Here is a 144,179-nt window from a genome sequence, read left to right on the forward strand (position 1 = left end):
CTCTCACCTGCCCCCTCACACTTACAGAGTCACTATCACCCTGACTCCTTCACTCTCATTGTGCCACTATCTCTCTGACCCCATCACACTGACTACGTCATCATCGCTCTGACCCCCTATGACCCTTACCTTCACCATTACCGTGTCAATATCTCTCTGACACCCTCACACTTAATACGTCAATACTATTCTGACCCCCACACGATTACTATCTCACTATCACCCTGACCCCCTCACACTGACTTCATCACTATCACCCTGACCCCCTCACACGTACTGCTCACTGTCACCCTGACCCCGTCACACTTACTCTGTCATTGTCACCCTGACCCCTCACACTTACTGCATCACTGTTACCCTTCCCCCATCACATTTACTGCGTCACTATCATTTGGACCCCCACACAGTTACTGCGTCACTATCATCCTGACCCCATCACACTTACTGTGTTACTATCACCCTGTCCCCATTCATATTTAATGCGTCACTATCACCCGGTCCCCCCTCACACTGACTGTGTCAATATCACCCCGACAGCTTGCATTGACTGTGTCACTATCACCCTGAGCCCCCTCGCACTTACTGAGTCACTGTCACCCTGACACCTCACCCTTACTGTGTCACTATCACTCTGAGCCCCCTCACACTTACTGCGTGACTATCACGCTGACGCCCTCACACTTATTGCTTCACTGTCACCCTGACCCCCATCATACTTACAGCATCACTGAAACCCTGAACCCCTCACACATACTGCATTACTATCACCCACACCCCTGACACTGCATCACTGTCACCCTGACCCCTCACACTTATTCCTTCACTATCACCCTGACAACTCACACTTACTATGTCATTATCACCCTGACCCCTCACACTTACGGTATCACTGTCACCCTGAGGCCGTCACACTTACTGCGTCAATATCACCCGGACCCCTACACGCTTACGGCGTCACTATCACCCTGAACCCGTCACACTTACTTTGTCACGATCACCCTGACCACCCCTCATACTCACTGCGTCACTATCACCCGGACGCCCACACGCTGACTGCGTCATTCTCACCCTGCCCCCCTCACACTTACTGTGTCACTACCACCCTGACTCCTTCACACTTTTTGCGTCACTATCTCTCTGACCCCATCACACTTACTGCGTCACTATCACTCTGACCCCATCACACTTATTACATCACTATCAAACTGACCCCCTCACACTTACTACATCACTATCACCCTGGCCCCAATACTTACTGCGTCACTATCACCCTGACACCCTCACACTTACTGCTTATCCATCACCCAGACGCACTCATATGTACTGCGTCACTTCCAGCCTCTCTCTCAGACTTACTGTGTCATTATCACCCTGACCCCCTCACTCTTACTGCATCACGACAGACTGACCACTCGCACATACTGCGTTCCTATCACCCTGACCCCCTCACACTACGTCACTATCACCCTTACACCCTCATACTGACTGGATCACTGTCACCCTGACCCCCTCACACTTACTGTGTCACTCTCAGCCTGACCACTTCTCCCTCTCTGCGTCACGGTGACACTGACCCCCTCACACTTACTGTGTCACTAAAACCCTGACCCCCAAACATTTACAGTGTCAGTCTCACACTGACACCTCACACTTACTGCTTAACTATCACCCTGAACCCCTCACAGTCACTGCATCACTATCACCATGATCCCTCACATTTATTGCCTCACTATCGCTCTGACCCCCTCACACTTACTGCGTCACTATCGCCCTGAGCTCCCTCACACTTACTGAGTCACTGTCACCCTGACACCTCACACTTGCTGCGTCACTACTATTCTGACCCCCACACGCTTACTGTCTCACTATCACCCTGACCCCTCACAATCACCATGGCACTATTCTCTGAACCCCTCACACTGAGTGTGTCACTATGACCCTGACCCCCTCACACTGACTGCTTCATTATCACCCTGACCTCCTCAAACGTACTGCTCATTGTCACCCTGACCCCCTCACACTTACTGTGTCACTGACACCCTGACCCCCTCACACTTACTCTGCCATTGTCACCCTGATCCCTCACTTTCTGCATCACTGTTACCCTGACCCCATCACACTTACTGCGTCACTATCACCCTGAGCCCCCTCGCACTTACTGAGTCACTATCACACTGACCCCATCACACTTCCTGTGTTACTATCACCCTGTCCCCCTCATACTTACTGCGTCACTATCATCCTGTCCCCCTCACACTGACTGTGTCACTATCACCCTGAGCCCCCTCGCATGTACCGAGTCACTGTCACCCTGACACATCACCCTTACTGTGTCACTATCGCTCTGACCCCCACACGCTTACAGTCTCACTATCATCCTGAGCGCCCTCACACTTACTGCGTCACTACCACGCTTACCCCCTCATACTTTCTGCTTCACTGTCACCCTAACCCCCATCACACTTACAGCATCACTGAAACCCTGAAACCCACACACATACTGCATTGCTATCACCCTCACCACTCACACTGCATCACTATCACCATGACCCCCTCCCACTTACTGCGACACTATCAACCTGACACCTCACACTTACTGCGACACTATGACCTTAACACCCCCACACTGACTGTGTCACTATCAGCCAGACCACCTCATACGTACTGCATCCTTGTCACCCTGATCCCTCACACTTATTCCTTCACTATCACCCTGACCCCGTCACACTTACTGCGCCACATTACGCTGATCCCCTCTCACTGATTGTGTAACTATCACCCTGAGACCCTCACACTTACTGCGTCACTATCACCCTGACCCCCACGCACTGGCTGCGAAACTATCGCCCTGACACCTCACACTTACTGTGTCACTATCATCCTGACACCTCACACTTACTATGACACTATTTCCCTAAAACCCCCACACTAACTGTGTCACTATCAGCCTGACCCCCTCACACTTACTGCATCACTGCCAGTCCCTCACTCTCACACTTACTGTGTCACCGTCACCTTGACCCCCTCACTCTTACTGCATTACTATAGACTGACCACTCACACTTACTGCGTCACTATCACCCTGACAACTCCGACTTACTGCGTCACTATCACCCTGACCCCCTCACACTTACTATGTCATTATCACCCTGACCCCCTCACACTGACTGCATCACTATCACCCTGACCCCCTCAGACGTACTGCTCACTGTCACCCTGACCCCGTCACACTTACTCTGTCATTGTCACCCTGACACCTCATACTTACTGCATCACTGCTACCCTGACCCCATCACACTTACTGCGTCACTACCTCTCTGACCCCATCACACTTACTGCGTCACTATCACTCTGACCCCATCACACTTATTGCGTCACTACCAACCTGACCCCCTCACACTTACTACGTAACTATCACCCTGCCCCCCACACTTACTGCGTCACTATCACCCTGACACCCTCACACTTACTGCTTATCTATCTCCCAGACCCACTCATATGTACTGCGTCAATTCCAGCCTCTCTCTCAGACTTACTGTGTCATTATCACCCTGACCCCCTCACACTGACTGCATCACTATCACCCTGACCCCCTCAGACGTACTGCTCACTGTCACCCTGACCCCTCACACTTACTCTGTCATTGTCACCCTGACACCTCACACTTACTGCATCACAGTTACCCTGACCCCACACAGTTACTGCGTCACTATCAACCTGACCCCATCACACTTACTGTGTTACTATCACCCTCACCCCTGACACTGCATCACTGTCACCCTGACCCCTCACACTTATTCCTTCGCTATCACCCTCACCCCTTCACACTTACTATGTCATTATCACCCTGACCCCTCACATTTACTGTGTCATGATCACCCTGACCACCCCGCATACTCATTGCGTCACTATCACCCGGAACTCCGCACGCTGACTGCGTCACTTTCACCCTGCCCACCTCACACTTACTGTATCACTATCACCCTGACTCCTTCACAGTTTTTGCGTCACTATCTCTCTGACCCCATCACACTTACTGCGTCACTATCACTCTGTCCCCATCACACTTATTGCGTCACTACCAACCTGACCCCCTCACACTTACTACGTAACTATCACCCTGCCCCCCACACTTACTGCGTCACTACCACCCTGACACCCTCACACTTACTGCTTATCTATCTCCCAGACCCACTCATATGTACTGCGTCAATTCCAGCCTCTCTCTCAGACTTACTGTGTCATTATCACCCTGACCCCCTCACTCTTACTGCCTCACGACAGACTGACCACTCGCACATACTGCGTTCCTATCACCCTGACCCCTCACACTACGTCACTATCACCCTGACACCCTCATACTGACTGCGTCACTGTCACCCTGACCCCCTCACACTTACTGTGTCACTATCAGCCTGACCACCTCTCCCTTTCTGCGTCACTGTGACCCTGACCCCCTCACACGTACTGTGTCACTAACCCCCAAACATTTACAGTGTCACTCTCACACTGACCTCTCACAATTACTGCTTAACTATCACCCTGAACCCCTAAAATTCACTGCATCACTAACACCCTGATCCCTCACACTTATTGCCTCACTATCGCCCTGGCCCCCTCACACTTACTGCATCCTTGTCAACTTGACCCCTCACACTTACTGCATCCTTGTCACCCTGACCCCCTCACACTTACTGGGTCACTATCACCCTGACTCCCTCACACTTGCTGTGACACTATCATACTGTGCCCCCTCACATTTAACTGCATCACTATCACCCTGACACCCTCACAGCTATTGCAACACTGTCATCCTGACACCCTCACATTTACAGTGTCACTATCAGACTGACCCCTCACACTTACTGCATCCTTGTCACCCTGACATCCTCCACACCTACTGCGTCACTATCACCCTGAACACGTCACACTTACTGCATCACCATCACCCTGAACCCTCACACTTGCTTTGACACTATCACCCTGACCCCCTCACACTTACTGTGTCACTATCACCCTGACCCCCTCACACTTACTGCGACACTATTACCTTGACACCTCACACTTATTGTGTCACTATCACCCTGACACCTCACACTTACTGTGACACTATCACCCTAACTCCCCCACACTAACTGTGTCACTATCAGCCTGACCCCCTCACACTTACTGCGTCACTGCAAGTCACTCTCTCACACACTTACATGTCACCGTCGCCCTGAACCCCCTCTCTTACTGCATCCCTATAGACTGAGCACTCACACTTACTGTGTCACTATAAGCCTGACCCCTCACACTTAGTGCGTCACTGCCAGTCCCTCTCTCTCACACTTACTGTGTCACTATCACTCTGACCCCCTCATACTAACTGTGTCAGTATCACCCTGACCCCCTCACACAGACTGCGTCAATATCACCCTGCATCCCCTCACACTGCCTGTGTCACTGTCACCCTGTCAGCTTACACTGACTGTGTCACTATCACCCTGAGCCCCCTCACCTTTACTGAGTCACTGTCACCCTGACACCTCACACTTGCTGTGTCACTACTATTCTGACCCCCACACGCTTACTGTCTCACTATCACCCTGACCCCTCACAATCACCCCGGCACTATTCTCTGATCCCCTCACACTGAGTGTGTCACTATCACCCTGACCCCCTCTAACATACTGCTCACTGTCACCTTGACCCCCTCACACTTACTGTGTCACTGGCACCCTGATCCCCTCACACTTACTCTGTCATTGTCACCCAACCCTTCACACTTACTGCATCATGTTACACTGACCCCATCACACTTACTGCGTCACTATCATCTGGACCCCCATATGCTTACTGCGTCACTATCACCCTGACGCCATCAAACTTACTGTGTTACTATCACCCTCTCCCGCCCTCATACTTGCTGCGTCACTATCACCCGGTCCCCCCTCACACTGACTGTGTCACTATCACCCTGACAGCTTACACTGACTGCGTCACTATCACCCTGAGCCCCCTCGCACTTACTGAGTCACTGTCACCCTGACTCCTCACACTTGCTGTGTCACTATCACCCTGATACCTCACCCTTACTGTGTCACTATCACTCTGATCCCCACACGTTTCTGTGTCACTATCACCCTGAGCCCCCTCAGACTTACTGCGACAATATCACCTTAACACCCCCACACTGTCTGTGTCACTATCAGCCAGACCCCCTCACACGTACTGCATCCTTGTAACCCTGACCCCTCACACTTATTCCTTCACGATAATCCTGAACCCCTGACACTTACTGCGCCACCATCACCCTGATCCCCTCACACTTACTGCGACATTATCACCCTGACCCCCTCACACTGATTGTGTCATTATCACCATGGCCCCTCACACTTACTCTATCACTGTCACCCTGATGCCGTCACACTTACTGCGTCAATATCACCCTGACCCCCATACACTTGCTGCGAAACTATCACACTGACACCTCACACTTACTGTGTCACTATCACGCTGACACCTCACACCTACTGTGACACTATCGCCCTAAAACACCCACACTAACTGTGTCACTGACAGCCTGGCCCCCTCACACTTACTGCGTAACTGCCAATCCCTCACTCTCACACTTACTGTGTCACCGTCACCCTGACCCCCTCACTCTTACTGCATTACTATAGACTGACCACTCACGATTACTGCGTCACTATCACCCTGACAACTCCGACTTAATGCGTCACTATCACCCTGACCCCCTCACACTTACTATGTCATTATCACCCTGACCCCTCACACTTACTGTATCACTGTCACCCTGACGCCATCACACTTACTGCGTCAATATCACCCTGACGCCCACACGCTTACGGTGTCACTATCACCCTGACCACCCCTCATACTTACTGCATCACTATCATCCCGACTGCCGCACATTGCCTGCGTCACTCTCACGCTGCCCCCCCCACACTTACTGTGTCACCATCACCCTGACTCCTTCACACTTCTTGCGTCACTATCTCTGCGACCCCATCACAGTTATTGCGTCACTATCACCCTGACCCCCCACACTTACTGCGTCCCTATCACCCTTACACCCTCACACTTACTGTGTCACTATCATCCTGACCCTCACACACTTACTGTGCCACTATCATCCTGAGTCCTCACACTTACTGCATCACTACTATTCTGACCCCCACATGCTTACTGTCTCACTATCGCCAGGACCTCTCACAATTACCACGTCACTATGTCTCTCACCAGCTCCCACTTACTGCGTCACTATCACCCTGGCCTCCTCACACTTACTGCATCACTACTATTCTGACCCCCACATGCTTACTGTCTCACTATCGCCCGGACCTCTCACAATTACCACGTCACTATGTCTCTCACCAGCTCCAACTTACTGTGTCACTATCACCCTGACCCCCTCACACTTACTATGTCATTATCACCCTGACTCCCTCACACTGTGTCACTGTCATCCTGACCCCGTCACACGTACTGCATCACTATCACCCGGACCCCCACACGCTTACTGCATCACTATCACCCTGAACCCGTCACACTTACTGTGTCACTATCACCCTGCCCCCCTCATTCTTACTGCGTCACTATCACATGGACCCCCACACGCTGACTGCGTCACTCTCACCTGCCACCTCACACTTACTGAGTCACTATCACTATGACTCCTTCACTCTCATGGTGCTACTATCTCTCTGACCCCATCACACTTACGACGTCATTATCACTCTGACCCCCTCACACTTCCTGCGTCACGATCACCCTGACCCCCTCACACTCACTGCGTCACTATCACCCTGACCCCCTCACACATCCTGTGTCACCAACACCCTGACCGCCTCCCACTTACTATTTCACTATCACCGTGCGCCCCTCACACTGACTGTGTCACTATCATCCTGACCCCCACACAGTTGCTGCGACACTATCACCCTGACACCTCACATTTACTGTGTCACTATCACCCTGAGCCCCCTCACACTTACTGTGTCACTGTCACCCTGACACCTCAAACTTACTGCATCACTATCATCCTGAGCCCCCTCACACTTACTGGGTCACTGTCACCTTGACACCTCATACTTGCTGCGTCACTATCACCCTGACTGAAGACCCGTACTGTGTCACTATTACCTTATTACCTCACACTTACTGCATCACTATCACCCTGATCCCCTCACACTTCCTATGTCACTACTATACTGACTCCCACACGCTTACTGTCTCACTATTACCCTTACCTTCACAATTACCGTGTCACTATCTCTCTGACACCCTCACACTTACTGCGTCATTACTGTTCTGACCCCCACACGATTACTGTCTCTCTATCACCCTGACACATCACACTTACTGCATCACTATCACCCTGACCCCCTCAGCTTACTATGTTATTATCAAACTGACCCCCTCACACAGTGTCACTTGCTTCCTGACCCCGTCACACGTACTGCGTCACTATCGCCCAGACCAACACACGCTTACTGCATCACTATCACCCTGAACCCGTCACACTGACTGTGTCACTTATCACCCTGACCCCCACACATTAGCTGCGACACTATCACCCTGACACCTCACACTTACTGTGTCACTATCACCCTGAGCCCCCTTACACTTACTGTGACACTTTCACCCTGACATCTCACACGTACTGTGTCACTATCACCCTGAGCCCCCTTACACTTACTGCGTCACTATCACCCGGACCCCTGCACGCTGAGTGTGTCACTCTCACCCTGCACCCCCTCACATTTACTGTGCCACCATTACCCTGATCCCCACACACTTATTGCATCACTATCACTCTGACCCCCACACAGTTACTGCGACACAATCTCTTTGACACCCTCACACTTACTGCGTCACTATCACCCTGACCCCCACACACTTACTGTGACACTATCACCCTGACACCTCACACTTACCGTGTCATTATCTCCATGACATCTCACACGTACTGCGACACTATCACCCTGACACCTCACACTTACTGTGTCACTGTCAACCTGATACCTCACACTTACTGTGACACTACCATCCTAATACCCTCACACTAACTGTGTCATTATCAGCCTGACCCCCTCACACTTATTGCATCACTATAGACTGACCACTCACACTGCATCACTATCTGCCTGACCCCTCACACTTAATTAGTCGCGATCAGCCTGATCCCTTCTCACTGAATGCATCACTATCACTCTGACCCCCTCACACTTACTGCATCACTCCCAGTCCCTTTTGCTCACACTTACTGTGTCACTGTCGCCCTGACACCCTACACATTTACTACTTCACGATCAACCTTACCCCACACACTTACTGCGTCACTATCACCCTGACCCCCACACACTTGCTGTGTCACTGTCACCCTGACACCTCACATATACTGCATCACAATCACCCTGACCCCCACACACTTACTGCGTCACGACTATTCTGACCCCCACACGCTTACTGTCTGACTCTCACCCTGACCCCTCACAATTACCGCGGGACTATGTCTCTGACGACAGCACACTTGCGTCACTATCGCCCTGACCCCCTCACACTTACTGAGTCACTGTCACCCTGACACTTCACACTTACTGAGTCACTGTCAACCTGATACCTCACACTTACTGAGTCACTATCACCCTGCCCCCCACACACTTGCTGTGTCACTATCACCCTGACAACTCACACATACTGTGTCACTATCAGCCTGAGCCCCCTCACACTTACTATATCACTGTCACCCTGACACCTCACACTTACTGCGTCACTATCACCCTGACCCCCACACTCTTACTGTGTCGCTATCACCCTGACACCTCACACTTACTGCTTCACTACCACCCTGATACCCTCACAATTACTGCGTCACTATTACACGGACACCCACACGCTGACTGCGTCACTCTCACTCTGCCCCCTCACACTTACTGCATCACTATCAACCTGACCCCTTCGCGCTTACTTCATCACCGACATCCTGACCCCCTCACACTTACTGTGTCACTGTCGCCTTGACACCTCACACGCACTGCGTCACTATCATCCTGACCCCCACATACTTACTGTGTTACCGACATCCCGACCCCCTCACATTTACTGCATCACTATCACCCTGATACCCTCATACTTACTGTGTCACTACTATTCTGACCACCACACGCTTACTGTCTCACTATCGCCTTGATTCCTCACAATTACCGCGTCACTATATATCTGACCACCTCACACCTACTGCATCGCTATCACCCTGACCCTCTCACACTTACTGCGTCACTACTATTCTGACACCCACACGCTTACTCTCTCAATATCACCGTGAGAGCTCACACTTACTGCGTCACTATCACCCAGAGCCTTCTCAAACTTACTGTGTCACTGACACCCTGACCCCCTCATAATTACTATGTCATTATCACCCTGACGCATTCACCCTGACCCCCTCACACTTACTGTGTCACTGTCGCCTTGACACCTCACACTCACTGTATCACTATCACCCTGTCCCCGTCACATTTACTGTGTCACTCTCACCCTGACTCCTTCACACTTATAGCGTCACTACATCTCTGACCCCATCACACTTACTGCGTCACTATCTCACTGACCCCATCACACTTACTGGGTCACTATCACCATGAGCCCCCTCACACTTACTGCGTCACTATCACCCTGACCCCCCTCACACTTACTGCGTCACTGTCACCCTGACCCCCACACACTTACTGCGTCACTATCACCCTGACCCCCACACACTAACTGCGTCTCTACTATTCTGACCCTCACACAATTACTGTCTCACTCTCACCCTGACCCCTTACAATTACCGTGGCAATATGTCTCTGACCACAGCACACTTGCTGCGTCACTATCGCCCTGACCCCCTCACACTTACTGCGTCACTATCACACTGTATCACTGTCACCCTGACACCCCTCACACTTACTGAGTCACTTTTACCCTGACACCTCACACTTATTGTGTCACTCTCACCCTGACCTCCACACGCTTACTGTGTCTTTATCACCCTAACAACTCACACGTTCTGCTTCACCAACAGCCTGACACCTCACACTTACTGTGTCACAATCACCCTGACCTCCACACACTTACTGTGTCACTATCACCCTGGTACCCTCACACATTCTGCGTTACTACTGTTCTGACCCCCTCACACTTATTGTCTCACTATCACCCTGACCCCTCACACTTACTGCGTCACTACTATTCTGACCCCCACACGCTTACTGTCTCACTATCACCCTGATCCCTCACAATTACCACATCACTATGTGTCTGACCCCCTCACACTTATTGCGTCACTACTATTCTGACTCCCACACGCTTACTCTCTCACTATCACCCTGACAGCTCACTCTTACTGCGTCACTATCACCCTGAGCCCTCTCAAACTTACTGTGTCACTGACACCCTGACCCCCTCACACTTATTATGTCATTATCACTCTGGCACCCTCACACCCCGTCACTGTCACCGTGACCCTGTCACACCTACTGCATCACTATCACCCGGACCCCCACACGCTTAATGCATCACTATCACCCTGAACCCGTCACACTGTGACACTATCAGCCTGACCCCCTCACACTTACTGCGTCACCGACACCCTGACCCCCTCACTATCACCGTGCGCCCTCCACACTGTGTCACTATCACCCTGAGCCCCCTCACACTTACTGAGTCACTGTCACCCTGACACCTCACACTTACTGCATCACTATCACTCTGACACCCCTCACACTTACTGCGTCGCTACCACCCTGACCCCCTCACACTTACTGCGTCACTGTCACCCTGAACTCCTCATAATTACTGCGCCACTGTCACACTGACTGCGTCACTGTCACCCTGACCCCCTAACACTTACTGTGTCACTATCACCCTGACACCTCACACTGCGTCACTGTCTCCCTGACCCCCTCAGACTTACTGCATCAAAATCATCCCTGACTCCCTCACCCTTACTGCGTCACTATCGCCCTGACGCCCACACAGTTACTGCATCCTTGTCACCCTGACTCCCTCACACCTACTGCGTCACTATCACCCTGAACCTCTCACACTCACTGCGACACTATCACTCTGACCCCCTCACACTGTGTCACAATCATGCTGCGCCCTCACAGTTACTGTGTCACTGACACCCTGACCACTCACAATTACTATGTCATTATCACCCTGACCCTCTCACACTGCATCACTTTCATCCTGACCCCGTCACACTTACTGCGTAACTATCACCCTGCCACCCTCACACTTACTGAGTCACTATCACCGTGCGCCCCCCACACTCACTGTGTCACTATCACCATGACCCCACACACTTACTGAGTCACCAACACCCTGACACCCTCACACTTACTGAGTAACTATCACCGTGCGCCCCCCACACTCATTTTGTCACTATCACCCTGGCCCCCACACGCTGACTGCATCATTGTCACCTTGACCCGCACACACTTACTGTGTCACTATCACGTTGACCCACACACGTTTACTACGTCACTATCACCCTGACACCTCACACTGCGTCACTGTTACCCTGACCCCCTCACAGTTACTGTATCAAAATCATCCCTGACCCCTCACACTTACTGCGTCACTATCGCCCTGATGCCCACATACTTTCTGCATCCTTGTCACCCGGACCCTCTCACAGTTACAGTGTCAACGTCACCCTGACCCCCTCATTCTTACTGCTTCACTATCACCCTGAGTCTCTCACACTGACTGTGTCACTATCACCCTGACCCCCTCACACTTACTGCATCACTATCACCCTGACCCGCACACACTTACTGTGTCATTATCAACCTGACACCCCACACTTACTGTGTCACTATCACCCTGACGCCTCACACTTACTGCGCCACTATTACCCTAACACCCCCATACTTACTGTGTCACTATCAGCCAGACCCCCTCACACTTACTGCGTCACTGCCAGTCCCTCTCTCTCGCACTTACAGTGTCACCATCTCCCTGACCCCCTCACTCTTACTGCATCACTAAAGACTGACCACTCACACTTACGACGTCACTATCAGCCTGACCCCTTCACACTGAATGCATCACTGTCACCCTGACCCCCTCACACTTATTGTGTCACTATCACCCGGATCCACCCACACTTACTGCGCCACTATCACACTGACTGTGTCACTATCACCCTGGCCCCCCTCACACTTACTGAATCACTGTTACCCGTGACACCTCACACTTACTATGTCACTATCACCTGACACCTCACACATACTGTGTGACTATCACCCTGAGTCCCCTCACACTGACTGCATCACAATCGCCCTGAGCTCCCTCACACTTACTGTGTCACTGTCACCCTGACACCTCACACTTACTGCGTCACTATTACACTGACCTCCACATACTTACTGTGTCAACACTATTCTGACCCCCACACGCATACTGTCTCACTATCACAATGAACCCTCACAATTACCACGTCACTACCTGACTGACACCTCACTTACTGCATCACTATCGTCCTGAACCCCTCACACTTACTGCATCACTACTATTCTGACAGCCACACGCTTACTGTCTCACTATCACCCTGACACCTCACACCTACTGCGTTACTATCATCCTCACACATGTATACTGTGTCACTATCACCATGAGACCTCACACTTACTGCTTCAGTACCACCCTGATCCCCTCGCACTTACTGCATCACTACTATAATGATACCCTGTCTCACTATCACCCTGACGCCTCCGAATTGCCGTGTCACTATCTCTCTGACCCCCTCACACTTACTGCGTCACTATCACCCTGAGCCCCATCATACTTACTGCGTCACTATCACCCTGATACCCTCACACTTACTGTGTCAATAGTAATTTTACCCCCACACGCTTACTGTCTCACTATCACCCTGACCCCTCACACTTACCACGTCACTATCTCTCTGACCACCTCACACTTACTGTATTACTATCGCCCTGACCCCTTCACACTTACTGTGTCACAATCACCCTGACTCCATCACACTTCTTGCGTCACTATCACCCTGCCCCCCACACTTATTGTATCACTATCACGCTTCTGACACCCACACGCTTACTATCTTACTATCACCCTGATTCCCCTAACACTGTCACCCTGACCCCCTTACACTTACTATGTCATTATCATCCTGACCCTCTCACACTGCGTCACTGTCACCCTGACCCTGTCACACCTACGGCGTCACTATCACCTGGACACACACACACGCCTACTGCATCACTATTACCCTGAACCCGTCACACTTACTGTGTCACAATCACCCTGACTCCATCACACTTCTTGCGTCACTATCACCCTGCCCCCCACACTTATTGTATCACTATCACGCTGACACCCTCACACTCAATGCTTCACTATCACCCTGTCCCCCTCACACCTACTGCGTCAACGACACCCTCACCCTGTCACACATGCTGCGTCACTATCACTGTGCGCCCCCTACACTGTCTGTGTCACTATCACCCTGACCCCTATACACTTACTGCGTCATTATCACCCTGACGACTCACACTTGACTGTTTCACTATCTCCCTGACACCTCTCACTTACTGCGTTACTATCAGCCTGACACCTCACACTTTCTGCGTCACTAACACCCTGCATCTCCTCACACTTACTGTGTCACTGTCACCCTGACACCTCACGCTTACTGCATCACAATCACGCTGACCCCACACACTCATAGTGACACTATCACCCTGACACCTCACACTTACTGCATCGCTATCACCCTGATCACCACACACTTACTGTGCCACTACTATTCTGACCCCCACACGCTTACTGTCTCACTATCACCCTGACCCCTTACAATTACCGCGTCACTATCTCTCTGAGCACCTCACACCTACTGCATCACAATCGCCCTGACCCCTCACACTTACTGCGTCATTACTATTATGACCCCCACACGCCTACTGTCTCACTATCACCCTGATGCCTCACACTTACCGTGTCACTATATCTCTGACCACCTCACACTTACTGCATCACTATCGCCCTGACCCCCTCACACTTACTGCGTCACTACTATTCTGATACCCACATGCTTACTGTCTTACTATTACCCTGACACCTCACACTTACTACGTCACTATCACCGTGAGCCCGCTAACACTTACTGTGTCACTGTCACCCTGACCCCCTCACACTGCCTCACTGTCACCCTGATCCCATCACAGCTACTGCGCCACTATCAACCGGTCACCCACACGCTTACTGCATCACTATCACCCTGAACCCGTCACACTTACTGTGTCACTATCACCCTGCCCACCTCATACTTACTGCGTCACTAGCACACGGAACCCCACAAGTTGACTGCGTCACTCTCACCCTGCCACCCTCACACTTACTACGTTACTATCACCCTGACTCCATCACACTTACTGCGTCACTATCACCCTGACTCCATCACACTTCTTGCGTCACTATAGCCCTGCCCCTTCACTTATTGTGTCACTACCACGCTGACACCCACACACTCACTGCGTCACTATCACCCTGTCCCCCTCAAACTTACTGCGTCACCGACACCCTGACCCCCTCACACTTGCTGTCTCACTATCACTGAGCGCCCCCTACACTGACTGTGTCACTATCACCCTGACCCCCACACACTTACTGCGACATTATTACCCTGACACCTCACACTTGACTTTGTCACTATCCTCCTGACACCTCACATTTACGGTGTCACTGTCACCCTGACCCCTCACACTTTCTGTGTCACTATCACCCTGAGCCCCCTCACACTTACTGAGTTACTTTCACCCTGACACCTCACACTTACTGCGTCACAATCACGCTGACCCCACACACTTACTGTGTCACTATCACCCTGACACCTTACAATTACCGCTTCACTATCTCTCTGACCACCTCACACTTACTGCGTCACTATCACCCTGACCCCACACGTTTACAGTGTCACTATCACCCTGACACTTCACACTGACTGCATCACTACCACCCTGATCCCCTCACACTTACTGCATCACTATTATTCTGACCCCCTGTCTCACAATCACCCTGACCCCTCACAATTGCCGTTTCACTATCTCTCTGATCCCCTCACACATACTGCGTCACAACTATTCTGTCACCCACATGCTTGCTGTCTCACTATCACCCTGAGCCCCCTCACACTTGCTGTGTCACTGACCCCCTCACACTTACTGCATCACTGTCACCCTGATGCCGTCAGAATTACTGCGTCACTATCACCTGGACCCCCACACGCTTACTGCTTCACTTTCACCCTGAACCCGTCACACTTACTATGCCACTATCACCCTGACCCACCTCATAATAACTGCGTCACTATCACACGGACGCCCCCACACTTACTGCGTCACTCTCACCCTGCCCCCTCGCACTTACTGTGTCACTCTCACCCTGACTCCTTTACACTTATAGTGTCACTATCTCTCTGACCCCATCACACTTACTGCATCACTAACACCCTGACCCCCTCACACTTATGGCATCACTATCACTCTGATCCCCTCACAGTTACCGCATCACTATGTCTCTGACCACCTCACAATTGCTGCGTCACTATCGCCCTGACCCCCTCAACTTATTGCATCACTACTATTCTGACACCCACACGCTTACTGTCTCACTATCACCCTGACACCTCACACTTACTGCGTCATTATCACCCTGACCCACTCACACTGCGTCACTGTCACCCTAACCAATCACACTTACTGCGTCACGATCACTCTGACCCCCTCACACTTACTGCGTCACTACCACCCTGCACACCCCCACACTTACTGCGTCACTATCACCCTGACACCCTCACACTCACTGCGTCACTATCACCCTGACCCCCTCACACTGGCTGTGTCAAATATCACACGGAACCCCACACACTTATTGTGACACTACCAGCCTGACACCTCACACTTCCTGTGTCACAATCACCCTGAGCCCCCTCACACTTACTGAGTTACTGTCACCCTGACACCTCACACTTACTGCGTCACAATCACGTTGACCCCACACGCTTACTGTCTCACTATCACCCTGACACCTTACAATTACCGCTTCACTATCTCTCTGACCACCTCACACCTCCTGCATCACTATCACCCTGACCTCTCAATCTTACTGCATCATTACTATTCTAACCCCCACACGCTTAATGTCTCACTATCACCTGACAACGCACACTTACTGTGTCACTATCACCCTGACACCTCACACTTACTGATTCATTACTATTCTGACCCCCACATGCTTACTGTCTCACTATCACCTGACAACGCACACTTTCTGTGTCGATGTCACCCTGACACCTCACACTTAATGCGTCACTATCACCCTGATCCCCACACGATTACTGTGTCGCTATCACCCTGACACTTCACACTTACTGCTTCACTACCACCCTGATCCCCTCATACTTACTGCATCACTGTCACCCTGACGCCGTAAGAATTACTGCGTCACTATCACCTGGATCCCCACACGCTTACTGCTTCACTTTCACCCTGGCTCCTTCACACTTCTTGCATCACTATCTCTCTGACCCCATCACACTTACTGCATCACCTTCACCCTGACCCCTTCACACTTACTGCGTCACAATCACCCTGCCCCCCACACTTATTGCATCACCGACACTCTGACATGCTCACACTCACTGGGTCACTATGACCCTTTTCCCCTCACACTTACTGCGTCAGCGACACCCTGACCCCCTCACACGTACTGTGTCACTATCACCCTGACCCTCCACACACTTACTGCTACATTATCACCCTGACACCTCACACTTACTGTGTCACTATCACCCTGACCCACCTCATAATAACTGTGTCACTATCACACGGACACCCCCACACTTACTGCGTCACTATCACCCTGACCCCCACACGTTTACTGCGTCACTATCACTCTGACACCTCACACTGCGTCGCTGTCAGCCTGACCTCCTCACAGTTACTGCATCAAAATCACCCCTGACACCTCACACTTACTGCATCACTATCGTCCTGACCCCGTCACACTTACTGCATCCTTTTCACCCTGACCCCTCACACGTACTGCTTCACTATCACCCTGACTTCCTCACACTTACTGCGTCACTATCACCCTGACCCTCACACACTTACTGAGTCACTATCACCCTGACACCTCACCCTTACTGCATCACTATCACCCTGACTCCTTCACACTTACTGCATCACTATCACTCTGACCCCCACACGCTTACTGTCTCACTATCACCCTGACCCCCTCACACTTATTGCATCTCTATCTCTCTGACAACCTCACACTTGCTGCGTCACTATCATCCTGAGCCCCCTCACACTCACTGTGTCACTGTCACCCTGACCCCCTCACACTTACTAAGTCATTATCACTTTGACCCCTCACACTGCGTCACTATCACACTGCCCCCCTCATACTTACTGCGTCACTATCACACGGACCCCCACAAGCTGACTGCGTCACTCTCATCCTGCCACCCTCACACTTACTGCTTCACTATCACCCTGACTCCTTCACACCTCTTGCATCACTATCTCTCTGACCCCATCACACTTACTGCATCACTATCACCCTGACCCCTTCACACTTACTGCGTCACAATCACCCTGCCCCCCACACTTATTGCATCACCGACACTCACTGGGTCACTATGACCCTTTTCCCCTCACACTTACTGCGTCAGCGACACCCTGACCCCCTCACACGTACTGTGTCACTATCACCCTGACCCCCACACACTTACTGCGACATTATCACCCTGACACCTCACACTTACTGTGTCACTATCTCCCTGACACCTCACACTTACTGTGTCACTGTCACCCTGACCCCCACACACTTACTCCATCACTATCAGCCTGACACCTCACACTTACTGCGTCACTATCACCCTGAGCCCCCTCACACTTACTGTGTCACTATCACCCTGACAGCTCACACTTACACCATCACTACCTCCCTGATCCCCTCACACTTACTGCGTCACTACTATTTTGACGCCCACACGCTTACTGTGACACTATCACACTGACCACTCACAACTACCGCGTCACTATCTCTCTGACCACCTCACACTTACTGTGTCACTATCACCCTGACACCGCACACTTACTGCGTCACTAACTACCTGAGCCCCCTCACACTTACTGTGTCACTATCACCCTGAGACCTCAGACTTACTGCTTCACTACCACCCTGATCCCCTCACACTTACTGCATCACTACTATTCTGACCCCCTTTCTAACTATCACCCTGATCCCTCACAATTGCCATGTCACTATCTCTCTGACCACCTCACACTTACTGCGTCACTATCATCCTGAGCTCAATCACACTTACTGTGTCACTGTCACCCTGACACCTCACACTTACTGTGTCACTATCACCTTGACCCCCACATGCTTACTGTCTCACTATCACCCTGACTCCTCACAATTACTGCATCACTCTGTCTCTGACCACCTCACACTTGCTGCGTCACTATCGCCCTGACCCCCTCACACTTACTGCGTCACTACTATTCTGACACCCACATGCTTACTGTCTCACTCTCACCCTGACAACTCACACTTACTGCGTCACTATAACCATGAGCCCACTCACACTTACTGTGTCATGATCACCCTGAGCCCCTCACACTGACTCACTGTTACACTGACACCCTCACACTTACTGCGTCACTATTCACCCGGACTCCCACACACTTAGTGCATCACTATCACCTTGAACCCGTCACACTTACTGTGTCACTATCTTCCTGCCCCCCTCATACTTACTGTGTCACTATCACATGGACCCCCGAACGCTGACTGCGTCGCTATCACCCAGTTTCCGTCACACTTATTGCATCACTATCAGCCTGATACCTCCCAATTATTTCGACATTATCAGCCTGACACCTCACACTTACTTCGTCACTGTCACCCTGAACCACCTCACACTTACTGTGTCACTATCAACTTGATTCCCCTCACACTTCCTGTGTCACTATCACCCTGATACCTCACACTTATTGCATCACTATCACCCTGAGCCTCCTCACTCTTACTGTGTCACTGACACCCTGACCCTCCTCACACTGCGTCGCTATCACCCGGACCCCCACACGCTTACTGCGTCACAATCACCTTGAACCCGTCACACCGACAATGTTACGATCACCCTGATCCCCTTATGCTTACTGCGTCACTATCACACGGACCCCCGCACATTGACTGCGTCACTCTCACTCTGCTCCCTCAAACTTACTGCGTCAATACCACCCTGACTCCTTCACACTTACTGCATCACTATCTCTCTGACCCCGTCACATTTACTTCGTCACTATCACTCTGACCCCCTCACACTTACTCCGTCACTATCACCCGGACCCCCTCACACTTACTGCGTCACCGACACCCTGCCCCCCTCACACTTACTATCACCGTACGCCCCCCCGACACTGACTTTGTCACTATCATCCAGAACCCAACAAACTTACTGCGACACTATCGCCCTGACACCTCACACTTACTGTGTCACTATCTCCCTGACACCTCACTCTTACTGCGACACTATCAGCCTGCCACCTCACTCTTACTGTGTCACTATCACCCTGAGCCCCCTCACACTTGCTGTGTCACTGTCAGCCTGACACCTCACACTTACGGCGTCACTATCACCCTGATAGCCTCACATGTACTGCGTCACTACTATTCTGAACCCCACACGCTTACCGTCTCACTATCACCCTGACCCCTTACAATTACTGCGTCGCTATGTCTCTGACCACCTCACACTTACTGCATCACTATCACCCTGACCCCCTCACACTTACTGTGTCATTACTATTCTGACACCAACACACTTACTGTCTCACTATCACCCTGACACCTCACACTTATTGCGTCACTATCACCCAGAGATCCCTCACACTTTTGTGTCACTGACACCCTAACCCCCTCACACTTACTATGTCATTATCACCCTGACTCTCTCACACAGCGTCACTGTCACCCTGACCCTGTCACACCTACTGCGTCACTGTCACCTGGACCCGCACACGCTTACTGCATCATTATCACCCTGAACCCATCACATTTACAGTGTCACTATCACCCTGCCCCACCATACTTACTGTATCAATATCACATGGATCCCCACACGCTGACTGCGTCACTCTCACCCTGCCCCCTCGCACTTACTGCGTCACTATCACCCTGCCTCCTCCAATTTATTGCGTCACTATCTCTCTGACCCCATCACACTTACAGTGTCACTATCACCCTGACGCCCCTCTCACTGGCTACGTCACTATCATCCTGCCACCCTACATTTATTGTGTCACTTATTGTGATGGGGTCAGAGAGATACTGATGGAGTAAATGTGACGGTGTCAGGGTGATAGCGACGCAGTCAGCGTTCGGGGGTCCATGTGATAGTGACCCAGTAAGTATGAGGGGGCAGAGTGATAGTGACACAGTAAGTGTGACGGGTTCAGGGTGATAGTGACGCATAAGTGTGACGGGATCAGGGTGATAATGACATAGTAAGTGTGACGGGGTCTGGGTGATAATGACATGGTAAGTGTGAGGGGGTCAGAGTGTCAGTGACACAGTAAGTGTGGGGGGCTCAGGGTGATAGTGACGCAGTCACTGTGAGGGTGCTCAGGCTGATAGTGAGCAGTAAGTGTGGGGGGTAAGGTTGATCGTGAAGTAGTAAATGTGAGGGGGTCAGGGTGATAGTGACAATTACTGTGACACTATCACCCTAACACTCCCACACTAACTGTGTCACTATCAGCCTGACCCCCTCACACTTACTGCGTCACTATCAGCCAGGCCGCTGACGCCTTCTGTGTCACTATCACCCTGAACCCCCTCACACTTACTGTGTCACTGTCACCCTGACACCTCACTCTTACTGCGTCACTATCACCCTGATCCCCTCACACTTACTGCGTCACTACTATTCTGCCCGCCACACGCTTACTGTCGCACTCTCACCCTGCTCCTCCCTCATGTATTGCGTCACTACCTCCTGACACCCTCACACTTACTGTGACATTACCACCCTAACACTCCCACACTAACTGTGTCACTATCAGCCTGACCCCCTCACACTTACTGCATCACAACCAGTCCCTCTCTCTCACACTTATTGTGTCACCGTCACCCTGACCCCCTCTCTCTTACTGCATCACTATAGACTGACCACCCACATTTACTGTGTCACTATCAGCCTGACCCCTTCACACTGAATGCGTCACTGTCACTCTGACCCCTTCACACTTACTGTGTCACTATCACCCTGACCCCCTCACATTTACTACTTCACGATCAACCGTACCCCCCACACTTACTGCTCACTATCAGCCTGAGCCCCCTCACACTGACTGCGTCACAATCATCCTGAGCCCCCTCTCACTTACTGTATCACTGACACTCTGACCCCCTCACACTTACCATGTCATTATCACCCAGACCCCGTCACACTTACTATGTCATTATCACCCTGATCCCGTCACACTTACTGCGTCACTATCACCCTGAACTCGTCACACTTACTGTGTCACTATCACTCTGCCCCCCTCATACTTACTGTGTCACTATTACATGGACCCCGGAACGCTGACTGCGTCGCTATCACCCTGACACCGTCACATTTACTCCATCACTATCTCTCTGACCCCATCACACTTACTGCATCGCTATCACTCTGACACCCTCACACCTACTGCGACACAACCACCCTGCAACCCCACACTTACTGCGTCACTGTCACCCTGACCCCGGCACACTTACTGTGTCACTATCACCGTGTGCCCGCCACACTGATTGTGTCACTATTACCCTGACATATACACACTTACTGCGACACTATCAGCCTGAGCCCCCTCACACTTACTGTGTTACTATCTCCCTGGCACCTCACACTTACTGCGTCACTATCACCCTGATATCCACACACTTACTGTGTCACTATCACCCTGACACCTCACACTTACGGCTTCACTATCACCCTGATAGCCTCACAGGTACTGCGTCACTACTATTCTGAACCCCACATGCTTACTGTCTCACAATATGATCAGCCATGATTATATTGAATGGCGGTGCAGGCTCGAAGGGCTGAATGGCCTACTCCTGCACCTATTGTCTATTGTCTATTGTCTATTGTCTACTCTCACCCTGACCCCTCACAATTACCGCGTCACGATGTCTCTGACCACTTCACACTTGCTGCGTCACTATCACCCTAACTCCCTCACACTTACTGCGTCACTTCTATTCTGACACGCACACGCTTACTGTCTCACTATCATCCTGACAACTCCAACTTACTGCGTCACTATCAGCTTGTGCCCCCTCACACTTATTGTGTCACTGACACATTGAACCCGTCACATATACTGCATCACCAACACCCGGACCCCCATACGCTTACTGCACACTATCACACTGAACCCGTCACACTTACTCCATCACTAACACACGGATCCCCACACGCTTACTGCAAACTATCACCCTGAACCCATCACACATACTGTGTTACGATCAGCCTGCCCCCTCATACCTCCTGCATCACTATCACACGGAAATCCTCACACTTACTGCGTCACTCTCATCCTGTGCCCCCTCACACTTACTGTGTCACTGTCACCCTGACACCTCACACTTACTGCGTCACTATCAGCCTGAACCCTCACAATTACTGCGTCACTATCACGCTGGGCCGCCTCACACTTAACGTGTCACTGTCACCCTGACCCCTCACACTTACTGTATCACTATCACACTGAGCCCCCTCACACTTACTGTGTCACAGTCACCCTGACACCTCACACTTAATGCATCACTATCACCCTGACCCCACACACTTACTGTTTCACTATCACCATGACACCCTGACACTCAGTGCGTCACCATCATCCTGACCCCCTCACACTTACTGCGTCACCGACCACCGAACCCCGTCACACCTACTGTGTCACTATCACCATGAGCCCCCACACTTACTGCGTCACTATCATCCTGAGCGCCCTCACACTTACTCTGTCACTGACACCCGACCCCCTCACACTTACTATGCCATTATCACCGTGCGCCCCCTCATACTTTGTCACTGTCATCCTGACCCTGTCACACTGACTGCGTCATTATCACCATGAACCCGTCACACTTACTGTGTCATGTTCAACCTGCACCCCTCAATCGTACTTTGTCACCATCACACGGACCCCACAAGCTGACTGCGTCCCTTTCCCCCTGCCCCCTCGCACTTACTGTCACTATCACCGTGACTCCTTCACACTTATTGCGTCACTATCGCTCTGAACCCATCACACTTACTGCGTCACTATCACTCTGACCCTCTCACACTTACTGCGTCACTATCACCCTGCACTCCCCACACTCACTGCGTCACTATCACCCTGACCCCCTCACACTTACTGCGTCACCGACACCCTGACCCCCTCACACTTACTGCGTCACTTTCACCGTGCACCCCCAACATTGACTGTGTCACTATCATCCTGACCCCCACGCACTTACTGCGACACTAGCACCCTGTCACCTCACACTTAATGTGTCACTTTCTCCCTGACATCTCACACTTACTGCGTCACTATCACCCTGAGCCCCCTCACAGTTACTAAGTCACAGTCACCCTGACACCTCACACTTGGCGCATCACTTTCACCCTGACCCCACACACTTATTGTGTCACTATCACCCAGATCCCCACACACTTACTGCGTCACTACCATTCTGGCCCCCACACACTTACTGTCTCACTCTCACCCTAACCCCTCACAATTACCGCGTCACTATGTCTCTGACCACTTCACACTTGCTGCGTCACTATCGCCCTGATCCCCTCACACTTACTGCATCACTTCTGTTCTGACACCCACACGCTTACTGTCTCACTATCATCCTGACAACTCACACCTACTGCGTCACTATCAGCTTGTGCCTCCTCACACCTATTGTGTCACTGACACCTTGAACCCCTCACACTGCGTCAATGTCATCCTGAACTCGTCACACTTACTGCGTCACTAACACCCGGACCCCCATACGCTTACTGCACACTATCAACCTGAACCCATCATACATAGTGTGTTATGATCACCCTGCCCCCTCATACTTAGTGCGTCACTATGACACGGAACTCCTCACACTTACTGCGTCACTCTCATTCTGAGCCCCCTCACACTTACTGTGTCACTGTCACCCTGACTCCTCACACTTACTGCGTCACTATCAGCTTGAACCCTCACTATTACTGCGTCACTATCACGCTGAGCCCCCTCACACTTAACTTGTCACTGTCACCCTGACCCCTCACACTTACTGCATCACTATCACCCTGAGTCCCCTCACACTTACTGTGTCACAGTCACCCTGACATCTTACACTTAATGCATCACTATCACCCTGACCCCACACACTTACTGTTTCACGATCACCATGACACCCTCACACTTACTGCGTCACCGACCACCTGACCCCGTCACACTTACTGTGTCACTATCACCGTGCGCCCCCACACTGACTGTGTCACTATCATCCTGACCCCCACACACTTATTGTGTCACTGTCACCCTGCCACCTCACACTTACTGCGTCACTATCACCCTGACCCCCACACACTTACTGTGTCACTATCACCCTGATCCCCACGCACTTACTGCGTCACTACTATTCTGATCCCCACACGCTTACTGTCTCACTCTCACCCTGACCCCTCACAATTACCGTGTCACTATGTCTCTGACCACCTCACACTTGCTGCGTCACTATCGCCCTGACCCCCTCACAATGACTGCGTCACTATCTCTCTGACCCCATCACACTTACTACGTCACTATCACCCTGACACCCTCACACTTACTGTGTCACCGAAACCTTGACCTCCACACTTACTGTGTCACTATCACCATCCGCCCCCCACACTGACTGTGTCACTATCATCCTGTCCCCCACACACTTACCTCAACACTATCAGCCTGACACCTCACACTTACTGCGTCACTATCAGCCTGACAACTCACACTTAGTGCGTCACTATCACCCTGAGCCCCCTCACACTTACTACGACACTATCACCCTGACACCTCACACTTACTGCGACACTATCACCCTAACTCCCCCCACTGACTGTCTCACTGTCAGCCTGACCCCCTCACATGTACTCCCTCATTGCCAGACTCTTTCTCTCAGACTTTTTGTGTCACTGTCGCCCTACCCCCTCACTCTTACTGCATCACTATAGATTGACCACTCACAATTACTGCGTCACTACCACCCTGATCCCCTCACACTTACTGCATCACTATAGACTGACCACTCACACTTACTGCGTCTATATCAGGATGACCCCACACACTTACTGCATCATGATCAACCTTACCGCCTCACACGTACTGTGTCACTATCACCCTGACCCCCTCACATTGCGTCACTATCACCCTGACCCCCACACACACTGCGTCACTATCACCCTGAACCCTTCACATGGACTGCGTCACTGTCACACTGACACCCTCACTCTTACTGTGTCACCATTAGCCTGACCCCCTGACAGTTACTGCGTCACTATCACCCTGACCCCCTCACACTTACTGCATCACTATCGCCCTGACTCCCTCACAGTTACTAAATCATTGTCACCCTGACCCCTTACACTTACTGCGTCACTGTCACCCTGACCCCCTCACTCGTACTGTGTCACAATCAGCCTGACCCCCTGACTTTTACTGCGTTACTATCACCCTGACCCCTCACATTTACCGTGGCACTCCTCTCTCTGACCCCCCTCACACTTAATGTGTCACTGTCACCGTGACACCTCACACTTACTGAGTCACTATCACCCTGATCCCCTCACACTTACTGCGTCACTACTAGTCTGACCCCCACATGCTTACTGTCTATCACACTGTCCCCTCACAATTACCGCGGCACTATCTCTCTGACCCCCACACACGTACTGTGTTACTATCACCCTGACTCGTCACATTTACCGTGTCACTAACACCCTGCTCCCCTCACACTTACTGCGTCACTACTGGTCTGACCCCCACACGCTTACTGTCTATCACACTGTCTCCTCACAATTACTGCGACACTTTCTCTCTGACCCCCCTCAGTCTGAGTGTGTCACTATCAAACTGAACCCCTCACACTGACTGCATCACTGTCACCCTAACACCCTCACTCTTACGTGTCACAATCTGCCTGACCCCCTGACAGTTACTGCGTCACTATGACCCTGACCCCCTCACACTTACTGCATCACTATCGCCCTGAGCCCCTCACACTTACTGCGTCACTATCACCCTGACCCCCTCACACTTAATGAGTCACTATCAGCCTTACCCCCTCACAATTACTGCGTCACTCTCACCCTAACCCCCTCACACTTATTGAGTCACTACTATTCTGACACCCACACGCTTACTGTCTCACTATCACCCTGTCCCCTCACAATTACAGAGGTACAATCTCTCTGACCCCCCTCACTCTGAGTATGTCACTATCCCCCTGACCCCCTCACACGACTGCATCACTGACACCTTGACCCCCTCACACTTACTCTGTCATTGTCACCCTGACCCCTCACACCTACTGCATCACTGTTACCCTGACCCCATCACATATACTGCGTCACTATCACCCAGGCCCCCACACGCGTCCGACATCACTATCACCCTGACACCGTCACACTTACTGTGTCACTAATACCCTGTCCCCCATACTTACTACGTCACTATCACCCGGACCCCCGCACGCTGACTGCGTCACTATCACCATGACCCCCTCACACTTACTGCATCACCGACACGCTGACTCCCTCACACTTAATGCGTCACAATCACCCTGGCCCGCTCACGTTTAATGCATCACTATCACCCTGCCCTCCTCACACTTGCTGCGTCACTATCACTCTGACCCCCTCACACTTACTGCGTCACTGTCACTCAGACGCCCCTCACACTTACTGCGTCACTGTCACCCTGAACCCCTCACACTTATTGCATGACTATCACCCTGACCCCCTCACACTAACTGCGACACTATGACCCTGACCCCCCCACTTACTGCAACACTATCACCCTGACACCTCACACTTACTGTGACACTATCACCTTAACACCACCACACTGACTGTGTTACTACCAGCCAGACCCCTAACACTTAGTGCATCACTGCCAGCCTCTCTCTCTAGACCTACTGTGTCATTGTCACCTTCACCCCCTCACTCTTACTGCATCACTAATAACTGAACATTCACACTTTCTGCGTCACTCTCAGTCTGACCCCACACACTTACTGCATCACGACCAACATTACCGCCTCAGACTTCCTGTGTCACTATCACCCTGACCCCCTCACACTGACTGTGTCACTATCACCCTGACACCCTCACACTTTCTGCGTCACCGACACCCAGACCCCCTCTCACTTACTGTTTCACTATCTCCGTGCACCCCCCACACTTACTGTGACACTATCACGCTGACACCCACACGTTTACTGTGTCATTATCACTCTGACACCTCAAACTTACTGCGTCACTATCACCCTCACCCTCTTACACTCACTGTGTCACTATCACACTGGCCCCACACGTTTACTGTGTCACTATCACTCTGACACCTCACAATTACTGCGTCACTATCACCCTGACCCTCTTACACTTACTGTGTCACTATCACCCTGACCCGCTCACACTGACTGCATCACTCTCACCCTGAGCCCACTCACAATTACTGTGTCACTGTCACACTGACCCCTCACATTTACTGCGAATCTATCACGCTGAGCCCCTTCACACTTAATGTGTCACTGTCACCCTGACCCCTTCACACTTACTGCGTCACTATCACTCTGAGCCCCCTCACAATTACTGTGTCACTGTCACGCGGATACCTCACACTTAATGCATCACTATCACCCTGAACCCACACACTTACTGTTTCACTATCATCCTGACATCCTCACACTCACTGCGTCACTATCACACTGACTCTCTCACACTTACTGCATCCTTGCCACCCTGACCCCACACACTTACTGCTTAAATATCACCCTGACCACTCACACTTGCTGCTTCTGTATCACCCTGGCCCCCTCACATTGACTGCGTCACTATCACCCTGACAAGCCTCACACTTACTGTGTCACTATCACCCTGACCCCTCACACTTACTGCGTCACTGTCGCCCTGACCCACTTACACTTACTGCATCTTTGTCGCCCTGAACCCCTCAACTTACTGTATCACTGTCACCCTGATCACCCTGACACTTACTGCGTCACTATCACCCTGTCCCCTCACAATTGACAACATCACTATCTCACTGACCCCCTCACACTAACCTCATCACTATCACCCTGACCTCCTCGCAGTTACTGCGTCACTGTCACCCTGACACCCTCACACTTACTGTGTCCCTATCATCCTGACCCTCACGTTGATTCCGTCACTATCACCCTGACTCCCTCACACTTATTGCATCACTATCACCCTGACATCTCACACTTACTGCGTCACTATTGCCCTAACCCCCTCACACTGACTGTCTCACTATCACCCTGACCACCCTCACACTTACTGTGTCACTATCATCCTGACCCCTCACAGTTACCACATCACTATCTCACTGACCCCCTCACACTAACCTCATCACTATCACCCTGACCTCCTCACACTTACTGTGTCACTATGAATGCACGCCCCCCACACTGACTGTGTCACTATCATCTTGACCCCCACACACTTACTTTGTCACTATCACCCTGATCCCCACGCACTTACTGCGTCACTACTATTCTGACCCCCACACGCTTACTGTCTCACTCTCACCCTGACTCCCCACAATTACCGTGTCACTATGTCTCTGACCACCTCACACTTGCTGCGTCACTATCTCCCTGACCCCCTCACACTTACTCCGTCACTATCTCTCTGATCCCATCACACTTGCTGCGTCACTATCACTCTGACCCCCTCACACTTACTGCGTCATATCAGCCTGCACCCCCACACTTACTGCGTCATTATCACCCTGACACCCACACAGTCACCTCGTCACTATCACTCTGACACCCTCACACTTACTGCGTCACCGACACCCTGACCCCCTCACACTTACTGTGTCACTACCACCGTGCGCCCCCCACACTGACTGTGTGACTGTCATCCTGACCCCCACGCACTTACTGCAACACTATCAACCTGACACCCCACACTTATGTGTCAGTATCTCCCTGAGCCCCCTCGCACTTACTGTGTCACTGTCACCCTGACCCCTCACACTTACTGCGTCACTATCGCCCTAGCCCCCTCACACTGACGGTCTCACTATCACCCTGACCACCCTCACGCTTACTGCGTCACCGACACCCTGACCTCCTCACACTTACTGTGTCACTACCACCGTGCGCCCCCCGCACTGACTGTGTCACTGTCATCCTGACCACCACGCACTTACTGCAACACTATCAACCTGACACCCCAAACTTATGCGTCAGTATCTCCCTGAGCCCCGTCGCACTTACTGTGTCACTGTCACCCTGACCCCTCACACTTACTGCGTCACTGTCAGCCTGACGCCTCACACTTACTCCGTCACTATCACCCTGACCCCCACACATTTACTGCATCCTTGCCACCCTGACCCCACACACTTACTGCTTCAATATCATCCTGACCACTCACACTTACTGCTTCTGTATCACCCTGGCTCCCTCACACTTACTGTGTCACTATCAGCCTGACACCCCAAACTTACTGCCTCACTATCACCCTGAGCCGCCTCACACTTACTGTGTCACTGTCACACTGACCCCTCACACTTACTGCAACACTATCAGCCTGACGACTCACACGTACTGTGCCAATATCGCCCAGACCACCCTCACCTTACTGCGTCACTGTCATCCTGATTCCCTCACACTTACTGCATCACTATCACCCTGACCCCCTCACACTTACTGCGTCACTGTCACTCTGACGCCCCTCACACTTACTGCGTCACTGTCACCCTGAACCCCTCACACTCAATTGCATGACTATCACCCTGACCACCTCACACTAACTGCGACACTATGACCCTGACCCCCCACTTACTGCGACACTATCACCCTGACACCTCACACTTACTGTGACACTATCACCTTAACACCACCACACTGACTGTGTTACTGTCAGCCAGACCCCTAACACTTACTGCATCACTGCCAACCTCTCTCTCTAGACTTACTGCGTTATTGTCACCTTGACCCCCTCACTCTTACTGCATCACTAATAACTGAACATTCACACTTACTGCGTCACTCTCAGTCTGACCCCACACACGTACTGCATCACGACCAACCTTACCGCCTCACACTTACTGCGTCACTATCAGACTGCCCAGTCACACTTTCTGCATCACTATCAGCCTGACCCCCTCACACTTCCTGTGTCACTATCACGCTGACCGCCTCACACTTTCGGTGTCACTATCACCCTGCACCCCCACACTTACTGCGTCATTATCACCCTGACACCCTCAAACTCACTGCGTCACTATCGCCCTGACACTCTCACACTTACTGCGTGACCGACACCCTGACCCCCTCTCACTTACTGTTTCACTATCACCGTGCGCCCTCCACACTTACTGTGTCGCTATCACACAGACCCCCACACGTTTACTGTGTCATTATCAATCTGACACCTCACACTTACTGCGTTACTATCACCCTGACCCTCTTACACTTTCTGTGTCACTATCACCCTGACCCTCTTACACTCACTGTGTCACTATCACGCTGACCCCCACACGTTTACTGTGTCACTATCACTCTGACACCTCACAATTACTGCGTTACTATCACCCTGACCCTCTTACACTTACTGTGTCACTATCACCCTGACCCGCTCACACTGACTGCGTCACTCCCACACTGAGCCCACTCACACTTAATGTGTCACTGTCACCCTGACCCCTTCACACTTACTCCGTCACTATCACTCTGAGCCCACTCACAATTACTGTGTCACTATCACCCTGACACCCTCACACTCACTGCGTCACTATTACACTGACCCCCTCACACTTACTGCGTCACTGACACCCTGACACCCTCACACTTACTCAATCACCGTCACCCTGAAACACTCACACTAACCCCATCACCATCACCAGGACCTCCTTACACTTAATCCATCACAGTCACCCTGACCCCCTCACATTCACTGCATCACTGTCACCCTGACTCCCTCACACTTACTGTGTACCTATCATCCTGACCCCTCACGTTGATTGCGTCACTATCACCCTGACCACCCTCACACTTATTGTGTCACTATCACCCTGACATCTCACACTTACAGCGTCACTATCGCCCTAACCCCATCACACTGACTGTCTCACTATCACCCTGAACCCTCACAGTTACCACATCACTATCCCACTGACCCCCCTCACACTAACCTCATCATAATCACCATGACCTCCTCACACTCACTGTGTCACTATCACCCTGACCCCTCACAATTACCACGTCACTATCACTCTGACCCCCTCACACTAACCTCGCCACTATCACCCTGACCACCTTACACTTACTGCGTCACTGTCACCCTGATCCGCTCACACTCACCCAAACACCATCACATAGACCCACCCACAGTCGCTCCAGCACCATCACTCTGACGCCCTCACAATCACTCCATCACTGTCACCCTGAACTCCTCACACTCACTCCATCTTCCTCACACAGACCCCCTCACACTCACTCCATCAGCGTCACCCTGACACCCCTCACACTCACTCCATAACCATCAACCTGACACCCACACATTCACTCCACCATGATCACCCTGACCCTCTCACACTCGCTCCATTACCGTCACACTGAACCCCTCACACTCAATCCATCAGCCTCAATCTGACCTCCTCACACTCACTCCACCAACGCCACCATAACCCCCTCACATCGTCACCCTGACACACTCACACTCACACCATCACCATCACACTGATCCCATCACACTCACCCTGTCACCGTCACACGGACCCCCTCACATTCACTGCATCACTGTCACCCTGACCCACTCATACTCACTCCATCACCTCCCATTCATCCTCTCACATTCCCTTCATCACCGTCACCCTGACCCCTTCACACACACTCCATCGCCATTACACTGACCCCCTCACACTCACTCCATCACACTCACCCTGACCCCCTCACACTCACTCCATCACCGTCACACTGTTCCCCTCACACTCACTCCATCACACTCACCATGACCCCCTAATGCTCACTCCATCACCCTCACCCAGACTCCCTGTCACTCATGCCATCACCATCACACTGACCCCCTCACACTCACGACATCACTGTCACCCTGACCCTCTCAATCTCACTCCATCACCGTCACCCTGACACACTCACAATCACTCCATCATCCTCACCCTGACCCCCGCACACTCATTCCATCACCATCACCATGACCCGCTCACACTCACTCCATCACAGTCACCCTACACACCTCACAATCACTCCGTCACCTGCACTCTGACCCTCTCACACTCACTCCATCAACGCCACCCTGAACTCCTCACGCTCACTCACTACATTACCGTCACCCTGACCCCCTCACACTTGCTCCATCACCGTCACCCTGAAACACTCACACTCACCCCGTCACCGTCCCCAGGAGCCCCTTACACTCAATCCATCACCGTCACCCTGACCCCCTCACACTCACTCCATCACGGTCACCCTGACCCCCTCACACTCACTCCATCACACTCAGCCTGACCGCCTCTCACTCGCTTCATCAAAGATCCCCTATCCACCTCACACTCACGCCATCACACTCACACTGATCCCATCACACTCACTCCATCACTATCACCCGGACAACCTCACACACACCATCATTATCACTCTGACCCCCTCACACTTACTCCATCAATGTCACACTGACCCCCTCACACTCACTCCATGACTGTCACCCTGACTCCCTCACACTCACTCCATCACTGTCACCCTGACCCCCTCACACTCACTCCATCACCGTCGCCCTGACTCCCTCACACTCACTCCATCACTCTCTCCCAGACCCCCTCACACTCACTCCATCACCGTCACAACGATCCCACCACATTCACACCATCACCGCCATCCTGACCACCTTACAATCACGCCATCACCGGCACCCTGACCCCTCACACACACTCCATCACTCTCACCCTGACCGCCTCTCACTCGCTTCATTAAAGATCCCCTATCCGCCTCACACTCACGCCATCACACTCACACTGATCCCATCACACTCACTCCATCACCATCACCCGGACAACCTCACACACACCATCATTATCACTCTGACCCCCTCACACTTACTCCATCAATGTCACACTGACCCCCTCACACTCACTCCATGACTGTCACTCTGTCACCCTCACACTCGCTCTATCACAATCATCCTGACCCCCTCAGACTCACTCAATCACCGTCACCCTAACCCCCTCACATTCATTCCATCACTATCACCCTGACACACTCACACTCGCGCCATCACTGTAACCCTGAACCACTCACATTCATTCCATCACAGTCACCCTAATCCCCTCACTCTCACTCCATCAGCGTCACCCTGCCCCTCTCACACTCACTCCAAAACCGTCATTATGACACCCTCACACTCAATCCATCACAGTCTCCCTTACACCCTCACACTCACTCCATCACCCTCATCTTGACACCCGCACTCTCACTCCATCAACGTCACCATGACCCACTCACACTCACTCCATCACCTGCACTCTGACCCCCTCACACTCACTCCATCAACGCCACCCTGAACTCCTCACGCTCATTCACTACATTACCGTCACCCTGACCCCTCACACTTGCTCCATCACCGTCACCCTGAAACACTCACACACACACCGTCACCGTCACCAGGATCCCCTTACACTCAATCCTTCACCGTCACCCTGACCCCATCACATTAACTGCATCACTGTCACCCTGACTTCCTCACACTTACTGTGTCCCTATCATCCTGACACCTCACATTGATTGCGTCACTATCACCCTGACCAACCTCACACTTATTGTGTCACTATCAGCCTGTCATCTCACACTTACTGCGTCACTATCGCCCTAACTCCCTCACACTGACTGTCTCACTATCACCCTGACCACCCTCACACATACTGTGTCACTATCACCCTGACCCCTCACAGTTACCACATCACTATCTCACTGACCCCCTCACACTAAACTCATCACTATCACCCTGACCTCCTCACACTTATTGTGTCACTATCACACTGACATCTCACACTTACTGCGTCAATATCGCCCTAACCCCCTCACACTGACTCCATCACCCACACCTTGACTCCTTCACACTCACTGCATCAGCGTCGCACTGAGCTCCTCACACTCACGCCATCACAATCATCCTGACACCCTTACACTCACTCCATCACTTTCACTCCGACCCCCTCACACTCACTCCATCACCGTCACCTGACCCCCTCACACTCATTCCATCACTGTCACCCTGACCCCCTCACAATTATTCCATCACAATCACCCTGACACCCTCACAATCATTCCATCAAGGTCACACTGACCGTCTCACACTCAATCCATCACAGTCTCCCTTACACCCTCACACTCACTCCATCATTGTCACGTTGACCCACGTACACTCACTCCATCACCGTCACGCTGACCCTCTCTCTCTCTCTCCATCACCGTCACCATGACCCACTCACACTCACTCCATCACCGTCACCATGACCCTCTCACTCTCACTCCATCACCATCACCCTGACCCCCTCACACTCACTCCATCAACGCCACCCTGAACTCCTCACGTTCACTCACTACATTACCGTCACCCTGACCCTCTCACACTTGCTCCATCACTGTCACACTGAAACACTCACACTCACCCCGTCACCGTCACCAGGACCCCCTTAAACACAATCCATCACCATCACCATGATCCGCTCACACTCACTCCATCACAGTCACCCTAACCCCCTCACACTCTCTCCATCACCTGCACTCTGACCCCCTCATACTCACTCCATCAACGCCACCCTGAACCCCTCACGCTCACTCACTACATTACCGTCACCCTGACCCCTCACACTCACCCCGTCACCGTCACCAGGACCCCTTACATTCAATCCATCTCAGTCACCCTGACCCCCTCATACTCACTGCATCACTGTTACCCTGACTCCCTCACACTCACTCCATCACCGTCACCCTGACTCCCTCACACTCACTCCATCACTCTCTCCCAGACCCCCTCACACTCACTCCATCAACGTCACCATGACCCACTCACACTCACTCCATCACAGACACCCTGACCCGCTCACACTCGCTCCATCACAGTCACCCTGACCCAATCAAAGTCACTCCATCACCGACACACTGATCTACTCACACTCACTCCATCACTGTCACCCTGACCCCCTCACATTCACTCCATCACCGTCGCCCTGACTCCCTCACACTCACTCCATCACTCTCTCCCAGACCCCCTCACACTCACTCCATCACCGTCACAACGATCCCACCACACTCACACCATCACCGCCATCCTGACCACCTTACAATCACGCCATCACCGTCACCCTGACCCCCTCACACTCACTCCATCACTCTCTCCCAGACCCCCTCACACTCACTCCATCACCGTCACAACGATCCCACCACACTCACACCATCACCGCCATCCTGACCACCTTACAATCACGCCATCACCGTCACCCTGACCCCCTCACACTCACTCCATCACTCTCTCCCAGACCCCCTCACACTCACTCCATCACCGTCACAACGATCCCACCACACTCACACCATCACCGCCATCCTGACCACCTTACAATCACGCCATCACCGTCACCCTGACCCCTCACACACACTCCATCACTCTCACCCTGACCGCCTCTCACTCGCTTCATTAAAGATCCCCTATCCGCCTCACACTCACGCCATCACACTCACACTGATCCCATCACACTCACTCTATCACCATCACCCGGACAACCTCACAAACACTTCATCATTATCACTCTGACCCCCTCACACTCACTCCATCATTGTCACTCTGACCCCCTCACACTCACTCCATCACTCTGACCTTGACTCACTCACACTCACTCCATCACCCTCACACAGACTCCCTCACACTCACTCCATCACCGTCACCCTGACGCCCTCACATTCACTCCATTACCCTCACACAGACCACCTCACACTCACTCCATCACCGTCACCCTGAGCCTCTCAGACTCGCTCCATCACCGTCACACAGACCCCCTTACACTCACTCCATCACAGTCACACTGCACTGAACCCCTCATACTCACTCCATCACCGTCACCCTGAGCCTCTCAGACTCGCTCCATCACCGTCACACAGACCCCCTTACACTCACTCCATCACAGTCACACTGCACTGAACCCCTCATACTCACTCCATCACTGTCACCCTAACCCCCTCACACTCACTCCATCACAATCATCCTGACCCCCTCAGGCTCACTCAATCACCGTCACTCTAACCCCCTCACACTCATTCCATCACTATCACCTTGACACACTCACACTCGCGCCATCACTGTAACCCTGAACCATTCACATTCATTCCATCACAATCACCCTGATCCCCTCACATTCACTGCATCACTGTCACCCTGACACCCTCACACATACCGTGCCCCTGTCATCCAGACCCCTCACGTTGATTGTGTCACTATCACCCTGACATCTCACACGTACTGCGTCACTATTGCCCTAACCTCCTCACACTGACTGTGTCACTATCACCCTGACCCCTCGCAGTTACCACATCACTATCACCGTGACCACACTCACACTTACTGTGTCACTATCACCCTGACCCCTCACAGTTACCACATCACTATCTCACTGACCCCCTCCCACTAACCTCATCACTATCACACTGACCTCCTCACACTTACTGTTTCACTATCACCCTGATATCTCACACTTCCTGTGTCACTATCACCCTAACCCTCTCACACTGACTGCATCACTATCACCCTGACCCCTCACAATTACCCCGTCACGCTCTCTCTGACACCCTCACACTCACCTCATCACTATCACCCTGACCTCCTCACACTCACTGTGTCAATATCACCCTGACCCCTCACAATTACCACGTCACTATCGCTCTGACCCCCTCACACTAACCTCGCCACTATCACCCTGACCACCTCACACTTACTGCATCACTGTCACCCTGATCCGCTCACACTCACCCAAGTACCATCACACAGATCCCACCACAGTCGCTCCATCACCTCACTCTGACGCCCTCACACTCACTCCATCACCGTCACCCTGACATCCCTCACACTCATACCATAACCATCAACCTGACGCCCACACATTTACTCCACCATGATCACCCTGACCCCCTCACACTCGCTCCATTACCGTCACACTGAACCCCTCACACTCAATCCATCATCCCCAATCTGACCCCCTCACACTCACTCCACCAACGCCACCATAACCCCCTCACACTCGCTCCATCACTTCACATTCATCCTCGCACATTCCCTTCATCACCGTCACCCTGACCCCCTCACACACACTCCATCGCCATTACACTGACCCCCTCACACTCACTCCATCACACTCACCCTGACTCCCAGCCCCCAGCCTGACCATCACCGTTGTCGACACACCGCCCCCAGCCTTACCCTCACCGCTGTCCAACACCACCCCCAGATTGACCTTCACCTCCGTCCAATACGCCCCCAGGCTGTCCTTCACCTCTGTCAAACACCGATCCAGCCTGACCCACAATGCTCCCCGCACACCGCCCCCGGCCTGACCCTCACTGCAGTCTACACACCAGCCCAAGCCTGACCCTCACCGCTGTCCAATACTGCCCCAAGCCTGACACTTATTGCCGTCTACATACTGTCCCAGCCTGACCCTCACCACTGTCCAATACCACCCCAAACCTGACCCTCACCGCCGTCTACACACCGCCCCAAGCCTGACCCTCACTGCCGTCCAATACTGCCCCAAGCCTGACATTTATTGCCGTCCAACACTGCCCCCAACCTGACCCTCACCGCCGTCCACACACCGCCCCAAGCCTGACATTCATTGCCGTCAACACCGTCCCCAGATTGACCCTCGCGCCGTACACACACACTGTCCCAAGCCTGATCCTCACCACCATCCACCCACCGCCCCCACCCTAACCCTCACCACCGTCCACACACCGCTCCCAGCCTGACTATCACCGCCATTCAACGCCACCCCCAGTCTGAACATCATTAGCTCCAGCCTGAACATCACCATCCCCAGCCTGACCCCCTCCGCCATCCACACACTGCTCCAAGCCTGACACTCATTGCTGTCTGACACCGCCCCCAGCTTGATCCTTGCCGCCGTCCATACACCACCCCAAACCTGACACTCATCGCCGTCTACACACTGCCCCTAGCCTGACCCTCAACTCCATACAACATCACCCCCAGACTGACCCTCACCTCTGTCCAACACGCGCCAGGCTGTCCTTCACCTCCGTCAAACACCGCCCCAAGCCTGATCCTCACGGCCGTCCACACACCACCCCCAGCCTGACCCCCACCGCTATTTAAAATCGCATCCAGTCTGTCCCTCAGCGTCGTCCACACACCGTCCCAATCCTGTCCCCCTTCGCTTTGCACACACCTCCCCCAGCCAGATCCCCTCTGCCATCCACACAACACCCACACCCTCACCCTCTCTGCCATCCACACGCCGCCCCAAACCTGACACTCACTGAGCCAAAACACCGCCCCAAGCCTGACCCTCACTGCCGTCCTCTCACCGCCCCCAGCCTGACCTTCACTACTGTCCACTTAATGCCCATAGCCTGACCCTCACTGCCACCTATACACCGCCCCCAGCCTGACCCTCACTGCCATCCACCCACCGCCCCCAGCCTGACCCTCACTGCCGTCCACATACCGACGCAAGCCTGACCTTCACTGCCGTCCACACACTGCCCCCAGCCTGACCTTCATTGCCGTCCACTCACTGCCCCCAGCCTGACCCTCACTGCCACCTACACACCGCCTCCAGCCTGACCCTCGCCACCATCCACCCACACCCCCAGCCTGACCCTCACCACCGTCCACACACCACTCCCAGCCTGACCCTCACCAACGTCCAACACAGCCCCCTATGTGACCATCATCGATGTCCAACACTGCACCCTGCATGACCCTCATTGATGTCTAACACTGCCCCCAGGCTGACCATCACTGCTGTCGACACACCGCCCCCAGCCTGACCCTCACCGCTGTCGACACACCGCCCCCAGCCTGACCCTCACCGCTGTCGACACACCGCCTCCAGCCTGACCATCACCGCTGTCAACACACCACCCCCAGCATGACCTTCACCGCCGTTCAACATTGCCCCCAGCTGACCCTCACTACAGTTCACACACCGTCCCAAGCCTGACACTCAACGTTGTTCACACACCGCACCAAGACTGACCTTCATTGATGTCCGCACACCGCCTCCAGCCTAACCCTCACCAGCTTCCAACACTGACCCCAGCCTGACCCTCACCGTTGTTCACACAGTGCCCCAAGCCTGACCCTCTTTGCCATCTATGCACTGCCTCCAGCCTGACACTCACCTCTGTCAAAGCCCAACCCAGCCTAACCCTCACCACTGCCCATACACTGTCTTCAGCCTGACCCTCACCGCCCTCCACACACCACCCTCAGCCTGACCCTCACCACTGTCCAACACCGTCCCCAGACTGACCCTCACCTCCATCCATCACCACCCCCAGTCTGACCCTCACTGCTGTCCATACATGGCCCCCAGCCTGACCCTCACCTCCGTTCAACACCGCACCCAGCTTGAGTCACACTGCCACCCGCACACCACCCACAGCCTGACCCTCACCGCCATCTATACACCACCCCCAGCCTGACTCGCATCTCAGTCCACACAATGCCCCCAGCCTGACTCTCGCCGCCGTCTACACACCACCCCAAACTAGTCCCTCACCGCTGTCCACACACCATACCCAGCCTGACCATCATCACCGTCCAACACCGCGCGAAGCCTGACACTCATTGCCGTCTACACACTGTCTCCAGCCTGACCCTCACCACCGTCCATGCACCGTCCCCAGTCTGTCCCTCAGCACTGTCCACACACTGCCCCAAGAATGACCCTCACCGCTGTCCACACAACGCTCCCTGCCTGACCCACACCACTGTCCACACACCGCCCCCGTCTGACCCATACCACCATTCAGCACTGCACCCAGCCCAACACTCACTGCCGTCCACTCACCGCCCCCACACTGACATCCACCACCTTCCAACACTGCCCCGAGCTTGACCCTAAATGCCCCCAGCCTGACCCTCATCGCCATTCACACCCCATCCCCAGCCAGACTCTCACCTCCATCCACCCACCGTCCACAGCCTGACCCACACCGACATCCATACACCGCTCCCAGCCTGACCACCACCACCGTCCACGGACCACCCCCAGCCTGACCCTCACCGCCGCCCACACCCCACCACCAGCCTGATAATCACCGCCATCCAAAGACGGACCCCAACCTGACCCTCACCTCAGTTTAACCCCGCCCCCAGCCTGATCCTCACTAACGTACACACACTGCCCGAAGCATGTCCCTCACCGTCGTCCACACACCGCACCAAACCTGAACTTCACTGCCGTCTACATACCGCCCCCAGCCTGACCCTCACCAGAGGACTGGAGGGAGGCAACTGTAATTCCTCTCTTCAAGAAAGGAATTAGGGAAATTCCCCGCAATTACAGACCAGTCAGACTTACGTCTGACGTCTGTAAGGAGTTAGAAAGGATTCTGAGGCATCGGATTTATGACCATCTGGAAGAGCATGGCATGATTAAAGGCAGTCAGCACGGCTTTGTGAGGGGCAGGTCATGCCTCACTAATCTTATTGAGTTCTTTGAGGATGTTACTAGGCAGGTTGATGAGGGTCGAGCTGTGGATGTTGTGTATCCTGACTTCAGTAAGGCATTTGATAAGGTTCCCCGTGGTAGGCTCGTTCAGAAGGTCAGAAGGAATGGGATAAAGGGGAATTTAGCTGTCTCGATACAGAATTAGCTGGTCAACAGAAGACAGCGAGTGTTATGGGAAGGAAAGTATTCTGCCTGAAGGTCAGTGGTGAATGGTGTTTCACAGGGCTCTGTCCTTGTGCCTCTACTGTTTGTAATTTTTATTAATGACTTGGATGAGGAGATTGAAGGATGGGTCAGCAAGTTTGCAGATGACACAAAGGTTGGAGGTGCCGTTGACAGTATAGAGGGCTGTTGTAGGCTGCAGCGGGACATGGACGGGATGCAGAGATGGGCTGAGATGTGGCAGATGGAGTTCAACCTGGATAAATGCGAAGTGATGCATTTTGGAAGGCCAAATTTGAAAGCTGAGTCCAGGATGAAAGACAGGATGAAAGACAGGATTCTTGGCAGTGTGGAGGAACAGAGGGATCTTGGGGTGCATGTATATAGATCCCTTAAAATTTCCACCCAAGTGGCAGTATTGTTAAGAAAGCATATGGTGTTTTGGCTTTCATTAACAGGGGGATTGAGTTTAAGAGCCATGAGATCTTGTTGCAGCTCTATAAAACTTTGCTTAGACCGCACTTGGAATATTGTGTCCAGTTCTGGTCGCCCTATTATAGGAAAGATGTGGATGCTTTGGAGAGGGTTCAGAGGAGGTTTACCAGGGTACTGCCTGGAATGGAGGGCTAATCTAATGAAGAGAGGTTGACTGAGCTCGGACTTCTTTCAGTGGAAAAAAGAAGGAAGAGAGGGGACCTAATTGAGCTGTACGAGATAATGAGAGGCATAGATAGAGTTTATAGCCAGAAACATTTTCCCAGGGCAGAAATTGTTAACACGAGGGGTCATAGTTTTAAGCTGTTTGGAGGAATGTATAGAGGGGATGTCAGAGGCGGGTTCCTTACGCAGAGAGTTGTGAGAGTTTGGAATGCATTGCCAGCAGCAGTTGTGGAAGCGAGGTCATTGGGGATATTTAAGAGACTGCTGGAAATGCATATGGTCACAGACATTTGAGGGTTCATAAATTAGGTTTAACTTGCATGAGGATCAATGGTCAGCACAACATCGTGGGCTGAAGGGCCTGTTCTGTGCTGTACTGTTCTATGTCCTATGTTCTATGTTCTGTGAAGTGTATCTGTACCTTTCGACCATCTGCACCCTATACTGACAGATAGTGCTCCCTCAATACCTTAGAAACCATCCCCTCAGTATGTTTATCCCCAAAGCACCTCGACGGAACATTCATGCCTTCAACACCTCAGAAAGCAAACCTGTTGCCCCCTTGGACCATGTTCATCCCCAAACCTGTTCTCACTGTGATGACCCACAGCCACCCCTAAGATTGGAGCCCAGGGCCCAGAACATTATTTGAGTCTCTGGATTGATCATAGATTCCCTGAGATGTGGAAGCAGGTCATTCGGCCTATCAGGTTCACACTGCCCCTCGGCAGAGCATCCCATTCCCCCTCTATCCCCGGATCGCTTCATTTCCTCAGACTAACCCACCCCAACCTGCACATCTTTGGACAGTGGGTGGGAACTGGAGCACCCGGAGGCTGACACGGGGAGAATGTGCCAACTCCACACAGACAGTCGCCCGAGGCTGGAATCGAACCCGGGTGGGGTGAGGCAACACTGAGCCCCCGTGACCATTCCACCATCTCCTCCCCGTTGATGACCGTTTGATGTCTGTACCCGGGGAGTATCGAACTTGTCTAGCGTTTATTTAAGAAAGATTAGGGACAAGGGCAATGCCTCCACAAGCTCAAGATGCTTGGTCCCCCTCGATGGTTCAGGTCTCCAGCGGCGTCCGTACAGATTGATTTTAGTGTTGAATTCACAAGCTTGCTCTATTAAAGGGATTGAATCCCTCTGCTACAAAGGGGGGTCAGTTACCACAGCTAACAGGTTCGTGATGCCAACACTGTTGGCTCAATCTCTATCATGTCTGAAATTACAATGAAGGTCCCAGCTTCTCAACCTCACCCCTCACCTGAGGTGTGTGACCCACCAGGCTTCTCTCTCTGACAAGACAGCAGCTCTGGGGTCCTCCTGGTCTGTACTAACTTCCCAACTTTAAAAGGGCACTCCAGTAAGAGAGCTCTTTACATGGTTCAGGTCAAAATCCTGGAGCTCCCACCCTAACATCACTGTGGGACATCCAAGGACTGCAGCAGGAGAGTACAGCTCACGCTCACCTTCCAGACAACTATGAGAGGGTGTGGGAATCACATACAAGCCACATGTGAAAATAAGTTTTATACCAGGGTCACGGTGGATGGTCACTAACTCTGTTTCTGCACCAGCGGAATGAAGGAGCTAAGGGTGGGTTGAAAATGACAATGATAGCCTTTCGTAGGTTGGTGTTTATTAGAGTTTGTATCGACAGTATGAATGTTTGAGCACTTATTCAAGGGCATGCAGGAGGCTGCCAGAGGAAGTGATGGGGGCTGGTACAATTGTGACATTTAAAAGGCATCAGGATGAGTATGTGAATAGGAAGGGTTTAGAGGGATATCAGCCAAGTGCTAGCTAATGGAATGAAATGAGATGAGAATATCTGGTTGGTATGGACGAGTTGGACAGGAGGGTCCATTTCCAAGCTGTGCACCTCTGTGACTCTGTGCCTCTGAATAGTTTATTACAGAGAGTTTCAGACAGGGTTTGGTTTGTGTGTCGCTCTCAGGCTTCCTCAGAATCTGCAGACCCAATGTCTCCAAATTTCCACAAGTCTCTAAGAAATAGTAAAAAGGGGGTCAGTACTGAGGGTGTGCTGCACTGTCAGAGGGTCTGTACTGAGGGAGTGCTGCATTGTCAGAGGGTCAGTACTGAGGGAGTGCTGCACTGTCAGAGGGTCAGTACTGAGGGAGTGCTGCACTGTCAGAGGGTCAGTACTGAGGGAGTGCTGCACTGTCAGAGGGTCAGTACTGAGGGAGTGCTGCACTGTCAGAGGGTCAGTACTGAGGGAGTGCTGCACTGTCAGAGGGTCAGTACTGAGGGAGTGCTGCACTGTCAGAGGGTCAGTACTGAGGGAGTGCTGCACTGTCAGAGGGTCAGTACTGAGGGAGTGCTGCAATGTCAGATGGTAAGTACTGAGGGAGTGCAGCACTGTCAGAGGGTTAGTACTGAGGGAGTGCTGCACTTCAGAGGGTCAGTACTGAGGGAGTGCTGCACTTCAGAGGGTCAGTACTGAGGGAGTGCTGCACTGTCAGAGGGTCAGTACTGAGGGAGTGCTGCACTTCAGAGGGTCAGTACTGAGGGAGTGCGGCAATGTCAGATGGTCAGTACTGAGGGAGTGCTGCACTGTCAGAGGGTCAGTACTGAGGGAGTGCAGCACTGTCAGAGGGTCAGTACTGAGGGAGTGCAGCACTGTCAGAGGGTCAGTACTGAGGGAGTGCTGCACTGTCAGAGGGTCAGTACTGAGGGAGTGCAGCACTGTCAGAGGTCAGTACTGAGGGAGTACTGCACTGTCAGAGGGTCAGTACTGAGGGAGTGCTGCACTGTCAGAGGGTCAGTACTGAGGGAGTGCAGCACTGTCAGAGGGTCAGTACTGAGGGAGTGTTGCACTGTCAGAGGGTCAGTACTGAGTGAGTGCAGCACTGTCAGAGGCTCAGTGCTGAGGGAGTGCTGCACTGTCAGAGGGTCAGTACTGAGGGAGTCCTGCAATATCGGAGGGTCATCACTGAGGGAGTGCAGCACTGTCAGAGTGTCAGTACTGAGGGAGTGCTGCACTGTCGGAGGGTCAGTACTGAGGGAGTGCTGCACTGTCAGAGCGTCTGTACTGAGGGAGTGCTGCACCGTCAGAGGATCAGGACTGAGGGAGTGCTGCACTGTCAGAGGGTCAGTACTGACGAGTGCTGCACTGTGAGGGGGTCACTACTGAGGGAGTGCTGCACTGTCAGAGGGTTACTATGGAGGGAGCGCTGCACTGTCAGAGAGGGAGTACTGCACTGTCGGAGGGTCAGTACTGAAGGAGTGCTGCACTGTCAGAGGATCAGTACTGAGGGAGTGCTGCACTGTCAGAGGGTCAGTACTGAGGGAGCGGTAAATTCTCAGAGGTTTAGTACTGAGGGAGTGATGCACTGTAAGAATATCAGAACTAAAGGAGCAATGCACTGTCAAAGAGGTGCACTGTCAGAGGGTCAGTACTGAGGGAGTGCTGCACTGTCGGAGGGTCAGTACTGAGGGAGTGCTGCACTGTCGGAGGGTCAGTACTGAGGGAGTGCTGCACTGTCGGAGGGTCAGTACTGAGGGAGTGCTGCATTGTCAGATGGTCAGTACTGAGGGAGTGCTGCAGTGTCGGAGGGTCAGTACTGAGGGAGTGCCGCACTGTCAGAGGGTCAGTACTGAGGGAGTGCTGAACTGTCAGAGTGTCAGTACTGAGGGAGTGCAGCACTGTCAGAGTGTCAGTACTGAGAGAGTGCTGAACTGTCAGAGGGTCAGTACTGAGGGAGTGCAGCACTGTCAGAGGGTCAGAGCAGAGGGATTGCTGCACTGTCAGAGGGTCAGAACTGATGGAGTGCAGCATTGTCAGAGGGTCAGTGTGGAGGGAGTGCAGCATTGTCAGAGGGTCAGTGTGGAGGGAGTGCAGGATTGTCAGAGGGTAAGTGGGCAGGGCGTGCAGTATTGTCAGAGGATCAGTACGGAGGGAGGGCAGCATTGTCAGGGGATCAGTATGGACGTAGTGCAGCATTGTCAGAGGATCAGTGTGGAGGGACTGCAGCATTGTCAGATTGTCAATGTGGAGGGCGTGTTGCATAGTCACAGGGTCAGTGTGGAAGGAGTGCAGCATTGTCAGTGGGTCAGTGTGGAGGCAGTGCAGCATTGTCAGAGGGTCAGTGTGGAGGGAGTGCAGCATTGTCCGAGGGTCAGTGTGGAAGGAGTGCAGCATTGTCAGTGGGTCAGTGTGGAGGGCGTGCAGCATTGACAGAGGGTCAGTGTGGGGGGAGTGCAGTATGTCAGAGGATCAGTGCTGAGGGAGTGCTGCACTGTCAGAGGGTCAGAACTGAGGGATGCAGCATTGTCAGAGGGTCAGTGTGGAGGGAGTCCAGGATTGTCAGAGGGTCAGTGTGGAGGGCGTGCAGCATTGACTCAGGGTCAGTGTGGACGGAGTGCAGCATTGTCAGATTGTAAGTGTGGAGGGAGTGCAGAATTGACGGAGGATCAGTACGGAGGGAGTGCAGCACTGTCAGAGTGTCAGTGTGGAGGGAGTGCAGGATTGTCAGCGGGTCAGTGTGGACGGCGTGCAGCATTGTCAGAGGGCCAGTATGTAGGGAGTGCAGATTTGACAGAGGTTCAGTGTGGAGGGAGTGCAGCATTGTCAGGGAGTCAGTGTGGAAGGCGTGCAGCATTGTCAGAGGTTCAGTACGGAGGGCGTGCAGCATTGTCAGAGGGTCAATGTGGAGGGAGTGCAGCATTGTCAGAGGGTCAGTGTGGAGGGAGTGCAGCATTGTCAGACGGTCAGTGTGGAGGGAGTGCAGCATTGTCAGGGAGTCAGTGTGGAAGGCGTGCAGCATTGTCAGAGGTTCAGTACGGAGGGCGTGCAGCATTGTCAGAGGGTCAATGTGGAGGGAGTGCAGCATTGTCAGAGGGTCAGTGTGGAGGGAGTGCAGCATTGTCAGACGGTCAGTGTCGACGGAGTGCAGCATTATCAGGGAGTCAGTGTGGAGGGCGTGCAGCATTGTCAGAGGGTCAGTATGGAGGGAGTGCAGCATTGTCAGAGGGTCAATGTGGAGGGAGTACAGCATTGTCAGAGGATCAGTGTGGAGGGGGTGCAGCATTGTCAGATGGTCAGTGTGGAGGACGTGCAGCATTGTCAGAGGGTCAGTGTGGAGGGAGTGCAGCATTGTCAGAGGGTCAGTGTGGAGGGAGTGCAGGATTGTCAGAGGGTGAGTATGGAGGGCGTGCAGTATTGACAGAGTGTCAGTGTGGAGGGAGTGCAGCATTGTCAGAGGGTCAGTGCGGAGGCAGTGCTGCAGTGTCAGAGGTTCAGAACTGAGGGAGTGCAGCATTGTCAGATGGTCAGTGTGGAGGGAGTGCAGGATTGTCAGAGGGTTAGTTTGGACGGCGTGCAGCATTGACTGAGGGACAGTGTGGAGGGAGTGCAGCATATCAGAGGGTCAGTGTGGAGCGGCTGCAGCATTGTCAGAGGGTCAGTGTGGAGGGAGTGCAGCTTTGTCAGTGGATCAGTGGGGAGGGCGTGCAGCATTGTCAGAGGGTCAGTATGGAGGGAGGGAGCATTGTCAGAGGGTCAGTGTGGAGGGAATGCAGCATTTTCAGAGGGTCAGTGTGGAGGGAGTGCAGGATTGTCAGAGGGTCAGTGTGGAGTGAGTGCAGAAATGTCGGAGGATCAGTACAGAGGGAGTGCAGCACTGTCAGAGGATCAGTGTGGAGGGAGTGCAGCATTGTCAGAGGGTCAGTGTGGAGGGAGTGCAGCATTGTCAGAGGGTCAGTGTGGAGGGTTAGCAGCATTGTAGGAGGGTCAGTGTGAAGGTGGTGCAGCATTGTCAGAGGGTCAGTATGGAGTGAGTGCAGCACTGTCATAGGAACAGTGTGGAGGGAGTGCAGCATTGTCGAAGGATCAGTACGGAACGAGTGTAGCACTGTCAGAGTATCAGTGTGGAGGGAGTGCAGCACTGTCAGAGGAACATGCAGAGGGAGTGCAGCATTGTCACAGGGTCAGTGTGGCGGGAGTGCAGCATTGTCAGTGTATCCGTGTGGTGGGGGTGCAGAATTGTCATAGGGACAATGTGGAGGGAGTGCAGCATTGTCAGAGGGTCAGTGTGGAGGGAGTGCAGCATTGTCAGAGGATCAGTGTGGAGGTAGTGCAGCATTGTCAGAGGATAAGTATGGACGGAGTGCAGCATTGTCAGAGGGTCAGTGGGGAGGGACTGCTGCATTGTCAGAGGATCAGTGTGGAATGGGTGCAGCATTTTCAGAGGGTCAGTGTGGAGGGAGTGTAGCATTGTCAGAGGGTCAGGGTGGATGGAGTGTAGCATTGTCATAGGGTCAGTGTGGAGGGAGTGCAGCATTGTCAGAGGATCAGAGTGGCGGGAGTGCAGCATTGTCAGAGGGTCAGTGTCGAGGGGGTGCAGCATTGTCAGAGGGTCAGTGTGGAGGGACTGCAGCATTGTCAGAGGGTCAGTGTGGAGGGATTTCAGCATTGTCAGAGGATCATTATGGACGGCGTGTAGCATTGTCAGAGATTCAGTGTGGAGGGAGTGTAGAATTGTCGGAGGATCAGTACGGAGGGAGTGCAGCACAGTCAGAGGATCAGTGTGGAGGGAGTGCAGCATTGTCAGAGGATCAGTGTGGAGGGATTTCAGCATTGTCAGAGGATCACTATTGACGGAGTGTAGCATTGTCAGAGGGTCAGTGTGGAGGGAGTGCAGAATTGTCGGAGGATCAGTACGGAGGGAGTGCAGCACAGTCAGAGGATCAGTGTGGAGGTAGTGCAGCATTGTCAGAGGATCAGTGTGGAGGGACTGCAGGATTGTCAGAGGGTCAGTGTGGAGGGCGTGCAGCATTGACTGAGGGACAGTGTGGAGGGAGTGCAGCATATCAGAGGGTCAGTGTGGAGCGGCTGCAGCATTGTCAGAGGGTCAGTGTGGAGGGAGTGCAGCTTTGTCAGTGGATAAGTGGGGAGGGCGTGCAGCATTGTCAGAGGGTCAGTATGGAGGGAGGGAGCATTGTCAGAGGGTCAGTGTGGAGGGAATGCAGCATTGTTAGAGGGTCAGTGTGGTGGAAGTGCAGCATTGTCAGAGTGTCTGTGTGGTGGGAGTGCTGCATTGTCAGAGGATCAGTGTGGAAGGAGTGCAGCATTTTCCGAGGTTCAGTGTGGAGGGAGTGTAGCATTGTCAGAGGGTCAGGGTGAATGGAGTGTAGCATTGTCATAGAGTCAGTGTGGAGGGAGTGCAGCATTGTCAGAGGATCAGAGTGGCGGGAGTGCAGCATTGTCAGAGGGTCAGTGTGGAGGGGGTGCAGCATTGTCAGAGGGTCAGTGTGGAGGGACTGCAGCATTGTCAGAGGGTCAGTGTGGAGGGATTTCAGCATTGTCAGAGGATCACTATTGACGGAGTGTAGCATTGTCAGAGGGTCAGTGTGGAGGGAGTGCAGAATTGTCGGAGGATCAGTACGGAGGGAGTGCAGCACAGTCAGAGGATCAGTGTGGAGGGAGTGCAGCATTGTCAGAGGATCAGTGTGGAGGGACTGCAGGATTGTCAGAGGGTCAGTGTGGAGGGCGTGCAGCATTGACAGAGGGTCAGTGTGGAGGGAGTACAGCATGTCAGAGGATCAGTGTGGTGGGAGTGCTGCATTGTCAGAGGATCAGTGCTGTTGGAGTGCTGCAGTGTCAGAGGGTCAGAATTGAGGGAGTTCAGCATTTTCAGAGGGTCAGTGTGGAGGGAGTGCAGGATTGTCAGAGGGTCAGTGTGGAGAGCGTGCAGCATTGACTGAGGGTCAGTGTGGAGTGAGTACAGCATGTCAGAGGATCAGTGTGGTGGGAGTGCAGCATTGTCAGAGGATCAGAATTGAGGGAGTTCAGCATTTTCAGAGGGTCAGTGTGGAGGGAGTGCAGGATTGTCAGAGGGTCAGTGTGGAGTGAGTGCAGAAATGTCGGAGGATCAGTACAGAGGGAGTGCAGCACTGTCAGAGGATCAGTGTGGAGGGAGTGCAGCATTGTCAGAGGGTCAGTGTGGAGGGAGTGCAGCATTGTCAGAGGGTCAGTGTGGAGGGTTAGCAGCATTGTAGGAGGGTCAGTGTGAAGGTGGTGCAGCATTGTCAGAGGGTCAGTATGGAGTGAGTGCAGCACTGTCATAGGAACAGTGTGGAGGGAGTGCAGCATTGTCGAAGGATCAGTACGGAACGAGTGTAGCACTGTCAGAGTATCAGTGTGGAGGGAGTGCAGCACTGTCAGAGGAACATGCAGAGGGAGTGCAGCATTGTCACAGGGTCAGTGTGGCGGGAGTGCAGCATTGTCAGTGTATCCGTGTGGTGGGGGTGCAGAATTGTCATAGGGACAATGTGGAGGGAGTGCAGCATTGTCAGAGGGTCAGTGTGGAGGGAGTGCAGCATTGTCAGAGGATCAGTGTGGAGGTAGTGCAGCATTGTCAGAGGATAAGTATGGACGGAGTGCAGCATTGTCAGAGGGTCAGTGGGGAGGGACTGCTGCATTGTCAGAGGATCAGTGTGGAATGGGTGCAGCATTTTCAGAGGGTCAGTGTGGAGGGAGTGTAGCATTGTCAGAGGGTCAGGGTGGATGGAGTGTAGCATTGTCATAGGGTCAGTGTGGAGGGAGTGCAGCATTGTCAGAGGATCAGAGTGGCGGGAGTGCAGCATTGTCAGAGGGTCAGTGTCGAGGGGGTGCAGCATTGTCAGAGGGTCAGTGTGGAGGGACTGCAGCATTGTCAGAGGGTCAGTGTGGAGGGATTTCAGCATTGTCAAAGGATCATTATGGACGGCGTGTAGCATTGTCAGAGATTCAGTGTGGAGGGAGTGCAGAATTGTCGGAGGATCAGTACGGAGGGAGTGCAGCACAGTCAGAGGATCAGTGTGGACGGAGTGCAGCATTGTCAGAGGATCAGTGTGGAGGGATTTCAGCATTGTCAGAGGATCACTATTGACGGAGTGTAGCATTGTCAGAGGGTCAGTGTGGAGGGAGTGCAGAATTGTCGGAGGATCAGTACGGAGGGAGTGCAGCACAGTCAGAGGATCAGTGTGGAGGGAGTGCAGCATTGTCAGAGGATCAGTGTGGAGGGACTGCAGGATTGTCAGAGGGTCAGTGTGGAGGGCGTGCAGCATTGACAGAGGGTCAGTGTGGAGGGAGTACAGCATGTCAGAGGATCAGTGTGGTGGGAGTGCTGCATTGTCAGAGGATCAGTGCTGTTGGAGTGCTGCAGTGTCAGAGGGTCAGAATTGAGGGAGTTCAGCATTTTCAGAGGGTCAGTGTGGAGGGAGTGCAGGATTGTCAGAGGGTCAGTGTGGAGAGCGTGCAGCATTGACTGAGGGTCAGAGTGGAGTGAGTACAGCATGTCAGAGGATCAGTGTGGTGGGAGTGCAGCATTGTCAGAGGATCAGAATTGAGGGAGTTCAGCATTTTCAGAGGGTCAGTGTGGAGGGAGTGCAGGATTGTCAGAGGGTCAGTGTGGAGTGAGTGCAGAAATGTCGGAGGATCAGTACAGAGGGAGTGCAGCACTGTCAGAGGATCAGTGTGGAGGGAGTGCAGCATTGTCAGAGGGTCAGTGTGGAGGGAGTGCAGCATTGTCAGAGGGTCAGTGTGGAGGGTTAGCAGCATTGTAGGAGGGTCAGTGTGAAGGTGGTGCAGCATTGTCAGAGGGTCAGTATGGAGTGAGTGCAGCACTGTCATAGGAACAGTGTGGAGGGAGTGCAGCATTGTCGAAGGATCAGTACGGAACGAGTGTAGCACTGTCAGAGTATCAGTGTGGAGGGAGTGCAGCACTGTCAGAGGAACATGCAGAGGGAGTGCAGCATTGTCACAGGGTCAGTGTGGCGGGAGTGCAGCATTGTCAGTGTATCCGTGTGGTGGGGGTGCAGAATTGTCATAGGGACAATGTGGAGGGAGTGCAGCATTGTCAGAGGGTCAGTGTGGAGGGAGTGCAGCATTGTCAGAGGATCAGTGTGGAGGTAGTGCAGCATTGTCAGAGGATAAGTATGGACGGAGTGCAGCATTGTCAGAGGGTCAGTGGGGAGGGACTGCTGCATTGTCAGAGGATCAGTGTGGAATGGGTGCAGCATTTTCAGAGGGTCAGTGTGGAGGGAGTGTAGCATTGTCAGAGGGTCAGGGTGGATGGAGTGTAGCATTGTCATAGGGTCAGTGTGGAGGGAGTGCAGCATTGTCAGAGGATCAGAGTGGCGGGAGTGCAGCATTGTCAGAGGGTCAGTGTCGAGGGGGTGCAGCATTGTCAGAGGGTCAGTGTGGAGGGACTGCAGCATTGTCAGAGGGTCAGTGTGGAGGGATTTCAGCATTGTCAGAGGATCATTATGGACGGCGTGTAGCATTGTCAGAGATTCAGTGTGGAGGGAGTGCAGAATTGTCGGAGGTTCAGTACGGAGGGAGTGCAGCACAGTCAGAGGATCAGTGTGGAGGGAGTGCAGCCTTGTCAGAGGATCAGTGTGGAGGGACTGCAGGATTGTCAGAGGGTCAGTGTGGAGGGCGTGCAGCATTGACAGAGGGTCAGTGTGGAGGGAGTACAGCATGTCAGAGGATCAGTGTGGTGGGAGTGCAGCATTGTCAGAGGATCAGTGCTGTGGGAGTGCTGCAGTGTCAGAGGGTCAGAATTGAGGGAGTTCAGCATTTTCAGAGGGTCAGTGTGGAGGGAGTGCAGGATTGTCAGAGGGTCAGTATGGAGAGCGTGCAGCATTGACTGAGGGTCAGTGTGGAGTGAGTGCCGAAATGTCGGAGGATCAGTACGGAGGGAGTGCAGCATTGTCAGAGGGTCAGTGTGGAGGGAGTGCAGCACTGTCAGAGGGTCAGTGTGGAGGGTTAGCAGCATTGTCAGAGGGTCAGTGTGGAGGTGGTGCAGCATTGTCAGAGGGTCAGTATGGAGTGAGTGCAGCACTGTCATAGGAACAGTGTGGAGGGAGTGCAGCATTGTCGAAGGATCAGTACGGAACGAGTGTAGCACTGTCAGAGTATCAGTGTGGAGGGGGTGCAGCATTGTCAGAGGACCAGTGTGGAGGGAGTGCAGCACTGTCAGAGGAACATGCAGAGGGAGTGCAGCATTGTCAAGGGTCAGTGTGGTGGGAGTGCAGCATTGTCAGTGTGTCCGTGTGGTGGGGGTGCAGAATTGTCATAGGGACAGTGTGGAGGGAGTGCAGCATTGTCAGAGGGTCAGTGTGGAGGGAGTGCAGCATTTTCATAGAATCTGTATGGACGTAGTGCAGCATTGTCAGAGGGTCAGTGGGGAGGGAGTACTGCATTGTCAAAGGATCAGTGTGGAGGGAGTGCAGCAATGTCATACGATCAGTGTGGTGGGAGTGCAGCATTGTCAGAGGATCAGTGCTGAGGGAGTGCTGCAATGTCAGTGGGTCAGAATTGAGGGAATTCAGCATTGTCAGAGGGTCAGTGTGGTGGGCGTGCAGGATTGTCAGAGGGTCAGTGTGGAGAGCGTGCAGCATTGACTGCGGGTCTGTGTGGAGGGAGTGCAGAAATGTCGGAGGATCAGTACGGAGGGAGTGCAGCACTGTCAGAGGATCAGTGTGGAGGGAGTGCAACATTTTCAGAGGGTCAGTGTGGAAGGAGTGCAGCACTGTCAGAGGGTCAGTGTGGAGGGTTAGCAGCATTGTCAGAGGGTCAGTGTGGAGGGAGTGCAGCATTGTCAGAGGATCAGTATGGAGGGACTGCAGCATTTTAGAGGGTCAGTGTGGAGGGAGTGCAGCATTTTCCAGAGGGGCAGTGTGGAGGGAGTGTAGCATTGTCAGAGGGTCAGTGTGGAGGGCGTGCTGCATTTTCAAAAGGGTTAGAATGGAGGGAGTGCAGCATTGTCAGAGGGTCAGTATGGAGGTAATGCAGCATTGTCAAAGGGTCAGTATGGACGGAGTGCAGCATTGTCATAGGGTCAGTGTGGAGGGAGTGCAGCATTGTCAGAGAAACAGTGTGGAGGGAGTGCAGCATTGTCAGAGGGTCAGTGTGGAGGGAGCGCAGCTCTGTCAGGGGGTCAGTGTGGAGGGAGTGCAGCATTGTCAGAGGATAAGTATGGACGGAGTGCAGCATTGGCAGAGGGTCAGTGGGGAGGGACTGCTGCATTGTCAGAGGATCAGTGTGGAAGCAGTGCAGCATTTTCAGTGGGTCAGTGTGGAGGGAGTGTAGCATTGTCAGAGCGTCAGGGTGGATGGAGTGTAGCATTGTCATAGGGTCAGTGTGGAGGGAGTGCAGCATTGTCAGAGGATCAGAGTGGCGGGAGTGCAGCATTGTCAGAGGGTCAGTGTGGAGGGGGTGCAGCATTGTCAGAGGGTCAGTGTGGAGGGACTGCAGCATTGTCAGAGGGTCAGTGTGGAGGGAGTGCAGCATTGTCAGAGGATCAGTGTGGAGGGACTGCAGGATTGTCAGAGGGTCAGTGTGGAGGGCGTGCAGCATTGACAGATGGTCAGTGTGGAGGGAGTACAGCATGTCAGAGGATCAGTGTGGTGGGAGTGCAGCATTGTCAGAGGATCAGTGCTGTGGGAGTGCTGCAGTGTCAGAGGGTCAGAATTGAGGGAGTTCAGCATTTTCAGAGGGTCAGTGTGGAGGGAGTGCAGGATTGTCAGAGGGTCAGTGTGGAGAGCGTGCAGCATTGACTGAGGGGCAGTGTGGAGGGTTAGCAGCATTGTCAGTGGGTCAGTGTGGAGGTGGTGCAGCATTGTCAGAGGGTCAGTATGGAGGGAGTGCAGAATTGTCAGAGGGTCAGTATGGAGGGAGGGCAGCATTGTCAGAAGGTCAGTGTGGAGGGAGTGCAGCATTGTCAGAGAGGCAGTGTGGAGGGAGTGCAACATTGTCAGAGGGTCAGTGTGGAGGGCGTGCTGCATTGTCAGAGGGATAGTATGGACGGAGTGCAGCATTGTCAGATGGTCAGTATGGACGGAGTGCAGAACTGTCAGAGGGTCAGTGTGGAGGGCTTGCAGCATTGTCAGTGAGTCAATATGGACGGAGTGCAGCATTGTCAGAGGGTCAGTGTGGAGGGAGTGCAGGATTGTCAGAGGATCAGTGTGGAGGGAGTGCAGCATTGTCAGAGGGACAGTGTGCAGGGCGTCCAGCATTGTCAGAGTGTCAGTATGGAGGGAATGTAGCATTGTCAGAGTTTCTGTGTGGAGGGGGTGCAGCATTGTCAGAGGACCAGTGTGGAGGGAGTGCACCACTCTCAGAGGATCAGTGTGGAGCGAGTGCAGCATTGTCAGAGGGTCAGTGTGGAGGGAGTGCACCACTGTCAGAGGATCAGTGTGGAGGGAGTGCAGCATTGTCAGAGGGTCAGTGTGGAGGGAGTGCAGCATTGTCAGAGGGTCAGTGTGGAGGTGGTGCAGCATTGTCAGAGTGTCAGTATGGAGGGAGTGCAGAATTGTCAGAGGGTCAGTGTGGAGGGAGTGCAGCATTGTCAGAGGGTCAGTGTGGAGAGAGTGCAGCATTGTCAGAGGGTCAGTGTGGAGGGCGTGCTGCATTGTCGGAGGGTTAGTATGGAGGGAGTGCAGCATTGTCAGAGGGTCAGTATGGACGTAGTGCAGCATTGTCAGAGGGTCAGTATGGACGGGGTGCAGCATTGTCAGAGGATCAGTGTGGAGGGAGTGCACCATTGCGATAGGGCCAGAGTGGAGGGATTGCAGCATTGTCAGAGGGTCAGTGTGGAGGGAGTGCAGCATTGTCAGAGGATCAGTGTGGAGGGGGTGCAGCATTGTCAGAGGGTCAGTATGGAGGGTTTGCAGCATTGTCAGAGGGACAGTTTGCAGGGCATCCAGCATTGTCAGAGTGTCAGTATGGAGGGAGTGCAGCATTGTCAGAGGATCAGTGTGGAGTGAGTGCAGCATTGTCACAGGATCAGTGTGGAGGGAGTGCAGCAATGTCAGAGGGTCAGTGTTGCGGGAGTGCAGCATTGTCAGAGGGTCAGTGTGAATGGAGTGCAGCATTGTCAGAGGGTCAGTGTGGAGGGAGTGCAGTATTGTCAGAGGATCAGTGTTGCGGGATTGCAGCATTGTCAGAGGATCAGTTTGGAGGGAATGTAGCATTGTCAGAGTTTCTGTGTGGAGGGGGTGCAGCATTGTCAGAGGATCAGTGTTGCGGGAGTGCAGCATTGTCAGAGGATCAGTTTGGAGGGAATGTAGCATTGTCAGAGTTTCTGTGTGGAGGGGGTGCAGCATTGTCAGAGGACCAGTGTGGAGGGAGTGCAGCACTGTCAGAGGAACATGTGGAGGGAGTGCAGCATTGCCATAGGGTCAGTGTGGCGGGAGTGCAGCATTGTCAGTGTGTCCGTGTGGTGGGGGTTCAGAATTGTCATATGGACAGTGTGGAGGGAGTGCAGGATTGTCAGAGGGTCAGTGTGGAGGGAGTGCAGCATTTTCAGAGAATCAGTATGGACGTAGTGCAGCATTGTCAGAGGGTCAGTGGGGAGGGAGTGCAGCATTGTCAGAGGGTCAGTGTGGAGGGAGTGTAGCATTGTCAGAGGGTCAGTGTGGAGGGACTGTAGCATTGTCATAGGGTCAGTGTGGAGGGAGTGCAGCAATGTCAGATGGTCAGTGTGGAGGTACTGCAGCATTGTCAGAGGATCAGTCTGGCGGGAGTGCAGCATTGTCAGCGGGTCAGTGTGGAGGGGGTGCAGCATTGTCAGGAGGTCAGTGTGGAGGGACTGCAACATTTTCAGAGTGTCAGTGTGGAGGGATTTCAGCATTGTCAGAGGATCAGTATGGACGGAGTGTAGCATTGTCAGAGTGTCAGTGTGGAGGGAGTGCAGAATTGTCGGAGGTTCAGTACGGAGGGAGTGCAGCACAGTCAGAGGACCAGTGTGGAGGGAGTGCAGCATAGTCAGAGGATCAGTGTGGAGGGAGTGCAGGATAGTCAGAGGGTCAGTGTGGAGGGCGTGCAGCATGGACAGAGGGTCAGTGTGGAGGGAGTGCAGAATGTCAGACGATCAGTGTGGTGGGAGTGCAGCATTGTCAGAGGATCAGTGCTGAGGGAGTGCTGCAGTGTCAGAGGGTCAGAATTGAGGGAATTCAGCATTGTCAGATGGTCAGTGTGGAGGGCGTGCAGGATTGTCAGAGGGTCAGTGTGGAGAGCGTGCAGCATTGACTGAGGGTCAGTGTGGAGGGAGTGCAGAAATGTCGGAGGATCAGTACGGAGGGAGTGCAGCACTGTCAGAGGATCAGTGTGGAAGGAGTGCAGCACTGTCAGAGGGTCAGTGTGGAGGGTTAGCAGCATTGTCAGAGGTTCTGTGTGGAGGGGGTGCAGCATTGTCAGCGGGTCAGTATAGAGGGTTAGCAGCATTGTCTTAGGGTCAGTATGGAGGGACTGCAGCATTTTAGAGGGTCAGTGTGGAGGGAGTGCAGCATTTTCCAGAGGGGCAGTGTGGAGGGAGTGTAGCATTGTCAGAGGGTCAGTGTGGAGGGCGTGCTGCATTGTCAAAAGGGTTAGAATGGAGGGAGTGCAGCATTGTCAGAGGGTCAGTATGGAGGTAATGCAGCATTGTCAGAGGGTCAGTATGGACGGAGTGCAGCATTGTCATAGGGTCAGTGTGGAGGGAGTGCAGCATTGTCAGAGAAACAGTGTGGAGGGAGTGCAGAATTGTCAGAGGGTCAGTGTGGAGGGAGCGCAGCTCTGTCAGGGGGTCAGTGTGGAGGGAGTGCAGCATTGTCAGACGGTCAGTGTGGAGGGATTGCAGCATTGTCAGACGGTCAGTGTGGAGGGAAAGCAGCATTGTCAGAGGGTCAGTGTGGAGAGAGTGCTGCATTGTCAGAGGGTCAGTGTGGAGGGAGTGCAGCATTATCAGAGGATCAGATTGGACTGAGTGCAGCATTGTCAGCGGGTCAGTGTGGAGGGAGTGCAGCATTGTCAGAGGATCAGTGTGGTGGGAATGCAGCATTGTCAGAGGATCAGTGTGGACGGGGTGCAACATTGGCAGAGGCACACTGTGGAGGGAGTGTAGCATTGTCATAGGGTCAGTATGGAGGGAGTGCAGCCATATCAGAGAATCAGTATGGAGGGAGTGTAGCATTGTCAGTGGGTCAGTGTGGAGGGAGTGCAGCAATGTCAGATGGTCAGTATCGAGGGAGTGCAGCACTGTCAGAGGATCAGTGTGGTGGGAATGCAGCATTGTCAGAGGATCTGTGTGGAGGGAGTGCAGCATTGTCAGAGGATCAGTGTGGAGGGAGTGCAGCATTGTTAGAGGGTCAGTGTGGACGGAGTGCAGCATTGTCAGAGGGTCAGTGTGGAGGGAGTGCAGCCATGTCAGAGAATCATTATGGAGGGAGTGCAGCATTGTCAGAGGGTCAGTGTGGATGTAGTGTAGCATTGTCATCGGATCAGTCTGGAGGGGGTGCAGCACTGTCAGAGGGTCAGTGTGAAGGGAGTGTCGCATTGTCAGAGGGTCAGTGTGGAGGGAGTGCTGTATTATCAGAGGATCAGTGTGGAGGGAATGCAGCATTGTCAGAGGGTCAGTGTGGAGGGAGTGCAGCATTGTCAGAGGGTCAGTGTGGAGGGAGTGCAGCATTGTTAGACAAACAGTGTGGAGGGAGTGCAGCATTGTCAGAGGGTCAGTGTGGAGGGCTTGCAGCATTGTCGGAGGGTCAGTGTGGAGGGAGTGCAGCATTGTCAGAGGGTCAGTGTGGAGGGAGTGTCGCATTGTCAGAGGGTCAGTGTGGAGGGAGTGCAGCACTGTCAGAGGGTCAGTGTGGAGGGAGTGCAGCATTGTCAGAGAAACAGTGCGGAGGGAGTGCAGCATTGTCAGAGGGTCAGTGTGGAGGGAGTGCAGCATTCTCAGAGAGTCAATGTGGAGGGAGTGCAGCATTATCAGAGGATCAGATTGGACTGAGTGCAGCATTTGCAGAGGGTCAGATGGAGGGATTGCTGCATTGTCAGACGGTCAGTGTGGAGGGAGTGCAGCATTGTCAGAGGGTCAGTGTGGAGAGAGTGCAGCATTGTCAGAGGGTCAGTGTGGAGGGAGTGCAGCATTATCAGAGGATCAGATTGGACTGAGTGCAGCATTGTCAGAGGGTCAGTGTGGAGGGAGCGCAGCTCTGTCAGGGGGTCAGTGTGGAGGGAGTGCAGCATTGTCAGAGGGTCAGTGTGGAGGGATTGCAGCATTGTCAGACGGTCAGTGTGGAGGGAGTGCAGCATTGTCAGACGGTCAGTGTGGAGGGAGTGCAGCATTGTCAGAGGGTCAGTGTGGAGGGCGTGCTGCATTGTCGAAAGGGTTAGAATGGAGAGAGTGCAGCATTGTCAGAGCGTCAGTATGGAGGGAGTGCAGCATTGTCAGAGGGTCAGTATGGACGGAGTGCAGCATTGTCAGAGGGTCAGTGTGGAGAGAGTGCTGCATTGTGAGAGGGTCAGTGTAGAGGGAGTGCAGCATTATCAGAGGATCAGATTGGACTGAGTGCAGCATTGTCAGCGGGTCAGTGTGGACGGAGTGCAGCATTGTCAGAGGATCAGTGTGGAGGGAATGCAGCATTGTCAGAGGATCAGTGTGGACGGGGTGCAGCATTGTCAGAGGCTCACTGTGGAGGGAGTGTCGCATTGTCATAGGGTCAGTATGGAGGGTGTGCAGCCATGTCAGAGAATCAGTATGGAGGGAGAGTAGCATTGTCAGAGGATCAGTGTGGAGGGAGTGTAGCATTGTCGTAGGGTCAGTGTGGAGGGAGTGCAGCAATGTCAGATGGTCAGTATCGAGGGAGTGCAGAACTGTCAGAGAATCAGTGTGGTGGGAATGCAGCATTGTCAGAGGATCTGTGTGGAGGGAGTGCAGAATTGTCTGAGGATCAGTGTGGAGGGAGTGCAGCATTGTTAGAGGGTCAGTGTGGACGGAGTGCAGCATTGTCAGAGGGTCAGTGTGGAGGGAGTGCAGCCATGTCAGAGAATCAGTATGGAGGGAGTGTAGCATTGTCAGAGGGTCAGTGTGGAGGGAGTGTAGCATTGTCATAGGGTCAGTGTGGAGGGAGTGCAGCAATGTCAGATGGTCAGAATCGCGGGAGTGCAGCACTGTCAGAGGATCAGTGTGGTGGGAATGCAGCATTGTCAGAGGATCAGTATCGAGGGAGTGCAGTATTTACAGAGGATCAGTGTGGAGGGGGAGCAGCACTGTCAGAGGGTCAGTGTGAAGGGAGTGTCGCATTGTCAGAGGGTCAGTGTGGAGGGAGTGCTGTATTGTCAGAGGAACAGTGTTGCGGGAGTGCAGCATTGTCAGAGGATCACTGTGGAGGGAATGCAGCATTGTCAGAGGGTCAGTGTGGAGGGAGTGCAGCATTGTCAGAGGGTCAGTGTGGAGGGAGTGTCGCATTGTCAGAGGGTCAGTGTGGAGGGAGTGCAGCACTGTCAGAGGGTCAGTGTGGAGGGAGTGCAGCATTGTCAGAGAAACAGTGCGGAGGGAGTGCAGCATTGTCAGAGGGTCAGTGTGGAGGGAGTGCAGCATTCTCAGAGAGTCAGTGTGGAGGGAGTGCAGCATTATTAGAGGATCAGATTGGACTGAGTGCAGCATTGTCAGACGGTCAGCGTGGAGGGATTGCAGCATTGTCAGACGGTCAGTGTGGAGGGAGTGCAGCATTGTCAGAGGGCCAGTGTGGAGGGAGAGCAGCATTATCAGAGGATCAGATTGGACTGTGTGCAGCATTGTCAGAGGGTCAGTGTGGAGGGAGTGCTGCATTGTCAGAGGATCAGTGTGGAGGGAGTGCAGCACTGTCAGTGGATCAGTGTGGAGGGCGTGAGGCATTGTCAGAGGGTCAGTTTGGAGGGAGTGCAGCATTGTCAGAGAAACAGTGTGGAGGTAGTGCAGCATTGTCAGAGGTCAGTGTGGAGGGAGTGCAGCATTATCAGAGGATCAGATTGGACTGAGTGCAGCATTGTCAGAGGGTCAGTGTGGAGGGAGTGCAGCATTGTCAGAGGATCAGTGTGGAGGGAATGCAACATTGTCAGAGGATCAGTGTGGACGGGGTGCAGCATTGTCAGAGGGTCAGTGTGCAGAGAGTGCAGCAATGTCAGAGGGTCAGTGTGGGGGGAGTGCAGCATTATCAGAGGATCAGATTGGACTGAGTGCAGCAGTGTCAGAGGAACAGAGTGGAGGGAGTGCAGCACTGTCAGAGGGTCAGTGTGGAGGGAGTGCAGCACTGTCAGTGCGTCAGTGTGGAGGGCGTGAGGCATTGTCAGAGGGTCAGTTTGGAGGGAGTGCAGCATTGTCAGAGAAACAGTGTGGAGGGAGTGCAGCATTGTCAGGGAATCAGTGTGGAGGGAGTGCAGCATTGTTAGAGGGTCAGTGTGGATGGAGTACAGCATTGTCAGAGGATCAGTATCGAGGGAGTGCAGCATTTACAGAGGATCAGTGTGGAGGGAGTGCAGCATTGTCAGAGGATCAGTGTTGCGGGAGTGCAGCATTTACAGAGGATCAGTGTGGAGGGCGTGCAGCATTGTCGGAGGGTCAGTACTGAGTGAGTGCATCATTGTGAGAGGGTCAGTGTGGGTGGAGTGCAGCATTGTCAGAGGGTCAGTGTGGAGGGAGTGCAGCATTGTCAGAAGGTCAGTGTGGAGGGGGTGCAGCATTGTCGGCGGATCAGTACGGAGGGAGTGCTCACTTTCAGAGGATCAATGTGGAGGGAGTGCAGCATTGTCAGAGGACCAGTGTGGAGGGAGTGCAGCACTGTCATTGGAACAGAGTGGAGGGAGTGCAGCACTGTCAGATGGTCAGTGTGGAGGGAGTGCTGCACTGTCAGTTGGTCAGTGTGGAGGGCGTGAGGCATTGTCAGAGGGTCAGTTTGGAGGGAGTGCATCATTGTCTGAGAAACAGTGTGGAGGGAGTGCAGCATTGTCAGATGTCAGTGTGGAGGGAGTGCAGCATTGTCTGAGGCTCAGTGTGGAGGGAGTGCTGGATTCTCAGAGGGTCAGTTTGGAGGGAGTGCAGCTCTGTCAGAGGGTCAGTACTGAGTGAGTGCAGCATTGTGTGAGGGTCAGTGTTGAGGGAGTGCAGCACTGCCAGGCGGTCAGTGTGGAGGGAGTGTAGCATTGTCAGAGGGTCAGTGTGGAGGGAGTGCAGCATTTTCAGAGGATCAATGAGGAGGGAGTGCAGCATTGTCAGACGGTCAGTGTGGAGGGAGTGCAGCACTGCCATGCGGTCAGTGTGGAGGGAGTGTAGCATTGTCAGAGGGTCAGTGTGGAGGGAGTGCAGCATTGTCAGAGGATGAGTGTGGAGTGAGTGCAGTATTGTCAGTGGTTCAGTGTTGCGGGAGTGCAGCACTGTAACAGGATCACTGTGGAGGGAATGCAGCATTGTCAGAGGGTCAGTGTGGAGGCAGTGCAGCATTGTCAGTGGATCAGCACGGAGGTAGTGCAGCACTTTCAGAGGATCAGTGTGGAGGGAATGCAGCATTGTCAGAGGATCAGTACGGAGGTAGTGCAGCACTTTCAGAGGATCAATGTGGAGGGAGTGCAGCATTGTCAGAGCACCAGTGTGGAGTGAGTGAAGCACTGTCAGAGGAACAGAGTGGCGGGAGTGCAGCACTGTCAGAGGGTCAGTGTGGAGGGAGTGCAGCACTGTCAGAGGGTCGTTGTGGAGGGAGTGTAACATTGTCAGAGGGTCAGTGTGGAGGGAGTGCAGCATTGTCAGAGAGTCAGTGTGGAGGGAGAGCAGCATTGTCAGAGGGTCAGAGTGGAGGGCGTGCAGCACTGTCATAGGGTCAGTGTGGAGGGAATGCAGCATTGTCAGAGAAACAGTGTGGAGGGAGTGCAGCATTGTCAGAGGTTCAGTGTGGAGGGAGTGCAGCATTCTCAGAGGGTCAGTATGGAGGGAGTGCAGTACTGTCAGAGGGTCAGTGTGGAGGGAGTGCAGCATTGTCAGAGGGTCAGTGTGGAGGGAGTGCAGCATTGTCAGAGGGTCAGTGTGGAGGGAGTGCAGCATTCTCAGAGGGTCAGTGTGGAGGGAGTGCAGCTCAGTCAGGGGGTTAGTATGGAGGGAGTGCAGCATTGTCATAGGGTCAGAGTGGAGGGAGTGCAGCATTGTCAGAGAGTCAGTGTGGAGGGAGTGCAGCACTGTCAGAGGGTCAGTGTGGAGGGATTGCAGCATTGTCAGAGGAACAGTGTGGAGGGAGTGCAGCATTGTCAGAGGTTCAGTTTGGAGGGAGTGCAGCATTCTCAGAGGGTCAGTGTGGAGGGCGTGCAGCTCTGTCAGGGTGTCAGTGTGGAGGGAGTGCAGCAGTGTCAGAGGATCTGTGTGGAGGGAGTGCAGCATTATCAGAGGGTCAGTGTGGAGGGAGTGCAGCATTCTGAGAGGGTCAGTGTGTAGGGAGTGCAGCTCTTTCAGAGGATCAGTGTGGAGGGAGTGTAGCATTGTCAGACGGTCAGTGTGGACGGATTGAAGCACTGCCAGACGGTCAGTATGGAGGGAAAGCATCATTGTCAGAGGGTCAGTGTGGAGGGAGTGCAGCATTATCAGAGGATCAGTCTGGACTGAGTGCAGCATTGTCAGAGGGTCAGTGTGGAGGGAGTACTGCATTGTCAGAGGATCAGTGTGGAGAGAGCGCAGAATTGACAGAGGATCGGTGTGGAGGGAGTACAGCATTTTCAGAGGGTCAGTGTGTAGGGAATGCAGCATTGTCAGAGGATCAGTGTGGGGGAGTGCAGTATTGGTAGAGTATCAGTGAGGATGAAGTGCAGCACTCTCAGAGGGTCTGTGTGGAGGGAGTGCAGCATTGTCAGAGGGTCAGTGTGGAGGGAGTGCAGCATTCTCAGAGGGTCAGTGTGGAGGAAGTGCAGCATTGTCAGATAAACAGTGTGGAGGGAGTGCAGCATTGTCAGAGGGTCAGTGTGGAGGGAGTGCAGCATTCTCAGAGGGTCAGTGTGGAGGGAGTGCAGCTCTGTCAGGGGGTCAGTATGGAGGGAGTGCAGCATTGTCAGAGGATCAGAGTGGAGGGAGTGCAGCACTGTCAGAGGGTCAGTGTGGAGGGATTGCAGCATTGTCAGAGAAACAGTGTGGAGGGAGTGCAGCATTGTCAGAGGTTCAGTGTGGAGGGAGTGCAGCATTCTCGGACGGTCAGTGTGGAGGGAGTGCAGCTCTGTCAGGGGGTCAGTGTGGAGGGAGTGCAGCATTGTCAGAGGATCTGTGTGGAGGGAGTGCAGCATTGTCAGAGGGTCAGTGTGGAGGGAGTGCAGCATTCTGAGAGGGTCAGTGTGGAGCGAGTGCAGCTCTGTCAGAGGATCAGTGTGGAGGGAGTGTAGCATTGTCAGACGGTCAGTGTGGACGGATTGCAGCACTGCTGCCGGTCAGTGTGGAGGGAAAGCATCATTGTCAGAGGGTCAGTGTGGAGGGAAAGCATCATTGTCAGAGGGTCAGTGTGGAGGGAGTTCTGCATTGTCAGAGGATCAGTGTGGAGGGAGTGCAGCATTGTCAGAGGGTCAGTGTGGAGGGAAGGCAGCATTGTCAGAGGGTCAGTGTGGAGGGAGTGCAGCATTCTCAGAGGGTCAGTGTGGAGGGAGTGTATCTCTGTCAGAGGGTCCGTGTGGAGGGAGGGCAGCATTGTCAGAGGGTCAGTGTGGAGGGAGTGAAGCATTGTCAGAGAGTCAGTGTGGAGGGAATGCAGCATTGTCAGAGGATCAGTGTGGAGGGGGTGCATCATTGTCAGAGGGTCAGTGTGGAGGGAGTGCAGCATTGTCAGAGGGTCAGTGTGGAGGGAGTGCAGCATTGTCAGCGGGTCAGTGTGGAGGGAGTGCAGCATTGTCATAGGATCTGTGTGGAAGGGATGCAGCATTGTCAGAGGATCAGTGTGGAGGGAATGTAGCATTGTCATAGTATCAGTGTGGACGGGGTGCAGCATTGTCAGAGGGTCAGTGTGGAGGGAGTGCAGCATTGTCAGAGGGTCAGTGTGGAGGGAGTACGACATTGTCAGAGGATCAGTGTGGAGGGAGTGCAGCATTGTCATAGGGTCACTATGGAGTGAATGCAGCATTGTCAGACGGTCAGTGTGGAGGGAGTGCAGTATTGTCAGAGGATCAGTGTTGCGGGCGTGCAGCACTGTCACAGGAGCACTGTGGAGGGAATGCAGCATTGTCAGCGGGTCAGTGTGGAGGGAGTGCTGCACTGTCAGAGGATCAATGTGGAGGGAGTGCAGCATTGTCAGAGGGTCAGTGTGGAGGGAGTGCAGCATTGTCAGAGAAACAGTGTGGAGGGAGTGCAGCATTGTCAGAGGACCAGTGTGGAGTGAGTGCAACACTGTCAGAGGAACAGAGTGGAGGGAGTGCAGCACTGTCAGAGCGTCAGTGTGGAGGGAGTGCAGCATTGTCAGAGGGTCAGTGTGGAGGGAGTGCAGCATTGTCAGAGAAACAGTGTGGAGGGAGTGCAGCATTGTCAGAGGGCCAGTGTGGAGGGAGTGCAGCACTGTCAGAGGGTCAGTGTGGAGGGAGTGCAGCACTGTCAGAGGGTCAGTGTGGAGGCAGTGCAGCATTGTCAGAGGATCAGTGTTGAGGGAGTGCAGCATTGTCAGAGGGTCTGTGTGGAGGGAATGCAGCATTGTCAGAGGGTCAGTGCGGAGGGAGTGCAGCATGTCAGAGAAACAGTGTGGAGGGAGTGCAGCATTGTCCGAGGATCAGTGTGGCGGGAGTGCAGCATTGTCAGATGGTCAGTGTGGAGAGAGTGCAGCATTGTGAGAGGATCAGTGTGGAGGGAGTGCAGCATTGTCAGAGGATCAGTATGGACTGAGTGCAGCATTGTCAGAGGATCAGTGTGGAGGGACTGCTGCATTGTCAGAGGGTCAGTGTGGACGGAGTGCAGCATTGTCAGAGGGTCTGGATGGAGGGAGTGCAGCACTGTCAGAGGATCAGGAAGGACGGAGTGCTGCATTGTCAGAGGATCATTATGGACTGAGTGCTGCATTATCAGAGGGTCAGGATGGTGGGTGTGCAGAATGGTCAGAGGATCAGTGTGCAGGGAGTGCAGCATTGACAGAGGTTCAGTGTGGTGGGAGTAGAGCATTTTCAGACGGTCAGTGTGGAGGGAGTGCAGCGCTGTCAGAGGGTCAGTGTGGAGGGAGTGTAGCATTGTCAATGGGTCAGTGTGGAGGGAGTGCAGCATTGTCAGAGGGTCAGTGTGCAGGGAGTGCAGCATTAACAGAGGTTCAGTGTGTAGGGGTTGCATCATTGTCAGTGGATCAGTGGGGTGGGAGTACAGCATTTTGCAGACGGTCAGTGTTGAGGGAGTGCAGCACTGTCAGAGGGTCAGTGTGGAGGGAGTGTAGCATTGTCAATGGGTCAGTGTGGCGGGAGTGCAGCATTGTCAGAGGGTCAGTGTGGAGGGAGTGCAGCATTGTCAGAGGGTCAGTGTGGAGGCAGTGCAGCACTGTCAGAGGGTCAGTGTGGCTGGAGTGCAGCATTGTCAGAGGGTCAGTTTGGAGGGCGTGCAGCATTGTCAGAGGGTTATTGTGGAGAGAGTGTAGCATTGTCAGAGGGTCAGTGTGGAGGGAGTGTAGAATTGTCAGAGGGTCAGTGTGGCGGTAGTGCAGCACTGTCAGAGGGTCAGTGTGGAGGGAGTGGGGCATTGTCAGAGGGTCAGTTTGGAGGGCGTGCAGCATTGTCAGAGGTTCAGTGTGGAGGGAGTGCCGCATTTTCAGAGGGTTATTGTTGAGAGAGTGTAGCATTGTCAGAGGGTCAGTGTGGAGGGAGTGCAGCACTGTCAGAGGGTCAGTGTGGAGGGAGTGTAGCATTTTCAGAGGGTCAATGTGGAGGGAGTGCAGCACTGTCAGAGGATCAGTGTGGCAGGAGTGCAGCATTGTCAGAGGGTCAGTGAGGAGGGAGTGCAGAATTGTCAGAGGGTCAGTATGGAGGGAGGGTCGCATTGTCAATGGGTCAGTGTGGAGGGAGTGTAGCATTGTCAGAGGGTCAATGTGGAGGGAGTGCAGCACTGTCAGAGGATCAGTGTGGCAGGAGTGCAGCATTGTCAGAGGTTCAGTGTGGTGGGAGTGCAGCATTGTCAGAGGGTCAGTTTTGAGGGAATGCAGCATTGTCAGAGGGTCAGGATAGTGGGTGTGCAGCATTGTCAGAGGATCAGTATGGACTGAGTGCAGCATTGTCAGAGGGTCAGTGTGGAGGGAGTACTGCACTGTCAGAGGATCAGTGTGGAGGGAATGCAGCATTGTCAGAGGGTCAGGATGGTGGGTGTGCAGCATTGTCAGAGGAACAGTGTGGAGGTGGTACAGCATTGTCAAAGGATCATTGTGGAGGGAGTGCTGCATTGACAGAGGTTCAGTGTGGAGGGGGTGCAGCATTGACAGTGGATCAGTGTGGTGGGAGTACAGCATTTTCAGACGGTCAGTGTTGACGGAGTGCAGTACTGTCAGAGGTCAGTGTGGAGGGAGTGTAGCATTGTCAATGGGTCCGTGTGGAGGGAGTGTAGCATTGTCAGACGGTCAGTGTGGAGGGAGTGCTGCACTGTCAGAGGGTCAGTGTGGAGGAAGTGCAGCACTTTCAGAAGGTCAGTGTGAAGGGATTGCAGCATTGTCAGAGGGTCAGTGTGGAGGGAGTGCAGCATTGTCAGAGGGTCAGTGTGGAGGGCGTGCAGCATTGTCAGAGGGTCAGTGTGGAGCGAGTGCAGCATTGTCAGAGGGTCAGTAGGGAGGGAGTGTAGCATTGTCAATGGGTCAGTGTGGAGGGAGTGTAGCATTGTCAGAGGGTCAGTGTGGAGGGAGTGCTGCACTGTCAGAGGGTCAGTGTGGAGCAAGTGCAGCATTGTCAGAGGGTCGGTGTGGAGGGCGTGCAGTATTGTCAGTGGATCAGTTTGGAGGGAGTGCAGCATTGGCAGAGGGTCAGTGTGGAGGGATTGCAGCACTGTCTGAGAGTCAGGACGGGGGATTGCTGTGCAGTGAGAGCGTCAGTAATGATGAAGTGCGCACTCACTGAGGGTCAGTACTAATGGATCGCCATGCTGTCAGAGTATTGCACTGTGAGAGGGTTACTACTGAGGGAGCATTGCACTGTGAAAGGGTTAGAACTGAGGGAGCAACGCACTCTGAGGGGGTTAGTACTGATGGATCACCGCGCTGTGAGGGGGTCAGTACTGAGGGAGCCCCATACTATATGTTAGTCAGTACTGTGTGATTGCTGCATTGCCAGAGTGTCAGTACTGAGAGAGTGATGGACTGTCAAAGGGTCATTACTGAGGGAGCGCAACACGGTCAGCGTGTCGGTTCTGAGGGAGTGTTGTTTCAGAGGGTCAGTACTGAGGGAGTGCTGCACTGCTAAAGGGTCAGTACTGAGGCATTGCTGGACTATCAGAATGAGGCAGTGCCGCACTGTCAGATTGCCAGTACTGAGGGAGTTCTGCTCTGTCGGAGGGTCAGTACTGAGAAAATGCCACATTATCAGAGGTTCATTACCGAGGGAGTGCTGCACTATAAGACCATCTGTATTGAGGGAGTGCCACATTGTCGGAGGGTCAGTACTGAGGGAATGCCACACTGTATGAGTATCAGTACTGAGGGAATGCTGCACTGTAGAAATATCAGTACAAAGAGAGTGCTGCAGAGTCCAAGCGTCAGTACTGCGGGAAAGCTGTTGTGTCAGAGCGTCACTTCTGAGGGAGTGGTGCAGTGTCAAAGGATCAGTGCTGAGGGAGAACGGCACTGTCAGAGAGTCAGTTCTGAAATGACGCTGCACAGTGAGAGTGTCAGTACTGAGGGAGTGCTGTACTGTCAGAGGGCCAGGACTGAGGGATTGCATCACCGTCAAGGGCGCAGGGCCAAGGGGCTGTTGCAGTGTCAGAGGGTCAGTTCTGAGGGAGTACTGAACAATCAGAGGATGCGCCACACTGTCTGAAAGTCAGTATGAAGGTGCGCCACACTGTGGGAGGGTCAGTATACGTGCAATGCCTCATTGTCAGAGGGTCAGTACTGAGGGAGTGCTGCACTGTCAAAGTGGCAGTACTGAGGGAATGCTGCACTGTCAGACGGTCAGTACGAAGGGAGTGCTGCACTGTCAGAGGGTCAGTACTGAGGGAGTGCTGCACTGTCAGAGGGTCAGTACTGAGGGAGTGCTGGACTGTCAGAGGGTCAGTACTGAGGGAGTGCTGGACTGTCAGAGGGCCAGTACTGAGGGAGTATCGCACTGTCAGAGGGTCAGTACTGATGGAGTGCCACACTCTCAGAGAGTCATTACTGAGGGAGTGCTGCACTGTCAGCGCATCAGTCTGGGGGATACCTGCATTGTAAGAGAGTCAGTACTGAGTGAGTGCCACACGATCAGATGGGCTGAATGGCCTAATATCTGCTCCCATGTCTTGTGGTCTGAGAAGAACATGTGAAATTGTTCAGTCCATTTCTGCCTCTGCTTCCTACAGACCCTGCTCAGCAGTGATTCCCACGTCCAGGTTCCAGAGACTGTGTTCTAACAGACCGTCTTCATTTGGTTACCACCCTCTTTTCCCAGGGATCAAGTTTTCGTTTCACGTGACTGACCTGCCAGCTCAAAGGGATATTTTCATGCTGCAGGGCTGAGGTTTATTCCTCAGCTTCCGTGTGCTCATCCCAAATGAATCCCACTGCCCCACACTCAGCACAGTCATGTGTTCCTTATTTCTAAGCTTCCCAATGCTAATCCACATCCAGAATGACATCCCACACTCCTCCAAATCGTATCGCAGGCTATTTGTCTGGGAACGAGGAGTGTTAAGAGAGGAAATAAAAATCTGACAGTACTTTACAGTGACATCAAGGGTGAATTGATAATGAGAGAAAGAGTAGGTTGTGGAACACAGTGAAAATGTGTGCATGGACCCAGAGACTACAGTGAATGGATGCATTGTGTCAATGCTCATTGGGACAGGGTTGGTATGAAATCGTGGAGATGCTCTGTGATACAATTAAATGAATTAGCATATATATAGAGAGAGATGGTTCTGAGTGGTCTGGCCTTCTTACAACCCAATAAATCTCCAAAGACGGTGGAAATGTATCTCAGTTTACTGAATGAGGTGATGGAGGAAGTAGCAGGGACACTTGCAAACATTTTCAATTCCCCTCTGGCCACAGGAGAGGTGCCGTCGGACTGACCATGTGGTCCTGTTATTCAAGAAGGAACATGGGATATACCAGGCAGCTACAGGCCAGTCTGGCTAATATTGTGGGTGGGACGTCTGTTGGACGCAATTTTGGGAGATAGAATTAATCAGCCTTTAAAGAGACTGGAGTTCATGAAGAACAGTCAGAATGGTTGTGTTAAGGGGAGCTCAGGTCTGACCAATGGGATTGCACTTTTTAAGGAGGTGACGAGGTGTGTTAATAAGGGCAATGCTTTCCTGTCGCCTGCTTGGAGATCAGTAAGGCTTTTATCAGGATCCTTATTGGAAACTGATAGTGAACATAAAAACTCAAGATCCAAGGAATTTGGCGCAGAATGCTGAGTGTCAGGAAACAGACAGTGATGGCCCAGTTCGAAATCTCTGTCTGTTCATGTCTCACTGTTGAGGTCTTGCTGATGTGGTTGATAGAAAAGGTTTAGGTTTGAATGGTGGAGGGTTAATCATTGGGTTCATGAATGATATGAAGATTGATTGGGTGATAAATACTGAGGAGGATAGCCTTAGATTACAGAAGAATGTAGATGGCTTTATCAGATGGACCGATCAGTGACAACGGGTGAGGTGCCTGAAGATTGGAGGGTGATTAATGATGCGCCATTATTGAAGTAAGGCTGCAAGGAACAGCCATTGAACTATCGAGCTGTGAGCCTGGTAGCAGTGGTGGGTAAGCTGTTGGAGGGCATTCTGAGAGACAACTTACATGCATTTGGGAAAGCAAGGATTGATTAGGGATGGTCAGCTTGGCTTTGTTTGTGGAAATGATGTGCCCAACTTGATAGAGCTTTTGAAGGGATGACCAAGGAAACAGATGAGAAGGTTTCACATGGGAGATTGCTTAGTAAAAGGTTAGGTGAGATGGCATCCAAGGAGAGAGGACAGCACGGTGCCTCAGTGGTTTGATTCTAACTCCCGGTGACTGTCTGTGTGGAGTTTACACATTCTCTCCGTATCTATGCGGGTTCCCTCCGGGTGATCCAGTTTCCTCCCACAGCCCAAAGATGCCATGGGAAATGCAGCATTACAGGGATAGAGTAGAGGATGTGAGTCTGGATGGGATGCTGTACAGACAGTCAGTGTGGAGCCAATGGACGGAATGGCTTGCTTCTACACTGTAGGAAATCTAAACTTAATCCAGAGAGACAAGTCATGTTCTGGGGACCTGGGCTCCAATCTTGGACAGGGGTGGATGTGGGTCCTTACAGTCTGAAGGGGTTTGAACACAGTCTGAGGGGGGAGCTGGGCTGAGCCCTGAAGTGTTAAGGATGTGAATGTTTTGTGGAGCTACTGTCCAAGGGGATTTGGGGGTTACACACAACAAAGTGATGAATTCTTCGGTATTGAGGGAGCACTTTCTGAGTTATTGAGGGAGCACTTTCTGAGGTACTGAGGGAGCACTTTCTGAGGTATTGAGGGAGCACTTTCTGAAGTACTGAGGGAGAACTATCTGAGGTACTGAGGGAGAACTGTCTGAGGTACTGAGGGAGAACTATCTGAGGTATTGATGGAGCACTTTCTGAGGTATTGAGGAAGCACTTTCTGTGGTACTGAGGGAAAACTATCTGAGGTACTGAGGTAGCACTATCTGCGGTATTGAGGGAGCACTATCTGAGGTACTGAGGGAGCATTTTCTGAGGTACTGATGGAGAACTATCTGAGGTACTGAAGGAGAACGTTCGGAGGTACTGAAGAAGCACTATCTGAGATCCTGAGCGAGTACTATCTGAGGTCTTGATGTAGCAATTTCTGAGGTATTGAGGGAGCACTATCTGAAGTACTGAGGGAGCACTTTCTGAGGTATTGAGGAAGCACTTTCTGAGGTATTGAGGAAGCACACTCTGAGGTACTGAGGGTGAACTATCTGAGGTATTGATGGAGCACTTTCTGAGGTATTGAGGGAGCAATATCTGAGGTACTGAGGGAGCACTTTCTGAGGTACAGAGGAAGCACTCTCTCAGGTATTGAAGGAGCACTATCTGAGGTATTGAGGAAGCACTTTCTGAGGTAATGAGGGAGCACTTTCTGAGGTATGGAGGGAGCACTATCTGAGGTATGGAGGGAGCACTATCTGAGGTACTGAGGGAGCACTTTCTGAGGTATTGAGGAAGCACTTTCTGAGGTATTGAGGGAGCACTTTCTGAGGTACTGATGGAGCACTTTCTGAGGTATTGAGGAAGCACTTTCTGAGGTATTAAGGGAGTACTTTCTGAGGTACTGAGGGAGCACTATCTGAGGTATTGAGGGTGCACTATCTGAAGAAATGAGGGAGAACTTTCTGAGGTATTGAGGAAGCACTCTCTGAGGTACTGAGGGAGAACTATCTGTGGTATTGATGGAGCACTTTCTGAGGTATTGAGGAAGCACTTTCTGAGGTACTGAGGGAGCACTTTCCGAGGTATTGAGGCAGCACTATCTGAGGTTCTGAGCTAGTACTATCTGAGGTACTGAGGAACCACTGTCTGAAGTATTGAGGGAGCACTTTCTAAGGTATTGAGGGACCACTTTCTGTGGTACTGAGGGAGAACAATCTGAGGTATTGAGGGAGCACTATCTGAGGTATTAAGGGAGCACTTTCTGAGGTATAGAGGGAGCACTATCTGAGGTATTGATGGAGCACTTTCTGAGGTATTGAGGAAGCACTTTCTGAGTTACTGAGGGAGCACTTTCTGAGGTACTGAGGGAGCACTTTCTGAGGTATTGAGGAAGCACTTTCTGAGGTATTGAGGGAGCACTTTCTGAGTTACTGAGGGAGCACTTTCTGAGGTACTGAGGGAGCGCTTTCTGAGGTACTGAGGAAGCACTCTTTGAGGTACTGAGGGAGAACTATCTGTGGTATTGCTGGAGAACTATCTGAGGTATTAAGGGAGCACTTTCTGAGCTATAGAGGGAGCACTATCTGAGGTACTGAGGGAGCACTTCCTGAGGTATTGAGGAAGCACTTTCTGAGTTACTGAGGGAGCACTTTCTGAGTTAATGAGGGAGCACTTACTGAGGTATTGAGGAAGCACTTTCTGAGGTATTGAGGGAGCACTTTCTGAGTTACTGAGGGAGCACTTTCTGAGGTATTGAGGGAGCGCTTTCTGAGGTACTGAGGAAGCACTTTCTGAGGTACTGAGGGAGCACTTCTTGAGCTATTAAGGGAGCACTATCTGAGGCATTGAGGGACCAATATCTGAGGTACTGAGGGAGAACTATCTGAGGTATTGATGGTGCACTTTCTGAGGTATTGAGGAAGCACTTTCTGAGGTATTGAGGGAGCTCTATCTGAGGTACTGAGGGAGCACTTCTTGAGCTATTAAGGGAGCACTATCTGAGGCATTGAGGGACCAATATCTGAGGTACTGAGGGAGAACTATCTGAGGTACTGAGGGAGCAGTTTCTGAGGTATTGAGGGAACACTTTCTGACATACTGAGGAAGCACTACCTGAGGTTCTGAGTGAGTACTATCTGAGGTACTGTGGGAGCACTTTCTGATGTATTGAGGGAGCACTATCTGAGGTATTGTGCGAGCACTATCTGAGGCATTGAGGGAGAACTATCTGAAGTATCGAGGGAGCACTATCTGAGGTATTGCGGGAGAACTATCTGAGGTATTGAATGAGCACTTTCAGATGTTTTGAGGGAGAACTATCTGAGGTATTGAAGCAGAAATATCTGAGGTATTGAGGGAGCACTCTCTGAGGTATTGATGGAGAACTATCTGAGGTATCGAGGAGCACGATCTGAGGTATTGCGGGAGAACTATCTGAGGTATTGAATGAGCACTTTCAGATGTTTTGAGGGAGAACTATCTGAGGTATTGAAGCAGAACTATCTGAGGTATTGAGGGAGCACTCTCTGAGGTATTGATGGAGCACTTTCTGAGGTATTGAGGTAGCACTTTCTGAGGTACTGAGGGGACACTTTCTGAGGTATTGAGGGAGCACTATCTGACGTACTGAGGAAGCACTGTCAGAGGTAATGACGGAGATCTATCTGAGGTAATGATGGAGCACTTTCTGAGGTATTGGGGGAGCACTTTCTGAGGTACTGATGGAACACTCTCTGAGGTATTGAGGGTGCACATTCGAGGTATTGAGGGAGAACTACCTGAGGTATTGAGGGAGCACTTTCTGAGGTACTGAGGAAGCACTATCTGTGGTATTGAGGGAGCACCTTCTGAGGTACTGAGGAAGCACTATCTGAGGTACTGAGGGAGCACTTTCTGAGGTACTGAGGGAGAAATATATGAGGCACTGGGGGACCACTTTCTGAGGTATTGAGGGAGCATTTTCTGAGGTATTGAGGGAGCAACTTCTGAGGTATTGAGGGAGCACTATCTGAGGTACTGAGGGAGCACTTTCTGAGGTATTGAGGAAGCACTTTCTGAGGTATTGAGGGAGCACTATCTGAGGTATGGAGGAAGCCCTTTCTGAGGTACTGAGGGAGCACTTTCTGATGTATTGTGCGAGCTCTATCTGAGGTACTGAGGGAGCAAGTTCTGAGGTACTGAGGGAGAACTATCTGAGGTACTGAGGGAGAACTATCTGAGGTATTGATGGAGCACTTTCTGATGTATTGAGGAAGCATTTTCTGAGGTATTGAGGGAACACAATCTGTTGTATTGAGGAAGAACTTTATGAGGTATTGAGGGAGCACTTTCTGAGGTATTGAGGAAGCACTTTCTGAGATCCTGAGGGAGCATTTTCTGAGTTATTGAGGGAGCACTATCTGAGGTACTGAGGGAAGAAGTTCTGAGGTATTGAGGAAGCACTCTCTGAGGTACTGAGGGAGAACTATCTGAGGTATTGATGGAGCACATTCTGAGGTATTGAGGGTGCACTTTCTGAGGTACTGATGGAGAACTATCTGAGATACTGAGGGAGAACTTGCGGAGGTACTGAGGAAGCGCTATCTGAGGTCCTGTGTAAGTACTATCTGAGGTATAGATGGAGCAATTTCTGAGGTATTGAGGGAGCACTAGCTGAGGTGCAGAGGGAGCACTTTTTGAGGTATTGAGGAAGCACTTTCTGAGGTATTGAGGAAGCACTTTCTGAGGTATTGAGGGAGCACTATCTGAGGTATGGAGGAAGCCCTTTCTGAGGTACTGAGGGAGCACTTTCTGATGTATTGTGCGAGCTCTATCTGAGGTACTGAGGGAGCAAGTTCTGAGGTACTGAGGGAGAACTATCTGAGGTACTGAGGGAGAACTATCTGAGGTATTGATGGAGCACTTTCTGATGTATTGAGGAAGCATTTTCTGAGGTATTGAGGGAACACAATCTGTTGTATTGAGGAAGAACTTTATGAGGTATTGAGGGAGCACTTTCTGAGGTATTGAGGAAGCACTTTCTGAGATCCTGAGGGAGCATTTTCTGAGTTATTGAGGGAGCACTATCTGAGGTACTGAGGGAAGAAGTTCTGAGGTATTGAGGAAGCACTCTCTGAGGTACTGAGGGAGAACTATCTGAGGTATTGATGGAGCACATTCTGAGGTATTGAGGGTGCACTTTCTGAGGTACTGATGGAGAACTATCTGAGATACTGAGGGAGAACTTGCGGAGGTACTGAGGAAGCGCTATCTGAGGTCCTGTGTAAGTACTATCTGAGGTATAGATGGAGCAATTTCTGAGGTATTGAGGGAGCACTAGCTGAGGTGCAGAGGGAGCACTTTTTGAGGTATTGAGGAAGCACTTTCTGAGGGAAAGAGGAAGCACTTTCTGAGGTATTGAGTGAGCACTTTCTGAGGTACTGAGGGAGCACTTTCTGAGGTATTGAGGAAGCACTTTCTGAGGTATTGAGGGAGCACTTTCTGAGGTACTGAGGTTGCACTTGCTGAGGTATTGAGGAAGCTCTCTCTGAGTACTGAGGGAGAACTATCTGTGGTATTGATGGAGCATTTTATGAGGTATTGAGGAAGCACTTTCTGAGGTACTGAGGGAACAAGTTCTGAGGTATTCAGGAAGCACCCTCTGAGGTACTGAGGGAGAACTATCTGAGGTACTGAGGGAGAACTATCTGAGGTACTGAGGGAGCACTATCTGAGGTATTAAGGGAGCACTATCTGAGGCATTGAGGGAGCAATATCTGAGGTACTGAGGGAGCACTTTCTGAGGTATTGAGGAAGCAGTTTCTGAGGTATTAAAAGAGCACTTTCTGAGGTACTGAGAGAGCACTATCTGAGGTATTGAGGGTGCACTATCTGAAGAAATGAGGGACCACTTTCTGAGGTATTGAGGAAGTTCTCTCTGAGATACTGAGGGAGAACTATCTGTGGTATTGATGGAGCACCTTCTGAGGTATTGAGGAAGCACTTTCTGAGGTACTGAGGGAGCACTTTCTGAGGTATTGAGGCAGCACTATCTGAGGTACTGAGGGAACACGTTCTGAGGTATGCAGGAAGCACTCTCTGAGGTACTGAGGGTGAACTATCGGAGGTACTGAGGGAGAACTATCTGAGGTACTGAGGGAGAACTATCTGAGGTATTGATGGAGCACTTTCTGATGTATTGAGGAAGCATTTTCTGAGGTATTGAGGGAACACAATCTGTTGTATTGAGGAAGAACTTTATGAGGTATTGAGGGAGCACTTTCTGAGGTATTGAGGGAGCATTATCTTGAGGTATTGAGGGTGCACATTCGAGGTATTGAGGGAGAACTACCTGAGGTATTGAGGGAGCACTTTCTGAGGTACTGAGGAAGCACTATCTGTGGTATTGAGGGAGCACCTTCTGAGGTACTGAGGAAGCACTATCTGAGGTACTGAGGGAGCACTTTCTGAGGTACTGAGGGAGAAATATATGAGGCATTGGGGGACCACTTTCTGAGGTATTGAGGGAGCACTTTCTGAGGTATTGAGGGAGCAACTTCTGAGGTATTGAGGGAGCACTATCTGAGGTACTGAGGGAGCACTTTCTGAGGTATTGAGGAAGCACTTTCTGAGGTATTGAGGGAGCACTATCTGAGGTATGGAGGAAGCCCTTTCTGAGGTACTGAGGGAGCACTTTCTGATGTATTGTGCGAGCTCTATCTGAGGTACTGAGGGAGCAAGTTCTGAGGTACTGAGGGAGAACTATCTGAGGTACTGAGGGAGAACTATCTGAGGTATTGATGGAGCACTTTCTGATGTATTGAGGAAGCATTTTCTGAGGTATTGAGGGAACACAATCTGTTGTATTGAGGAAGAACTTTATGAGGTATTGAGGGAGCACTTTCTGAGGTATTGAGGAAGCACTTTCTGAGATCCTGAGGGAGCATTTTCTGAGTTATTGAGGGAGCACTATCTGAGGTACTGAGGGAAGAAGTTCTGAGGTATTGAGGAAGCACTCTCTGAGGTACTGAGGGAGAACTATCTGAGGTATTGATGGAGCACATTCTGAGGTATTGAGGGTGCACTTTCTGAGGTATTGATGGAGAACTATCTGAGATACTGAGGGAGAACTTGCGGAGGTACTGAGGAAGCGCTATCTGAGGTCCTGTGTGAGTACTATCTGAGGTATAGATGGAGCAATTTCTGAGGTATTGAGGGAGCACTAGCTGAGGTGCAGAGGGAGCACTTTCTGAGGTATTGAGGAAGCACACTCTGAGGTACTGAGTGTGAACTATCTGAGGTATTGATGGAGCACTTTCTGAGGTATTGAGGGAGCACTTTCTGAGGTATTAAGGAAGCACTATCTGAGGTATTGTGGGAGCACTATCTGAGGTAATGAAGGAGCAGTGTATGAGGTATTGAGGAAGCACTTTCTGAGGTATTGAGGAAACACAATCTGATGTACTGAGGAAGCACTTTATATGGTATTGAGGGAGCACTTTCTGAGGTATTGAGGGAGCACTATCTGAGGTACTGAGGGTGCACTTTCTGAGGTATTGAGGAAGCACTTTCTGAGGTATTGAGGGAGCATTTTCTGAGGTACGAAGGGAGAAGTATCTGAGGTACTGAGGGAGAACTATCTGAGGTATTGATGGAGCACTTTCTGAGGTATTGAGGAAGCACTTTCTGTGGTACTGAAGGAGCACTTTCTGAGGTACTGATGGAGAACTATTTGAGGTACTGAGGGAGAACCTTCGGAGGTACTGAGGAAGCACTATCTGAGGTCCTGAGCGAGTACTATCTGAGGTACTGAGGGAGAGCTATCGGAGGTACTGAGGGAGCAAGTTCTGAGGTATTGAGGGAGCACTATCTGAGGTACAGAGGGATAACTATCTGAGGTATTGATGGAGCACTTTCTGAGGTATTGAGGGAGCACTTTCTGAGGTGCTGAGGGAGCAGTTTCTGAGGTACAGAGGAAGCACTTTCTGAAGCATTGAGGAAGCACTATCTGAGGTATTGGGGGAGCACTTTCTGAGGTATAGAGGGAGCACTATCTGAGGTACTGAGGGAGCACTCTCTGAGGTATTGAGGAAGCACTTTCTGAGGGAAAGAGGAAGCACTTTCTGAGGTATTGAGTGAGCACTTTCTGAGGTACTGAGGGAGCACTTTCTGAGGTATTGAGGAAGCACTTTCTGAGGTATTGAGGGAGCACTTTCTGAGGTACTGAGGGAGCACTTGCTGAGGTATTGAGGAAGCTCTCTCTGAGTACTGAGGGAGAACTATCTGTGGTATTGATGGAGCATTTTCTGAGGTATTGAGGAAGCACTTTCTGAGGTACTGAGGGAACAAGTTCTGAGGTATTCAGGAAGCACCCTCTGAGGTACTGAGGGAGAACTATCTGAGGTACTGAGGGAGAACTATCTGAGGTACTGAGGGAGCACTATCTGAGGTATTAAGGGAGCACTATCTGAGGCATTGAGGGAGCAATATCTGAGGTACTGAGGGAGCACTTTCTGAGGTATTGAGGAAGCACTTTCTGAGGTATTAAAAGAGCACTTTCTGAGGTACTGAGAGAGCACTATCTGAGGTATTGAGGGTGCAGTATCTGAAGAAATGAGGGACCACTTTCTGAGGTATTGAGGAAGTTCTCTCTGAGATACTGAGGGAGAACTATCTGTGGTATTGATGGAGCACCTTCTGAGGTATTGAGGAAGCACTTTCTGAGGTACTGAGGGAGCACTTTCTGAGGTATTGAGGCAGCACTATCTGAGGTACTGAGGGAACACGTTCTGAGGTATGCAGGAAGCACTCTCTGAGGTACTGAGGGTGAACTATCCGAGGTACTGAGGGAGAACTATCTGAGGTACTGAGGGAGAACTATCTGAGGTATTGATGGAGCACTTTCTGATGTATTGAGGAAGCATTTTCTGAGGTATTGAGGGAACACAATCTGTTGTATTGAGGAAGAACTTTATGAGGTATTGAGGGAGCACTTTCTGAGGTATTGAGGGAGCATTATCTTGAGGTACTGAGGGAGAACTATCTGTGGTATTGATGGAGCTCTTTCTGAGGTATTGAGGAAGCACTTTCTGAGATCCTGAGGGAGCATTTTCTGAGTTATTGAGGGAGCATTATCTGAGGTACTGACGGAAGAAGTTCTGAGGTATTGAGGAAGCACTCTCTGAGGTACTGAGGGAGAACTATCTGAGGTATTGATGGAGCACATTCTGAGGTATTGAGGAAGCACTTTCTGAGATACGGAGTGTGCACTTTCTGAGGTCCTGATGGAGAACTATCTGAGATACTGAGGCAGAACTTGCGGAGGTACTGAGGAAGCGCTATCTGAGGTCCTGCGTGAGTACTATCTGAGGTATTGATGGAGCAATTTCTGAGGTATTGAGGGAGCACTATCTGAGGTACAGAGGGAGCACTTTCTGAGGTATTGAGGAAGCACTTTCTGAGGTATTGAGGAAGCACACTCTGAGGTACTGAGGGTGAACTATCTGAGGTATTGATGGAGCACTTTCCGAGGTATTGAGGGAGCACTTTCTGAGGTATTGAGGAAGCACTATCTGAGGTATTGTGGGAGCACTATCTGAGGCTATGAAGGAACACTTTATGAGGTATTGAGGAAGCACTTTCTGAGGTATTGAGGAAACACAATCTGATGTATTGAGGAAGCACTTTATGTGGTATTGAGGGAGCACTTTCTGAGGTATTGAGGGAGCACTATCTGAGGTACTGAGGGTGCACGTTCTGAGGTGTTGAGGAAGCACTTTCTGAGGTACTGAGGGAGCACTTTCTGAGGTATTGAGGAAGCACCTACTGAGGTATTGAGGGAGCACTATCTGAGGTATGGAGGAAGCACTTTCTGAGGTATTGAGGAAGCCCTTTCTGAGGTACTGAGGGAGCACTTTCTGATGTATTGTGCGAGCTCTATCTGAGGTACTAGGGAGCAAGTTCTGAGGTACTGAGGGAGAACTATCTGAGGTACTGAGGGAGAACTATCTGAGGTATTGATGGAGCACTTTCTGATGTATTGAGGAAGCATTTTCTGAGGTATTGAGGGAACACAATCTGTTGTATTGAGGAAGAACTTTATGAGGTATTGAGGGAGCACTTTCTGAGGTATTGAGGGAGCACTATCTGAGGTACTGAGGGAGAACTATCTGTGGTATTGATGGAGCACTTTCTGAGGTATTGAGGAAGCACTTTCTGAGATCCTGAGGGAGCATTTTCTGAGTTATTGAGGGAGCATTATCTGAGGTACTGACGGAAGAAGTTCTGAGGTATTGAGGAAGCACTCTCTGAGGTACTGAGGGAGAACTATCTGAGGTATTGATGGAGCACATTCTGAGGTATTGAGGAAGCACTTTCTGAGATACTGAGTGTGCACTTTCTGAGGTACTGATGGAGAACTATCTGAGATACTGAGGCAGAACTTGCGGAGGTACTGTGGAAGCGCTATCTGAGGTCCTGCGTGAGTACTATCTGAGGTAGTGATGGAGCAATTTCTGAGGTACTGAGGGAGCACTATCTGAGGTACAGAGGGAGCACTTTCTGAGATATTGAGGAAGCACTTTCTGAGGTATTGAGGAAGCACACTCTGAGGTACTGAGGGTGAACTATCTGAGGTATTGATGGAGCACTTTCCGAGGTATTGAGGGAGCACTTTCTGAGGTATTGAGGAAGCATAATCTGAGGTATTGTGGGAGCACTATCTGAGGCTATGAAGGAACACTTTATGAGGTATTGAGGAAGCACTTTCTGAGGTATTGAGGAAACACAATCTGATGTATTGAGTAAGCACTTTATGTGGTATTGAGGGAGCACTATCTGAGGTACTGAGGGTGCACGTTCTGAGGTATTGAGGAAGCACTTTCTGAGGTACTGAGGGAGCACTTTCTGAGGTATTGAGGAAGCACTTTCTGAGGTATTGAGGGAGCACTATCTGAGGTATGGAGGAAGCACTTTCTGAGGTATTGAGGAAGCCCCTTCTGAGGTACTGAGGGAGCACTTACTGATGTATTGTGCGAGCTCTATCTGAGGTACTGAGGGAGCAAGTTCTGAGGTACTGAGGGAGAACTATCTGAGGTACTGAGGGAGAACTATCTGAGGTATTGATGGAGCACTTTCTGATGTATTGAGGAAGCATTTTCTGAGGTATTGAGGGAACACAATCTGTTGTATTGAGGAAGAACTTTATGAGGTATTGAGGGAGCACTTTCTGAGGTATTGAGCGAGCACTATCTGAGGTACTGAGGGAGAACTATCTGTGGTATTGATGGAGCACTTTCTGAGGTATTCAGGAAGCACTTTCTGAGATCCTGAGGGAGCATTTTCTCAGTTATTGAGGGAGCATTATCTGAGGTCCTGAGGGAGAACTATCTGAGGTATTGATGGAGCACATTCTGAGGTATTGAGGAAGCACTTTCTGAGATACTGAGTGTGCACCTTCTGAGGTACTGATGGAGAACTATCTGAGATACTGAGGCAGAACTTGCGGAGGTACTGAGGAAGCGCTATCTGAGGTCCTGCGTGAGTACTATCTGAGGTATTGATGGAGCAATTTCTGAGGTATTGAGGGAGCACTATCTGAGGTATTGAGGGAGCACTTTCTGAGGTATTGAGGAAGCACTTTCTGAGGTATTGAGGAATCACACTCTGAGGTACTGAGGGTGAACTATCTGAGGTATTGATGGAGCACTTTCCGAGGTATTGAGGGAGCACTTTCTGAGGTATTGAGGAAGCACTATCTGAGGTATTGTGGGAGCACTATCTGAGGCTATGAAGGAACACTTTATGAGGTATTGAGGAAGCACTTCCTGAGGTATTGAGGAAACACAATCTGATGTATTGAGGAAGCACTTTATGTGGTATTGAGGGAGCACTTTCTGAGGTATTGAGGGAGCACTATCTGAGCTACTGAGGGTGCACTTTCTGAGGTATTGAGGAAGCCCTTTCTGAGGTACTGAGGGAGCACTTTCTGATGTATTGTGCGAGCTCCATCTGAGGTACTGAGGGAGCAAGTTCTGAGGTACTGAGGGAGAACTATCTGAGGTACTGTGGGAGAACTATCTGAGGTATTGATGGAGCACTTTCTGATGTATTGAGGAAGCATTTTCTGAGGTATTGAGGGAACACAATCTGTTGTATTGAGGAAGAACTTTATGAGGTATTGAGGGAGCACTTTCTGAGGTATTGAGGGAGCACTATCTGAGGTACTGAGGGAGAACTATCTGTGGTATTGATGGAGCACTTTCTGAGGTATTGAGGAAGCATTTTCTGAGGTATTGAGGGAACACAATCTGTTGTATTGAGGAAGAACTTTATGAGGTATTGAGGGAGCACTTTCTGAGGTATTGAGGGAGCACTATCTGAGGTACTGAGGGAGAACTATCTGTGGTATTGATGGAGCACTTTCTGAGGTATTGAGGAAGCACTTTCTGAGATCCTGAGGGAGCATTTTCTGAGTTATTGAGGGAGCATTATCTGAGGTACTGACGGAAGAAGTTCTGAGGTATTGAGGAAGCACTCTCTGAGGTACTGAGGGAGAACTATCTGAGGTATTGATGGAGCACATTCTGAGGTATTGAGGAAGCACTTTCTGAGATACTGAGTGTGCACTTTCTGAGGTACTGATGGAGAACTATCTGAGATACTGAGGCAGAACTTGCGGAGGTACTGAGGAAGCGCTATCTGAGGTCCTGCGTGAGTACTATCTGAGGTATTGATGGAGCAATTTCTGAGGTACTGAGGGAGCACTATCTGAGGTACAGAGGGAGCACTTTCTGAGGTATTGAGGAAGCACTTTCTGAGGTATTGAGGAAGCACAGTCTGAGGTACTGAGGGTGAACTATCTGAGGTATTGATGGAGCACTTTCCGAGGTATTGAGGGAGCACTTTCTGAGGTATTGAGAAAGCACTATCTGTGGTATTGTGGGAGCACTATCTGAGGCTATGAAGGAACACTTTATGAGGTATTGAGGAAGCACTTTCTGAGGTATTGAGGAAACACAATCTGATGTATTGAGGAAGGACTTTATGTGGTATTGAGGGAGCACTTTCTGAGGTATTGAGGGAGCACTATCTGAGGTACTGAGGGTGCACGTTCTGAGGCATTGAGGAAGCACTTTCTGAGGTACTGAGGGAGCACTTTCTGAGGTATTGAGGAAGCACTTTCTGAGGTATTGAGGGAGCACTATCTGAGGTATTGAGGAAGCACTTACTGAGGTATTGAGGAAGCCCTTTCTGAGGTACTGAGGGAGCACTTTCTGATGTATTGTGCGAGCTCTATCTGAGGTACTGAGGGAGCAAGTTCTGAGGTACTGAGGGAGAACTATCTGAGGTACTGAGGGTGAACTATCTGAGGTATTGATGGAGCACTTTCTGATGTATTGAGGAAGCATTTTCTGAGGTATTGAGGGAACACAATCTGTTGTATTGAGGAAGAACTTTATGAGGTATTGAGGGAGCACTTTCTGAGGTATTGAGGGAGCACTATCTGAGGTTCTGAGGGAGAACTATCTGTGGTATTGATGGAGGACTTTCTGAGGTATTGAGGAAGCACTTTCTGAGATCCTGAGGGAGCATTTTCTGAGTTATTGAGGGAGCATTATCTGAGGTACTGACGGAAGAAGTTCTGAGGTATTCAGGAAGCACTCTCTGAGGTACTGAGGGAGAACTATCTGAGGTATTGATGGAGCACATTCTGAGGTATTGAGGAAGCACTTTCTGAGATACTGAGTGTGCACTTTCTGAGGTACTGATGGAGAACTATATGAGATACTGAGGCAGAACTTGCGGAGGTACTGAGGAAGCGCTATCTGATGGCCTGCGTGAGTACTATCTGAGGTATTGATGGAGCAATTTCTGAGGTATTGAGGGAGCACTATCTGAGGTATTGAGGGAGCACTTTCTGAGGTATTGAGGAAGCACTTTCTGAGGTATTGAGGAAGCACACTCTGAGGTACTGAGGGTGAACTATCTGAGGTATTGATGGAGCACTTTCCGAGGTATTGAGGGAGCACTTTCTGAGGTATTGAGGAAGCACTATCTGAGGTATTGTGGGAGCACTATCTGAGGCTATGAAGGAACACTTTATGAGGTATTGAGGAAGCACTTTCTGAGGTATTGAGGAAACACAATCTGATGTATTGAGGAAGCACTTTATGTGGTATTGAGGGAGCACTTTCTGAGGTATTGAGGGAGCACTATCTGAGGTACTGAGGGTGCACTTTCTGAGGTATTGAGGAAGCCCTTTCTGAGGTACTGAGGGAGCACTTTCTGATGTATTGTGCGAGCTCTATCTGAGGTACTGAGGGAGCAAGTTCTGAGGTACTGAGGGAGAACTATCTGAGGTACTGTGGGAGAACTATCTGAGGTATTGATGGAGCACTTTCTGATGTATTGAGGAAGCATTTTCTGAGGTATTGAGGGAACACAATCTGTTGTATTCAGGAAGAACTTTATGAGGTATTGAGGGAGCACTTTCTGAGGTATTGAGGGAGCACTATCTGAGGTACTGAGGGAGAACTATCTGTGGTATTGATGGAGCACTTTCTGAGGTATTGAGGAAGCACTATCTGAGATCCTGAGGGAGCATTTTCTGAGTTATTGAGGGAGCATTATCTGAGGTACTGACGGAAGAAGTTCTGAGGTATTGAGGAAGCACTCTCTGAGGTACTGAGGGAGAACTATCTGAGGTATTGATGGAGCACATTCTGAGGTATTGAGGAAGCACTTTCTGAGATACTGAGTGTGCACTTTCTGAGGTACTGATGGAGAACTATCTGAGATACTGAGGCAGAACTTGCGGAGGTACTGAGGAAGCGCTATCTGAGGTCCTGCGTGAGTACTATCTGAGGTATTGATGGAGCAATTTCTGAGGTATTGAGGGAGCACTATCTGAGGTACAGAGGGAGCACTTTCTGAGGTATTGAGGAAGCACTTTCTGAGGTATTGAGGAAGCACACTCTGAGGTACTGAGGGTGAACTATCTGAGGTATCGATGGAGCACTTTCCGAGGTATTGAGGGAGCACTTTCTGAGGTATTGAGGAAGCACTATCTGAGGTATTGTGGGAGCACTATCTGAGGCTATGAAGGAACACTTTATGAGGTAGTGAGGAAGCACTTTCTGAGGTATTGAGGAAACACAATCTGATGTATTGAGGAAGCACTTTATGTGGTATTGAGGGAGCACTTTCTGAGGTATTGAGGGAGCACTATCTGAGGTACTGAGGGTGCACGTTCTGAGGTATTGAGGAAGCACTTTCTGAGGTACTGAGGGAGCACTATCTGAGGTATTGAGGAAGCACTTTCTGAGGTATTGAGGGAGCACTATCTGAGGTATGGAGGAAGCACTTTCTGAGGTATTGAGGAAGCCCTTTCTGAGGTACTGAGGGAGCGCTTTCTGATGTATTGTGCGAGCTCTATCTGAGGTACTGAGGGAGCAAGTTATGAGGTACTGAGGGAGAACTATCTGAGGTACTGAGGGAGAACTATCTGAGGAATTGATGGAGCACTTTCTGATGTATTGAGGAAGCATTTTCTGAGGTATTGAGGGAACACAATCTGTTGTATTGAGGAAGAACTTTATGAGGTATTGAGGGAGCACTTTCTGAGGTATTGAGGGAGCACTATCTGAGGTACTGAGGGAGAACTTTCTGTGGTATTGATGGAGCACTTTCTGATGTATTGAGGAAGCATTTTCTGAGGTATTGAGGGAACACAATCTGTTGTATTGAGGAAGAACTTTATGAGGTATTGAGGGAGCACTTTCTGAGGTATTGAGGGAGCACTATCTGAGGTACTGAGGGAGAACTTTCTGTGGTATTGATGGAGCACTTTCTGAGGTATTGAGGAAGCACTTTCTGAGATCCTGAGGGAGCATTTTCTGAGTTATTGAGGGAGCATTATCTGAGGTACTGACGGAAGAAGTTCTGAGGTATTGAGGAAGCACTCTCTGAGGTACTGAGGGAGAAATATCTGAGGTATTGATGGAGCACATTCTGAGGTATTGAGGAAGCACTTTCTGAGATACTGAGTGTGCACTTTCTGAGGTACTGATGGAGAACTATCTGAGATACTGAGGCAGAACTTGCGGAGGTACTGAGGAAGCGCTATCTGAGGTCCTGCGTGAGTACTATCTGAGGTATTGATGGAGCAATTTCTGAGGTATTGAGGGAGCACTATCTGAGGTACAGAGGGAGCTCTTTCTGAGGTATTGAGGAAGCACTTTCTGAGGTATTGAGGAAGCACACTCTGAGGTACTGAGGCTGATCTATCTGAGGTATTGATGGAGCACTTTCCGAGGTATTGAGGGAGCACTTTCTGAGGTATTGAGGGAGCACTATCTGAGGTACTGAGGGTGCACGTTCTGAGGTATTGAGGAAGCACTTTCTGAGGTACTGAGGGAGCACTTTCTGAGGTATTGAGGAAGCACTTTCTGAGGTATTGAGGGAGCACTATCTGAGGTATGGAGGAAGCACTTTCTGAGGTATTGAGGAAGCCCTTTCTGAGGTACTGAGGGAGCACTTTCTGATGTATTGTGCGAGCTCTATCTGAGGTACTGAGGGAGCAAGTTCTGAGGTACTGAGGGAGAACTATCTGAGGTACTGAGGGAGAACTATCTGAGGTATTGATGGAGCACTTTCTGATGTATTGAGGAAGCATTTTCTGAGGTATTGAGGGAACACAATCTGTTGTATTGAGGAAGAACTTTATGAGGTATTGAGGGAGCACTTTCTGAGGTATTGAGGGAGCACTATCTGAGGTACTGAGGGAGAACTATCTGTGGTATTGATGGAGCACTTTCTGAGGTATTGAGGAAGCACTTTCTGAGATCCTGAGGGAGCATTTTCTGAGTTATTGAGGGAGCATTATCTGAGGTACTGACGGAAGAAGTTCTGAGGTATTGAGGAAGCACTCTCTGAGGTACTGAGGGAGAACTATCTGAGGTATTGATGGAGCACATTCTGAGGTATTGAGGAAGCACTTTCTGAGATACTGAGTGTGCACTTTCTGAGGTACTGATGGAGAACTATCTGAGATACTGAGGCAGAACTTGCGGAGGTACTGAGGAAGCGCTATCTGAGGTCCTGCGTGAGTACTATCTGAGGTATTGATGGAGCAATTTCTGAGGTCTTGAGGGAGCACTATCTGAGGTACAGAGGTAGCACTTTCTGAGGTATTGAGGAAGCACTTTCTGAGGTATTGAGGAAGCACACTCTGAGGTACTGAGGGTGAACTATCTGAGGTATTGATGGAGCACTTTCCGAGGTATTGAGGGAGCACTTTCTGAGGTATTGAGGAAGCACTATCTGAGGTATTGTGGGAGCACTATCTGAGGCTATGAAGGAACACTTTATGAGGTATTGAGGAAGCACTTTCTGAGGTATTGAGGAAACACAATCTGATGTATTGAGGAAGCACTTTATGTGGTATTGAGGGAGCACTTTCTGAGGTATTGAGGGAGCACTATCTGAGGTACTGAGGGTGCACGTTCTGAGGTATTGAGGAAGCACTTTCTGAGGTACTGAGGGAGCACTTTCTGAGGTATTGAGGAAGCACTTTCTGAGGTATTGAGGGAGCACTATCTGAGGTATGGAGGAAGCGCTTTCTGAGGTATTGAGGAAGCCCTTTCTGAGGTACTGAGGGAGCACTTTCTGATGTATTGTGCGAGCTCTATCTGAGGTACTGAGGGAGCACTTTCTGTGGTATTGAGGAAGCACTATCTGAGGTATTGTGGGAGCACTATCTGAGGCTATGAAGGAACACTTTATGAGGTATTGAGGAAGCACTTTCTGAGGTATTGAGGAAACACAATCTGATGTATTGAGGAAGCACTTTATGTGGTATTCAGGGAGCACTTTCTGAGGTATTGAGGGAGCAGTATATGAGGTAGTGAGGGTGCACTTTCTGAGGTATTGAGGAAGCACTTTCTGAGGTACTGAGGGAGCACTTTCTGAGGTATTGAGGAAGCACTTTCTGAGGTATTGAGGGAGCACTATCTGAGGTATGGAGGAAGCACTTTCTGAGGTATTGAGGAAGCCCTTTCTGAGGTACTGAGGGAGCACTTTCTGAAATATTGTGCGAGCTCTATCTGAGGTACTGAGGGAGCAAGTTCTGAGGTACTGAGTGAGAACTATCTGAGGTACTGAGGGAGAACTATCTGAGGTATTGATGGAGCACTTTCTGATGTATTGAGGAAGCATTTTCTGAGGTATTGAGGGAACACAATCTGTTGTATTGAGGAAGAACTTTATGAGGTATTGAGGGAGCACTTTCTGAGGTATTGAGGGAGCACTATCTGAGGTACTGAGGGAGAACTATCTGTGGTATTGATGGAGCACTTTCTGAGGTATTGAGGAAGCACTTTCTGAGATCCTGAGGGAGCATTTTCTGAGTTATTGAGGGAGCACTATCTGAGGTACTGAGGGAAGAAGTTCTGAGGTATTGAGGAAGCACTCTCTGAGGTACTGAGGGAGAACTATCTGAGGTATTGATGGAGCACATTCTGAGGTATTGAGGAAGCACTTTCTGAGAAACTGAGTGTGCACTTTCTGAGGTACTGATGGAGAACTATCTGAGATAATGAGGGAGATCTTGCGGAGGTACTGAGGAAGCGTTATCTGATGTCCTGCGTGAGTACTATCTGAGGTATTGATGGAGCAATTTCTGAGGTATTGAGGGAGCACTATCTGAGGTACAGAGGGAGCACTTTCTGAGGTATTGAGGGAGCACTTTCTGAGGTATTGAGGAAGCACACTCTGAGGAACTGAGTGTGAACTATCTAAGGTAATGAAGGAGCAGTTTATGAGGTATTGAGGAAGCACTTTCTGAGGTATTGAGGAAACACAATCTGATGTATTGAGGAAGCACTTTATGTGTTATTGAGGGAGCACTTTCTGAGGTATTGAGGGAGCACTATCTGAGGTACTGAGGGTGCACTTTCTGAGGTATTGAGGAAGCACTTTCTGAGGTATTGAGGGAGCATTTTCTGAGGCACTAAAGGAGAACTATTTGAGGTACTGAGGGAGAACCTTCGGAGGTACTGAGGAAGCACTATCTGAGGTCCTGAGCGAGTACTATCTGAGGTACTGAGGGAGAGCTATCAGAGGTACTGAGGGAGCAAGTTCTGAGGTATTGAGGGAGCACTATCTGAGGTACTGAGGGATAACTATCTGAGGTATTGATGGAGCACTTTCTGAGGTATTGAGGGAGCACTTTCTGAGGTGCTGAGGGAGCAGTTTCTGAGGTACAGAGGAAGCACTTTCTGAAGCATTGAGGAAGCACTATCTGAGGGATTGGGGGAGCACTTTCTGAGGTATAGAGGGAGCACTATCTGAGGTACTGAGGGAGCACTCTCTGAGGTATTGAGGAAGCACTTTCTGAGGGAAAGAGGAAGCACTTTCTGAGGTATTGAGTGAGCACTTTCTGAGGTACTGAGGGAGCACTTTCTGAGGTATTGAGGAAGCACTTTCTGAGGTATTGAGGGAGCACTTTCTGAGGTACTGAGGGAGCACTTGCTGAGGTATTGAGGAAGCTCTCTCTGAGTACTGAGGGAGAACTATCTGTGGTATTGATGGAGCATTTTCTGAGCTATTGAGAAAGCACTTTCTGAGGTACTGAGGGAACAAGTTCTGAGGTATTCAGGAAGCACCCTCTGAGGTACTGAGGGAGAACTATCTGAGGTACTGAGGGAGCACTTTCTGAGGTATTAAGGGAGCACTATCTGAGGCATTGAGTGAGCAATGTCTGAGGTACTGAGGAAGCACTTTCTGAGGTATTGAGGAAACACAATCTGATGTATTGAGGAAGCACTTTATGTGGTATTGAGGGAGCACTTTCTGAGATATTGAGGGAGCACTATCTGAGGTACTGAGGGTGCACTTTCTGAGGTATTGAGGAAGCACTTGCTGAGGTATTGAGGGAGCATTTTCTGAGGTACTAAGGCAGAAGTATCTGAGGTACTGAGGGAGAATTATCTGAGGTATTGATGGAGCACTTTCTGAGCTATTGAGGAAGCACTTTCTGTGGTACTGAAGGAGCACTTTCTGAGGTACTGATGGAGAACTATTTGAGGTACTGAGGGAGAACCTTCGGAGGTACTGAGGAAGCACTATCTGAGGTCCTGAGCGAGTACTATCTGAGGTACTGAGGGAGAGATATCGGAGGTCCTGAGGGAGCAAGTTCTGAGGTATTGAGGGAGCACTATCTGAGGTACTGAGGGATAACTATCTGAGGTATTGATGGAGCACTTTCTGAGGTATTGAGGGAGCACTTTCTGAGGTGCTGAGGGAGCAGTTTCTGAGGTACAGAGGAAGCACATTCTGAAGCATTGAGGAAGCACTATCTGAGGGATTGGGGAGCACTTTCTGAGGTATAGAGGGAGCACTTTCTGAGGTATTGAGGAAGCACTTTCTGAGGTATTGAGGGAGCACTTTCTGAGGTACTGAGGGAGCACTTGCTGAGGTATTGAGGAAGCTCTCTCTGAGTACTGAGGGAGAACTATCTGTGGTATTGATGGAGCATTTTCTGAGGTATTGAGGAAGCACTTTCTGAGGTACTGAGGGAACAAGTTCTGAGGTATTCAGGAAGCACCCTCTGAGGTACTGAGGGAGAACTATCTGAGGTACTGAGGGAGAACTATCTGAGGTACTGAGGGAGCACTTTCTGAGGTATTAAGGGAGCACTATCTGAGGCATTGAGGGAGCTATATCTGAGGTACTGAGGGAGCACTTTCTGAGGTATTGAGGAAGCACTTTCTGAGGTATTAAAGGAGCACTTTCTGAGGTACTGAGGGAGCACTTTCTGAGGTATTGAGGGTGCACTATCTGAAGAAATGAGGGAGCACTTTCTGAGGTATTGAGGAAGTACTCTCTGAGATACTGAGGGAGAACTATCTGTGGTATTGATGGAGCACCTTCTGAGGTCTTGAGGCAGCACTATCTGAGGTACTGAGGGAACACGTTCTGAGGTATTCAGGAAGCACTCTCTGAGGTACTGAGGGTGAACTATCGGAGGTACTGAGGGAGAACTATCTGAGGTACTGAGGGAGAACTATCTGAGGTATTAAGGGAGCACTATCTGAGGCATTGAGGGAGCACTTTCTGAGGTATTTTGCGAGCACTTTCTGAGGTACTGAGTGAGAACTATCTGAGGTACTGAGGGAGCAGTTTCTGAGGTATTGAGGGAGCACTTTCTGACGTACTGAGGAAGCACTATCTGAGGTACTGAGGGAGAACTATCTGAGGTATTAAGGGAGCACTATCTGAGGCATTGAGGGAGCAATATCTGAGGTACTGAGGGAGCACTTTCTGAGGTATTTTGCGAGCACTTTCTGAGGTACTGAGTGAGAACTATCTGAGGTACTGAGGGACCACTGTGTGAAGTATTGAGGGAGCACTTTCAAAGGTATTGAGGGACCACTTTCTGTGGTACTGAGGGAGAACAATCTGAGGTATTGAGGGAGCACTATCTGAGGTATTAAGGGAGCACTTTCTGAGGTATAGAGGAAGCACTATCTGAGGTACTGAGGGAGCACTTTCTGAGGTATTGAGGAAGCACTTTCTGAGTTACTGAGGGAGCACTTTCTGAGGTACTGAGGGAGCACTTTCTGAGGTATTGAGGAAGCACTTTCTGAGGTATTGAGGGAGCACTTTCTGAGTTACTGAGGGAGCACTTTCTGAGGTACTGAGGGAGCGCTTTCTGAGGTACTGAGGAAGCGCTCTCTGAGGTACTGAGGGAGAACTATCTGTGGTATTGATGGAGCACTTTCTAAGGTATTGGGGAAGCACTTTCTGAGGTATTGAGGGAGCTCTATCTGAGGTACTGAGGGAGCAATTCCTGAGCTATTAAGGGAGCACTATCTGAGGCATTGAGGGACCAATATCTGAGGTACTGAGGGAGAACTATCTGAGGTACTGAGGGAGCAGTTTCTGAGGTATTGAGGGAACACTTTCTGACGTACTGAGGAAGCACTACCTGAGGTATTGAGGAAGCACTTTCTGAGGTATTGAGGGAGCATTTTCTGAGGTACTGATGGAGAACTATTTGAGGTACTGAGGGAGAACCTTCGGAGGTACTGAGGAAGCACTATCTGAGGTCCTGAGCGAGTACTATCTGAGGTACTGAGGGAGAGATATCGGAGGTACTGAGGGAGCAAGTTCTGAGGTATTGAGGGAGCACTATCTGAGGTACTGAGGGATAACTATCTGAGGTATTGATGGAGCACTTTCTGAGGTATTGAGGGAGCACTTTCTGAGGTGCTGAGGGAGCAGTTTCTGAGGTACAGAGGAAGCACATTCTGAAGCATTGAGGAAGCACTATCTGAGGGATTGGGGAGCACTTTCTGAGGTATAGAGGGAGCACTTTCTGAGGTATTGAGGAAGCACTTTCTGAGGTATTGAGGGAGCACTTTCTGAGGTACTGAGGGAGCACTTGCTGAGGTATTGAGGAAGCTCTCTCTGAGTACTGAGGGAGAACTATCTGTGGTATTGATGGAGCATTTTCTGAGGTATTGAGGAAGCACTTTCTGAGGTACTGAGGGAACAAGTTCTGAGGTATTCAGGAAGCACCCTCTGAGGTACTGAGGGAGAACTATCTGAGGTACTGAGGGAGAACTATCTGAGGTACTGAGGGAGCACTTTCTGAGGTATTAAGGGAGCACTATCTGAGGCATTGAGGGAGCAATATCTGAGGTACTGAGGGAGCACTTTCTGAGGTATTGAGGAAGCACTTTCTGAGGTATTAAAGGAGCACTTTCTGAGGTACTGAGGGAGCACTATCTGAGGTATTGAGGTTGCACTATCCGAAGAAATGAGGGAGCACTTTCTGAGGTATTGAGGAAGTACTCTCTGAGATACTGAGGGAGAACTATCTGTGGTATTGATGGAGCACCTTCTGAGGTCTTGAGGCAGCACTATCTGAGGTACTGAGGGAACACGTTCTGAGGTATTCAGGAAGCACTCTCTGAGGTACTGAGGGTGAACTATCGGAGGTACTGAGGGAGAACTATCTGAGGTACTGAGGGAGAACTATCTGAGGTATTAAGGGAGCACTATCTGAGGCATTGAGGGAGCACTTTCTGAGGTATTTTGCGAGCACTTTCTGAGGTACTGAGTGAGAACTATCTGAGGTACTGAGGGAGCAGTTTCTGAGGTATTGAGGGAGCACTTTCTGACGTACTGAGGAAGCACTATCTGAGGTACTGAGGGAGAACTATCTGAGGTATTAAGGGAGCACTATCTGAGGCATTGAGGGAGCAATATCTGAGGTACTGAGGGAGCACTTTCTGAGGTATTTTGCGAGCACTTTCTGAGGTACTGAGTGAGAACTATCTGAGGTACTGAGGGACCACTGTGTGAAGTATTGAGGGAGCACTTTCGAAGGTATTGAGGGACCACTTTCTGTGGTACTGAGGGAGAACAATCTGAGGTATTGAGGGAGCACTATCTGAGGTATTAAGGGAGCACTTTCTGAGGTATAGAGGAAGCACTATCTGAGGTACTGAGGGAGCACTTTCTGAGGTATTGAGGAAGCACTTTCTGAGTTACTGAGGGAGCACTTTCTGAGGTACTGAGGGAGCACTTTCTGAGGTATTGAGGAAGCACTTTCTGAGGTATTGAGGGAGCACTTTCTGAGTTACTGAGGGAGCACTTTCTGAGGTACTGAGGGAGCGCTTTCTGAGGTACTGAGGAAGCGCTCTCTGAGGTACTGAGGGAGAACTATCTGTGGTATTGATGGAGCACTTTCTAAGGTATTGGGGAAGCACTTTCTGAGGTATTGAGGGAGCTCTATCTGAGGTACTGAGGGAGCAATTCCTGAGCTATTAAGGGAGCACTATCTGAGGCATTGAGGGACCAATATCTGAGGTACTGAGGGAGAACTATCTGAGGTACTGAGGGAGCAGTTTCTGAGGTATTGAGGGAACACTTTCTGACGTACTGAGGAAGCACTACCTGAGGTATTGAGGAAGCACTTTCTGAGGTATTGAGGGAGCATTTTCTGAGGTACTGATGGAGAACTATTTGAGGTACTGAGGGAGAACCTTCGGAGGTACTGAGGAAGCACTATCTGAGGTCCTGAGCGAGTACTATCTGAGGTACTGAGGGAGAGATATCGGAGGTACTGAGGGAGCAAGTTCTGAGGTATTGAGGGAGCACTATCTGAGGTACTGAGGGATAACTATCTGAGGTATTGATGGAGCACTTTCTGAGGTATTGAGGGAGCACTTTCTGAGGTGCTGAGGGAGCAGTTTCTGAGGTACAGAGGAAGCACATTCTGAAGCATTGAGGAAGCACTATCTGAGGGATTGGGGAGCACTTTCTGAGGTATAGAGGGAGCACTTTCTGAGGTATTGAGGAAGCACTTTCTGAGGTATTGAGGGAGCACTTTCTGAGGTACTGAGGGAGCACTTGCTGAGGTATTGAGGAAGCTCTCTCTGAGTACTGAGGGAGAACTATCTGTGGTATTGATGGAGCATTTTCTGAGGTATTGAGGAAGCACTTTCTGAGGTACTGAGGGAACAAGTTCTGAGGTATTCAGGAAGCACCCTCTGAGGTACTGAGGGAGAACTATCTGAGGTACTGAGGGAGAACTATCTGAGGTACTGAGGGAGCACTTTCTGAGGTATTAAGGGAGCACTATCTGAGGCATTGAGGGAGCAATATCTGAGGTACTGAGGGAGCACTTTCTGAGGTATTGAGGAAGCACTTTCTGAGGTATTAAAGGAGCACTTTCTGAGGTACTGAGGGAGCACTATCTGAGGTATTGAGGTTGCACTATCCGAAGAAATGAGGGAGCACTTTCTGAGGTATTGAGGAAGTACTCTCTGAGATACTGAGGGAGAACTATCTGTGGTATTGATGGAGCACCTTCTGAGGTCTTGAGGCAGCACTATCTGAGGTACTGAGGGAACACGTTCTGAGGTATTCAGGAAGCACTCTCTGAGGTACTGAGGGTGAACTATCGGAGGTACTGAGGGAGAACTATCTGAGGTACTGAGGGAGAACTATCTGAGGTATTAAGGGAGCACTATCTGAGGCATTGAGGGAGCACTTTCTGAGGTATTTTGCGAGCACTTTCTGAGGTACTGAGTGAGAACTATCTGAGGTACTGAGGGAGCAGTTTCTGAGGTATTGAGGGAGCACTTTCTGACGTACTGAGGAAGCACTATCTGAGGTACTGAGGGAGAACTATCTGAGGTATTAAGGGAGCACTATCTGAGGCATTGAGGGAGCAATATCTGAGGTACTGAGGGAGCACTTTCTGAGGTATTTTGCGAGCACTTTCTGAGGTACTGAGTGAGAACTATCTGAGGTACTGAGGGACCACTGTGTGAAGTATTGAGGGAGCACTTTCGAAGGTATTGAGGGACCACTTTCTGTGGTACTGAGGGAGAACAATCTGAGGTATTGAGGGAGCACTATCTGAGGTATTAAGGGAGCACTTTCTGAGGTATAGAGGAAGCACTATCTGAGGTACTGAGGGAGCACTTTCTGAGGTATTGAGGAAGCACTTTCTGAGTTACTGAGGGAGCACTTTCTGAGGTACTGAGGGAGCACTTTCTGAGGTATTGAGGAAGCACTTTCTGAGGTATTGAGGGAGCACTTTCTGAGTTACTGAGGGAGCACTTTCTGAGGTACTGAGGGAGCGCTTTCTGAGGTACTGAGGAAGCGCTCTCTGAGGTACTGAGGGAGAACTATCTGTGGTATTGATGGAGCACTTTCTAAGGTATTGGGGAAGCACTTTCTGAGGTATTGAGGGAGCTCTATCTGAGGTACTGAGGGAGCAATTCCTGAGCTATTAAGGGAGCACTATCTGAGGCATTGAGGGACCAATATCTGAGGTACTGAGGGAGAACTATCTGAGGTACTGAGGGAGCAGTTTCTGAGGTATTGAGGGAACACTTTCTGACGTACTGAGGAAGCACTACCTGAGGTTCTGAGTGAGTACTATCTGAGGTACTGTGGGAACACTTTCTGATGTATTGAGGGAGCCCTATCTGAGGTATTGTGGTGGCACTATCTGAGGCATTGAGGGAGATATATCTGAGGTATCGAGGGAGCACTTTGAGAGTTATTGAGGGAGAACTATCTAAGGTATTGAGGGAACACTAACTGAGGTATTGATGGAGAACTATCTGAGGTACTGAGGAGCACTATCTGAGGTATTGAGGGAGACCTATCTGAGGTATTGAATGAGCACTTTCAGATGTTTTGAGGGAGAACTATCTGAGGTATTGAAGCAGAACTATCTTAGGTATTGAAGGAGCACTCTCTGAGGTATTGATGGAGCACTTTCTGAGGTATTGAGGTAGCACTTTCTGAGGTACTGAGGAGACACGTTCTGAGGTATTGAGGGAGCACTATCTGACGTACTGAGGAAGCACTATCAGAGGTACTAATGGAGATCTATCTGAGGTAATGGTGGAGCACTTTCTGAGGTATTGAGGGAGCACTTTCTGAGGTACTGATGGAACACTTTCTGAGGTATTGAGGAAGCACTTTCGAGGTATTGAGGGAGAACTACCTGAGGTATTGAGGGAGCACTTTCTGAGGTACTGAGGAAGCACTATCTGTGGTATTGAGGGAGCACCTTCTGAGGTACTGAGGAAGCACTATCTGAGGTACTGAGGGAGCACTTTCTGAGGTACTGAGGGAGAAATATATGAGGCACTGAGGGACCACATTCTGAGGTATTGAGGGAGCACTTTCTGAGGTATTGAGGGAGCAACTTCTGAGGTATTGAGGGAGCACTATCTGAGGTACTGAGGGAACACTTTCTGAGGTATTGAGGGAGCACTATCTGAGGTATGGAGGAAGCAATTTCTGAGGTATTGAGGAAGCCCTTTCTGTGGTACTGAGGGAGCACTTTCTGATGTATTGTGCGAGCTCTATCTGAGGTACTGAGGGAGCAAGTTCTGAGGTACTGAGGGAGAACTATCTGAGGTACTGAGGGAGAACTATCTGAGGTATTGATGGAGCACTTTCTGATGTATTGAGGAAGCATTTTCTGAGGTATTGAGGGAACACAATCTGTTGTATTGAGGAAGAACTTTATGAGGTATTGAGGGAGCACTTTCTGAGGTATTGAGGGAGCACTATCTGAGGTACTGAGGGAGAACTATCTGTGGTATTGATGGAGCACTTTCTGAGGTATTGAGGAAGCACTTTCTGAGATCCTGAGGGAGCATTTTCTGAGTTATTGAGGGAGCATTATCTGAGGTACTGACGGAAGAAGTTCTGAGGTATTGAGGAAGCACTCTCTGAGGTACTGAGGGAGAACTATCTGAGGTATTGATGGAGCACATTCTGAGGTATTGAGGAAGCACTTTCTGAGATACTGAGTGTGCACTTTCTGAGGTACTGATGGAGAACTATCTGAGATACTGAGGCAGAACTTGCGGAGGTACTGAGGAAGCGCTATCTGAGGTCCTGCGTGAGTACTATCTGAGGTATTGATGGAGCAATTTCTGAGGTATTGAGGGAGCACTATCTGAGGTACAGAGGGAGCACTTTCTGAGGTATTGAGGAAGCACTTTCTGAGGTATTGAGGAAGCACACTCTGAGGTACTGAGGGTGAACTATCTGAGGTATTGATGGAGCACTTTCCGAGGTATTGAGGGAGCACTTTCTGAGGTATTGAGGAAGCACTATCTGAGGTACTGTGGGAGAACTATCTGAGGCTATGAAGGAACACTTTATGAGGTATTGAGGAAGCACTTTCTGAGGTATTGAGGAAACACAATCTGATGTATTGAGGAAGCACTTTATGTGGTATTGAGGGAGCACTTTCTGAGGTATTGAGGGAGCACTATCTGAGGTACTGAGGGTGCACTTTCTGAGGTATTGAGGAACCACTTTCTGAGGTATTGAGGGAGCACATTCTGAGGTACTAAGGGAGAAGTATCTGAGGTACTGAGGGAGAACTATCTGAGGTTTTGATGGAGTACTTTCTGAGGTATTGAGGAAGCACTTTCTGTGGTACTGAGGGAGCACTTCCTGAGGTACTGATGGAGAACTATCTGAGGTACTGAGCGAGAACTTTCGTAGGTACTGAGGAAGCACTATCTGAGGTCCTGAGGGATAACTATCTGAGGTATTGATGTAGCACTTTCTGAGGTATTGAGGGAGCACTTTCTGAGGTGCTGAGGGAGCACTTTCTGAAGTACAGAGGAAGCACTTTCTGAAGCATTGAGCAAGCACTTTCTGAGGTATTGGGGAGCACTTTCTGAGGTATAGAGGGAGCACTATCTGAGGTACTGAGGTAGCACTCTCTGAGGTATTGAGGAAGCACTTTCTGAGGGAAAGAGGAAGCACTTTCTGAGGTATTGAGTGAGCTCTTTCTGAGGTACTGAGGGAGCACTTTCTGAGGTATTGAGGAAGCACTTTCTGAGGTATTGAGGGAGCACTATCTGAGGTATTAAGGGAGCACTTTCTGAGGTATAGAGGAAGCACTATCTGAGGTACTGAGGGAGCACTTTCTGAGGTATTGAGGAAGCACTTTCTGAGTTACTGAGGGAGCACTTTCTGAGGTACTGAGGGAGCACTTTCTGAGGTATTGAGGAAGCACTTTCTGAGGTATTGAGGGAGCACTTTCTGAGTGACTGAGGGAGCACTTTCTGAGGTACTGAGGGAGCGCTTTCTGAGGTACTGAGGAAGCACTCTCTGAGGTACTGAGGGAGAACTATCTGTGGTATTGATGGAGTACTTTCTAAGGTATTGGGGAAGCACTTTCTGAGGTATTGAGGGAGCTCTATCTGAGGTACTGAGGGAGCACTTCCTGAGCTATTAAGGGAGCACTATCTGAGGCATTGAGGGACCAATATCTGTGGTACTGAGGGAGAACTATCTGAGGTACTGAGGGAGCAGTTTCTGAGGTATTGAGGGAACACTTTCTGACGTACTGAGGAAGCACTACCTGAGGTTCTGAGTGAGTACTATCTGAGGTACTGTGGGAGCACTTTCTGATGTATTGAGGGAGCACTATCTGAGGTATTGTGGGGGCACTATCTGAGGCATTGAGGGAGATATATCTGAGGTATCGAGGGAGCACTTTGAGAGTTATTGAGGGAGAACTATCTAAGGTATTGAGGGAACACTAACTGAGGTATTGATGGAGAACTATCTGAGGTATTGAGGAGCACTATCTGAGGTATTGAGGGAGAACTATCTGAGGTATTGAATGAGCACTTTCAGATGTTTTGAGGGAGAACTATCTGAGGTATTGAAGCAGAACTATCTTAGGTATTGAGGGAGCACTCTCTGAGGTATTGATGGAGCACTTTCTGAGGTATTGAGGTAGCACTTTCTGAGGTACTGAGGAGACACGTTCTGAGGTATTGAGGGAGCACTATCTGACGTACTGAGGAAGCACTATCAGAGGTACTGATGGAGATCTATCTGAGGTAATGATGGAGCACTTTCTGAGGTATTGAGGGAGCACTTTCTGAGGTACTGATGGAACACTCTCTGAGGTATTGAGGGAGCACTTTCGAGGTATTGAGGGAGAACTACCTGAGGTATTGAGGGAGCACTTTCTGAGGTACTGAGGAAGCACTATCTGTGGTATTGAGGGAGCACCTTCTGAGGTACTGAGGAAGCACTATCTGAGGTACTGAGGGAGCACTTTCTGAGGTACTGAGGGAGAAATATATGAGGCACTGAGGGACCACTTTCTGAGGTATTGAGGGAGCACTTTCTGAGGTATTGAGGGAGCAACTTCTGAGGTATTGAGGAAGCACTATCTGAGGTACTGAGGGAGCACTTTCTGAGGTATTGAGGAAGCACTTTCTGAGGTATTAAAGGAGCACTTTCTGAGGTACTGAGGGAGCACTATCTGAGGTATTGAGGGTGCACTATCTGAAGAAATGAGGGAGCACTTTCTGAGGTATTGAGGAAGTACTCTCTGAGATACTGAGGGAGAACTATCTGTGGTATTGATGGAGCACCTTCTGAGGTCTTGAGGCAGCACTATCTGAGGTACTGAGGGAACACGTTCTGAGGTATTCAGGAAGCACTCTCTGAGGTACTGAGGGTGAACTATCGGAGGTACTGAGGGAGAACTATCTGAGGTACTGAGGGAGAACTATCTGAGGTATTAAGGGAGCACTATCTGAGGCATTGAGGGAGCACTTTCTGAGGTATTTTGCGAGCACTTTCTGAGGTACTGAGTGAGAACTATCTGAGGTACTGAGGGAGCAGTTTCTGAGGTATTGAGGGAGCACTTTCTGACGTACTGAGGAAGCACTATCTGAGGTACTGAGGGAGAACTATCTGAGGTATTAAGGGAGCACTATCTGAGGCATTGAGGGAGCAATATCTGAGGTACTGAGGGAGCACTTTCTGAGGTATTTTGCGAGCACTTTCTGAGGTACTGAGTGAGAACTATCTGAGGTACTGAGGGACCACTGTGTGAAGTATTGAGGGAGCACTTTCGAAGGTATTGAGGGACCACTTTCTGTGGTACTGAGGGAGAACACTCTGAGGTATTGAGGGAGCACTATCTGAGGTATTAAGGGAGCACTTTCTGAGGTATAGAGGAAGCACTATCTGAGGTACTGAGGGAGCACTTTCTGAGGTATTGAGGAAGCACTTTCTGAGTTACTGAGGGAGCACTTTCTGAGGTACTGAGGGAGCACTTTCTGAGGTATTGAGGAAGCACTTTCTGAGGTATTGAGGGAGCACTTTCTGAGTTACTGAGGGAGCACTTTCTGAGGTACTGAGGGAGCGCTTTCTGAGGTACTGAGGAAGCGCTCTCTGAGGTACTGAGGGAGAACTATCTGTGGTATTGATGGAGCACTTTCTAAGGTATTGGGGAAGCACTTTCTGAGGTATTGAGGGAGCTCTATCTGAGGTACTGAGGGAGCAATTCCTGAGCTATTAAGGGAGCACTATCTGAGGCATTGAGGGACCAATATCTGAGGTACTGAGGGAGAACTATCTGAGGTACTGAGGGAGCAGTTTCTGAGGTATTGAGGGAACACTTTCTGACGTACTGAGGAAGCACTACCTGAGGTTCTGAGTGAGTACTATCTGAGGTACTGTGGGAACACTTTCTGATGTATTGAGGGAGCCCTATCTGAGGTATTGTGGTGGCACTATCTGAGGCATTGAGGGAGATATATCTGAGGTATCGAGGGAGCACTTTGAGAGTTATTGAGGGAGAACTATCTAAGGTATTGAGGGAACACTAACTGAGGTATTGATGGAGAACTATCTGAGGTACTGAGGAGCACTATCTGAGGTATTGAGGGAGACCTATCTGAGGTATTGAATGAGCACTTTCAGATGTTTTGAGGGAGAACTATCTGAGGTATTGAAGCAGAACTATCTTAGGTATTGAAGGAGCACTCTCTGAGGTATTGATGGAGCACTTTCTGAGGTATTGAGGTAGCACTTTCTGAGGTACTGAGGAGACACGTTCTGAGGTATTGAGGGAGCACTATCTGACGTACTGAGGAAGCACTATCAGAGGTACTAATGGAGATCTATCTGAGGTAATGGTGGAGCACTTTCTGAGGTATTGAGGGAGCACTTTCTGAGGTACTGATGGAACACTTTCTGAGGTATTGAGGAAGCACTATCTGTGGTATTGAGGGAGCACCTTCTGAGGTACTGAGGAAGCACTATCTGAGGTACTGAGGGAGCACTTTCTGAGGTACTGAGGGAGAAATATATGAGGCACTGAGGGACCACTTTCTGAGGTATTGAGGGAGCACTTTCTGAGGTATTGAGGGAGCAACTTCTGAGGTATTGAGGAAGCACTATCTGAGGTACTGAGGGAGCACTTTCTGAGGTATTGAGGAAGCACTTTCTGAGGTATTAAAGGAGCACTTTCTGAGGTACTGAGGGAGCACTATCTGAGGTATTGAGGGTGCACTATCTGAAGAAATGAGGGAGCACTTTCTGAGGTATTGAGGAAGTACTCTCTGAGATACTGAGGGAGAACTATCTGTGGTATTGATGGAGCACCTTCTGAGGTCTTGAGGCAGCACTATCTGAGGTACTGAGGGAACACGTTCTGAGGTATTCAGGAAGCACTCTCTGAGGTACTGAGGGTGAACTATCGGAGGTACTGAGGGAGAACTATCTGAGGTACTGAGGGAGAACTATCTGAGGTATTAAGGGAGCACTATCTGAGGCATTGAGGGAGCACTTTCTGAGGTATTTTGCGAGCACTTTCTGAGGTACTGAGTGAGAACTATCTGAGGTACTGAGGGAGCAGTTTCTGAGGTATTGAGGGAGCACTTTCTGACGTACTGAGGAAGCACTATCTGAGGTACTGAGGGAGAACTATCTGAGGTATTAAGGGAGCACTATCTGAGGCATTGAGGGAGCAATATCTGAGGTACTGAGGGAGCACTTTCTGAGGTATTTTGCGAGCACTTTCTGAGGTACTGAGGGACCACTGTGTGAAGTATTGAGGGAGCACTTTCGAAGGTATTGAGGGACCACTTTCTGTGGTACTGAGGGAGAACAATCTGAGGTATTGAGGGAGCACTATCTGAGGTATTAAGGGAGCACTTTCTGAGGTATAGAGGAAGCACTATCTGAGGTACTGAGGGAGCACTTTCTGAGGTATTGAGGAAGCACTTTCTGAGTTACTGAGGGAGCACTTTCTGAGGTACTGAGGGAGCACTTTCTGAGGTATTGAGGAAGCACTTTCTGAGGTATTGAGGGAGCACTTTCTGAGTTACTGAGGGAGCACTTTCTGAGGTACTGAGGGAGCGCTTTCTGAGGTACTGAGGAAGCGCTCTCTGAGGTACTGAGGGAGAACTATCTGTGGTATTGATGGAGCACTTTCTAAGGTATTGGGGAAGCACTTTCTGAGGTATTGAGGGAGCTCTATCTGAGGTACTGAGGGAGCAATTCCTGAGCTATTAAGGGAGCACTATCTGAGGCATTGAGGGACCAATATCTGAGGTACTGAGGGAGAACTATCTGAGGTACTGAGGGAGCAGTTTCTGAGGTATTGAGGGAACACTTTCTGACGTACTGAGGAAGCACTACCTGAGGTTCTGAGTGAGTACTATCTGAGGTACTGTGGGAACACTTTCTGATGTATTGAGGGAGCCCTATCTGAGGTATTGTGGTGGCACTATCTGAGGCATTGAGGGAGATATATCTGAGGTATCGAGGGAGCACTTTGAGAGTTATTGAGGGAGAACTATCTAAGGTATTGAGGGAACACTAACTGAGGTATTGATGGAGAACTATCTGAGGTACTGAGGAGCACTATCTGAGGTATTGAGGGAGACCTATCTGAGGTATTGAATGAGCACTTTCAGATGTTTTGAGGGAGAACTATCTGAGGTATTGAAGCAGAACTATCTTAGGTATTGAAGGAGCACTCTCTGAGGTATTGATGGAGCACTTTCTGAGGTATTGAGGTAGCACTTTCTGAGGTACTGAGGAGACACGTTCTGAGGTATTGAGGGAGCACTATCTGACGTACTGAGGAAGCACTATCAGAGGTACTAATGGAGATCTATCTGAGGTAATGGTGGAGCACTTTCTGAGGTATTGAGGGAGCACTTTCTGAGGTACTGATGGAACACTTTCTGAGGTATTGAGGAAGCACTTTCGAGGTATTGAGGGAGAACTACCTGAGGTATTGAGGGAGCACTTTCTGAGGTACTGAGGAAGCACTATCTGTGGTATTGAGGGAGCACCTTCTGAGGTACTGAGGAAGCACTATCTGAGGTACTGAGGGAGCACTTTCTGAGGTACTGAGGGAGAAATATATGAGGCACTGAGGGACCACATTCTGAGGTATTGAGGGAGCACTTTCTGAGGTATTGAGGGAGCAACTTCTGAGGTATTGAGGGAGCACTATCTGAGGTACTGGGGGAACACTTTCTGAGGTATTGAGGGAGCACTATCTGAGGTATGGAGGAAGCAATTTCTGAGGTATTGAGGAAGCCCTTTCTGTGGTACTGAGGGAGCACTTTCTGATGTATTGTGCGAGCTCTATCTGAGGTACTGAGGGAGCAAGTTCTGAGGTACTGAGGGAGAACTATCTGAGGTACTGAGGGAGAACTATCTGAGGTATTGATGGAGCACTTTCTGATGTATTGAGGAAGCATTTTCTGAGGTATTGAGGGAACACAATCTGTTGTATTGAGGAAGAACTTTATGAGGTATTGAGGGAGCACTTTCTGAGGTATTGAGGGAGCACTATCTGAGGTACTGAGGGAGAACTATCTGTGGTATTGATGGAGCACTTTCTGAGGTATTGAGGAAGCACTTTCTGAGATCCTGAGGGAGCATTTTCTGAGTTATTGAGGGAGCATTATCTGAGGTACTGACGGAAGAAGTTCTGAGGTATTGAGGAAGCACTCTCTGAGGTACTGAGGGAGAACTATCTGAGGTATTGATGGAGCACATTCTGAGGTATTGAGGAAGCACTTTCTGAGATACTGAGTGTGCACCTTCTGAGGTACTGATGGAGAACTATCTGAGATACTGAGGCAGAACTTGCGGAGGTACTGAGGAAGCGCTATCTGAGGTCCTGCGTGAGTACTATCTGAGGTATTGATGGAGCAATTTCTGAGGTATTGAGGGAGCACTATCTGAGGTACAGAGGGAGCACTTTCTGAGGTATTGAGGAAGCACTTTCTGAGGTATTGAGGAAGCACACTCTGAGGTACTGAGGGTGAACTATCTGAGGTATTGATGGAGCACTTTCCGAGGTATTGAGGGAGCACTTTCTGAGGTATTGAGGAAGCACTATCTGAGGTACTGTGGGAGAACTATCTGAGGCTATGAAGGAACACTTTATGAGGTATTGAGGAAGCACTTTCTGAGGTATTGAGGAAACACAATCTGATGTATTGAGGAAGCACTTTATGTGGTATTGAGGGAGCACTTTCTGAGGTATTGAGGGAGCACTATCTGAGGTACTGAGGGTGCACTTTCTGAGGTATTGAGGAACCACTATCTGTGGTATTGAGGGAGCACCTTCTGAGGTACTGAGGAAGCACTATCTGAGGTACTGAGGGAGCACTTTCTGAGGTACTGAGGGAGAAATATATGAGGCACTGAGGGACCACTTTCTGAGGTATTGAGGGAGCACTTTCTGAGGTATTGAGGGAGCAACTTCTGAGGTATTGAGGAAGCACTATCTGAGGTACTGAGGGAGCACTTTCTGAGGTATTGAGGAAGCACTTTCTGAGGTATTAAAGGAGCACTTTCTGAGGTACTGAGGGAGCACTATCTGAGGTATTGAGGGTGCACTATCTGAAGAAATGAGGGAGCACTTTCTGAGGTATTGAGGAAGTACTCTCTGAGATACTGAGGGAGAACTATCTGTGGTATTGATGGAGCACCTTCTGAGGTCTTGAGGCAGCACTATCTGAGGTACTGAGGGAACACGTTCTGAGGTATTCAGGAAGCACTCTCTGAGGTACTGAGGGTGAACTATCGGAGGTACTGAGGGAGAACTATCTGAGGTACTGAGGGAGAACTATCTGAGGTATTAAGGGAGCACTATCTGAGGCATTGAGGGAGCACTTTCTGAGGTATTTTGCGAGCACTTTCTGAGGTACTGAGTGAGAACTATCTGAGGTACTGAGGGAGCAGTTTCTGAGGTATTGAGGGAGCACTTTCTGACGTACTGAGGAAGCACTATCTGAGGTACTGAGGGAGAACTATCTGAGGTATTAAGGGAGCACTATCTGAGGCATTGAGGGAGCAATATCTGAGGTACTGAGGGAGCACTTTCTGAGGTATTTTGCGAGCACTTTCTGAGGTACTGAGGGACCACTGTGTGAAGTATTGAGGGAGCACTTTCGAAGGTATTGAGGGACCACTTTCTGTGGTACTGAGGGAGAACAATCTGAGGTATTGAGGGAGCACTATCTGAGGTATTAAGGGAGCACTTTCTGAGGTATAGAGGAAGCACTATCTGAGGTACTGAGGGAGCACTTTCTGAGGTATTGAGGAAGCACTTTCTGAGTTACTGAGGGAGCACTTTCTGAGGTACTGAGGGAGCACTTTCTGAGGTATTGAGGAAGCACTTTCTGAGGTATTGAGGGAGCACTTTCTGAGTTACTGAGGGAGCACTTTCTGAGGTACTGAGGGAGCGCTTTCTGAGGTACTGAGGAAGCGCTCTCTGAGGTACTGAGGGAGAACTATCTGTGGTATTGATGGAGCACTTTCTAAGGTATTGGGGAAGCACTTTCTGAGGTATTGAGGGAGCTCTATCTGAGGTACTGAGGGAGCAATTCCTGAGCTATTAAGGGAGCACTATCTGAGGCATTGAGGGACCAATATCTGAGGTACTGAGGGAGAACTATCTGAGGTACTGAGGGAGCAGTTTCTGAGGTATTGAGGGAACACTTTCTGACGTACTGAGGAAGCACTACCTGAGGTTCTGAGTGAGTACTATCTGAGGTACTGTGGGAACACTTTCTGATGTATTGAGGGAGCCCTATCTGAGGTATTGTGGTGGCACTATCTGAGGCATTGAGGGAGATATATCTGAGGTATCGAGGGAGCACTTTGAGAGTTATTGAGGGAGAACTATCTAAGGTATTGAGGGAACACTAACTGAGGTATTGATGGAGAACTATCTGAGGTACTGAGGAGCACTATCTGAGGTATTGAGGGAGACCTATCTGAGGTATTGAATGAGCACTTTCAGATGTTTTGAGGGAGAACTATCTGAGGTATTGAAGCAGAACTATCTTAGGTATTGAAGGAGCACTCTCTGAGGTATTGATGGAGCACTTTCTGAGGTATTGAGGTAGCACTTTCTGAGGTACTGAGGAGACACGTTCTGAGGTATTGAGGGAGCACTATCTGACGTACTGAGGAAGCACTATCAGAGGTACTAATGGAGATCTATCTGAGGTAATGGTGGAGCACTTTCTGAGGTATTGAGGGAGCACTTTCTGAGGTACTGATGGAACACTTTCTGAGGTATTGAGGAAGCACTTTCGAGGTATTGAGGGAGAACTACCTGAGGTATTGAGGGAGCACTTTCTGAGGTACTGAGGAAGCACTATCTGTGGTATTGAGGGAGCACCTTCTGAGGTACTGAGGAAGCACTATCTGAGGTACTGAGGGAGCACTTTCTGAGGTACTGAGGGAGAAATATATGAGGCACTGAGGGACCACATTCTGAGGTATTGAGGGAGCACTTTCTGAGGTATTGAGGGAGCAACTTCTGAGGTATTGAGGGAGCACTATCTGAGGTACTGGGGGAACACTTTCTGAGGTATTGAGGGAGCACTATCTGAGGTATGGAGGAAGCAATTTCTGAGGTATTGAGGAAGCCCTTTCTGTGGTACTGAGGGAGCACTTTCTGATGTATTGTGCGAGCTCTATCTGAGGTACTGAGGGAGCAAGTTCTGAGGTACTGAGGGAGAACTATCTGAGGTACTGAGGGAGAACTATCTGAGGTATTGATGGAGCACTTTCTGATGTATTGAGGAAGCATTTTCTGAGGTATTGAGGGAACACAATCTGTTGTATTGAGGAAGAACTTTATGAGGTATTGAGGGAGCACTTTCTGAGGTATTGAGGGAGCACTATCTGAGGTACTGAGGGAGAACTATCTGTGGTATTGATGGAGCACTTTCTGAGGTATTGAGGAAGCACTTTCTGAGATCCTGAGGGAGCATTTTCTGAGTTATTGAGGGAGCATTATCTGAGGTACTGACGGAAGAAGTTCTGAGGTATTGAGGAAGCACTCTCTGAGGTACTGAGGGAGAACTATCTGAGGTATTGATGGAGCACATTCTGAGGTATTGAGGAAGCACTTTCTGAGATACTGAGTGTGCACCTTCTGAGGTACTGATGGAGAACTATCTGAGATACTGAGGCAGAACTTGCGGAGGTACTGAGGAAGCGCTATCTGAGGTCCTGCGTGAGTACTATCTGAGGTATTGATGGAGCAATTTCTGAGGTATTGAGGGAGCACTATCTGAGGTACAGAGGGAGCACTTTCTGAGGTATTGAGGAAGCACTTTCTGAGGTATTGAGGAAGCACACTCTGAGGTACTGAGGGTGAACTATCTGAGGTATTGATGGAGCACTTTCCGAGGTATTGAGGGAGCACTTTCTGAGGTATTGAGGAAGCACTATCTGAGGTACTGTGGGAGAACTATCTGAGGCTATGAAGGAACACTTTATGAGGTATTGAGGAAGCACTTTCTGAGGTATTGAGGAAACACAATCTGATGTATTGAGGAAGCACTTTATGTGGTATTGAGGGAGCACTTTCTGAGGTATTGAGGGAGCACTATCTGAGGTACTGAGGGTGCACTTTCTGAGGTATTGAGGAACCACTTTCTGAGGTATTGAGGGAGCACATTCTGAGGTACTAAGGGAGAAGTATCTGAGGTACTGAGGGAGAACTATCTGAGGTTTTGATGGAGTACTTTCTGAGGTATTGAGGAAGCACTTTCTGTGGTACTGAGGGAGCACTTCCTGAGGTACTGATGGAGAACTATCTGAGGTACTGAGCGAGAACTTTCGTAGGTACTGAGGAAGCACTATCTGAGGTCCTGAGGGATAACTATCTGAGGTATTGATGTAGCACTATCTGAGGTATTGAGGGAGCACTTTCTGAGGTGCTGAGGGAGCACTTTCTGAAGTACAGAGGAAGCACTTTCTGAAGCATTGAGCAAGCACTTTCTGAGGTATTGGGGGAGCACTTTCTGAGGTATAGAGGGAGCACTATCTGAGGTACTGAGGTAGCACTCTCTGAGGTATTGAGGAAGCACTTTCTGAGGGAAAGAGGAAGCACTTTCTGAGGTATTGAGTGAGCTCTTTCTGAGGTACTGAGGGAGCACTTTCTGAGGTATTGAGGAAGCACTTTCTGAGGTATTGAGGGAGCACTATCTGAGGTATTAAGGGAGCACTTTCTGAGGTATAGAGGAAGCACTATCTGAGGTACTGAGGGAGCACTTTCTGAGGTATTGAGGAAGCACTTTCTGAGTTACTGAGGGAGCACTTTCTGAGGTACTGAGGGAGCACTTTCTGAGGTATTGAGGAAGCACTTTCTGAGGTATTGAGGGAGCACTTTCTGAGTGACTGAGGGAGCACTTTCTGAGGTACTGAGGGAGCGCTTTCTGAGGTACTGAGGAAGCACTCTCTGAGGTACTGAGGGAGAACTATCTGTGGTATTGATGGAGTACTTTCTAAGGTATTGGGGAAGCACTTTCTGAGGTATTGAGGGAGCTCTATCTGAGGTACTGAGGGAGCACTTCCTGAGCTATTAAGGGAGCACTATCTGAGGCATTGAGGGACCAATATCTGTGGTACTGAGGGAGAACTATCTGAGGTACTGAGGGAGCAGTTTCTGAGGTATTGAGGGAACACTTTCTGACGTACTGAGGAAGCACTACCTGAGGTTCTGAGTGAGTACTATCTGAGGTACTGTGGGAGCACTTTCTGATGTATTGAGGGAGCACTATCTGAGGTATTGTGGGGGCACTATCTGAGGCATTGAGGGAGATATATCTGAGGTATCGAGGGAGCACTTTGAGAGTTATTGAGGGAGAACTATCTAAGGTATTGAGGGAACACTAACTGAGGTATTGATGGAGAACTATCTGAGGTATTGAGGAGCACTATCTGAGGTATTGAGGGAGAACTATCTGAGGTATTGAATGAGCACTTTCAGATGTTTTGAGGGAGAACTATCTGAGGTATTGAAGCAGAACTATCTTAGGTATTGAGGGAGCACTCTCTGAGGTATTGATGGAGCACTTTCTGAGGTATTGAGGTAGCACTTTCTGAGGTACTGAGGAGACACGTTCTGAGGTATTGAGGGAGCACTATCTGACGTACTGAGGAAGCACTATCAGAGGTACTGATGGAGATCTATCTGAGGTAATGATGGAGCACTTTCTGAGGTATTGAGGGAGCACTTTCTGAGGTACTGATGGAACACTCTCTGAGGTATTGAGGGAGCACTTTCGAGGTATTGAGGGAGAACTACCTGAGGTATTGAGGGAGCACTTTCTGAGGTACTGAGGAAGCACTATCTGTGGTATTGAGGGAGCACCTTCTGAGGTACTGAGGAAGCACTATCTGAGGTACTGAGGGAGCACTTTCTGAGGTACTGAGGGAGAAATATATGAGGCACTGAGGGACCACTTTCTGAGGTATTGAGGGAGCACTTTCTGAGGTATTGAGGGAGCAACTTCTGAGGTATTGAGGAAGCACTATCTGAGGTACTGAGGGAGCACTTTCTGAGGTATTGAGGAAGCACTTTCTGAGGTATTAAAGGAGCACTTTCTGAGGTACTGAGGGAGCACTATCTGAGGTATTGAGGGTGCACTATCTGAAGAAATGAGGGAGCACTTTCTGAGGTATTGAGGAAGTACTCTCTGAGATACTGAGGGAGAACTATCTGTGGTATTGATGGAGCACCTTCTGAGGTCTTGAGGCAGCACTATCTGAGGTACTGAGGGAACACGTTCTGAGGTATTCAGGAAGCACTCTCTGAGGTACTGAGGGTGAACTATCGGAGGTACTGAGGGAGAACTATCTGAGGTACTGAGGGAGAACTATCTGAGGTATTAAGGGAGCACTATCTGAGGCATTGAGGGAGCACTTTCTGAGGTATTTTGCGAGCACTTTCTGAGGTACTGAGTGAGAACTATCTGAGGTACTGAGGGAGCAGTTTCTGAGGTATTGAGGGAGCACTTTCTGACGTACTGAGGAAGCACTATCTGAGGTACTGAGGGAGAACTATCTGAGGTATTAAGGGAGCACTATCTGAGGCATTGAGGGAGCAATATCTGAGGTACTGAGGGAGCACTTTCTGAGGTATTTTGCGAGCACTTTCTGAGGTACTGAGTGAGAACTATCTGAGGTACTGAGGGACCACTGTGTGAAGTATTGAGGGAGCACTTTCGAAGGTATTGAGGGACCACTTTCTGTGGTACTGAGGGAGAACAATCTGAGGTATTGAGGGAGCACTATCTGAGGTATTAAGGGAGCACTTTCTGAGGTATAGAGGAAGCACTATCTGAGGTACTGAGGGAGCACTTTCTGAGGTATTGAGGAAGCACTTTCTGAGTTACTGAGGGAGCACTTTCTGAGGTACTGAGGGAGCACTTTCTGAGGTATTGAGGAAGCACTTTCTGAGGTATTGAGGGAGCACTTTCTGAGTTACTGAGGGAGCACTTTCTGAGGTACTGAGGGAGCGCTTTCTGAGGTACTGAGGAAGCGCTCTCTGAGGTACTGAGGGAGAACTATCTGTGGTATTGATGGAGCACTTTCTAAGGTATTGGGGAAGCACTTTCTGAGGTATTGAGGGAGCTCTATCTGAGGTACTGAGGGAGCAATTCCTGAGCTATTAAGGGAGCACTATCTGAGGCATTGAGGGACCAATATCTGAGGTACTGAGGGAGAACTATCTGAGGTACTGAGGGAGCAGTTTCTGAGGTATTGAGGGAACACTTTCTGACGTACTGAGGAAGCACTACCTGAGGTTCTGAGTGAGTACTATCTGAGGTACTGTGGGAACACTTTCTGATGTATTGAGGGAGCCCTATCTGAGGTATTGTGGTGGCACTATCTGAGGCATTGAGGGAGATATATCTGAGGTATCGAGGGAGCACTTTGAGAGTTATTGAGGGAGAACTATCTAAGGTATTGAGGGAACACTAACTGAGGTATTGATGGAGAACTATCTGAGGTACTGAGGAGCACTATCTGAGGTATTGAGGGAGACCTATCTGAGGTATTGAATGAGCACTTTCAGATGTTTTGAGGGAGAACTATCTGAGGTATTGAAGCAGAACTATCTTAGGTATTGAAGGAGCACTCTCTGAGGTATTGATGGAGCACTTTCTGAGGTATTGAGGTAGCACTTTCTGAGGTACTGAGGAGACACGTTCTGAGGTATTGAGGGAGCACTATCTGACGTACTGAGGAAGCACTATCAGAGGTACTAATGGAGATCTATCTGAGGTAATGGTGGAGCACTTTCTGAGGTATTGAGGGAGCACTTTCTGAGGTACTGATGGAACACTTTCTGAGGTATTGAGGAAGCACTATCTGTGGTATTGAGGGAGCACCTTCTGAGGTACTGAGGAAGCACTATCTGAGGTACTGAGGGAGCACTTTCTGCGGTACTGAGGGAGAAATATATGAGGCACTGAGGGACCACTTTCTGAGGTATTGAGGGAGCACTTTCTGAGGTATTGAGGGAGCAACTTCTGAGGTATTGAGGAAGCACTATCTGAGGTACTGAGGGAGCACTTTCTGAGGTATTGAGGAAGCACTTTCTGAGGTATTAAAGGAGCACTTTCTGAGGTACTGAGGGAGCACTATCTGAGGTATTGAGGGTGCACTATCTGAAGAAATGAGGGAGCACTTTCTGAGGTATTGAGGAAGTACTCTCTGAGATACTGAGGGAGAACTATCTGTGGTATTGATGGAGCACCTTCTGAGGTCTTGAGGCAGCACTATCTGAGGTACTGAGGGAACACGTTCTGAGGTATTCAGGAAGCACTCTCTGAGGTACTGAGGGTGAACTATCGGAGGTACTGAGGGAGAACTATCTGAGGTACTGAGGGAGAACTATCTGAGGTATTAAGGGAGCACTATCTGAGGCATTGAGGGAGCACTTTCTGAGGTATTTTGCGAGCACTTTCTGAGGTACTGAGTGAGAACTATCTGAGGTACTGAGGGAGCAGTTTCTGAGGTATTGAGGGAGCACTTTCTGACGTACTGAGGAAGCACTATCTGAGGTACTGAGGGAGAACTATCTGAGGTATTAAGGGAGCACTATCTGAGGCATTGAGGGAGCAATATCTGAGGTACTGAGGGAGCACTTTCTGAGGTATTTTGCGAGCACTTTCTGAGGTACTGAGTGAGAACTATCTGAGGTACTGAGGGACCACTGTGTGAAGTATTGAGGGAGCACTTTCGAAGGTATTGAGGGACCACTTTCTGTGGTACTGAGGGAGAACAATCTGAGGTATTGAGGGAGCACTATCTGAGGTATTAAGGGAGCACTTTCTGAGGTATAGAGGAAGCACTATCTGAGGTACTGAGGGAGCACTTTCTGAGGTATTGAGGAAGCACTTTCTGAGTTACTGAGGGAGCACTTTCTGAGGTACTGAGGGAGCACTTTCTGAGGTATTGAGGAAGCACTTTCTGAGGTATTGAGGGAGCACTTTCTGAGTTACTGAGGGAGCACTTTCTGAGGTACTGAGGGAGCGCTTTCTGAGGTACTGAGGAAGCGCTCTCTGAGGTACTGAGGGAGAACTATCTGTGGTATTGATGGAGCACTTTCTAAGGTATTGGGGAAGCACTTTCTGAGGTATTGAGGGAGCTCTATCTGAGGTACTGAGGGAGCAATTCCTGAGCTATTAAAGGAGCACTATCTGAGGCATTGAGGGACCAATATCTGAGGTACTGAGGGAGAACTATCTGAGGTACTGAGGGAGCAGTTTCTGAGGTATTGAGGGAACACTTTCTGACGTACTGAGGAAGCACTACCTGAGGTTCTGAGTGAGTACTATCTGAGGTACTGTGGGAACACTTTCTGATGTATTGAGGGAGCCCTATCTGAGGTATTGTGGTGGCACTATCTGAGGCATTGAGGGAGATATATCTGAGGTATCGAGGGAGCACTTTGAGAGTTATTGAGGGAGAACTATCTAAGGTATTGAGGGAACACTAACTGAGGTATTGATGGAGAACTATCTGAGGTACTGAGGAGCACTATCTGAGGTATTGAGGGAGACCTATCTGAGGTATTGAATGAGCACTTTCAGATGTTTTGAGGGAGAACTATCTGAGGTATTGAAGCAGAACTATCTTAGGTATTGAAGGAGCACTCTCTGAGGTATTGATGGAGCACTTTCTGAGGTATTGAGGTAGCACTTTCTGAGGTACTGAGGAGACACGTTCTGAGGTATTGAGGGAGCACTATCTGACGTACTGAGGAAGCACTATCAGAGGTACTAATGGAGATCTATCTGAGGTAATGGTGGAGCACTTTCTGAGGTATTGAGGGAGCACTTTCTGAGGTACTGATGGAACACTTTCTGAGGTATTGAGGAAGCACTTTCGAGGTATTGAGGGAGAACTACCTGAGGTATTGAGGGAGCACTTTCTGAGGTACTGAGGAAGCACTATCTGTGGTATTGAGGGAGCACCTTCTGAGGTACTGAGGAAGCACTATCTGAGGTACTGAGGGAGCACTTTCTGAGGTACTGAGGGAGAAATATATGAGGCACTGAGGGACCACATTCTGAGGTATTGAGGGAGCACTTTCTGAGGTATTGAGGGAGCAACTTCTGAGGTATTGAGGGAGCACTATCTGAGGTACTGAGGGAACACTTTCTGAGGTATTGAGGGAGCACTATCTGAGGTATGGAGGAAGCAATTTCTGAGGTATTGAGGAAGCCCTTTCTGTGGTACTGAGGGAGCACTTTCTGATGTATTGTGCGAGCTCTATCTGAGGTACTGAGGGAGCAAGTTCTGAGGTACTGAGGGAGAACTATCTGAGGTACTGAGGGAGAACTATCTGAGGTATTGATGGAGCACTTTCTGATGTATTGAGGAAGCATTTTCTGAGGTATTGAGGGAACACAATCTGTTGTATTGAGGAAGAACTTTATGAGGTATTGAGGGAGCACTTTCTGAGGTATTGAGGGAGCACTATCTGAGGTACTGAGGGAGAACTATCTGTGGTATTGATGGAGCACTTTCTGAGGTATTGAGGAAGCACTTTCTGAGATCCTGAGGGAGCATTTTCTGAGTTATTGAGGGAGCATTATCTGAGGTACTGACGGAAGAAGTTCTGAGGTATTGAGGAAGCACTCTCTGAGGTACTGAGGGAGAACTATCTGAGGTATTGATGGAGCACATTCTGAGGTATTGAGGAAGCACTTTCTGAGATACTGAGTGTGCACTTTCTGAGGTACTGATGGAGAACTATCTGAGATACTGAGGCAGAACTTGCGGAGGTACTGAGGAAGCGCTATCTGAGGTCCTGCGTGAGTACTATCTGAGGTATTGATGGAAAAATTTCTGAGGTATTGAGGGAGCACTATCTGAGGTACAGAGGGAGCACTTTCTGAGGTATTGAGGAAGCACTTTCTGAGGTATTGAGGAAGCACACTCTGAGGTACTGAGGGTGAACTATCTGAGGTATTGATGGAGCACTTTCCGAGGTATTGAGGGAGCACTTTCTGAGGTATTGAGGAAGCACTATCTGAGGTACTGTGGGAGAACTATCTGAGGCTATGAAGGAACACTTTATGAGGTATTGAGGAAGCACTTTTTGAGGTATTGAGGAAACACAATCTGATGTATTGAGGAAGCACTTTATGTGGTATTGAGGGAGCACTTTCTGAGGTATTGAGGGAGCACTATCTGAGGTACTGAGGGTGCACTTTCTGAGGTATTGAGGAACCACTTTCTGAGGTATTGAGGGAGCACATTCTGAGGTACTAAGGGAGAAGTATCTGAGGTACTGAGGGAGAACTATCTGAGGTTTTGATGGAGTACTTTCTGAGGTATTGAGGAAGCACTTTCTGTGGTACTGAGGGAGCACTTCCTGAGGTACTGATGGAGAACTATCTGAGGTACTGAGCGAGAACTTTCGTAGGTACTGAGGAAGCACTATCTGAGGTCCTGAGGGATAACTATCTGAGGTATTGATGTAGCACTTTCTGAGGTATTGAGGGAGCACTTTCTGAGGTGCTGAGGGAGCACTTTCTGAAGTACAGAGGAAGCACTTTCTGAAGCATTGAGCAAGCACTTTCTGAGGTATTGGGGGAGCACTTTCTGAGGTATAGAGGGAGCACTATCTGAGGTACTGAGGTAGCACTCTCTGAGGTATTGAGGAAGCACTTTCTGAGGGAAAGAGGAAGCACTTTCTGAGGTATTGAGTGAGCTCTTTCTGAGGTACTGAGGGAGCACTTTCTGAGGTATTGAGGAAGCACTTTCTGAGGTATTGAGGGAGCACTATCTGAGGTATTAAGGGAGCACTTTCTGAGGTATAGAGGAAGCACTATCTGAGGTACTGAGGGAGCACTTTCTGAGGTATTGAGGAAGCACTTTCTGAGTTACTGAGGGAGCACTTTCTGAGGTACTGAGGGAGCACTTTCTGAGGTATTGAGGAAGCACTTTCTGAGGTATTGAGGGAGCACTTTCTGAGTGACTGAGGGAGCACTTTCTGAGGTACTGAGGGAGCGCTTTCTGAGGTACTGAGGAAGCACTCTCTGAGGTACTGAGGGAGAACTATCTGTGGTATTGATGGAGTACTTTCTAAGGTATTGGGGAAGCACTTTCTGAGGTATTGAGGGAGCTCTATCTGAGGTACTGAGGGAGCACTTCCTGAGCTATTAAGGGAGCACTATCTGAGGCATTGAGGGACCAATATCTGTGGTACTGAGGGAGAACTATCTGAGGTACTGAGGGAGCAGTTTCTGAGGTATTGAGGGAACACTTTCTGACGTACTGAGGAAGCACTACCTGAGGTTCTGAGTGAGTACTATCTGAGGTACTGTGGGAGCACTTTCTGATGTATTGAGGGAGCACTATCTGAGGTATTGTGGGGGCACTATCTGAGGCATTGAGGGAGATATATCTGAGGTATCGAGGGAGCACTTTGAGAGTTATTGAGGGAGAACTATCTAAGGTATTGAGGGAACACTAACTGAGGTATTGATGGAGAACTATCTGAGGTATTGAGGAGCACTATCTGAGGTATTGAGGGAGAACTATCTGAGGTATTGAATGAGCACTTTCAGATGTTTTGAGGGAGAACTATCTGAGGTATTGAAGCAGAACTATCTTAGGTATTGAGGGAGCACTCTCTGAGGTATTGATGGAGCACTTTCTGAGGTATTGAGGTAGCACTTTCTGAGGTACTGAGGAGACACGTTCTGAGGTATTGAGGGAGCACTATCTGACGTACTGAGGAAGCACTATCAGAGGTACTGATGGAGATCTATCTGAGGTAATGATGGAGCACTTTCTGAGGTATTGAGGGAGCACTTTCTGAGGTACTGATGGAACACTCTCTGAGGTATTGAGGGAGCACTTTCGAGGTATTGAGGGAGAACTACCTGAGGTATTGAGGGAGCACTTTCTGAGGTACTGAGGAAGCACTATCTGTGGTATTGAGGGAGCACCTTCTGAGGTACTGAGGAAGCACTATCTGAGGTACTGAGGGAGCACTTTCTGAGGTACTGAGGGAGAAATATATGAGGCACTGAGGGACCACTTTCTGAGGTATTGAGGGAGCACTTTCTGAGGTATTGAGGGAGCAACTTCTGAGGTATTGAGGAAGCACTATCTGAGGTACTGAGGGAGCACTTTCTGAGGTATTGAGGAAGCACTTTCTGAGGTATTAAAGGAGCACTTTCTGAGGTACTGAGGGAGCACTATCTGAGGTATTGAGGGTGCACTATCTGAAGAAATGAGGGAGCACTTTCTGAGGTATTGAGGAAGTACTCTCTGAGATACTGAGGGAGAACTATCTGTGGTATTGATGGAGCACCTTCTGAGGTCTTGAGGCAGCACTATCTGAGGTACTGAGGGAACACGTTCTGAGGTATTCAGGAAGCACTCTCTGAGGTACTGAGGGTGAACTATCGGAGGTACTGAGGGAGAACTATCTGAGGTACTGAGGGAGAACTATCTGAGGTATTAAGGGAGCACTATCTGAGGCATTGAGGGAGCACTTTCTGAGGTATTTTGCGAGCACTTTCTGAGGTACTGAGTGAGAACTATCTGAGGTACTGAGGGAGCAGTTTCTGAGGTATTGAGGGAGCACTTTCTGACGTACTGAGGAAGCACTATCTGAGGTACTGAGGGAGAACTATCTGAGGTATTAAGGGAGCACTATCTGAGGCATTGAGGGAGCAATATCTGAGGTACTGAGGGAGCACTTTCTGAGGTATTTTGCGAGCACTTTCTGAGGTACTGAGTGAGAACTATCTGAGGTACTGAGGGACCACTGTGTGAAGTATTGAGGGAGCACTTTCGAAGGTATTGAGGGACCACTTTCTGTGGTACTGAGGGAGAACAATCTGAGGTATTGAGGGAGCACTATCTGAGGTATTAAGGGAGCACTTTCTGAGGTATAGAGGAAGCACTATCTGAGGTACTGAGGGAGCACTTTCTGAGGTATTGAGGAAGCACTTTCTGAGTTACTGAGGGAGCACTTTCTGAGGTACTGAGGGAGCACTTTCTGAGGTATTGAGGAAGCACTTTCTGAGGTATTGAGGGAGCACTTTCTGAGTTACTGAGGGAGCACTTTCTGAGGTACTGAGGGAGCGCTTTCTGAGGTACTGAGGAAGCGCTCTCTGAGGTACTGAGGGAGAACTATCTGTGGTATTGATGGAGCACTTTCTAAGGTATTGGGGAAGCACTTTCTGAGGTATTGAGGGAGCTCTATCTGAGGTACTGAGGGAGCAATTCCTGAGCTATTAAGGGAGCACTACCTGAGGCATTGAGGGACCAATATCTGAGGTACTGAGGGAGAACTATCTGAGGTACTGAGGGAGCAGTTTCTGAGGTATTGAGGGAACACTTTCTGACGTACTGAGGAAGCACTACCTGAGGTTCTGAGTGAGTACTATCTGAGGTACTGTGGGAGCACTTTCTGATGTATTGAGGGAGCACTATCTGAGGTATTGTGGTGGCACTATCTGAGGCATTGAGGGAGATATATCTGAGGTATCGAGGGAGCACTTTGAGAGTTATTGAGGGAGAACTATCTAAGGTATTGAGGGAACACTAACTGAGGTATTGATGGAGAACTATCTGAGGTACTGAGGAGCACTATCTGAGGTATTGAGGGAGACCTATCTGAGGTATTGAATGAGCACTTTCAGATGTTTTGAGGGAGAACTATCTGAGGTATTGAAGCAGAACTATCTTAGGTATTGAAGGAGCACTCTCTGAGGTATTGATGGAGCACTTTCTGAGGTATTGAGCTAGCACTTTCTGAGGTACTGAGGAGACACGTTCTGAGGTATTGAGGGAGCACTATCTGACGTACTGAGGAAGCACTATCAGAGGTACTAATGGAGATCTATCTGAGGTAATGGTGGAGCACTTTCTGAGGTATTGAGGGAGCACTTTCTGAGGTACTGATGGAACACTTTCTGAGGTATTGAGGAAGCACTTTCGAGGTATTGAGGGAGAACTACCTGAGGTATTGAGGGAGCACTTTCTGAGGTACTGAGGAAGCACTATCTGTGGTATTGAGGGAGCACCTTCTGAGGTACTGAGGAAGCACTATCTGAGGTACTGAGGGAGCACTTTCTGAGGTACTGAGGGAGAAATATATGAGGCACTGAGGGACCACATTCTGAGGTATTGAGGGAGCACTTTCTGAGGTATTGAGGGAGCAACTTCTGAGGTATTGAGGGAGCACTATCTGAGGTACTGAGGGAACACTTTCTGAGGTATTGAGGGAGCACTATCTGAGGTATGGAGGAAGCAATTTCTGAGGTATTGAGGAAGCCCTTTCTGTGGTACTGAGGGAGCACTTTCTGATGTATTGTGCGAGTTCTATCTGAGGTTCTGAGGGAGCAAGTTCTGAGGTACTGAGAGAGAACTATCTGAGGTACTGAGGGAGAACTATCTGAGGTATTGATGGAGCACTTTCTGATGTATTGAGGAAGCATTTTCTGAGGTATTGAGGGAACACAATCTGTTGTATTGAGGAAGAACTTTATGAGGTATTGAGGGAGCACTTTCTGAGGTATTGAGGGAGCACTATCTGAGGTACTGAGGGAGAACTATCTGTGGTATTGATGGAGCACTTTCTGAGGTATTGAGGAAGCACTTTCTGAGATCCTGAGGGAGCATTTTCTGAGTTATTGAGGGAGCATTATCTGAGGTACTGACGGAAGAAGTTCTGAGGTATTGAGGAAGCACTCTCTGAGGTACTGAGGGAGAACTATCTGAGGTATTGATGGAGCACATTCTGAGGTATTGAGGAAGCACTTTCAGAGATACTGAGTGTGCACTTTCTGAGGTACTGATGGAGAACTATCTGAGATACTGAGGCAGAACTTGCGGAGGTACTGAGGAAGCGCTATCTGAGGTCCTGCGTGAGTACTATCTGAGGTATTGATGGAGCAATTTCTGAGGTATTGAGGGAGCACTATCTGAGGTACAGAGGGAGCACTTTCTGAGGTATTGAGGAAGCACTTTCTGAGGTATTGAGGAAGCACACTCTGAGGTACTGAGGGTGAACTATCTGAGGTATTGATGGAGCACTTTCCGAGGTATTGAGGGAGCACTTTCTGAGGTATTGAGGAAGCACTATCTGATGTACTGTGGGAGAACTATCTGAGGCTATGAAGGAACACTTTATGAGGTATTGAGGAAGCACTTTCTGAGGTATTGAGGAAACACAATCTGATGTATTGAGGAAGCACTTTATGTGGTATTGAGGGAGCACTTTCAGAGGTATTGAGGGAGCACTATCTGAGGTACTGAGGGTGCACTTTCTGAGGTATTGAGGAACCACTTTCTGAGGTATTGAGGGAGCACATTCTGAGGTACTAAGGGAGAAGTATCTGAGGTACTGAGGGAGAACTATCTGAGGTATTGATGGAGTACTTTCTGAGGTATTGAGGAAGCACTTTCTGTGGTACTGAGGGAGCACTTCCTGAGGTACTGATGGAGAACTATCTGAGGTACTGAGCGAGAACTTTCGTAGGTACTGAGGAAGCACTATCTGAGGTCCTGAGGGATAACTATCTGAGGTATTGATGTAGCACTTTCTGAGGTATTGAGGGAGCACTTTCTGAGGTGCTGAGGGAGCACTTTCTGAAGTACAGAGGAAGCACTTTCTGAAGCATTGAGCAAGCACTTTCTGAGGTATTGGGGGAGCACTTTCTGAGGTATAGAGGGAGCACTATCTGAGGTACTGAGGTAGCACTCTCTGAGGTATTGAGGAAGCACTTTCTGAGGGAAAGAGGAAGCACTTTCTGAGGTATTGAGTGAGCTCTTTCTGAGGTACTGAGGGAGCACTTTCTGAGGTATTGAGGAAGCACTTTCTGAGGTATTGAGGGAGCACTATCTGAGGTATTAAGGGAGCACTTTCTGAGGTATAGAGGAAGCACTATCTGAGGTACTGAGGGAGCACTTTCTGAGGTATTGAGGAAGCACTTTCTGAGTTACTGAGGGAGCACTTTCTGAGGTACTGAGGGAGCACTTTCTGAGGTATTGAGGAAGCACTTTCTGAGGTATTGAGGGAGCACTTTCTGAGTGACTGAGGGAGCACTTTCTGAGGTACTGAGGGAGCGCTTTCTGAGGTACTGAGGAAGCACTCTCTGAGGTACTGAGGGAGAACTATCTGTGGTATTGATGGAGTACTTTCTAAGGTATTGGGGAAGCACTTTCTGAGGTATTGAGGGAGCTCTATCTGAGGTACTGAGGGAGCACTTCCTGAGCTATTAAGGGAGCACTATCTGAGGCATTGAGGGACCAATATCTGTGGTACTGAGGGAGAACTATCTGAGGTACTGAGGGAGCAGTTTCTGAGGTATTGAGGGAACACTTTCTGACGTACTGAGGAAGCACTACCTGAGGTTCTGAGTGAGTACTATCTGAGGTACTGTGGGAGCACTTTCTGATGTATTGAGGGAGCACTATCTGAGGTATTGTGGGGGCACTATCTGAGGCATTGAGGGAGATATATCTGAGGTATCGAGGGAGCACTTTGAGAGTTATTGAGGGAGAACTATCTAAGGTATTGAGGGAACACTAACTGAGGTATTGATGGAGAACTATCTGAGGTATTGAGGAGCACTATCTGAGGTATTGAGGGAGAACTATCTGAGGTATTGAATGAGCACTTTCAGATGTTTTGAGGGAGAACTATCTGAGGTATTGAAGCAGAACTATCTTAGGTATTGAGGGAGCACTCTCTGAGGTATTGATGGAGCACTTTCTGAGGTATTGAGGTAGCACTTTCTGAGGTACTGAGGAGACACGTTCTGAGGTATTGAGGGAGCACTATCTGACGTACTGAGGAAGCACTATCAGAGGTACTGATGGAGATCTATCTGAGGTAATGATGGAGCACGTTCTGAGGTATTGAGGGAGCACTTTCTGAGGTACTGATGGAACACTCTCTGAGGTATTGAGGGAGCACTTTCGAGGTATTGAGGGAGAACTACCTGAGGTATTGAGGGAGCACTTTCTGAGGTACTGAGGAAGCACTATCTGTGGTATTGAGGGAGCACCTTCTGAGGTACTGAGGAAGCACTATCTGAGGTACTGAGGGAGCACTTTCTGAGGTACTGAGGGAGAAATATATGAGGCACTGAGGGACCACTTTCTGAGGTATTGAGGGAGCACTTTCTGAGGTATTGAGGGAGCAACTTCTGAGGTATTGAGGAAGCACTATCTGAGGTACTGAGGGAGCACTTTCTGAGGTATTGAGGAAGCACTTTCTGAGGTATTAAAGGAGCACTTTCTGAGGTACTGAGGGAGCACTATCTGAGGTATTGAGGGTGCACTATCTGAAGAAATGAGGGAGCACTTTCTGAGGTATTGAGGAAGTACTCTCTGAGATACTGAGGGAGAACTATCTGTGGTATTGATGGAGCACCTTCTGAGGTCTTGAGGCAGCACTATCTGAGGTACTGAGGGAACACGTTCTGAGGTATTCAGGAAGCACTCTCTGAGGTACTGAGGGTGAACTATCGGAGGTACTGAGGGAGAAGTATCTGAGGTACTGAGGGAGAACTATCTGAGGTATTAAGGGAGCACTATCTGAGGCATTGAGGGAGCACTTTCTGAGGTATTTTGCGAGCACTTTCTGAGGTACTGAGTGAGAACTATCTGAGGTACTGAGGGAGCAGTTTCTGAGGTATTGAGGGAGCACTTTCTGACGTACTGAGGAAGCACTATCTGAGGTACTGAGGGAGAACTATCTGAGGTATTAAGGGAGCACTATCTGAGGCATTGAGGGAGCAATATCTGAGGTACTGAGGGAGCACTTTCTGAGGTATTTTGCGAGCACTTTCTGAGGTACTGAGTGAGAACTATCTGAGGTACTGAGGGACCACTGTGTGAAGTATTGAGGGAGCACTTTCGAAGGTATTGAGGGACCACTTTCTGTGGTACTGAGGGAGAACAATCTGAGGTATTGAGGGAGCACTATCTGAGGTATTAAGGGAGCACTTTCTGAGGTATAGAGGAAGCACTATCTGAGGTACTGAGGGAGCACTTTCTGAGGTATTGAGGAAGCACTTTCTGAGTTACTGAGGGAGCACTTTCTGAGGTACTGAGGGAGCACTTTCTGAGGTATTGAGGAAGCACTTTCTGAGGTATTGAGGGAGCACTTTCTGAGTTACTGAGGGAGCACTTTCTGAGGTACTGAGGGAGCGCTTTCTGAGGTACTGAGGAAGCGCTCTCTGAGGTACTGAGGGAGAACTATCTGTGGTATTGATGGAGCACTTTCTAAGGTATTGGGGAAGCACTTTCTGAGGTATTGAGGGAGCTCTATCTGAGGTACTGAGGGAGCAATTCCTGAGCTATTAAGGGAGCACTATCTGAGGCATTGAGGGACCAATATCTGAGGTACTGAGGGAGAACTATCTGAGGTACTGAGGGAGCAGTTTCTGAGGTATTGAGGGAACACTTTCTGACGTACTGAGGAAGCACTACCTGAGGTTCTGAGTGAGTACTATCTGAGGTACTGTGGGAGCACTTTCTGATGTATTGAGGGAGCACTATCTGAGGTATTGTGGTGGCACTATCTGAGGCATTGAGGGAGATATATCTGAGGTATCGAGGGAGCACTTTGAGAGTTATTGAGGGAGAACTATCTAAGGTATTGAGGGAACACTAACTGAGGTATTGATGGAGAACTATCTGAGGTACTGAGGAGCACTATCTGAGGTATTGAGGGAGACCTATCTGAGGTATTGAATGAGCACTTTCAGATGTTTTGAGGGAGAACTATCTGAGGTATTGAAGCAGAACTATCTGAGGTATTGAAGGAGCACTCTCTGAGGTATTGATGGAGCACTTTCTGTGGTATTGAGGCAGCACTTTCTGAGGTACTGAGGAGACACGTTCTGAGGTATTGAGGGAGCACTATCTGACGTACTGAGGAAGCACTATCAGAGGTACTAATGGAGATCTATCTGAGGTAATGGTGGAGCACTTTCTGAGGTATTGAGGGAGCACTTTCTGAGGTACTGATGGAACACTTTCTGAGGTATTGAGGAAGCACTTTCGAGGTATTGAGGGAGAACTACCTGAGGTATTGAGGGAGCACTTTCTGAGGTACTGAGGAAGCACTATCTGTGGTATTGAGGGAGCACCTTCTGAGGTACTGAGGAAGCACTATCTGAGGTACTGAGGGAGCACTTTCTGAGGTACTGAGGGAGATATATATGAGGCACTGAGGGACCACATTCTGAGGTATTGAGGGAGCACTTTCTGAGGTATTGAGGGAGCAACTTCTGAGGTATTGAGGGAGCACTATCTGAGGTACTGAGGGAACACGTTCTGAGGTATTGAGGGAGCACCATCTGAGGTATGGAGGAAGCAATTTCTGAGGTATTGAGGAAGCCCTTTCTGAGGTATTGAGGAAGCACACTCTGAGGTACTGAGGGTGAACTATCTGAGGTATTGATGGAGCACTTTCCGAGGTATTGAGGGAGCACTTTCTGAGGTATTGAGGAAGCACTATCTGAGGTACTGTGGGAGAACTATCTGAGGCTATGAAGGAACACTTTATGAGGTATTGAGGAAGCACTTTCTGAGGTATTGAGGAAACACAATCTGATGTATTGAGGAAGCACTTTATGTGGTATTGAGGGAGCACTTTCAGAGGTATTGAGGGAGCACTATCTGAGGTACTGAGGGTGCACTTTCTGAGGTATTGAGGAACCACTTTCTGAGGTATTGAGGGAGCACATTCTGAGGTACTAAGGGAGAAGTATCTGAGGTACTGAGGGAGAACTATCTGAGGTATTGATGGAGTACTTTCTGAGGTATTGAGGAAGCACTTTCTGTGGTACTGAGGGAGCACTTCCTGAGGTACTGATGGAGAACTATCTGAGGTACTGAGCGAGAACTTTCGTAGGTACTGAGGAAGCACTATCTGAGGTCCTGAGGGATAACTATCTGAGGTATTGATGTAGCACTTTCTGAGGTATTGAGGGAGCACTTTCTGAGGTGCTGAGGGAGCACTTTCTGAAGTACAGAGGAAGCACTTTCTGAAGCATTGAGCAAGCACTTTCTGAGGTATTGGGGGAGCACTTTCTGAGGTATAGAGGGAGCACTATCTGAGGTACTGAGGTAGCACTCTCTGAGGTATTGAGGAAGCACTTTCTGAGGGAAAGAGGAAGCACTTTCTGAGATATTGAGTGAGCTCTTTCTGAGGTACTGAGGGAGCACTTTCTGAGGTATTGAGGAAGCACTTTCTGAGGTATTGAGGGAGCACTATCTGAGGTATTAAGGGAGCACTTTCTGAGGTATAGAGGAAGCACTATCTGAGGTACTGAGGGAGCACTTTCTGAGGTATTGAGGAAGCACTTTCTGAGTTACTGAGGGAGCACTTTCTGAGGTACTGAGGGAGCACTTTCTGAGGTATTGAGGAAGCACTTTCTGAGGTATTGAGGGAGCACTTTCTGAGTGACTGAGGGAGCACTTTCTGAGGTACTGAGGGAGCGCTTTCTGAGGTACTGAGGAAGCACTCTCTGAGGTACTGAGGGAGAACTATCTGTGGTATTGATGGAGTACTTTCTAAGGTATTGGGGAAGCACTTTCTGAGGTATTGAGGGAGCTCTATCTGAGGTACTGAGGGAGCACTTCCTGAGCTATTAAGGGAGCACTATCTGAGGCATTGAGGGACCAATATCTGTGGTACTGAGGGAGAACTATCTGAGGTACTGAGGGAGCAGTTTCTGAGGTATTGAGGGAACACTTTCTGACGTACTGAGGAAGCACTACCTGAGGTTCTGAGTGAGTACTATCTGAGGTACTGTGGGAGCACTTTCTGATGTATTGAGGGAGCACTATCTGAGGTATTGTGGGGGCACTATCTGAGGCATTGAGGGAGATATATCTGAGGTATCGAGGGAGCACTTTGAGAGTTATTGAGGGAGAACTATCTAAGGTATTGAGGGAACACTAACTGAGGTATTGATGGAGAACTATCTGAGGTATTGAGGAGCACTATCTGAGGTATTGAGGGAGAACTATCTGAGGTATTGAATGAGCACTTTCAGATGTTTTGAGGGAGAACTATCTGAGGTATTGAAGCAGAACTATCTTAGGTATTGAGGGAGCACTCTCTGAGGTATTGATGGAGCACTTTCTGAGGTATTGAGGTAGCACTTTCTGAGGTACTGAGGAGACACGTTCTGAGGTATTGAGGGAGCACTATCTGACGTACTGAGGAAGCACTATCAGAGGTACTGATGGAGATCTATCTGAGGTAATGATGGAGCACTTTCTGAGGTATTGAGGGAGCACTTTCTGAGGTACTGATGGAACACTCTCTGAGGTATTGAGGGAGCACTTTCGAGGTATTGAGGGAGAACTACCTGAGGAATTGAGGGAGCACTTTCTGAGGTACTGAGGAAGCACTATCTGTGGTATTGAGGGAGCACCTTCTGAGGTACTGAGGAAGCACTATCTGAGGTACTGAGGGAGCACTTTCTGAGGTACTGAGGGAGAAATATATGAGGCACTGAGGGACCACTTTCTGAGGTATTGAGGGAGCACTTTCGAGGTATTGAGGGAGAACTACCTGAGGTATTGAGGGAGCACTTTCTGAGGTACTGAGGAAGCACTATCTGTGGTATTGAGGGAGCACCTTCTGAGGTACTGAGGAAGCACGATCTGAGGTACTGAGGGAGCACTTTCTGAGGTACTGAGGGAGAAATATATGAGGCACTGAGGGACCACTTTCTGAGGTATTGAGGGAGCACTTTCTGAGGTATTGAGGGAGCAACTTCTGAGGTATTGAGGAAGCACTATCTGAGGTACTGAGGGAGCACTTTCTGAGGTATTGAGGAAGCACTTTCTGAGGTATTGAGGGAGCACTATCTGAGGTATGGAGGAAGCACTTTCTGAGGTATTGAGGAAGCCCTTTCTGAGGTACTGAGGGAGCACTTTCTGATGTATTGTGCGAGCTCTATCTGAGGTACTGAGGGAGCAAGTTCTGAGGTACTGAGGGAGAACTATCTGAGGTACTGAGGGAGAACTATCTGAGGTATTGATGGAGCACTTTCTGATGTATTGAGGAAGCATTTTCTGAGGTATTGAGGGAACACAATCTGTTGTATTGAGGAAGAACTTTATGAGGTATTGAGGGAGCACTTTCTGAGGTATTGAGGGAGCACTATCTGAGGTACTGAGGGAGAACTATCTGTGGTATTGATGGAGCACTTTCTGAGGTATTGAGGAAGCACTTTCTGAGATCCTGAGGGAGCATTTTCTGAGTTATTGAGGGAGCATTATCTGAGGTACTGACGGAAGAAGTTCTGAGGTATTGAGGAAGCAATCTCTGAGGTACTGAGGGAGAACTATCTGAGGTATTGATGGAGCACATTCTGAGGTATTGAGGAAGCACTTTCTGAGATACTGAGTGTGCACTTTCTGAGGTACTGATGTAGAACTATCTGAGATACTGAGGCAGAACTTGCGGAGGTACTGAGGAAGCGCTATCTGAGGTCCTGCGTGAGTACTATCTGAGGTATTGATGGAGCAATTTCTGAGGTATTGAGGGAGCACTATCTGAGGTACAGAGGGAGCACTTTCTGAGGTATTGAGGAAGCACTTTCTGAGGTATTGAGGAAGCACTATCTGAGGTATTGTGGGAGCACTATCTGAGGCTATGAAGGAACACTTTATGAGGTATTGAGGAAGCACTTTCTGAGGTATTGAGGAAACACAATCTGATGTATTGAGGAAGCACTTTATGTGGTATTGAGGGAGCACTTTCTGAGGTATTGAGGGAACACTATCTGAGGTACTGAGGGTGCACTTTCTGAGGTATTGAGGAACCACTTTCTGAGGTATTGAGGGAGCACATTCTGAGGTACTAAGGGAGAAGTATCTGAGGTACTGAGGGAGAACTATCTGAGGTATTGATGGAGTACTTTCTGAGGTATTGAGGAAGCACTTTCTGTGGTACTGAGGGAGCACTTCCTGAGGTACTGATGGAGAACTATCTGAGGTACTGAGCGAGAACTTTCGTAGGTACTGAGGAAGCACTATCTGAGGTCCTGAGCGAGTACTATCTGAGGTGCTGAGGGAGAACTATCGGAGGTACTGAGAGAGCAAGTTCTGGGGTATTGAGGGAGCACTATCTGAGGTCCTGAGGGATAACTATCTGAGGTATTGATGTAGCACTTTCTGAGGTATTGAGGGAGCACTTTCTGAGGTGCTGAGGGAGCACTTTCTGAAGTACAGAGGAAGCACTTTCTGAAGCATTGAGCAAGCACTTTCTGAGGTATTGGGGGAGCACTTTCTGAGGTATAGAGGGAGCACTATCTGAGGTACTGAGGTAGCACTCTCTGAGGTATTGAGGAAGCACTTTCTGAGGGAAAGAGGAAGCACTTTCTGAGATATTGAGTGAGCTCTTTCTGAGGTACTGAGGGAGCACTTTCTGAGGTATTGAGGAAGCACTTTCTGAGGTATTGAGGGAGCACTTTCTGAGGTAATGAGGGAGCACTTGCTGAGGTATTGAGGAAGCTCTCTCTGAGTACTGAGGGAGAACTATCTGTGGTATTGATGGAGCACTTTCTGAGGTATAGAGGAAGCACTTTCTGAGGTATTGAGGGAGCACTATCTGAGGTATTAAGGGAGCACTTTCTGAGGTATAGAGGAAGCACTATCTGAGGTACTGAGGGAGCACTTTCTGAGGTATTGAGGAAGCACTTTCTGAGTTACTGAGGGAGCACTTTCTGAGGTACTGAGGGAGCACTTTCTGAGGTATTGAGGAAGCACTTTCTGAGGTATTGAGGGAGCACTTTCTGAGGTATAGAGGGAGCACTATCTGAGGTACTGAGGTAGCACTCTCTGAGGTATTGAGGAAGCACTTTCTGAGGGAAAGAGGAAGCACTTTCTGAGATATTGAGTGAGCTCTTTCTGAGGTACTGAGGGAGCACTTTCTGAGGTATTGAGGAAGCACTTTCTGAGGTATTGAGGGAGCACTTTCTGAGGTAATGAGGGAGCACTTGCTGAGGTATTGAGGAAGCGCTCTCTGAGTACTGAGGGAGAACTATCTGTGGTATTGATGGAGCACTTTCTGAGGTATAGAGGAAGCACTTTCTGAGGTATTGAGGGAGCACTATCTGAGGTATTAAGGGAGCACTTTCTGAGGTATAGAGGAAGCACTATCTGAGGTACTGAGGGAGCACTTTCTGAGGTATTGAGGAAGCACTTTCTGAGTTACTGAGGGAGCACTTTCTGAGGTACTGAGGGAGCACTTTCTGAGGTATTGAGGAAGCACTTTCTGAGGTATTGAGGGAGCACTTTCTGAGTTACTGAGGGAGCGCTTTCTGAGGTACTGAGGAAGCACTCTCTGAGGTACTGAGGGAGAACTATCTGTGGTATTGATGGAGCACTTTCTAAGGTATTGGTGAAGCACTTTCTGAGGTATTGAGGGAGCTCTATCTGAGGTACTGAGGGAGCACTTCCTGAGCTATTAAGGGAGCACTATCTGAGGCATTGAGGGACCAATATCTGAGATACTGAGGGAGAACTATCTGAGGTACTGAGGGAGCAGTTTCTGAGGTATTGAGGGAACACTTTCTGACGTACTGAGGAAGCACTACCTGAGGTTCTGAGTGAGTACTATCTGAGGTACTGTGGGAGCACTTTCTGATGTATTGAGGGAGCACTATCTGAGGTATTGTGGGGGCACTATCTGAGGCATTGAGGGAGATATATCTGAGGTATCGAGGGAGCACTTTGAGAGTTATTGAGGGAGAACTATCTAAGGTATTGAGGGAACACTAACTGAGGTATTTTTGGAGAACTCTCTGAGGTATTGAGGAGCACTATCTGAGGTATTGAGGAGCACTATCTGAGGTATTGAGGGAGAACTATCTGAGGTATTGAATGAGCACTTTCAGATGTTTTGAGGGAGAACTATCTGAGGTATTGAAGCAGAAATATCTTAGGTATTGAGGGAGCACTCTCTGAGGTATTGATGGAGCACTTTCTGAGGTATTGAGGTAGCACTTTCTGAGGTACTGAGGAGACACGTTCTGAGGTATTGAGGGAGCACTATCTGACGTACTGAGGAAGCACTATCAGAGGTACTGATGGAGATCTATCTGAGGTAATGATGGAGCACTTTCTGAGGTATTGATGGAGCACTTTCTGAGGTACTGATGGAACACTCTCTGAGGTATTGAGGGAGCACTTTCGAGGTATTGAGGGAGAACTACCTGAGGTATTGAGGGAGCACTTTCTGAGGTACTAAGGAAGCACTATCTGTGGTATTGAGGGAGCACCTTCTGAGGTACTGAGGAAGCACTATCTGAGGTACTGAGGGAGCACTTTCTGAGGTATTGAGGGAGAAATATATGAGGCACTGAGGGACCACTTTCTGAGGTATTGAGGGAGCACTTTCTGAGGTATTGTGGGAGCAACTTCTGAGCTATTGAGGAAGCACTTTCTGAGGTATTGAGGGAGCACTATCTGAGGTATGGAGGAAGCACTTTCTGAGGTATTGAGGAAGCACTTTCTGAGGTATTGAGGAAGCCCTTTCTGAGGTACTGAGGGAGCACTTTCTGATGTATTGTGCGAGCTCTATCTGAGGTACTGAGGGAGCAAGTTCTGAGGTACTGAGAGAGAACTATCTGAGGTACTGAGGGAGAACTATCTGAGGTATTGATGGAGCACTTTCTGATGTATTGAGGAAGCATTTTCTGAGGTATTGAGGGAACACAATCTGTTGTATTGAGGAAGAACTTTATGAGGTATTGAGGGAGCACTTTCTGAGGTATTGAGGGAGCACTATCTGAGGTACTGAGGGAGAACTATCTGTGGTATTGATGGAGCACTTTCTGAGGTATTGAGGAAGCACTTTCTGAGATCCTGAGGGAGCATTTTCTGAGTTATTGAGGGAGCATTATCTGAGGTACTGACGGAAGAAGTTCTGAGGTATTGAGGAAGCACTCTCTGAGGTACTGAGGGAGAACTATCTGAGGTATTGATGGAGCACATTCTGAGGTATTGAGGAAGCACTTTCTGAGATACTGAGTGCGCACTTTCTGAGGTACTGATGGAGAACTATCTGAGATACTGAGGCAGAACTTGCGGAGGTACTGAGGAAGCGCTATCTGAGGTCCTGCGTGAGTACTATCTGAGGTATTGATGGAGCAATTTCTGAGGTCTTGAGGGAGCACTATCTGAGGTATTGAGGGAGCACTTTCTGAGGTATTGAGGAAGCACTTTCTGAGGTATTGAGGAAGCACACTCTGAGGTACTGAGGGTGAACTATCTGAGGTATTGATGGATCACTTTCCGAGGTATTGAGGGAGCACTTTCTGAGGTATTGAGGAAGCACTATCTGAGGTATTGTGGGAGCACTATCTGAGGCTATGAAGGAACACTTTATGAGGTATTGAGGAAGCACTTTCTGAGGTATTGAGGAAACACAATCTGATGTATTGAGGAAGCACTTTATGTGGTTTTGAGGGAGCACTTTCTGAGGTATTGAGGGAGCACTATCTGAGGTACGAAGGGAGAAGTATCTGAGGTACTGAGGGAGAACTATCTGAGGTATTGATGGAGTACTTTCTGAGGTATTGAGGAAGCACTTTCTGTGGTACTGAGGGAGCACTTCCTGAGGTACTGATGGAGAACTATCTGAGGTACTGAGCGAGAACTTTCGGAGGTAGTGAGGAAGCACTATCGGAGGTCCTGAGCGAGTACTATCTGAGGTGCTGAGGGAGAATTATCGGAGGTACTGAGGGAGCAAGTTCTGGGGTATTGAGGGAGCACTATCTGAGGTACTGAGGGATAACTATCTGAGGTATTGATGTAGCACTTTCTGAGGTATTGAGGGAGCACTTTCTGAGGTGCTGAGGGAGCACTTTCTGAAGTACAGAGGAAGCACTTTCTGAAGCATTGAGCAAGCACTTTCTGAGATATTGGGGGAGCACTTTCTGAGGTATAGAGGGAGCACTATCTGAGGTACTGAGGTAGCACTCTCTGAGGTATTGAGGAAGCACTTTCTGAGGGAAAGAGGAAGCACTTTCTGAGGTATTGAGTGAGCTCTTTCTGAGGAACTGAGGGAGCAATTTCTGGGGAATTGAGGAAGCACTTTCTGAGGTATTGAGGGAGCACTTTCTGAGGTAATGAGGGAGCACTTGCTGATGTATTGAGGAAGCTCTCTCTGAGTACTGAGGGAGAACTATCTGTGGTATTGATGGAGCACTTTCTGAGGTATTGAGGAAGCACTTTCTGAGGTACTGAGGGAGCACTTTCTGAGGTATTGAGGGAGCACTATCTGAGGTACTGAGGGAACAAGTTCTGAGGACTTCAGGAAGCACTCACTAAGGTACTGAGGGAGAACTATCTGAGGTACTGAGGGAGAACTATCTGAGGTACTGAGGGAGCACTTTCTGAAGTATTGAGGGAGCACATTCTGAGGTATTGAGGAAGCACTTTCTGAGGTGCTGAGGGAGCACTTTCTGAAGTACAGAGGAAGCACTTTCTGAAGCATTGAGCAAGCACTTTCTGAGATATTGGGGGAGCACTTTCTGAGGTATAGAGGGAGCACTATCTGAGGTACTGAGGTAGCACTCTCTGAGGTATTGAGGAAGCACTTTCTGAGGGAAAGAGGAAGCACTTTCTGAGATATTGAGTGAGCTCTTTCTGAGGTACTGAGGGAGCACTTTCTGAGGTATTGAGGAAGCACTTTCTGAGGTATTGAGGGAGCACTTTCTGAGGTAATGAGGGAGCACTTGCTGAGGTATTGAGGAAGCTCTCTCTGAGTACTGAGGGAGAACTATCTGTGGTATTGATGGAGCACTTTCTGAGGTATAGAGGAAGCACTTTCTGAGGTATTGAGGGAGCACTATCTGAGGTATTAAGGGAGCACTTTCTGAGGTATAGAGGAAGCACTATCTGAGGTACTGAGGGAGCACTTTCTGAGGTATTGAGGAAGCACTTTCTGAGTTACTGAGGGAGCACTTTCTGAGGTACTGAGGGAGCACTTTCTGAGGTATTGAGGAAGCACTTTCTGAGGTATTGAGGGAGCACTTTCTGAGGTATAGAGGGAGCACTATCTGAGGTACTGAGGTAGCACTCTCTGAGGTATTGAGGAAGCACTTTCTGAGGGAAAGAGGAAGCACTTTCTGAGATATTGAGTGAGCTCTTTCTGAGGTACTGAGGGAGCACTTTCTGAGGTATTGAGGAAGCACTTTCTGAGGTATTGAGGGAGCACTTTCTGAGGTAATGAGGGAGCACTTGCTGAGGTATTGAGGAAGCTCTCTCTGAGTACTGAGGGAGAACTATCTGTGGTATTGATGGAGCACTTTCTGAGGTATAGAGGAAGCACTTTCTGAGGTATTGAGGGAGCACTATCTGAGGTATTAAGGGAGCACTTTCTGAGGTATAGAGGAAGCACTATCTGAGGTACTGAGGGAGCACTTTCTGAGGTATTGAGGAAGCACTTTCTGAGTTACTGAGGGAGCACTTTCTGAGGTACTGAGGGAGCACTTTCTGAGGTATTGAGGAAGCACTTTCTGAGGTATTGAGGGAGCACTTTCTGAGTTACTGAGGGAGCGCTTTCTGAGGTACTGAGGAAGCACTCTCTGAGGTACTGAGGGAGAACTATCTGTGGTATTGATGGAGCACTTTCTAAGGTATTGGTGAAGCACTTTCTGAGGTATTGAGGGAGCTCTATCTGAGGTACTGAGGGAGCACTTCCTGAGCTATTAAGGGAGCACTATCTGAGGCATTGAGGGACCAATATCTGAGATACTGAGGGAGAACTATCTGAGGTACTGAGGGAGCAGTTTCTGAGGTATTGAGGGAACACTTTCTGACGTACTGAGGAAGCACTACCTGAGGTTCTGAGTGAGTACTATCTGAGGTACTGTGGGAGCACTTTCTGATGTATTGAGGGAGCACTATCTGAGGTATTGTGGGGGCACAATCTGAGGCATTGAGGGAGATATATCTGAGGTATCGAGGGAGCACTTTGAGAGTTATTGAGGGAGAACTATCTAAGGTATTGAGGGAACACTAACTGAGGTATTTTTGGAGAACTCTCTGAGGTATTGAGGAGCACTATCTGAGGTATTGAGGGAGAACTATCTGAGGTATTGAATGAGCACTTTCAGATGTTTTGAGGGAGAACTATCTGAGGTATTGAAGCAGAAATATCTTAGGTATTGAGGGAGCACTCTCTGAGGTATTGATGGAGCACTTTCTGAGGTATTGAGGTAGCACTTTCTGAGGTACTGAGGAGACACGTTCTGAGGTATTGAGGGAGCACTATCTGACGTACTGAGGAAGCACTATCAGAGGTACTGATGGAGATCTATCTGAGGTAATGATGGAGCACTTTCTGAGGTATTGAGGGAGCACTTTCTGAGGTACTGATGGAACACTCTCTGAGGTATTGAGGGAGCACTTTCGAGGTATTGAGGGAGAACTACCTGAGGTATTGAGGGAGCACTTTCTGAGGTACTGAGGAAGCACTATCTGTGGTATTGAGGGAGCACCTTCTGAGGTACTGAGGAAGCACTATCTGAGGTACTGAGGGAGCACTTTCTGAGGTATTGAGGGAGAAATATATGAGGCACTGAGGGACCACTTTCTGAGGTATTGAGGGAGCACTTTCTGAGGTATTGTGGGAGCAACTTCTGAGCTATTGAGGAAGCACTTTCTGAGGTATTGAGGGAGCACTATCTGAGGTATGGAGGAAGCACTTTCTGAGGTATTGAGGAAGCACTTTCTGAGGTATTGAGGAAGCCCTTTCTGAGGTACTGAGGGAGCACTTTCTGATGTATTGTGCGAGCTCTATCTGAGGTACTGAGGGAGCAAGTTCTGAGGTACTGAGAGAGAACTATCTGAGGTACTGAGGGAGAACTATCTGAGGTATTGATGGAGCACTTTCTGATGTATTGAGGAAGCATTTTCTGAGGTATTGAGGGAACACAATCTGTTGTATTGAGGAAGAACTTTATGAGGTATTGAGGGAGCACTTTCTGAGGTATTGAGGGAGCACTATCTGAGGTACTGAGGGAGAACTATCTGTGGTATTGATGGAGCACTTTCTGAGGTATTGAGGAAGCACTTTCTGAGATCCTGAGGGAGCATTTTCTGAGTTATTGAGGGAGCATTATCTGAGGTACTGACGGAAGAAGTTCTGAGGTATTGAGGAAGCACTCTCTGAGGTACTGAGGGAGAACTATCTGAGGTATTGATGGAGCACATTCTGAGGTATTGAGGAAGCACTTTCTGAGATACTGAGTGCGCACTTTCTGAGGTACTGATGGAGAACTATCTGAGATACTGAGGCAGAACTTGCGGAGGTACTGAGGAAGCGCTATCTGAGGTCCTGCGTGAGTACTATCTGAGGTATTGATGGAGCAATTTCTGAGGTCTTGAGGGAGCACTATCTGAGGTATTGAGGGAGCACTTTCTGAGGTATTGAGGAAGCACTTTCTGAGGTATTGAGGAAGCACACTCTGAGGTACTGAGGGTGAACTATCTGAGGTATTGATGGAGCACTTTCCGAGGTATTGAGGGAGCACTTTCTGAGGTATTGAGGAAGCACTATCTGAGGTATTGTGGGAGCACTATCTGAGGCTATGAAGGAACACTTTATGAGGTATTGAGGAAGCACTTTCTGAGGTATTGAGGAAACACAATCTGATGTATTGAGGAAGCACTTTATGTGGTATTGAGGGAGCACTTTCTGAGGTATTGAGGGAGCACTATCTGAGGTACGAAGGGAGAAGTATCTGAGGTACTGAGGGAGAACTATCTGAGGTATTGATGGAGTACTTTCTGAGGTATTGAGGAAGCACTTTCTGTGGTACTGAGGGAGCACTTCCTGAGGTACTGATGGAGAACTATCTGAGGTACTGAGCGAGAACTTTCGGAGGTACTGAGGAAGCACTATCGGAGGTCCTGAGCGAGTACTATCTGAGGTGCTGAGGGAGAATTATCGGAGGTACTGAGGGAGCAAGTTCTGGGGTATTGAGGGAGCACTATCTGAGGTACTGAGGGATAACTATCTGAGGTATTGATGTAGCACTTTCTGAGGTATTGAGGGAGCACTTTCTGAGGTGCTGAGGGAGCACTTTCTGAAGTACAGAGGAAGCACTTTCTGAAGCATTGAGCAAGCACTTTCTGAGATATTGGGGGAGCACTTTCTGAGGTATAGAGGGAGCACTATCTGAGGTACTGAGGTAGCACTCTCTGAGGTATTGAGGAAGCACTTTCTGAGGGAAAGAGGAAGCACTTTCTGAGGTATTGAGTGAGCTCTTTCTGAGGAACTGAGGGAGCAATTTCTGGGGAATTGAGGAAGCACTTTCTGAGGTATTGAGGGAGCACTTTCTGAGGTAATGAGGGAGCACTTGCTGAGGTATTGAGGAAGCTCTCTCTGAGTACTGAGGGAGAACTATCTGTGGTATTGATGGAGCACTTTCTGAGGTATTGAGGAAGCACTTTCTGAGGTACTGAGGGAGCACTTTCTGAGGTATTGAGGGAGCACTATCTGAGGTACTGAGGGAACAAGTTCTGAGGACTTCAGGAAGCACTCACTAAGGTACTGAGGGAGAACTATCTGAGGTACTGAGGGAGAACTATCTGAGGTACTGAGGGAGCACTTTCTGAAGTATTGAGGGAGCACATTCTGAGGTATTGAGGAAGCACTTTCTGAGGTACTGAGGGAGAACTATCTGAGGTACTGAGGGAGCAAGTTCTGAGGTATTGAGGGAGCACTCTCTGAGGTACTGAGGGAGAACTATCTGAGCTATTGATGGAGCACTTTCTGAGATATTGAGGGAGCACTATCTGAGGTACTGAGGGAACACTTTCTGAGGTACAGAGGAAACACTTTCTGAGGTATTGAGGAAGCACTTTCTGAGTTATGAAGGGAGCACTTTCTGAGGTATTGAGGAAGCACTTTCTGAGGTATTGAGGAAGCACTTTCTGAGGTATAGAGGGAGCACTATCTGAGGTACTGAGGGAGCTCTATCTGAGGTATTGAGGGAGCACTATCTGAGGTATTGAGAGAGCACTATCTGAGGTACTGAGGGAGCACTATCTGAGGTATTGAGGAAGCACTTTCTGAGTTATTAAGGGAGCACTTTCTGAGGTATAGAGGGAGCACTATCTGAGTTACTGAGGGAGCACTTTCTGAGGTATTGAGGAAGGACTTTCTGAGGTAATGTGGGAGCACTTTCTGAGGTACTGAGGGAGCACTATCTGAGGTATTGAGGAAGCACTTTCTGAGGTATTGAGGAAGCATTTTCTGATGTATTGAGGGAGCACTTTCTGATGTACTGAGGGTGCACTTTCCGATGTATTGAGGAAGCACTTTCTGAGGTATTGAGGTCGCACTTTCTGAAGTACTGAGGGAGCACTTTCTGAGGTATTGAGGAAGCACTCTCTGAGGTACTGAGGGAGCACTCTCTGAGGTATTGAGGAAGCACTTTCTGAGGTATTGAGGTCGCACTTTCTGAAGTACTGAGGGAGCACTTTCTGAGGTATTGAGGAAGAACTCTCTGAGTTACTGAGGTAGAACTATCTGTGGTATTGATGGAGCACTATCTGAGGCATTGAAGAAGCACTTACTGATGTACTGAGGGAGCTCTTTCTGAGGTACTGAGGGAGCACTCTCTGAGGTATTGAGGAAGCACTTTCTGAGGTATTGACTGAGCACTTTCTGAGTTACTGAGGGAGAACTATCTGAGGTATTGAGGGAGAACTATCTAAGGTATTGTGGGAGCACTATCTGAGGCATTGAGGGAGAACTATCTGAGGTATTGAGGGAGCACTTTCAGAGATATTGACGGAGAACTATCTGAGGTATTGAGGAAGCACTCTCTGAGGTACTGAGGTAGAACTATCTGTGGTATTGATGGAGCACTATCTGAGGCATTGAAGAAGCACTTACTGAGGTACTGAGGGAGCTCTTTCTGAGGTATTGAGGGAGCACTTTCTGAGGTACTGAGGGAGCACTCTCTGAGGTATTGAGGAAGCACTTTCTGAGGTTAAGAGGAAGCACTTTCTGAGGTATTGACTGAGCACTTTCTGAGGTACTGAGGGAGAACTATCTGAGGTATTGAGGGAGAACTATCTGAGGTATTGTGGGAGCACTATCTGAGGCATTGAGGGAGAACTATCTGAGGTATTGAGGGAGCACTTTCAGAGGTATTGACGGAGAACTATCTGAGGTATTGAGGGAGAACTATCTGAGGTACTGAGGGAGAACGTTCGGAGGTACTGAGGAAGCACTATCTGAGGTCCTGAGCGAGTACTATCTGAGGTATTGATGGAGCAATTTCTGAGGTATTGAGGGAGCACTATCTGAGGTACAGAGGGAGCACTTTCTCAGGTATTGAGGAAGCACATTCTGAGGTATTGAGGAAGCACACTCTGAGGTACTGAGGGTGAACTATCTGAGGTATTGTTGGAGCACTTTCTGAGGTATTGTGGGAGCACTATCTGAGTTAATGAGGGAGCACTTTCTGACGTATTGAGGAAGCACTTTCTGAGGTATTGAGGAAGCACTTTATGTAGTATTGAGGGAGCCCTTTCTGAGGTATTGAGGGAGCACTATCTGAGGTACTGAGGGTGCACTTTCTGAGGCATTGAGGAAGCACCTTCTGAGGTATTGAGGGAAAACTATCTGTGGTCCTGAGGTAGCACTATCTGCGGTCTTGAGGGAGCACTATCTGAGGCATTGAGGGAGCACTATCTGAGGTACTGAAGGAGCACTTTCTGATGTACTGATAGAGAACTATCTGAGGTTCTGAGGGAGAACTTTCGGAGGTACTGAGGGAGCAAGTTCTGAGGTATTGATGGAGCACTTTCTGAGGTATTGAGGAAGTACTTTCTGAGGTACTGAGGGAGCACTTTCTGAGGTACAGAGGAAGCACTTTATGAAGCATTGAGGGAGCACTATCTGAGGTATTGTGGAAGTACATTCTGAGGTTTTGAGGGAGCACTTTCTGAGGTATAGAGGGAGCACTATCTGAGGTATTGAGGAAGGACTTTCTGAGGTATTGAGGAAGCACTTTCTGAGTTACTGAGGAGAGCACTTTCTGAGGTATTGAGGAAGCACTTTCTGAGTTACTGAGGAGAGCACTTTCTGAGGTATTGAGGAAGCACTTTCTGAGGTATTGAGGAAGCACTTTCTGAGGTATTGAGGAAGCACTTTCTGAGGTACTGAGGGAGAACTATCTGAGGTACTGAGGGAACAAGATCTGAGGTATTGAGGGAGCACTATCTGAGGCACTGAGGGAGAACTATCTGAGGTATTGAAGGAGCACTTTCTGAGGTATTGACGGAGTACTATCAGAGGTACTGAGGGAGCACTTTCTGAGGTACAGAGGAAGCACTTTCTGAGGTATTGAAGAACCAATTTCTGAGGTATTGATGGAGCACTATCTGAGGTATTGAGGGAGCACTATCTGAGGTACTGAGGGAGCACTTTCTGTGGTATTGAGGAAGCATTGTCTTAGGTATTGAGGAAGCACTTTCTGTGGTATTGAGGGAACACTTTCTGAGGTACTGAGGGAGCACTTTCGGAGGTATTGAGGAAGCACTTTCTTAGGTAATGAGGGAGCACTTTCTGAGGTATTGAGGAAGGACTTTCTGAGGTATTGAGGGAGCACTTTCAGAGGTATTGAGGGAGCACTTTCTGAGGTATTGAGGAAGCACTTACTGCGGCATTGAGGGAGCGCTTTCTGAGGTATTGAGGAAGCACTTTCTGAGGTATTGAGGGAGCACTATCTGAGGTACTGAGGGGACAAGTTCTGAGGTATTGAGGAAGCACTTTCTGAGGTACTGAGGGAGATCTATCTGAGGTACTGAGGGATCAAGTTCTGAGGTATTGAGGGAGCACTCTCTGAGGTACTGAGGGAGAACGATCTGAGGTATTGATGGAGCACTTTCTGAGGTATTGAGAGAGCACTATCTGAGGTACTGAGGGAGCACTTTCTGAGGTACAGAGGAAACACTTTCTGAGGTATTGAGGAAGCACTTTCTGAGTTATTAAGGGAGCACTTTCTGAGGTATTGAGGAAGCACTTTCTGAGGTATTGAGGAAGCACTATCTGAGGTATAGAGGGAGCACTATCTGAGGTACTGAGGGAGCTCTATCTGAGTCATTGAGGGAGCACTATCTGAGGTATTGAGAGAGCACTATCTGAGGTACTGAGGGAGCACTATCTGAGGTATTGAGGAAGCACCTTCTGAGTTATTAAAGGAGCACTTTCTGAGGTATAGAGGGAGCACTATCTGAGGTACTGAGGAAGCACTTTCTGAGGTATTGAGGAAGGACTTTCTGAGGTATTGTTGGAGCACTTTCTGAGGTACTGAGGGAGCACTAGCTGAGGTATTGAGGAAGCACTTTCTGAGGTATTGAGGAAGCACTTTCTGAGGTATTGAGGGAGCACTTTCTGATGTACTGAGGGAGCACTTTCTGAGGTATTGAGGAAGCACTTTCTGAGGTACTGAGGGAGAACTATCTGAGGTACTTAGGGATCAAGTTCTGAGGTATTGAGGGAGCACTCTCTGAGGTACTGAGGGAGAACTATCTGAGGTATTGATGGAGCACTTTCTGAGGTATTGAGGGAGCACTATCTGAGGTACTGAGTGAGCACTTTCTGAGGTACAGAGGAAACACTTTCTGAGATATTGAGGAAGCACTTTCTGAGTTATTAAGGGAGCACTTTCTGAGGTATTGAGGAAACACTTTCTGAGGTATTGAGGATGCACTATCTGAGGTATAGAGGGAGCACTATCTGAGGTACTGAGGGAGCTCTATCTGAGGTATTGAGGGAGCACTATCTGAGGTATTGAGAGAGCACTATCTGAGGTACTGAGGGAGCACTTTCTGAGGTATTGAGGAAGCACTTTCTGAGGTATTGAGGTCGCACTTTCTGAAGTACTGAGGGAGCACTTTCTGAGGTATTGAGGAAGCACTCTCTGAGGTACTGAGGTAGAAATATCTGAGTTATTAAGGGAGCACTTTCTGAGGTATAGAGGGAGCACTATCTGAGGTACTGAGGGAGCACTTTCTGAGGTTTTGAGGAAGGACTTTCTGAGGTATTGTGGGAGCACTTTCTGAGGTACTGAGGGAGCACTATCTGAGGTATTGAGGAAGCACTTCCTGAGGTATTGAGGAAGCACTTTCTGAGGTATTGAGGGTGCACTTTCTGATGTACTGAGGGTGCACTTTCTGAGGTATTGAGGAAGCACTTTCTGAGGTATTGAGGTCGCACTTTCTGAAGTACTGAGGGAGCACTTTCTGAGGTATTGAGGAAGCACTCTCTGAGGTACTGAGGTAGAACTATCTGTGGTATTGATGGAGCACTATCTGAGGCATTGAAGAAGCACTTACTGAGGTACTGAGGGAGCTCTTTCTGAGGTATTGAGGGAGCACTTTCTGAGGTACTGAGGGAGCACTCTCTGAGGTATTGAGGAAGCACTTTCTGAGGTAAAGAGGAAGCACTTTCTGAGGTATTGACTGAGCACTTTCTGAGGTACTGAGGGAGAACTATCTGAGGTATTGAGGGAGTACTATCTGAGGTATTGTGGGAGCACTATCTGAGGCATTGAGGGAGAACTATCTGAGGTATTGAGGGAGCACTTTCAGAGGTATTGACGGAGAACTATCTGAGGTATTGAGGGAGAACTATCTGAGGTACTGAGGGAGAACGTTCGGAGGTACTGAGGAAGCACTATCTGAGGTCCTGAGCGAGTACTATCTGAGGTATTGATGGAGCAATTTCTGAGGTATTGAGGGAGCACTATCTGAGGTACAGAGGGAGCACTTTCTCAGGTATTGAGGAAGCACATTCTGAGGTATTGAGGAAGCACACTCTGAGGTACTGAGGGTGAACTATCTGAGGTATTGTTGGAGCACTTTCTGAGGTATTGTGGGAGCACTATCTGAGGTAATGAGGGAGCACTTTCTGACGTATTGAGGAAGCACTTTCTGAGGTATTGAGGAAGCACTTTATGTGGTATTGAGGGAGCACATTCTGAGGTATTGAGGGAGCACTATCTAAGGTACGGAGGGTGCACTTTCTGAGGCATTGAGGAAGCACTTTCTGAGTTATTGAGGGAACACTTTCTGAGGTATTGAGGAAGCACTTTCTGTGGGACTGAGGGAAAACTATCTGTGGTACTGAGGTAGCACTATCTGCGGTCTTGAGGGAGCACTATCTGAGGCATTGAGGGAGCACTATCTGAGGTACTGAAGGAGCACTTTCTGAGGTACTGATAGAGAACTATCTGAGGTTCTGAGGGAGAACTTTCGGAGGTACTGAGGGAGCAAGTTCTGAAGCATTGAGGGAGCACTATCTGAGGTATTGTGGAAGCACTTTCTGAGGTATTGAGTGAGCACTTTCTGAGGTATAGTGGGAGCACTATCTGAGGTATTGAGGAAGGACGTTCTGAGGTATTGAGGAAGCACTTTCTGAGTTACTGAGGAGAGCACTTTCTGAGGTATTGAGGAAGCACTTTCTGAGTTACTGAGGAGAGCACTTTCTGAGGTATTGAGGAAGCACTTTCTGAGGTTTTGAGGAAGCACTTTCTGAGGTATTGAGGAAGCACTTTCTGAGGTACTGAGGGAGAACTATCTGAGGTACTGAGGGAACAAGTTCTGAGGTATTGAGGGAGCACTATCTGAGGCACTGAGGGAGAACTATCTGAGGTATTGGAGGAGCACTTTCTGAGGTATTGAGGGAGTACTATCAGAGCTACTGAGGGAGCACTTTCTGAGGTACAGAAAAAGCACTTTCT

This window comes from Chiloscyllium plagiosum, unplaced genomic scaffold, assembly GCF_037043375.1.
Source record: "Chiloscyllium plagiosum isolate Xiang-an unplaced genomic scaffold, Cpla_swu_hap1 HiC_scaffold_45, whole genome shotgun sequence".
Classification (NCBI taxonomy): Eukaryota; Metazoa; Chordata; class Chondrichthyes; order Orectolobiformes; family Hemiscylliidae; genus Chiloscyllium; species Chiloscyllium plagiosum.